Raw genomic sequence first — 111,104 nt, forward strand, 5'->3', positions numbered from 1 at the left:
TCCCTTGACTGGAGGCTACAAGCGTGCTAACCACCAGCCTCTCCGGCCTCCGCTTCCTTTGCTCGGAGCCCCCAGCTCCTGAGCAGTGCAGGAAGGACTTACTGCCAGGGTTTTGTTCCCACCCTACCTGCTTCTGTGGGACCAGCCAGGCCTGAGCCCAAGGGTCAGGCTGACCCCTGAGCAAGGACCTTGGGGAGGGCCAACCACTTCCCCTTAAGAACTGTGGCTGAGATGGCAGTTTAGGCCCCAGGCAGGGTTGCAGCAATCCTGTAGACCGTGAAGTCTGCTCTTACCCACATCTTTTGCACCCCCACCCTCTGAACACTCTCTCTCTCACTCTCTCTCTCTTTCCTTCTTTCTTTCTCTCTTTCTCCAACCCTCCTCAGTCTCCAAGAGCTTTGGGCCTCTGTAGACCCTTAGGGGAGAAAAGGGAATTTCTCAAGCCCTTGCATCTCCACTATCCTTCATCCCTATCCAGTTTCATTCATTCATTCAGTCGGATTTATTGAGTGCTTATTGTGTGCAAAGCACGGTACTAAGCGCTTGGGAGAATACAATCTAACAGGTTCCCAAAGCCGTGAGACCCAGCTCAGCAGATCCTCCTGACTGGGTCATTCCCAGGGGAGAGGTCTTGCCCCATCCTTGGGAATGGGAATGTACTGGGGGAGGGGAGGGACCGAAAGGGGAATCCTGCTTCTCTGAATCCGCCCATCCCGCCATCCTGCCGATTTGTTCTGCTGTCAGTTGTTTCTGGACATTTCCGTAGGAGCGACCCAAGGTGAGACGCTCAGAGCCGCTCGGCTTCAGAGAAGTGGCAAGGAAGAGAAGATTTGGGAAATGGGATGGGGCAGGTCAACTCAAGCCCAGAGGTCCCTTCTCCTCTTCCCCATCACCTGCTCTCCTTGCAGCCTCTCTGCTCACAGCCCCTGATGGCCGGTGGGCCTCCAGAGACGGGTGAAGAAAAGAACAACCACTCTCCCATCCTAGAGCCTGTTCAGACCCTAGAAGATCCAACCTGTCTGGAGGTCATCTGGGAATTGTGGGCCAAAAACCTGGAAGCTGGCAGGGCTATCATCACACTGACCACTGGGCCCTTGGAATCAGCTTTCTTTCCGAAGAATATGAATGAGCAGAATCCTGGAAGCTGGATTCTCTAACAAGGTTGCCTCCATTGTGGATTTCTCCCCGTCTCTTCTCCTTTGCCTCCTTTCAAAAATAATAATGATAATTAATAATTATGGTATTTGTGAGGCACTTGCTATGTGCTAGGTACTGTACTAAGGGCTGGGGCACATATAAGCAAATCGGGTTGAACCCAGTCCCTGTCCCATGTGGGGCTCACAGTCTAAATCCCCATTTTACAGATGAGGTAACTGAGGCACAGAAAAGTTAAGTGACTTGCTCAAGGTCACATGGCAGATGAGTAGTGGAGCCAGGATTAGAACCCGTATCTCAAGTGCTATTAATAAGTGCCGTGCATAAATGCCGTGGACCTTGGGAGTGGGGGGGGTGGTGTATTCATTCATTCATTCAACCATATTTATTTCTGTTTGAAGAGAGGACAGGAGGCAGGAGGGACTGAGGAGGGACATGTAGGGAGATGATGCCTGCTAGAGTCAATTTTCTTAATAAATTAGGTGGCCAGGTCACTGGGGGCAAGGGATGGGAGGGACTGGGGGCCTGAGGAGGGAGTTAAATGTCTGGAACTACTGGTGAGGGTGTTGAGCATGGGTGTCAATAAGGATGGAGAAATCATTTTTCCAGGCAGAGGAGAGAGCAGAGTTAAAGCACTCAAGGATAAACTAGAAGTGGACAAGGTCGGCCTGATATCTAGATTTTCTCCAGCAGCGCACTGCGGCTCGTGCGCAAGAGCGAAGGAGGCAGACTCTGGAGGAGATCCAGCGCTGTGGATCAGTGGAATGAGATCTACGAAGGGATAGGAGAGCGAGTCAGTTGAGTTCAATAGAGAGGGTGGTGCTGAGTGTGTCAATCTGATCATCAGAGGAAGGCAGTTTGGGTACGGAGGCTAAATGAGGCATGGTGAATTGAGAAAATTGGATGGAGTAAAAAATCGGAGATCCCTGTCGGGGACAGCATAGATCTGTGGGGAGGAGGTGTGTGGGAGAGAAGACAGGTGAGAAGGTTATGGTCAGATAGCGGGATTTCAGAGTGAGGGTAGAGGGTAGAGATTTCAGAGTGAGGGTAGAGGGTGAGGGTAGAGATTGTGCAGTGACTAGAGGTTGAATGGGTTTGTCCAAATTGTTGAGTGGGAGAGGTGGGATGGAGCAGGAGATCAGTGGAGTTGAGGAGTGATAGAAGGCGGTCAGCGGACGCATCACCGGGAATATCTATGTGGATATTGAAGTCCCCAAGGATCAGTGAAGAAATGGAGAAAGAGAGAAGGAATATGAGCAAGGGCAGTAGATGACTGTCACTAGAATCTGGAGTGGGCTGTAGAGGCAGATGATACGGGTCCAAAGGAAGGGAAAGAAAGATTTGGAGGAAGTGAAATGGTGCAAAAGTGGCAATGGGGTGCAAGAAGGAATCCAACAACTCCTTCTTTCCCAGTGAGTCTGGGGGAGCGGGAGAAGATGAGGCCTCCTCTGGAGAGAGCAGCAGGGGACACCGTCTGGGGAGAGCCAGGTTTCAGGAATGGCAAGGAGGAGGACTGATTGGTTCAGGAGTAGGTCTAGGATGATGGGAAGCTTCCCCATGATGGAGTTGGGGTTCCACAGGACCTACTTGGTTGAGGCTGATGTGGGGGAGAGGATGGCGCGAGGAGAAGGAATGGGTTGGATGGGAGTGAGTTGACGGGTGGCCGGCGCAGGGGAAAGGAGATGAGGGGTGGCACGGGGACAGGATTATAGGGATGGGGAGGGGAGGGGGGTGAGGAAGCAGGGAGGGGCGGGAAGGGGTTGGGTGTAGGAGGGGAAGGTGTGGTGGGAGGAGAGGACTGGGTGAAGGGAGTATTGAAAGGTCAAGGTGGAATCAGTGAAGTTTTTTGCCTTTTAGGTGAGGTAAAAGACAGCAATAACTACTTAATCCAGTGATACCCCAAGGAGATGGTTGACTTGTCCTTGGGTCCTAGCGTTTAGGAGAAAACAGGGCCTGGGTTGATGTGAATGAGGGCAGCAGCCATTGATATACTACTACTAATAATAATATTAATGGTATTTGTTAAGTGCTTACTATGTACCAGGCACTGTACTAAGCACTGGGGTGATGCAAGCAAATCGTGTTGGACATAGTCCCTGTCCCTCAGAGGGCTCACAGTCTTAATCCCCCTTTTACGGATGAGGTAACTGAGGCATGGAGAATTCCAGGGACTTGCCCTAGACCACACAGCAACAACAGCTTTGGCTTTATCAAAGTGCTTAGGGCAACAGACCCAAGCGATGCAGAAGAGGGGAGGACATGAGAATTTAGTTAGGAAAGACTTCCTGGAGAAGATGTAATTTTAGTAGGGTGTCAAAGATAAAGAGAACAGTGATCTGTAGGATAAAGAAGGGGAGGGAGGTGGTAAGTAGGGGGATCTTAAGAGAGATAAGATCAAGGCATAATGATTAGGTTGGTACTAGAGGAGCAAACTGTGCAGGCTATAATGGAAGTGGAGCCAGGATAGATAGGAGGGGGAGAGCCTGGCTGAGCCCACCCTTTCTCTCTACCGACCCCCCAAATCTCCCCCACATCATCCTCACCGGCCTATGGCTTCCAGGACAAATAACACTCCGTAACGGGAAGATGTTTTACCGTTGAATCTCTTGACGCATAACTTCCCCAAGCACCCTGACCCAAATGAATATCCTGTTTGGTCTTTCAAGAAGCCGCCTAGTCGTTGTGGGGGGATGGAGTTAGGGTCACCCTAGAATCACGGCCTAGCAGTTAGAATGTCCCAAGCACTTCTGTCTAGAAGCCTTCCTTCCCGCTATCTGAAATCTGTTTTAGTGCCTGTCTGCCTCTTTAGCCCGAAAGCTCGTTGGGGGCGGGGAGTGCGTCTACCAACCCTGTTCCATTGTCCTCTCCCAAGCCCTTAGCACAGTATTCTGCACATAGTAAGTGCTCGATAAATACCACGATTGATGATGATGATTTGGTAGACTGTTAGCTCATTGTGGGCAAGGAATGTGTCTTTTCATTGTTGTGTTATACCCTCCCAAGCGCTTAGTACAGAGCTCTGCACACAGTAAGTGCTCAATAAATACAATTGAATGAATGAAGCGCTTGCTAGGTGCCAAGCATTGTACTAAGCACTGGGGTGAATACAAATAATCAGGTTCTACATGGGGCTCGCGGTCTAAGTGGGTGGGAGAACAGGTACTGAATCCCCATTTTGCAGAGGAGGGAACTGAGGCACAGAAAAGTCAAGTGACTTGCCCAAGATCACACAGCAGATAAGGGGCGGAGCCAGGACTAGAACCTAGTTCCTCTGACTCCCAGGCCCGAGATCCTTCCATTAGGCCACGCTGCTTCTCCACTGTAATCAGCCAAAACCGTATTGCAATCGGTCAATCAATCAACGGTATTTATCGAGCGCTTACATCGTGCAGAGGACCGTACTAAATGCTTGGGAGAGGACAATACAATAGAGTTGGTAGACGTCATCCCTGTCCACAAGGAACTTACAGTCTAGTTGTGGGAGACAGACGTTGAAATAAATTATGGGCAGGGGAAGCAGCATAATATAAGAAGTGCTGTGGGGGTGGGGTGAGTATCAAAGTGCTTAAAGGGTGCACGTGCAAAAATGCATTGGAGACGCAGAAGAAGGAAGACTAGCAGAAGCAGCAGGGTAGAGCATGGGCCTGGGAGTCAGAGGTCATGGGTTCTAATCTCAGCTCTGCCACTTGTCTGCTGTGTGACCTCGGGCAAGTCACTTCACTTCTCTGGACCTCAGTTACCTCATCTGTAAAGTGGGGATGGAGATGGTGAGCCCCACGCGGGACAGGGACTGCGTCCAACCCGATTTGCCTGTATCCACCCCAGCTCTTAGGACAGTGTCTGGCACATAGTAAGTGCTTAACAAGTACCATTATTATTGTTATTACTAATAATAATAATAGGGGAAAGCACTGGATTTTTCCAGGTGCTCAATACAGTACTCCCAAAACGGAATCAATCAGACAGTGGCATTTATTGAGTGCTGACTGTGTGCAGAGCACTGTACTAAGCGCTTGGGAGAGGCCAATATAAACCACAGCCCTCGAATTTAACTGCTGATGAAGGCACCGACGGTGAGGACGAGGATGGGAAAACCCTCCCGAGACACCGAACTCCCTCTCTGCTGGGCTATTTACATTTTAGACAAAACATGCCTTTGAGATTACGAATCTCCTACTCTCACTCGGTATCTATCTAAATAGGAAACCGTCTCACATTCAGAGATGAAACGACTGAGGGTGAGATTTGATTCATGGTGGGAAGCGTGGAAATGAACGGGGTCTAGGTTTTCAGGTTGGAGCGTAGAACTGAACGTCTTCACCCACATCACTGGTACAGAGAGCCAGAACCAGAGCCTCTGGAATAGTGAAAGTTCTGACTTTCCTTCGTGCTCTTTATGAGATAATTAGCCACAAGCTAAATAGAAGTGACCTCCCCCCCCAAAACACACAACACACACACACACACACACACACACACACAGACAATGTTAGTCCAGTGGTCTTCGGCTCCACTGCTGAATTTGCTACCTGAAGTAGCAAAGTTCCTCCCCTCTTGACTGTAAGCTCGTTGTGGGCAGGGAATGTGTCTCTTTATTGTTGTATTGGACTCTCCCAAGAACTTAGTACAGAGCTCTGCACCCGGTAAGCGCTCAATCAATACGATTGAAGGGATGACTGAATGAAAGTGCCTGATGCTGTTTTCGGTTCTGCAACTAACCTGAATCCCGGAAAAGCATCTACCCTCAAAACCACCCCAGTCCCCACAGCGTGGAAAAGAACCTCCAGACCACCAGCTGTTAAGGCACTTAATCAGCTCTCTGTTTTAATGGTACTTGCTGAGCACTTATGTGTCAGGCACTGTCCTAAGCACTGGGATAGTTAGGAGATAATTAGATTGGACATAGTTCACGTTTCACCTGAGTCTTAATCCCCATTTTACAGAGAGGCCCAGAGAAGTGAAGGGTCACCCAGCAGAAAAGTGGCAGAGCAGGGATTAGAACCCAGGTCCTCTGTCTCCCAGGCTTCGGGCTCTATTCACTAGGTCACGGTGCTTCTCACTATGTACTGACTACCCTCTCTCCTCTCCCTCTAAACCCCCCACGCTTCGCTTCTGTCAAACCAACCTCCACACTGCTCCTTGCTCTCATCTCTCTTGCCACTGACCTCTCTCTTGCCCTCCTTTTTGCCTGACACTCCCTTCCCCCTCACACAGGGTAGACCACTGCCCTCCCTATCTTCAAAGCCTTTTTCAAACCACATCTCCAGGAAACCTTTCCTCATTAATCTACCTCCCCATTCTATTTCTGCCACTTAACAGCACCTCCATCTAAGCACTTGGGGACCATCCTCCTCTTGTCATCCCAGTAGCACTTCTCTTTTTTCTTGGTATCTGTCAAGTGCTTACTATGCGTCGAGCACTGTCCTAAGTGCTGAGATGGAGACAAGTAAATCAAGTCAGGCACAATCCCTGTCCCACATGGGGCTCTCAGTTTAAGTGGGAGGGAGAATGGGTATTGAATCCCCATTTTGCAGTTGAGGAAACTGAGAGGCAGAGAAATGAAGTTTCTTTCCCAACATCACACAACCCAGGTGCTCCGGCTCCCAGGCCCGTACTTTATCCACTAGCCTACGCCGCTTCCCTTACAAACATCTTTAAACTCCATTTCTTCCCCCTTACCTGTAATTTATTTTAGTGTCCGTTTTCCCCACTAGATTATAAACTCCTGAGGGCAGGGATTGTGTCCATTAACTACATTGTTCTCCCCCCAAGCCCTTAGAACAGTGCTCTGCACACATTAAGCACTCAATAAAGACCATTGGCCGATGGATTTTTTGTTTTAAATAGTACTTGTTAAGCACTTACTATGCACCACTGGGGTAGATTCAAGATAATCAGGTTAGATCCAGCGCACGTCCCACTAGGGGCTCACAGTCTTAATCCCCATTTTACAGATGAGGTAGCTGAGGCACAGAAAAGTTACATGCCTTCCCCAAGGTCACACAGCAGACAAGTGGATTTGGAACCCAGGTCTTCTGACTCCCAGTCCCAGGTTCTTTTCACTAGACCACACTGCTTCCCACAATATGGCAATGTGATCGTCACACAGAAGGCAGATCTGCTTGTCCCTGTTTTCCCCCAGGCCACCTTAGCTGTGCTTTAAAGTTAACACAGTCCAAAGTCAGCTCCCCTTGTTAAGGATTTCTGTTTCTGTGCTGCTTCTCTGAAACATGACACATCTTTTCCATTCTTTTCCGCTTCTGCAAGCCCTCAATCACAACAAAACCTGTTCCACATTAATCTTTGCTCTCTACACTGAAAATGTTAGGTGTTCCCAGGAAAACTTGGCTTCTTCCTGGGAAACCTTCAGTGTTTCATCTTCTCTGAGCCGGACTATGATGTCCAATCCTTTGCTTTCCGATCCGCTTGAAGGAACTCGTCATCTCTCACACGCAGCCCAGAAAAATCGATCGATGGATGGCCTCTGTAGTGCGGGATGGGGACCGGGAGGGAACTGGCTTCCAAAAGTCAACAGGCCAGGAGGCCGCGATTTGGATCTCGTATCGTATCGTACTGTACTTTCCTCAAAGGAACTGTACTTTCTCGCCGGCTTACTACGGCACTCCGCACACAGTAAACACTCAGTAAATATCACTGATTCACTGACTGATTTTGAAAACCCTCCGGTCTTGTCAGAGACCCAGGGTGAATAAATCTGGAAGTCAAGCCCCCCGACGGACTGGGTGCCCAAAACCCTGGGGTTTGGAATGTTCCGACTGAGCCCACAGAACCAGGGCTGAGGCATATTGACCATTTTGAAACCCCATTTGTAGCATCTGTGGCTCTTTCCTTCCCCTTGTGACTCAATTTCCTTCTCTTCTCTGTCTCGATGCTGGGCAGAGATTGTTTCAATCTGAGCCATAGCTGAGTCAAATCTCTTGGGATCTCCAGGGTCTGTTGGTTCTCATACCCTGGGTATACTCACTGCTGTGCCGCCTTTACCCATTTTCACACTCCCCAGATACGTATATTCGCCCACCATCACAGAGACGCACAGATGCCCAACATAGAAAGTCCCCCACCTCGGCCCTCTCCCCCATGTACATTTCCCCTTAAAGCAAAATGGAAATCTCCTCTCTCCTGGGCAGCATCCAAAGATTGACATAAATTAATAATAATAATGGTATTTGTTAAGCATTTACTTTGTGCCAAGCATTGTTCTAAGCATGGGGGTAGATAATAATAATGATGGTATTTGTTAAGCTCTTACTATGTGCTAGGCACTGGACTAAGGGCTGGGGTGGATACAAGCAAATCGGGTTGGACACAGTCCCTGTCCCAGGTGGGGGCTCACAGTCTCAATCCACATTTTACAGGTGAGGTAACGGCGGCCCAGAGAAGTGAAGTGACTTTCCCAAGGTCACACAGTAGACAAGCGGTGGAGTCGGATTAGGACCCACGTCCTCTGACTCCCAAGTCCGCGCTCTTGCCTCTAGGCCAGGCTGCTTCTCTTAACTCATTTGGTATCACCCTCACAAACACGCGTACCTGCCTCCGAGAAGCAGTGCGGACTAATGAACAGAGTCCGAGCCTAAGAGTCAGAGGATTTGAGTTCTAATTTGAGCACCTCCTCTGGCTTTTTGCGTGACCTTGATCGAGTCACTTCGCTTCTCTGAGCCTCGGTTCCCTCACCTGAGAAATGGGGATTCAGTGCTTCTAGACTGTAAGCCTGGTGTGGGAAGGGATTTTCTCTCTTTATTGCTGAATTGTATTTTCTAAGCGCTTCGTACAATGCTCTGCACACAGTAAACGCTCAATAAATACAATCGAATGAATGCTTGTTCTCCCTCCCCCTTAGGCTGTTTACCCCATGTGGGACAGCAACTGGGTTTGACTTAAATATCTTGTCTACACCTCAGTGCTTGGCATAGGGTAAACACATAATGAATGCCACAGTGGTTAATTATTGTTCACCACCCTCCTCTTCCTCCCTGTAAAGAGATGATTGTCTGAGTTTCTAGACCCTTCTTCCTGTGAAGGTGGTTGGGTAGATCTGGGCACACCTGGGCACACTTTTTTCTTTCCCCACCCTGTCTTTAATTAGTCAATCAGTAAATCAATCAGGGGGTATTTATTGAATCAGAGGAGGAGAGTGTTCCTGACGAGACCCTTGGCTCAGAGTCTGAGGAGGAAAAAGCCGTTGGAGCTGGGTTACTCGGCAGAAGGAGAAAAAAGACAGGAGGGAGTAAGCAGCACTGGAGGAGACAAGGTTGGTCCCCGGAGCCTCAGTCCCAGGAGTTTCATCTTAACAATAATAATAACAGTTGTGGTAATTGTGGTAATAATAACTGTATTAAGTGCAGGGGGGGATACAAGCAAATCGGGTTGGACACAGTCCCTGCCCGATGTGGGGCTCACAGTCTTAATCCCCATTTTATAGATGAGGTCACTGAGACCCAGAGAAGTGAAGTGATTTGCCCAAGGTGAACAGGAGATGGGTGGCAGATCTGGGATAAGAACCCAGGACATTTTGACTCCCAGGCCCTCAATGCTTCATGAGCCTTATCTCCATGAGCTCTGATCCTGGGAGCCTGGGTCCCATGAGGCTTAGTCCCAGGAGCCTTGCCTTTGTGAGCCTTAGTCCCGGGAGCCAGAGAAGCGGAGTGTACAGTGCTCCGTGCACGGGCCTGGGAGTCGGAGGGGTCTGGGTTCTAATCCCAGCTCTGTCACTTGTCTACCATGGGACTCTTGTCTCCTGTGTGAATCTAGGTCCCGGGAGCTTCAACCCAGGTCCCGTATATATACATGTTATTTGCGTACGTTAATGTCTGCTTCCCCCTCAAGACTGTATGCTTGTTGTGGGCTGGGTACGTGACTACCAACTCTTTTGTACTGTAGCCTCCCAAGGGGTTAGTCCAGTGCTCTGGACACAGTGAGAGCTCCATAAACACCACTGGCCGATTGATTATGATGACATTTAGTTGGGCTCTCTGAATTCGGGAAGCCACCCCCCGCCCAAACCGGGCCAGATCCCAGGAGGGAGGGGCACCGTGCCAGCCAGCGGAAGGATGCCAAGCCACAAGGCCCTGGGTGGGGCTTGAGGGAAGGCCCTCCCAGCCAGCTGGCAGCACAGCCGGAGGCACAAACAGGAAGGGCACAGGGGCGGTGGGCATGAGGGGGCGGCCTGGAAGGGTCTCAGAGAGAACTTTGCTTTCTCCTTCTTCCCTGCTGAGCAGGCTCCCGGCCATCCTTCGCCCTTCATGCCCCTCCCGTGCTAGCTGGCCTTCCGGAGGGTCAGCTCAGTGCCCCGGTGAAGCAAGACAGCCAGGGATGAAGGAGACGACCCGACCGCTGTGTCCACCAAGCCTGGACTGCCCCGATGGGAGTCCCCAGAGCATTCAGGAATGACTCACCCCAAGCCTGTCCTCCTCAAGGCTGGCTGAAGCCCCGGTTGAAGGATTCCGGGGGAGATCCCATTTAACAGAGGAAAACACCAGAGTCCACGTGTGACCTAGTGGACCCGATTTGGCTGTTCCATGGCCCAGGCAATCATTCATTCATTCAATTGTATTTATTGAGTGCTTACTGTGTGCAGAGCACTGTAGTAAGCACTTGCGAGAGTACAATATAACAGACACATTTCCTTCCCACAGTGAGCTTACAGGCTAGAGAGAGAGACGGACATTAATATAAATAAATGACAGGTACATAAATGGTGTAGGGCCGGAAAGGGGGATGAATCAAGGGAGCAAATTAGGGCAGCGCAGAAGGGAGTAGGAGAAAAGGAAAGGAGGGCTTAGTCAGGGAAGTCCTCTTGGAGGAGTTGGGCCTTCAGTGAGGGTTTGAAGGAGGGGAGAGAAATTGTCTGTCAGATCCGGTCTGGCTCCTGCTGGGGTGGTGGAGCTGGCAGATCCCACCTGTGGGATCACTGGGAATGCTGAAAACTCTGTGAACATTGGGAAGGCCGAGCTAAGGGCAGGCCTGATGCTGGCACCTCCCCCAAGGCCTCTTTTCCCGTCGGATGCCTCGATTTCTGAATTAGGTGCTCTTATTAGTGTCCACTTTTAATTCCCACTATTCCCCAGCTTTCCGGTCTCTAGGCCTCTGAAGTCCTGTACCGGAGCCGAATGGATTGATGTGTGTTTTCCGCAGCAGTCAGCACACAGCGGGTGCTTAATAACAACCATAAACAGTGAATGACTCAGTCGATCAGGGCGACCTATGACTCCACTGGAGACCTCTTGAGGCACCGACAGTTTCTTCTGGGGAATCTGGAGGGCCACCAGACGCTGACTACTGCCTTCCTGCAGCTGGGCCATTAGTGGGTTGGGATGAGAAACAGCATGGCCTTGTGGCAAGGGCACGGGCCTGGGATCCAGAGGACCTGAGTGCTAATTCTGGCTCTCCCACGGGACAGCCCTGGGACCTTAGGCATGTCACTTAACACCTCTTAACAACGACTAATGTCTGAACGTCTATTCATTTATTTGTATTAATGCCTGTATCCCCCTCTAGACTGTGAGCTCACTGTGGGCAGGGAGTACATCTGTTCGATGTTGTATTGTCCTCTCCCAAGTGCTTAGTATGGTGCTCTGCCACAGTTAGTGCTCAATAAATATGACTGAATGAATGAATCTTGGTGCCTCAGTTTCCCATCTGTTAAATGGGGATTCATTATCTGCTCTCCCTCCTACCTAGATTTTGGGCCCTATGTGGGACAGGGACTATAGCGGATCTGATTATATCGTACCTACCCCAGGACACCTAGCAAGCATTTAACCAATATCATTATTAGCATAATAATGGGGATGAAGACTGTGAGCCTCACGTGGGACAACCTGATTACCCTGTATCTACCCCAGTGCTTAGAACAGAGCTCTGCACATAGTAAGCATTAACAAATACCAACATTATAATAATTATTATTATTTGATTATAACAAATATAATAAACTAAATATGCTCATAATAAAATGATGATGATGATTATGGTACTTGCTAAGCACTATGTTCCTAGCACTGTTCTAAGCACTGGGGTAGATCCAAGTTAATCGGTTATGAATTATTATTATTATTATTACAGGAAGGAGAAGGACACTGAGGTGTAGAGTGACTCCCAGACCACTATGGCTTGATGGAACTGAGCTACCATAGGCCTGGGCTCAGCAGAACAGAAACTGAGAGTCCTGGGAAAGGGAGAAAACCAGCAAGACATTCCGTGTAAGGGGATTTTGGCTAGCGCAAAATGAGATGGCAGATGGAATTTCCAGGGGGCAGCCCTGATGAAAATGAAAGACTGAAAAGGCTAGAGGGAGGGAGGCAAAGAGAGAGAGGAAACATTTTTTCATCTAGACAATAACACTTGGGGTATGTGTTAAGGGCTTACTACGTGTTTAGCACTGTGCCAAGCACTGGAGCAGAGACAATACAAACAAGTCACTGTGCCTGTCCTAACCTAACATTATATATTCCTAACATTATAAATATGTTAGTTATATTAATTATTATATATTATTTCTCCCTGTCAGACACTTAGACTGTGGTCTAAGAGGGACGGAGAGCAGGTATTTGGAATCCGCATTTTAGAGATAATAATAATAATGTTGGTATTTGTTAAGCGCTTACTATGTGCAGAGCGCTGTTCTAAGCGCTGGGGTAGACACAGGGGAATCAGGTTGTCCCACGTGGGGCTCACAGTCTTAATCCCCATTTTACAGATGAGGTAACTGAGGCACAGAGAAGTTAAATGACTCGCCCACAGTCACACAGCTGACAGGTGGCAGAACTGGGATTTGAACTCATGACCTCTGACTCCAAAGCCCGTGCTCTTTCCACTGAGCCACGCTGCTTAACCGTAACCCAGGAACAATAATAATAATAATTATGGTATCCGTTAAGTGCTTACTAAGTACCCGGGCCTATACTAAGCACTGGGGTGGATACAAGCAAATCGTGTTGGACACAGTCTCTGTGCCATGGGGGACTCACAGTCTCAATCCCCATTTTACAGGTGAGGTAACTGAGGTGAAGTGACTTCCTCAAAGCCACACAGCAGGGAAGTCATGGAGCAAGAATTAGAAACCATGACCTTCTGACTCCTGGGCCCACGCTCTATCCACTACTCCATGCTCCTTCTCAATTTAAGTGAGGGGTCTAAGATCACACTGCAGGCAAGTGACAGAGTCTGGAACAGAACCCACGTCCCCTCACTAATAATGTTGGTATTTGTTAAGCGCTTACTATGTGCAGAGCACTGCTCTAAGCGCCGGGGTAGATACAGGGTCATCAGGTTGTCCCATGTGAAACACAGTTAATCCCCATTTGACAGATGAGGTAACTGAGGCACAGAGAAGAGAAGTGACTTGCCCACAGTCACACAGCTGACAAGTGGCAGAGCTGGGATAGATACAGGGTAATCAGGTTGTCCCACGTGAGGTTCACATTAATCCCCATTTTACAGGAGAGGGAACTGAGGCACAGAGAAGTGAAGTGACTTGCCCACAGTCACACAGCTGACAAGTGGCAGAGCTGGGAGTCGAACCCATGACCCCTGACTCCGAAGCCCAGGCTCTTTCCACTGAGCCGCGCTGCTTCCCCACTGCCAGGCCCGTCTTGGATGGAACCTTCCCAGATGAAAGGATGGATGGATGAGTGGGTGGATGGATGGGTAGATCAATGGGTGGATGGACAGAGAAGCAGCATGGCTTAGTGGACAGAGCACAGGCTTGAGAGTCAGAAGGTCATGGGTTCTAATCCTGGTTCTGCCACCTGTCTATTGTGTGATCTTGGGCAAGTTGCTTCATTTCTCTGTGCCTCAGTTACCTCATCTGTAAAATGGGGATTGAGGCTGTGAGCCCCATGTGGGACAGGGACTGTGTTCAACCCTGTTTGCTCTTATCAACCCCAGCTCTCAGTACAATGCTTGGCACTTAATACGCACTTTAAAAAATAGCATTATTATTATGGGTGGGTGGGTGGACGGAAGGGTGAATGGATGGGTGGATGGATGGATGGATGGACGGCAAAGGGACAACCATCACATTTTCCCTCCAAGCCCTTGGTGGCCATTGTTAGAGACAGAGCTCTGGGCTGAGAGGGCCCCTGGCCTGACTCACTGCTCTTAGGGACTAAAAGAGTCAGCGAAATAGGGAGAGAGAAAAAACCCAAAATGGAGCAGAGAAAGGAGGAGCCATTGTGGGGACAGGAAGGTCAAAGATGGAGAGAAGGAGGCTGGAAGGGAACGGTGACTGAAACAGGGGTGAGGGTTGAGAGGCGAAAGAGACCCAAAACAAACACACCTCTGACTCCCAGGCCCGGGCTCTTTCCACTAGGCCACACCGCCTCTCCGTGACTGCTGCTTCTCAATATTTTAATGTCTGACGGCAGACCACGAGCTGTTTGTGGTCAGGGATCTCATCTACGAAGTCTATTATATTCTACTCTCGCAAGCATTTAGTACAGCCCTCTGCACACAGTAAACTGTAAGCTTCCTGTGGTCACATCTAGCAACGCCACTGCAGCGTACTCTCTCTAGAGTTCAGTACAATGCTCTGTACACAGTGAGCGCTCATCGGTGAAGATTGATTTGTCCAGGAAGATACAAGAGGATCCGTTTTCTGGCCGCTTGTCATGCAGGGGTTGGGCAAAGCGTTGGGGGTTAGTGTTCCTGAGGAAAAGGTGTATCCTATCTGAGCAGGACTAGTTCATTCATTCAGTTGTATTTATTGAGCGCTTACTGTGTGCAGAGCACCGTACTAAGCGCTTGGAAAGTACAATTCGGCAACAGATAGAGACAATCCCTGCCTAACAACGGGCTCACAGTCTAGAAGGGGGGAGACAGACAACAAAACAAGTAGACGGGCATCAATAGCATCAATATAAATAAATAGAATTATAGACATAAACACATCATTAATAAAATAAATTGAATAATAAATACCCAAGTGTTGTGGGGAGGGGGTAGAGAGAGGGAGGGAGTCGGGGCGATGGGGAGGGGAGGAGGAGCAGAGGAAAAGGGGGGTTCAGAGTAGTACTCGACGCTTATTTTGTTTTTTTAACGCAGTGTGGTGTGAGGGTTGGGGCTGAGTCATCCAACCGTCTCCCGGGCCCTCCGTGTCTGGAGACAGACACTGCAAGCAGCTGGTAGAGAAAATCTGTGTTGTCTGAACGAGTCGTCATGGTAGAGCAACAGCCGTGGAGGTATTTTATTCAAGACCTTCTCGGTGCAATGTATTTGAGAAGCACAAGAACAGAGACGTAGCAAGGTGTAATGGATAGAGCCCAGGCCTGGGAGTCAGAGGTCGTGGGTTCTAATCCCGCCTCGGCCACTCATCAGCTGCGTGACTTTGGGCAAGTCACTTCACTTCTCTGTGCCTCAGTTACCTCATCTGGAAAATGGGGATTAAGACTTTGAGCCCCATGTGGGACAATCTGATTACCTTGTATCCCCCCCACCCCGTGCTTGGCACATAGTAAGCGCTGAACAAATACCATCATTGAGAAGCAGCGTGGCTTAGGGGAAAGAGCAAAGGCTTGGGACTCAGAGGCTGTGGGTTCTAATCCCTGCTCAACCACCCTGACCCCTGACTGATCTCCTTGCCTTTGACTTCTCCCCACTTGAGTCCCTACTCCACTCTGCTGCCTGGATCATTTTTCTACAAAAACGTTCAGTCCATGTTTCCCCAGTCCTCAAGAACCTCCAGTGGTTGCCCATCCACATCCACATCAAACAGAAACTTCTTTAAAACACTCAATCACCTTTGCCCCTCCCTGATTTCCTACTACAACCCAGCCCACAGATTTTGCTTCTCTAAACTCAATCGCTTTACCTCTATCTCGTCGCTGACCCCTGGCCCATGTCCTGCCTCCAGCCTGGATTTCCCTCTTCCTTCGTATCTCACAGACCACTACTCTCCCCACCTTCAAAGCCTTATTTAAAGCACGTCTCCCGCAAGAAGCCTTCCTTGATTAACCCCTCATTTCCTTCTCCCTCTCCCTTTTGCATCATCTTCATACTTGGATTTGCATCCTTTAATAATAATGTTGGTATTTGCTAAGCGCTTACTATGTACAAAGCACTGTTCTGAGCACTGGGGGGGATACAAGGCGATCAGGTTGTCCCTTGTGGGGCTCACAATCTTCATCCCCATTTTACAGATGAGGTAATTGAGGCCAGAGAAGTTAAGTGACTTGCCCAAAGTCACACAGCTGACAAGTGGCGGAGCCGGGATTAGAACCCATGACCTCTGACTCCCAAGCCCGTGCTCTTTCCACTGAGCCACGCTGCTTCTCAAGTGCTTGATCTTCACCCCACCTTCAGCTCCACTACCCGGTGTTTATAATCGTAATTTATTTTAATATCCGTCTCCCCTTCCAGACTGTAAATTCCTTGTGGGCAGGGAACACGTCTACCAACATTTTCATACTGTGCTCTGCAAACGGTAACCTCTCAATAAATACGATTGATCGACTGATTGTTAGTAGTATCTACTGAGTGCTTACTCTGCATAGGGTAATATTCTGAACACTTGGGAGAATACAATAGAGTTAGAAAACATAATCCCTGTCCTCAAGAAATTTATTAGTCTACTGCGTACAGAACACTATACCAACACCCTGGGAGAGCCCAGTAAGTCGATCAATTAATTAATCATATTTATTGAGCACCTACCGTGTTCAGAGCACATATTGAGCTCTTGGGAGAGCACAAGATAGCAGAGTTGGTAGACTTGACAGTCTAGATAGTCAGCAAGATCTCTGCCCTCAAAGTGCTTAGTACTACTATTTGCAGAGCACTGTACTAAACCCCTGGGAGAGTACAATAGAGTAGTAGACACAATCTCTGCCCTCAGGTGCTTACAGCCTAGCTGGGTTGATGCCAGGTTTGACAGGCTCTAAAATGAGTAACAGGTAGGAGGAAGCAGTACCCTGTGGAAGAGTGAGTACCCAAGTTGTGCCCCAATAGCCTCCCAGTGACCCCTGCCCTCCTGGATGCCCACCTCCTTTCTCCACCTCCATCTCAACACCCCCCGCCTTAAAAGCGTCCCCCAAAGAGGGAGAAAGGAAGTGATTTTCTCCCCGCCCCCTCGACGCCCTCAATGCCAGCCAACGGATGGAGAACACCACACGTCTCTCAGGAATCACATATTTATTCATCCCCTCAGCGGGGCCGAAACACGTGTCAGGGTCCGGCTGATCCTGCCCGGGGCCACTGCCATCATCTGGGCTGGACCGGGGAGGTGGATCGCAGGGAAGAATTCAGTGATCATGAGGACGAGGATGACGATTCTTTCCCAAAGGTTTAGGGGAGGTGATGTGTGGGGGAGGTTGTCAGTTCACCTGTCAACCAGGGAGGGCTTCCTGGAGGCAGTGATAAAACGGAGCAGGGGGAAGAGAGGGAGGGGAGAAACGAGAAGGATTGATGGGGCAGAAAGAGGTAGGAGGAGGGGGTAAGGAGGCATAACCGCTCGAATCCTTGCCCCTAACAGGACAATTATTCCCAGAGCAGAGTCAAGTGAAAGGGGTGAGGCGGTACCTGGGACATGAGTGAAGCGGTGACCAGTGGGGTACAGTCTGCCCTGCCTCCTACCTTGTGTCCCCTTTCACCGTAGCGTCCCTGGTCAAGTGAGGATGCAGCAATTCTGATGAGGCGCTGAGTTCCCATCTCCCACAGGCAGAGATAGGAAGTTCTAGGTGGACCCAGGACCTTTCCAAAGCTTCACATACTCATGAGGAGCCCTGGTGTAAGCGGGAGGGAGAATAGATATTTCATCCCCGTTTTACAGATGACACAATGGAGGCCCAGAGAAGCTAAGTGACTTGCCCAAAGCAAGCAGCAGAGCTAGGACTCGAACCCAGGTTCCCTGACTCCCAGTTCTGAGCTCCTCTCACCAGACCACGCTGCTTCCATGGAGGCGGACTGGTCCATCCCAGGGCCAGGCTCGCCCTCGGAGGCGGTCAGTACGGACCAGGGGCCGGCTGGGGCCGGAAAAGGCAGGAGACTCACCCAGCTCCCTATGAGGTAGGTCGAGGTCGGAGGACATTGTCCCCACACCTTAGAGGGGAGCTAGTTTGTCATGCGCCCCGGTCCCAGCCTCCGCCATGCCTCAGTTTCCTCCTCTGTAAACTGGGGGTAAGACACCTGTTCTCCCTCCCCCGATTATCTTGTATCTCCCCCATAGCTTGGCCCCTAGTAGGTGCTTAACCAATGCCAACCATTTTTCCCCAGACTTCTGTTCGTGGCCCATCCGTTGTAGGTAATAATAATAATAATAATGATAATGGTATTTGTTAAGTGCTCACTGGGTGCCGAGCACTCATCTAAATGCTAGGGTAGATACAAGGTAATCGGGTTGGACACAGTTCCTGTCCCACATGGGGCTCGCAGTCTTAATCCCCATTTTCCAGATGAGGGAATTGAGGCCCAGAGAAGGTAAGCGATTTACCCAAGGTCACTCTGCAGACAAGCGGTGGAGTGGAGATTAAAACCCATGTCCTCTGACTCCCAAGCCAGTTCTCTATCCTCTAGGCCACGCTGCTTCCCGGGAGCGGCATTTTCCAGAAGGCCTCAGGCTCCCAGTTCGGCCCCTCTCACTCTGACGGTGAACGGCGGGACGCCAATCCGGCTTGGGGGGCCGGGGTAAGGCCCTGGGCCGCTGTGCCCCGCTCAAAATCCCTCCTGTGTCCCTCCCCGCGGGACCTGAGGCACCTCCCCTCCCCCTCCCCCTCCTCCCGCCCCTCCCGGCCCCTCTCCCTGCGGGCCGTCACCCCCCCGGAACCAGGCCTCCAGGTCCCGGTAGACCCGCCCCCGGGGCAAGTGCGGATAACGAGAACAGATGGTGCAGAAACGTTCCCTCCAGTCGGCGTGCAGCCTGACGGCCAGCCGCTCTCGCCAGCGGAAGAAGAGCTGGTAGCAGCTGGCGTTCATGCCCGACAGGAAGCGGGCCAGCTCCCGGACGGAGCCGAAGTCGTCCACGTGGATGAAGGCGTCCGGGGGCAGGAAGGCCTCGTAGGTGGCCCGGGGCGGCCCCAGGACCACGGGCACCGCGCCCGCCAGCAGGGCGTTGCGCCAGAGTTTCTCGGTGATGTAGTCGTGGTGCTGGGAGTTCTCGAAGGCCAGGTAGAAGCGATAGCGGCCGGTGGTGGAGACCAGGCAGGCCGGGCAGAGGGGCCGGCCGTTAGCCCGGCCGAACAGGGCCACTGGCACGTGCTTGGCCAACTCGGCGTACACGGCCGCCCGCCGCTGCCCCGCGTGATAGTTGCTGACCACCCAGGAGACCAGCCCGTCCTTGGGCGGCAGCGTCGGGGCCGGGGAGGCCCGGGGCACGAGCTCCCCGTAGGGCATGAAGACGTCCGAGTCGCGCCGGTAGGTCATGACCCAGTTGAAGATGCCGCCCAGGCGGGCCAGGCCATAGGTGTGGCTGGGGGACTCCAGGGTGATCCAGAGCCAGGGCTGGTGCGGGGGGCGTTCGCCCAGAGGTAGCCGGGCCTGGCCGGACTGCAGCTCCCGGTGGTGGAAGACGACCACGTCAGCCTGGCGGAGGAGGCTGCGGTTGGTGGTGAGGAGGCAGCCCTCCACGCCGTACAGGGTGGCGCAGACGTCACCGCTGAGGTTCGCCGGCCGGCCGAAGGGCCAGTGCCAGATGAGCACCGTGAGGCCAGCCTGAGGTTGGCGGGGCCGAGGGACACCCTCTGGCAGCGGGAGCCAGAACTTCAGGTTCCAGAAGGCCAGGGTGAGCAGGACCACCCCTCCCAGTAGCCCTTTGACCAGCAGGCGGCCGGAGGGCATCTCCCCGGGCCCCGGGGCCGACGGCCGGAGGAGCACCGGCCCGTGGCTGCTCCTGAAACAGAAGGACGGGGGTCCGTGTGGGCGACGCCATCACTCCTCTCGGGGCCCCAGAACCGTCCGGTCAATAGGAGCCGGTGAGTCCTTACTCTGTGCAGAGCACTGGGCTCAGCGCTTGGGAGAGTACAATGGATTTAGTCAACACGATCCCTGGTCTCCAGGAGTTTTCTGTCTACTGTGTGCAGAGCACTGTGCTGAGCGCTTGGGAGATTACAATTGTGTCAGTCAACACGATCCCTGCTCTCCAGGAGCTTACGGTCTACTGGGTGCAGAATAAGCTCGCTGTGGGCATGGAATGTGTCCCTGCTATATTGTTCTATTGTACTCTTTCAAGCACTTAGTAGGCGCTCTGCCCACAGTAAGTGCTCAATAAATACAATCGACTAAGCACTCGGGAGAGTACAATAGAGTTAGGGAACTTGATCCCTGCCCTCGAGGAGCTTTCGGTCTATTGTACGCCCTCCTGTCCCCGTCATCCTCCGTCTGAGAACCCCGGTTCTGCCTCGCCGGGGATGGGGGTCAGGAGGCTCGGGGGGGAGGGGCAAAACTAACCAATCCCCAGATGCCCACCAAGCTGGGGGGCTCCTCAGGGACCACTGGGCTGGGGCCCGCAGGGCCCACAGGGAGCCCGGGCTTGGGCTGGGCCAACCTGTGCCCCAAAAATGACCCGGAGCCCAAGTGGGGTAACTTCGGGGGGCATCGGCCGGTCCTGGGGCCCAGGAATCCTGACGGCCACCGGGGCCCTCACCCCCCTCCGCCTCTGACTCACCGTAACTCCCAGCATCATCTTCTCCCCCAGTCTGCCTTTCTCACGGGAGTCCCTCTCTAGAGGAATCTCCCTCCTTTAGATTTTTAAGCTCGCTGTGGGCCGGAAATGTGTCTGTTTTTTGTCTTATTGGACTCTTCCAGCTTAGTACAGTACTCTGAACACAGTAATGATACTAATAACTGTGGTATTTGTAAAACGCTTACTATGGGCCAGACCCTGTAATAAGCACTGGGATGGATACAAGCGAATCCGATTTGACATAGCCCCATAGAAACATGGGGCTCACAGTCTCAAGCCTCATTTTCCGGATGAGGTAACTGAGGTCCGGAGAAATGAAGTGACATGCCCTGGATCACACAGCAGACAAGTGGCGGAGGTGGGATTCAAACCCAAGACTTTCTGACTCTCAGGGCCGTGCTCTTTCCCCTACACAGAGCTCAATAAATACAATCTACTGACCGACTCAGTCCATCAGAGCTTTTGAGCTACGGGGGCACAGAGACTCAGCCCCTTCCTCCTGCCCCCCTTTGTTCCCTCTGGTCCCATGCCCCCAGCATGGCACAGACTCTCAGTGGGGCAGATCTGGGCCGTGGGGCAAGAAGCTCAGTTGGGCCTTTGTCACCAGCCGTCCCCCACGGGTGTGAATGCTGGAGCCTTGGCTCTGTAGGGCAGCTTAGCTGACAGAAAGGGAAAATAGTCCCGCTGCTTGAGCTCCTCTGGCCCAACTCTTCAGACTCTGCCCTCTCCCTCTTTCCCGGTGCCCCCCCCCATTTCGGAGAAAGCCCTCCACTGACAAGGGCCAGGGCCCTCGCTCTGGAGTCTGGGGGAGCAGAGAGAGCTAGAGTGTCTGCCTTAAAAATAGAAGTGATCGCCTCTCGGCCCCCACCGTTCCGCTGCCCATGCTCCTCAGAGCCAGAGGTGAGACCCCGGGGTGGACGGGCAGCCTCCAGACTTAATTAATCCACCCATGGATGGCATTTATTGAGTGTTTACTGCGGGCAGAGCACTGGACTGAGTGTTTGGGAGAGGACAATATAACGGAGAGGGGTAGCTTCGTTCCCTGCCTTTCGAGGAGCTTAGTGGCTCTAGCCACACTTTCACCAGAACCCGTGGGAGCTACAGCGATTTTTAGTAAGTGCTCAGAAACAGGGGGTTTCAGAGACATTTGCCGAGAGGGCACAGTTGTCCCAGGAGCACAGCCGACCCAGGAGCACTGTCATCCCAGGAGCACTGCTTTACCAGGATCGCAGCCTGACCTGGGAGCACCGTCCATCCCAGGAGCACTTCCACACCGGGATGCCAGCCATCCCAGGATCACAGCTTTCCCAGGCTCACAGCCTTCCCTGGAGCCAGCGGCCCCGGGAGCACTGGTGCCGTCCTATGCCATCTCCCGCCATCATCAGCGTCGACGTCGATCCGGAGGAGCGGAGGAGTCAAGGCAGAAAAATAGCACGGCCTAGATGAGCAAGCACTGGACTGGGGAGTCAGAAGTCCTGGGGTCTAAGCCTGGCTCGGCCACTCAGCTGAGGCACTTAACCTCTCTTGCCTCAGTTTTTCCATCTGTGAAAGGGAGAGTTGATGCCTGTTCTCCTCCGCCTTTAGAATGTGTTCTATCTGATTAGTTTGTAATTCCCCCCGTGCTTAGCACAGTGCTTGGCCCATAGTAAGCACTGGACAAACAGTGTACTAACTGTTATCTTAGGTATAACCTGCCGGCCCCACACCACTGATTTTCCTGACAGGACAGAAAGCAGAGGTTCTGAGCCCCGGAGGGTCGGACCGAAGTCAGTCATTCCGTCAGTCAGTCAATCTTATTTATTGAGCACTTACTGTACTAAGCGCTTGGGAGAGTACAATAAAGCAATCTAACAGACACATTCCCTGCTTACAGTTAGAAGGGGAGACAGACATTAATAGAAAGAAAGAAAATGAGAGATCTGGACATAAGTGCTCTGGGGCTGGGAGCGGGGATGAATAAAGGGAGCTAGTCACGGAGACGCAGAAGGGAGTGCGAGAAGAGGAGAGGAGGGCTTAATCAGGGAAAGCCTCTTGGAGGAGATGGGCCTTCAATAAGGCTTTGAAGAGGGAGAGAGAGTCACTGCCTGTTAGGTATGAAGAGGGAAGAGGTTCCTGGCCAGAGGCAGGACGTGGGTGAGAGGGCGGTGGTGAGATGGAGGTACAGCGGGAAGGTTGGCATTAGAGGAACAAAGTGTGCAGCCTGTATTGTGGTAGCATCAAAGGCCCTCTTCGGTCTGGTGGGGAGGGGGCTGACCACACTGAGCTCAGCTCCCACCGCCCCCGGGGGCTGCCCGGCTCAGCCGGAGGCCATCCACCACGCTCTTTTGGGAGCAAAGCCTAGCCCGAGCCGAGGGGGCTGGGACGGAGACCAGGCGGAGGAAGAGATAAAAACAGGCCTCTCGAGATTACCAAATCCCCTGAATGCAACCATCTCTGTTCCCCACAGGGCTGGAGGAGCAGAGAGCCCCGGGACTGACAGCTGAGACCTCGATTCCCTCTCAGAGCTCGAATCTGAGCGCCCCAGAGGAGGACCGTGGATTCTCCCATCACCCCATGGGGCTGACCATCCTTCTAGGAGGCCTGATCTCCACCAGCCTCCCCGGGCCCCAGACCCCGGGCCTGGGTGCGGAGGGACCACTCACCTCCCTGTGGCGGTCTCTGCCCTCGGCGGCCGGGGGCCTCTGAGGAAGAGCTGTCCTGGATGCGGCTGGAGCCATGAGTGAAGTCGGTCCGGCTTTTCACTTCTCCTTTTGCTTCATCACCTCCTTCCCCGTCTTCCCCGTCCTATCGATGACGGGCTTTTCCTCCGGCAAGGAGGCCCGCCCCCTCGGCTCCGCCCCCACGCCACTGGGCCCACCGCACCTGCTGGGCCCGCTATGCCAACTGCTAGAGACCCTATTATCCCCGCATACCCACTGAACCACTGCCCGCAAGGAGCTTAGAGTCGACAGGGAGCTAAGAAGGGTCCAAAAGTGCAGTGGAGCTGCTTAAGGGGGTACCGACTCAATTGGGAGAGAAATGGGGCAGGGGAAGGTGGGGGTCTCTTCAGGGAGGGCTTCCCAGAGGAGATGCAATTTCAGAAGGGCCTAGAAGATGGGGAGGTATGAAGCTGGGGTGGGGAGGAGTTCCAGGCAGGAGAGGTTGTGTGAGCAAGAATTCGATGGGGAGAGAGATAAGCACGGTGAGTAGGTTGGCCAGAAAGAGGAAAAGAGTGCAGGTTGAGCTGTAGTGGGAGAGGAGTGAGGAGAAGTGAGAGAGAGGGGGTGTTGATTGACTGCCTTACAGCCAATGAGGAGGAGTTTCTATTTGATGTGGAGATACAGGGGCAACCACTGGAGGTTTGTGAAGAGCGAGGGGAGGTGCAGAGAACGATTTTCTGAAAAAATTGATAGAAGCAGCAGAGTTAAGTATGGGGAGAGTCACGAGGAGGGGAGGTCAGGGAGGAGAATGATGCAGTAGCCAAGCTGGAATATAACAAGCGGTTGGGCCAGTGATGTGGCAGTTTTAATGAAGAGGGTGGAGAGGATTCTGGAAATGTTGTGATGAAAGAATGAGGAAGGTTGGACCAGACTGAATGTGAGGGTCAAAAGAGAAAGAGGAATCCAGGATGATGAGTCCAGGCTTGTGAGATGGGGAAGATGGTGGTGTTTTGTTGCTAGTGGAGAGAGCATGGGCCTGGGAGTCAGTAGGTCATAGGTTTTAATCCTGACTCTCCGGAGTGGCCTTGGCTAAATCACTTCACTTCTCTGTCTTTCAGTTCCCTCATCTGTCAAATGTGAGTCCCATGTGGGACAGGGACTGTGTCCAACCCGATTTGCTTGTCTCTACCCCAGTGCTTAGTACAGTGCCTGGCACACAGTAAGCGTTTAACAAATACTATAATTATCCTTATTACTTCTAATATTATTATTATTCTTATGGTATTTGTTAAGCGATTACTATGTGCCAGGCACAGAATTGCACAGTGAGGTAGATGCAAGCTTGTCAGGTTGGACACAGTCCCTGTCCCAAACGGGGCTCACAGCCTTAATCCTCGTTTTACAGATGAGGTAACCGGGGCAGAGGGAAATGAAGTGACTTGCCCAGGGTCAGACAGCAGAGAAGTGGCAGACAAGTTGTGCCGTCGACCCGGATGAGAACGTTGGCGATAGAGGGGAGGATCGGGGAGGGAAGGTGAGGCATTTAGTTTTGGACATGCTGAGCTGGACGTGCCAAAGGGACAACCATGTGGAAGAGACCTGGAGACTATCAAGCAGAGAGGAGGAGAGAGGTCAGGATTAGAGGGATTTGAATATCATCTGCTGGGAAACCACTCCATCACAATACTGTGTGGAGATTGGGAAGAAAGGTTAAAACCCTCAATCAATCAATCATTGCTATTTACTGAGAGCTTCTGTGTGCAGAGCACCGTACTGAGCACTTGGAAGAGTAGAATACGACAGAGTCGGTAGGCAGCATCCCTTGTCCGCAAGAAGCTTATAGTCCGTGGGTGACACACATTAAAATAAATTGCAACAGAGAAATAGCAAGGTAAAAGGATATGCGCATAAATGCTTTGGAGCTGAGAGAAGGGCAAATAATAATAATAACCATTAAAGTATTTAAGAACTTACTATGTGCCAGGCACTGTTCTAAGCACTGGGGTGGATACAAGCAAATCGGGTTGGACACAGTCCCTGTCCTTAGATATGAAGTGCTTAAAGATTCAAGTGACTCAGAAGGGAGAGGGGTGAAATGAGGACTTAGTCGGGGAAGGCCTCTTGGAGGAGGTGTGCTTTCATTAAGGTTTCGAGGCGGGGGACAGCGATCGTCTGTCGGATGCGAAGAGGGAAGGAGTCCCAAGCCAGAGGCAGGACGTGGTCGAGGGGTCGGCAGCGAGATATGTTAAGTAGGTTGGTGCCTGGGGAGCGAAGCGTGAGGGCTGGGCTGCAGTAGGAAATCGGGGAGGAAAGATAGAAGGGGTTGAGCTGACTGAGTGCTTTAAAGCCAGTGGTAAGGAGTCTTTGGTGCAGAGGTGGATGGGTTCTTGAGGGAGGGGACATGTGTGCAGGACAATTTTTTGGAAAAATAATCTGGGCCGCAGAGTGGAGTGGGGAGAGGCAGGAGGCTGGGAGGTCAGCGAGGAGGCTGATGCGGTAATCAAGGAGGGGTAGGATAAGTGTTTGGATCAGCGGACTAGCAGTTTGAATGGAGAAGAAAGGGAACCTTTTAGAGATAATAACGTTGTGAAGGTTGAACCGACCTTCCTGTTAGTTCCATCTTCACGACATTACTGAAATCCACCCTTTCCTCTCTATCCAAACTGCTACCACGTTGGTCTAAGCACTCATCCTAGCCCGCCTTGATTCCTGTTTCGGCCTCCTCGCTGACCTCCCAGCCTCCTGTCTCTCCCCACTCCAGTCCATACTTCACTGTGCTGCCCGGATCACTGTTCTGCAAAAACGTCCAGGCTGTATTTCCCCTCTCTTCAAGGCCCTCCGGTGGTTGCCCATCCACCTCGGCCTCAAACAGAAGCTCCTTACCATCAGCCTTAAAGCAGCCGATCACCCCGCCCCCTCCTACCTCACCTCGTTATTCTCCTGCAACGACCCGGCCTGCACACTTCGCTCCTCTAAAGCTAACCTTCTCATGTACCTCGATCTCATCTATCTCGCCGCCGACCTCTTGCCCACTTCCTGCCTCTGGCCTGGAACCCCCTCCCTCTTCTTATCCGACAGTGACTCTCCCCTTCGTCGAAGCCTTATCGAAGGTCCGTTTCCTCCAGGAGGCCTTCCTTTCCTCTTTTCCCACTCTCTTCTGTCTCGCCCTGACTTCCTCCCTTCATTCTTCCCCCTTTCCAGCCCCACACCGCTTCTGTACATATCTGTAATTTTATTTATTTCTGTTAATATCTATCTTCTCCTCTAGACTGTAAGCTTATTGTGGGCGGGAAATGTGTCCGTTATATTGTTATATTTTACTCTCCCAAATCCTTAATACAGTGCTCTGGACATGTCTTCTAGACTACGAGCTCACTGTGGGCAGGGATTGTCTCTATATGTTGCTGAATTGTACTTCCCAAGCGTTTAGAACAGTCCTCTGCACACAGTAAGCGCTCAATAAATATGACTGAATCAATGAATCGAATGAATACCAGCTCAGTCGTACTCTCCAAAGCACTTAGGGCCAGTGCTCTGCAAGCAACAGACCGAAAGCTCCTTTCAATCATTCAGTTGTATTTATTGAGCGCTTACTGTGTGCAGAGCACTGTGCTAAGCTCTTGGGAGAGTACGGTACAACAAAACGGACACATTCCCTGACCACAATGAGCTGACAGTCTACAGCGGAGGAAAGAGACCTCAGTACAAATAAATAAATGACAGATATGTAAGTCCTGTGGGGCTGGGAGAGAGGGGAAGAGCAAAGGGAGTGAGTCAGGGTGATGCAGAAGGGAGTGGGAGATGAGGAAAGATGGGGCTTAGTCAGGGAAGGCCTCTTGGAGGAGATGGACCTTCAAAAAGGCTTTGAAGAGGAGGGAGAGTCATTGAAGAGTCGGATTTGAGGAGGGAGGACCTACCAGGCCAGAGGCAGGACGTGGGCGAGGGGTCGGCGGCAAGACGGGCGAGATCGAAACACAGTGAGAAGGTTAGCACCAGAGGAGCAAAGTGCGCAGGCTGGGCTGTAGAAGTAGAGTAGCCAGGTGAGGGGAGGGAAGGGACTGTGTCTTCAAACTGTGTTATATTGAACTGTGCCCAAAGCGAGCTTTCAAAAAATAATAGTGATCATTGCATTGATTTTGAAAAAGCAGAAAATCGAGGGTGAGAGGAGGCTGTGTACAGGCTTTGTAGGAAAGGGAAGTTCATTCAGTAGTATTTATTGAGCGCTTACTATGTGCAGACCACTATACTAAGCGCTTGGAATGGACAATTCGGCAACAGATAGAGACCATCCCTGCCCAATGACAGGCTCACAGTCTTAACGTGGGAGAAGCAGCATTCTCTGTCTCAGAGACCCAAACTTCTGGCCTGCTCCTCGCCCTTTTTTGTGTAGTCCGGGGAGACAGTGAGGTTCAGAGGAGGCTGATGATATTCATAATGGTGGCATTTGTTAAGCACTTACTATGCGCAAAGTGCTGGGGTAGATACAGGATAAATCAGGTCTGACAGTCCCTGTCCCACAAGAGGATCACAGTCTAAGTAGGAGGAAAAACAGGTATTAAAGTCCCATTTTAAATACGAGGAAATAGAGGCACAGAGAAGAGTGATTTACCCAAGGTCACACAGCAGGTCAGTGATGGAACAGAAATTTGAACCCAGGTCCTTTGACTCTCAGGCTGGGGCTCTTTCCTCTAGGCAATGCTCCTGCTCCGAGGTGCAGGATTAGAACCCAGGTGCCCTGGCTCTCAGGTTTTAGGCCCTTTCCTTTGGACTGTGCAGATTCCCTGACCTTTTTTTATGGTATTTGTTAAGCACTTACTATGTGCCAGCCATTGTACTGAGTGCTGAGGTAAATACAAACTAATCAGGTTGGACACAGTTCATGTCCCACATGGGGCTCACAGCCTTAGTCTCCATTTTACAGATTCATTCATTCAATAGTATTTATTGAGCGCTTACTATGTGCAGAGCACTGTACTAAGCGCTTGGAATGTACAAATCGGTAACAGAGAGAGACAGTCCCTGCCCTTCGACGGGCTTACAGTCTAATCGGGGATGAGGTAACTGAGGCCCAGAGAAGTGAACTGACTTGCCCCAGGTCGCAAAACAGGCAAGTGGCAGAGCCGGGATGAGAACTCAGGTCCTTCTGACTCCCAGACCTGGTTTCTGGGACACTGGGCTGTGCTTTCTTCTCCTCCTCCCAGGCTGATTAGCCTGTAGCTGTCCCAAAGTTTAGAACAGTGCCTGGGACAGAGTAACTGCTTAACAAATATCATAACCACCCCCCCGGTATTATCTGAGACTCAGTTTCCTAATCCGTAAAATGAGGATTTAATACCTGTTCTCCTTCCCAGATTGCAAGCCCCGGGTGGGACAGGGACTGTTTCTGCCCTCATCATCCCCCATCCGAAATTTCTTTCCATGACCCACTCCCAATCAGTCAATCAATGGTATTTATTGAGCCCTTACTGCATGCAGAGCACTGTATTAAGCGCCCACACACCTCCACTCCCCCACCCTTACAAGATTTCATCTTGAACCAGTCCCTGATGACCAGAAATGTCCTACTGCCTGAGAAGTTCTTCTTGTAGGCAGGAAACCTCTGTTGCATTGTTCTCTCCCAAGTGCTTAGACCAGTGCTCTGCACACAGTAAGTACTACTCAATAAATACCATTAATTGATTGGTGGATCATTCTTCTTCTTATGGCATCCGTTCAGTGCTTCCTTGTATCTGCTGGGGTTCAGGAGGGAACTGGAGGAGAGGAACTTGAGACAGTGGGGATAGACAACTCACTCAAGGAATTTGGAGAGGAGTGGTAGAAGGCAGATGGGGCGATAACTGGAGGGAGCCATGGGGACAAGGGAGGGGTTTTTTAGGCATGTTTGAAAGCTGTGGGGAAGAAGCCACTGGAGAGTGACCAACTGAAGATGGCAGTTAGGAGGGGGAGAAGGGAGAAGGCAAGTGTTTTGATAAGGTGCGAAGGAATGGGGTCGGATGCACAGGTGGAGGGAGTGGATTTTGAGAGGAGGCAAGGAGAACTCCTCTAGAGATACTGCTGGGAAAGATGGAAGAGTTGAAGAAGGGGTAGGAGAGCTGAGGGGCAGGGGAGATTTTAAGGAGATCATAGCTGATAGGGTCAATTTTCTCAATAAAGTAGGTGGCCAGATCATTACAGGCAAGATATGGGGGACGCAGGGGGATAGGGGGCTTGAGGAGAAACTTAAACATCTTAAACAATTGGCGGGGGAGATGGGTATGGGTGGCAATAACGATGGAGAAATAATTTTGACAGGCAGAGGAGAGGGCCGAGATGAAGCACACAAGGATAAATTTGAAGTGGACAAAAGTCAGCCTGTTATCTGGATTTCCATTAGGGAGAGCCAGATTTCAGTGACAGCGAGGAGGAGGAGTGATCGGGACAGAAACAGGTCAAGAAGGAAGGGAAGCTTCCCCATGATGGAACGGGGATTCCACAGGCCACACTAGGCTGAGGCCGTGGGGAGGGGATGGTGCGAGGGGTAGGAAGGGGTTGAATGGGGGTGAGATGGAGGGGCCCAATGCTGGGGGAGGGGGATGAGGGGTGTCTCTGGGACAGGTTGACAGCAATGGGGTGGGGAGGGGTTGGATGGGAGGGCACTGAGGAGGGTCGGCCTGTGGGGCGGGGGTGCGGGGTGCAAGGGGACAGGAGAGGGGAGACCAGAGGGAGGAGAATAAAGGCCCATAGTGGGGCTAGGGCATGAGAGAAAGCAAGTCCTGAGTAGCCACATCTGATCTGGAGATCCTTCCTGATCTCCCAACCTCCTATCTCTCCCGTATAGACTGAAGTATCAGTCTATACTTCACTCTGCTGCCCAGATGATCTTTCTACAGAAACGATGTGGACATCCCCCTCTCCCTTCCCATCCCCTCAGCACTGTACTCGTCCGCTCAACTGTATATATTTTCATTACCCTATTAATTTTGTTAATGAAATGTACATCGCCTCGATTCTATTTAGTTGCCATTGTTTTTACGAGATGTTCTTCCCCTTGACTCTATTTATTGCCATCGTTCTTGTCTGTCCGTCTCCCCCGATTAGACCGTAAGCCCGTCAAACGGCAGGGACCGTCTCTATCTGTTGCCGACTTGTTCATTCCAAGCACTTAGTACAGTGCTCTGCACATAGTAAGCGCTCAATAAATACTATTGAATGAATGAATGACATGTCACTCCCCCTCCTCAAAAATCTCCAGTGGTTGCCTGTCAACCTTCGTAACAGGCAAAAACTCCTCACTCTTGGCTTCAAAGCTCTCCATCCCCTTGACCCCTCCTACCTCACCTCCCTTCTCTCCTTCTCCAGCCCAACCCACACACGTTGCTCCTCTGGTGCCGCTAACCTGCTCCCTGGGCCTCGTTCTCGCCTGACCCACCGTCCGACCCCTGGCCCACGTCCTCCCTCTGGCCTGGAATGCCCTCCCTCCTCACATCCACCAAACTAACTCTCTTCCCCCCTTTAAAGCCCTACCGAGAGCTCACCTCCTCCAGGAGCCCCTCCCAGACTGAGCTCCCCTTTCCCTCCTCTCCTCTTCCCCTCCTCATCACCCCGACTCCCTCCCTCTGCTCTTCCCCTTCCCCGCCCCACAGCACTTGTATATATCTGTACATATTTATTATTCTATTTATTTTATTCACGATGTGTATATATCTATGATTCTGTTTATCTATTTTGATGCTATTGATGCCTGCCTACTTGTTTTGTTTTGTTGTCTGTCTCTCCCCCTTCTAGACTGTGAGCCCGTTGTAGGGTAGGGATTGTCTCTGATGCTGAATTGTCTTTTCCAAGCGCTTCGTCCAGTGCTCTGCGCACGGTGAGAGCTCAATAAATACGAATGAATGAATGAATGCGTGGATGAATGAATGAATGCATGAATGAATGAGACCCAATGAGCTGTGGCAAGTTCCTCGACTCAGCAGCTCCCAGCTGGGGGGGAATCCACAAGTTCTGAGCTGCGATTAGCGAGTCATTACGAGCTACTGTTTGGACTGCAAGGGTTATCAAGTCTTTAGTTGGCGAAGGGTGACTGTTGACACTTTGTTATCTCCTTAGTGAGTCATTTCCTTCTTCTTTGGCAGAGGAGTCTGGGTCCCCAGTATGCAGAGGAGTGAGGGGGTGGGGGGAATGAGGGGGCCTGGGGTCCCCTCTCCGCACCCTCCCTTTTGCTCAACCTTCAGGGACCCTTCCCTCCAGCGGGATCCCACCCCTCCTTGCCTCAGTTTCTTGGCCCGTGGCTACAGTGTGCCCTAGGATGGTCACCTGCCCTTCCTTTGGGCAAGTCACTTCTCTGTTCCTCAGTTACCTCCTCTGTAAAATGGGGATTAAGACTGTGAGCCCCAGGTGGGACAACCTCGAATACCTTGTATCGCCCCCAGCGCTTAGAACAGTGCTTGGCACATAGTAAGCGCTTAACAAATACCATCATTCATTCATTCTGGTGCGACCTTAGGCCTCCGATGGGAGGGAGAGGGGGCGGAGGGCTCGACGTCCCCTCCCGGGATAGCTACTTTCCCAAGCGCTTAGAACAGTGCTCTGCACATAATAAGCGCTTAACAAATACCAACATTATTATTATTATTATTTATTGTTCTGGTGTACTCCCCCAGGCGCTTGATACGGTGCTCGGGACCCAGTAGGCGCTCAGGAAATACGAATGAACGAAGGAACGAGGCAAGCGCGGAAGAGATAGGAATGATTGAATTTGGGGGTGAGGAGTCCAACCCTAAATTCCCACCTGAGAAGGGAGGGGGAGCCTGGGGGTGGGTGGGGAGTCTCCAAGGGGCTTCTTAGTAGCCCCCTCCCAGCTGTTTGGCCTCCTCTTGGAGGAGGGGGAGATGCCGGGCTCCCGCCTCGCCCCCTGGTGGCGCAGCGGGGAACTCGCCCGACTCAACCACCGCTCCGCAGCGGCGCCCTCTGGTGGGCAAGAGGAGCGAGGCAGGGAGCCGCCGGGCCGGGCCGGACCCTCCTTCTGCAGCGGTTGAGGGGCGAAGCCCATTCATGCAATAGTATTTATTGAGCGCTTACTATGGGCAAAGCACTGTACTAAGCGCTTGGAATGTCTCAAGAAGCGTGGCTTAGTGGAAAGAGCCCCGGCTGGGGAGTGAGAAGGTCGTGGGTTTTAATCCCCGATCCGCCACGTGTCAGCTGTGTGACCTCGTTTCACTTCTCTGGGCCTCAGTGACCTCATCTGGAAACTGGGGATGAAGACTGGGAGCCCCACCGGGGACAACCTAATTCCCTTGTAAAATAAATAAATTGTGGTATTTATTAAGTGCTTACTATGTGCAAAGCACTGTTCTCAGCGCTGGGGGATATAAGGTGATCAGGTTGTCCCACGTGCGGCTCACAGTTTTTTGGGATTTTTTAACCCCCATTTGACAGATGAGGTAACTGAGGCACAGAGAAGTTAAGTGACTTGCTCAAGGTCACACAGCTGACTAGCGGCAGAGCGGGGATTAGAACCCTTGATCTCTGACTCCCAAGCCCGCGCTCTTTTCACTGAGCCACGCTGTTTCTTGTTGCTACCTCAGCGCTTAGGACAGTGCTTGGCACATAGTAAGCGCTTAACAAATACCAACATTATTATTAGTAGTAGTAAAACTAACAAAGCATGGGTAGTAAGTAGTTCCCACTCATTCTTTGATAGCCCTGACCTTTGCAAAGCTGCTGTTCTCAAAGAATTTCTCAAGACCCAAAACAAAAGGCCTAAACCACAGATGATTCTTGCAGTAGTGAGAAAGCGCATCTTTCCCACCCCCAAGGTGAAATTTTTGGAAAGCAGAGCATTCAGTCCAGGCTCACAATGAGCTAGGAATTACGCACTGGTGCAGCAGAATGGAAAAAGCACGGGGCTGGGAGTCAGGAGACCTGGGTTCTAATCTCTTCTCCGCCACTTGTCCGCTGTGTAACCTTGGGAAATCGTTTTACTTCTCAGTGCCTCAGTTCCCGCATCTGCAAAAGAGGAATTCAATACTTCTTCTCCCTACTACTGCCTGGCTTAGTGGAAAGAGCCCGGGCTTCGGGAGCCAGAGGACGTGGGTTCTAATCCCGGCTCTGCCGCTTGTCTGCTGTGTGACTTTGGGTGAGTCACTTAACATCTCTGTGCCTCAGTGACCTCATCTGTAAAATGGGGATGAAGACTGTGAGCCCCACGTGGGACAACCTGATTCCCCTGTGTCTACCCCAGCGCTTAGAACAGTGCTCTGCACATAGTAAGCGCTTAACAAATACCAACATTATTATTATTATAATTATTACAACTGATCATCTTGTATCTACCCAGTGCTTAGAACAGTGCTCTGCACATAGTAAGCGGTCAATAAAAACTACTGAATGAAAATACTATTGAATAGTAAACGCATAACAAATGCCATTATTATTATTATTACTCAGACTTTCAGCTCTGTGTGCGACAGGGACCCTACCTAACCCAATCATCTTGTATCTACCCAGCATTCAGTACAGTGCTTGGCACATAGTAAGCGCTTAACAAATACCATAATTGTTATTATTAAAGTATTATTACTTAGACTTTTAGCCCTGTGTGAGACAGGGTCCCTGTCCAACCGGATTATCTTGTATCTACCCAGCATTTAGTACGGTGCTCGGCCTATAGTAAGTGCTTACAAAATACCACAGGTATTATCATTTTTTAATTAGTATCCATCATAATAGTAATAATAGAAAAGGGTCTTTCGCTGGCATCGGAATTCTTGGATTCCTGAGCAGATCCTCCAACCCGATGGGGCTTCGCAGACCAACCTGGGGTCTGCTGGAATGGCTGCAAAACTGTCTTTGAAAGCCCTGAGTGTAGCCCATATGAAAAGCGCTAAGACTTTCTGAGTGTGGATCACACACCCCTAGATGAGGTCTTTTTATTTTAATTGGTATCTGTGAAGTTCTTACTATGTGCCAGGCACTGTACTAAGCACTGGGGAAGACACGAGTAATCAGGTTGGACGCGGTCAGTATCCCAAGTGGGACTAATGGTCTTAATCCCTATTTTACGGAAGAGATAACTGTCCAAAACAGAACTCCTCAGCTTTCCACCCAAATGCTAGCCTACTCCTATCTTTTCCCTCGCTATAGATAGCATCACCAGCCCGTAACCTTGGCATTATACTCGACTCATCTCTCTCATTCAACCCACATATTCAATCTGTCACCAAATCCTTGTCTGTTAAACATTCACCACGTCACTAAAATCCACCTTTTACTCTCCATCCCAAATGCTACCATGTTAATCCAAGCACTCATCCTCTCTGGCCTTGATTACCGCAGCAGCCTCCTCGCTGACCTCCCGGCCTCCTGTCTTTCCCCACTCCAGTCCAGTCCACTCCGCTGCCCGGATCGTTTTTCTACCGAATCATTCAGTCCATGTTTCCCCCCTCCTCAAGAACCTCCGGGGGTTACCCATCCACCTCAGAAACTCCTAACCGTAGACTTTAAAGCACTCAGTCGCTTCACCCCCTCCTAGCTTACCTCCCTGATTTCCTACTACAACCCAGCCCACGCACGTCTCTTCTCTAATGCCAACCTACTCACCGTACCTCGATCTCATCTATCTCACCACCGACCTCTCGCTCACATCTTACCTCCGGCCTGGAATACCCTCCCTCTTCATGTCAGACAGATAATCGCTGTCCCCGACTTCAAAGCCTTATTGAAGGCCCATCTCCTCCAAGAGGCCTTCCCTGACTAAAGCCTCATCTCTTCTTCTCCCACTCCCTTCTGTATCACCCTTTCATTTGGATTTGCATGCTTTAGTCACCCCTCCCTCAGCCCCACAGCACTTATTTCGGCAATTTATTTATTTACATTAACGTCCCTGTCTTTCCTTTTTTAGACTGTAAGCTCATTGGGGGCAGGGAACACTCCACTGTATTGTACACTCCCAAGTGCTTAGTACAGTGCTCTGCACATAGTAAGCGCTCGCTAAGTACAATTGATTGACTAGAGAAGTCAAGCGACTGCCCAAGGTCACACAGCAGACAAGCGGTGGAGCCGGGACCTCTGATTTCCGGGCCTGGACTCTTTCTTCTAGACAACACTGCTTCTCTTTCTGACCCGTTGCCTCTTCAAAGTCTGCTCAATACAATTTATTGAGCGCCCACCTTCACGCAAAATCGAAAGTCCTCACAATCAGCTTTAAAGTACTCGATCACCTTGATCCCTCCTATCTCAGCTCGCTGCTCTCCTTCTGCAACCCAGCCCACGCACTTCATTCCTCTTATCCCAACCTGCTCACTGTACCTCCATCTCGTCTACCTCGCCGCCAACCTCTCGTCCACATCCCGCCTCTGGCCTGGAATCAATCGATCAATCAATCAATCGGTTGTATTTGTTAAGGCCTTACACTGTGCAGAACACTATATCAAGCATTTGGGAGAGTACATTATAACAGAATAGTTAAGCCTGTTCCCTCCCCCCACTGAGCTTACAATCAAGAGGGGGAGGCGGACATTAAAATAAATAAATTACAGTGATACATACACAAATGCACATATACATAAGTACATGAGCAAGACGGCAGAGAAAGAGCGAGATCGAGGCTGGGGATGGAGATTGGGGAATCATCCCCATAGAGATGGCAGCTGAAGCCATGGAAGCACCCAGAAGAGAGTGGGAGAAGAGGAGTCGAAGGTTGGGGAAGGCCTCTTGGAAGAGATGTGTTTTCAATAAGGTTTTGAAGGTGGGAATATTGATGGTCTGTCAGATATGAAGAGGAAGAGCGTTCCAGACAAGAGGCAGGATGTAGGTGAGAGGTGGCCGGCGAGATAACGAGATCAAGCTACTGTTGGTAGGTTGGTATTGGAAGAGCAAAGCGTGCGGGCTGGGTTGTCGTAGGAAATCTAGGAAGTAAGGTAAGAGCGGGCAAAATGATTGAGTGCTTTAAAGCTGGTGGTAAGAAGTTTCTGTTTGATGCAGATGGGGATGGGGAGGAGTGGGAAAACATCAACTGAGCGTTTGTGTAGAAAAATGACCGGGGCAGCAGAGTGAAGTATGGACTGAAATGGGGAGAGACAAGAGGCAGGGAGGTCAGCGAGAAGGCTGGCAGGGAACAGGTCTGCTCATTCGGTTGTATCGTACTCTCTCAAGAGTACAGTGCTCTGCCCAGAGTAAGCGCCCAGTAAATACCACTGACTGATTGATACGGAAATCAAGGTGGGAATGGATAAAGTGCTTGGATTAACATGGTAGCAATTTGGATGGAGAGGAAAGGGTGGATTTTAGCAATGTTGTGAAGCCTGAACCCACAGGATTTGGTGGCAGATTGAATATGTGGGTCGAATGAGAGATATAAGTCGAGGGTAACACCAAGGTTACAGGCTTGTGAGACGGGAAGGATGGTGGTGCCGTCGCAAGTGGTGGGAAAGTCAAGGAGAGGACAGGGTTTGGGTGGGAATATTTTGGACATATTAAGCTTGAGGTGTTGGTGGGACATCCAAGTAGAAATGTCCTGAAGGCAGGAGGAAAAGCAAGACTGCAGAGAAAGAGGGAGATCAGGGCTGGAGATGGAGATTTGGGAATCATCCGCACAGAGATGGTAGCCGAAGCCCCGGGAGCGAATGAGTTCTCTCAGGAAGTAGATGGAGACGGAGAATAGAAGGGGACCCAGAACCGAGCCTTGAGGGACCCCCACAGTTAAGATGGTGGGAGCCAGAGGAGGAGCCAGCGAAAGAGACTGAGAATGAGCATCCAAACTGCTACAATGTTCAGACAATCATTCATCCTATCCCACCTGGGTTACCGCATCAGCCTCCTTACTGACCTCCCAACTTCCTGTCTCTCCCTGCTTCAGTCGATATTTCACTCCGCTGCCCGGATTCTCTTTCTGCAGAAACACCCCGGGCATGTCACCTTCCTCCTCCAAAATCTCCAGTGGTTGCCCATCAACCTTTGTATCAAGCAAAAACTCCTTACTCTTGGCTTCAAAGCCGTCCATCCCCTTGCCCCTTCTTACCTCGCCTCCCTTCTCTCCTTCTCCATCCCAGCCCGGGCGCTCCGCTCCCCTGCCGCCGCTCACCTCCTCACCGGGCCTCGTTCTCGCCCGTCCCGCCGTCGACCCCTGGCCCGCGTCCTACCTCTGGCCCGGAACGCCTTCCTTCCTCACATCCACCAAACCGGCACACTTCTCCGCCCTTCAAAACCCTCCTGAGGGCTCACCTCCTCCAGGAGGCCTTCCCGGATTAAACCCCCCTTTTCCTCTGCTCCCCCTCCCCTTCCCATCGCCCCGACTCCCTCCCTCTACTCTACCCCCTCCCCGCCCCACAGCACTTGTGTCTATATGTACATATTTATAGTTATAATTCTTTTTATTTCTATTGATGATGTGTATATACATATATTTTTATTCATAATGATGCTACTGATGCCTGTTTGTTTCGATGTCTGCCTCTCCCTTTCTAGACTGTGAGCCCGTTGTGGGCGGGGATTGTCTCTATTGCTGAATTGTACTTTCCAAGTGCTTAGTACAGTGCTATGCACCCAGTAAGCGCTCAATAAATACAACTGAATGAATGACCTGCCTCTGGCCTGGAACGCCCTCCATCCTCCAATCTGTCACTTTCCCTCCCTTCAAGGGGTTATTGAAGGCCCATCTCCTCCAAGAGGCCTTCCTAGATTAAGCCCTACTTTCCCTCATCTCCCAATCCCTTCCGCATCGCCCTGACTTGCTCTTGCCCTGACTTGCTCCTTTTCCTCTTCCCCCCTCCCAGCCCCACACGGCTTAGGTCCATCTCTGTCGCTGTATTTATTTGTATCGATGTCCGTCTCCTCCCCCTAGACCGTCAGCTCACTGTGGGCAGGGAATGCGTCTGTTTATTGTTGCCTTGTCCTCTCCCGAGCGCTCAGTCCAATGCTCTGCACACAGTAAGTGCTCAATAAATACGATTGAATGGGGCTGCAGCGATCCCGGCCCGCTGGGTGCCCCGAGCTGGTCTCCGGATACTAATAATAATAATGATGAGGGTATCTGTTCTTAGCGCTGGGGGTGATCCAAGCTTATCAGGTTGTCCCACTTTGGGGCTCCCGCTCTTCATCCCCATTTTCCAGATGAGGTCACCGAGGCCCAGAGAAGGGAAGCGGCCTGCCCGAGGTCGCCCGGTGGAGAAGTAATAATCGTGTTGGTATCCGTTAAGCGCTTCCTCTGTGCCGAGCACTGTTCTAAGCGCTGGGGGCCATACAGGATCACCAGGTCGTCCCATGTGAGGCCCACTTTCCAGAGGAGGTAAGAGAAGTGACTCGCCCACGGTCACCCAGCTGAGTGGAAAGAGCACGGGCTTTGGAGTCAAAGGTCATGGGTTTGAATCCCAGCTCGGCCACTTGTCAGCTGCGTGACTGTGGGCGAGTCACTTCACTTCTCTGTGCCTCAGTTACCTCACCTGTAAAATGGGGATGCAGACTGTGAGCCCCACGCGGGACAACCTGATTCCCCTGTGTCTACCCCAGCGCTTAGAACGGTGCTCTGCACATAGTAAGCGCTTAACAAATACCAACATCATCATCATCACAAGCGGAGGAGGCGGGATTCGACCCCACCACTTCTGACTCCCAAGCCCGGCCTCCGGCCCCGGAGTCCCGCTAAGTCACAGACTCCCGATCTGTGAGTCCCGAGGAAATTGAGTGCGCGCCATTTCCACTTGGGTGAGAGGGGGGTGGAAGGTGCGAGCGGCCCCGCTTAGTTGCCATTGTTTTTACGAGCTGTTCTTCCCCTGGACTCTATTTTTTGCCACCGTTCTCGTCTGTCCGTCTCCCCCGATCAGACCGTGCTCCCGTCCAACGGCAGGGACCGTCTCTATCTGTTGCCGACTTGTTCATTCCAAGCGCTCAGTCCAGTGCTCTGCACATAGAGAAGCAGCGTGGCTCAGGGGAAAGAGCCCGGGCTTTGGAGTCAGAGGTCATGGGTTCGAATCCCGGCTCGGTCACTTGTCAGCTGGGTGACCGTGGGCGAGTCCCTTAGCTTCTCGGTGCCTCAGTTCCCTCCTCTGTAAAATGGGGATGCAGACTGTGAGCCCCCCCCGTGGGACAACCTGATTTCCCCCGTGTCTCCCCCAGCGTTTAGAACAGTGCTCGGCACATAGTAAGCGCTTAACAAAGACCAACATTATTATGAGTGAGCGCTCAATAAATACTATTGAATGAATGAAAGGGGCCCCGGCTTGCCTCCCTCCGGCGGCGCCCGCGCCGCCTTTAAGAGGGGGCGTGTCGGGCTGGGCCGGACGGTCCAATCGGAGACGCCGAGGGGCCGGGCCCCGCCCCCCGGCCCCGCCCCCCTCCCCTCCCCCTCCCCCTCCCCGGCCCCCGCCCGCCCGCCCAGCCTCCGCCTTCCCCCGCCTTCCCCCGCCCCGGCCGGACCCCGGTGCCGAGCGGACCCCCCGTGCGGGTCGGGCCGGGGCCGGGCCGGACGATGTCGCCGAGGCGGAGCCCCGGGGCCCAACGGGGAGGCCGGAGTGACCAGTGACCGCCCCTCCCCTGGGGACCCCCGGCCGGCGGAGCCCCCCGCCGGACCCGCCGCACCGCCGTCGCCGTCGCCGCCCCCGCCGCCCCCGCCGCCGCCATGGGCTTCCTGCACCAGCTGCATCTCCTGCTCTGGAAGAACGTGACGCTGAAGCGGCGCAGCCCGGTGAGCGGGGCCCGGCCCGGCCGGAGGACGGGAAGGGGGGCCACCTGCGGGGGCCGCGGCGCTGCGGGAGGGCGACGGGGGCGGACGGGGGCCGGGGCGGAGGAGGGCGATGGGGGCCGAGGGGGAGAAGGTGACCGGGGAGGGGGCGGGCTGGAGGAGGACGACGGGGCGAACCTGCGGGACCGGGGACACGGCGGGGGCCGGGCTGGGCCGGGCTGGCCCGGCCTGGGCTGGGGGGAAGGGGACGTGGGAGGGGGCGGGACGGAGCAGGGTGATGGGATGGGGGGCTCGGGGGTCGGCATGGAGGAGGGCGGGACGTGGGGGTGGGCGCTGGCTGGGGGTAGAAGGTGACGCGGGAGGGGGCGGGAGGGGGGACCGACGTGCAGGTGGAGGGAGGATGAGGATTGGGGGGTGGGCCGGGGGTGGAGGAGGCATTTTTAGGGGGGGCGGGGGTGAGGTGAGAGGGGCGTTGGGGAGCCGGGACTGCCAGGAGCTTGGCGGCAGGGGACCTTCGGAGAATCGGGGGTCAGGCCCGGGGGGGGGGGGGGGGGGGGGTCGGTCGGACGGGCCGATCCTGGGACGATCACCCGGGGTGGGAGGGGCGGCCAGGCACCGACCGTCCCATCCGACCATGCCCAGCGCTTAGCGCAGCGGTCGGCACAGAGTCAGCGGTCGAGGAGCGCCCTCGTCGTGGAGGCGCATCGAGGGCACCCAGTGGGAGGGATCGGGGTTCCCCCCCCTCGCCACCCCTGCCGGAGACTGGGACGCCCCGGTGGGAAAACCAGGAGAAATCCATGACCTTGGGCCAGTCGCTGCGCTTCTCTGGGCCTCAGTTGCCTCGTCTGGAAAATGGGGATTCCGTACCTGTTCTCTCCCCCGCCCTTAGCGTGTGAACCCCGTGTGGGACAGGGTCTGTGTCCGACCTGCTCATCTCGTATCTGGCCCAGTGTTCGGTACGTTGTTTGGCACGTAGAAAGTACTTGATAAATACCACGATGGTTATAGTTAGAACGGTGCTCGGCACATAGTAAGCGCCTAACAAATACCATCGCTATTATTATGATGGTTATTAAGCTCTGGCCCGCCCTCCCACTTCTAGAGACTCTTCCCGTTGGGAACGGGGGTCGGGGTTGGGGGGGCGGTGACCCCCCTTCCCCATGCCCTGTCAAGGGTGGCAAATTCCAGGGTGAAGGGGCTAGCTCGGGATAGGAATGGTGTCATCTTCCTCCCTCCCTCACCTCTCTCCTCTCCCTCCCCGCCTCCTTTCTTCCCTTTCTTCCTCTCTTTCTCCCTTCCCTTCTCTTTCTTCCTCCCTCCCTCCCCTCCTTTCCTCCAGCCCTCTCAGGGCGGGGGCCCTCCAGCTCCTGCCTGGATGCTGGGTCCGTGTCCCCCCCCTCCCCCCCCGTCACTTCTCCTGGGGGTCTCCCTGCTCCGGGTCGGGGGGGAAGGAAGGGGTCCTCTCCCCAGACCAAGACTACCCTGGCCTGCACCAGCCCCACCCAGCCCTGCTTAAGGAAAGTCACTGGTGCCAAATTCAGGCCCCCAGGGGAATGGGGGTCTCTGGAAATCCAAAGGTACCCCGTCCGGCCCATCTTGGGGGCGAAGAGGGCAATTCCCTCCCGCTTCTCCCCTCTGAGCCCCCTCCCCGCAGGACCCGCCCCCTCCCCCGGCCCTGAGCCGGAGCTTCCTTCTCAGTTCCGGCAGCGGCGAGCTTCGGTTGCGAACCCGCTGTCCTGACAGGCCATCCGTACGTGTCTAATAATAGGCTGTCCAGCTCGTATGTGGGTCACAACTGTGATGCACGGTGTCGTCGTCGTCGTCCCGTCCCCCCCAAAACCCTTCTCCAGTTGAGACGTGGCCTCGCCGCCGGGATCCTTCTGGAGGCAAACCCAGTCGTGGCACTGCCGGGGCTTTGGGGACCGCCCCCCCGGCTGCAGGCTGGAGGCTGGAGGCCGAGGAGCCGGCTTCGGGCCCGGATCCCCAGGTTTGGAGGGTTCTAGGCAGAGAGGACCCCCTTCTGTCAGGTGTCGGGGTGGAAGGCGATCCAGAGCGGCCTGGTGGAAAGAGCCCGGGCCTGAGAGTCAGAAGGTCGTGGGTTCTAATCCCGGCTCCGCCACTTGTCTGCTGTGCGACCCTGGGCGAGTCACTTCACTTCTCTGGGCCTCGGTTCCCTCATCTGGAAAATGGGGATTGAGGCTGTGAGCCCCACGTGGGACAGGGATTGTGTCCAACCCGATTTCCTCATATCCACCCCGGCGCTTAGAACGGTGCCTGGCACGTTGTAAGTGCTTAACAAATACCACAGTTATTATTATTAACTTCTCTGTGCCTCAGTTACCTCGTCTGTAAAATGGGCATGAAGACTCTGAGCCCCACGTGGGACAGGGACTGTGTCCAATCTGATTAGCTTGTTAGAGAAGCGGCATGGCTTAGTGGCAAGAGCCCGGGCCTGGGAGTCAGAAGACGTGGGTTCTAATCCCGGCTCCGCCACTCGTCTGCTGTGTGACCTTGGGCAAGTCACTTCTCTATGCCTCAGTTCCCTCCTCTGTAAAATGGGGATTAAGACTGTGAGGCCCACGTGGGACAATCTGATTACCTCGTATCTGCCTCGGCGCTTAGAACAGTGCTTGGCACGTAGTAAGCACTTACGTACCATGGTTATTATTATTATCGTTATTATTATCTCCCCCAGTGCGTAGTACTGTGCCTGGCACATAGTAAGCGCTTAACAAATACAATAATTATTATTATCTCCCCCAGGGCATAGGACTGTGTCTGGCCTATAGTAAGCACTTAACGAATACCATTAAAAGAAAAAAATCTTGGGTGCCAGGTGAGCTCATGTTGGGCAGAAGGCAGGAAACAGGGAAGGGGAGTGGTGTGCGTAAGGGAGAGGTTTTTCACTGCTGCCTCCTCTTCCTCCTCCCACCCTCACTTACCTCCCTGTGGTGGGCGGTGGCCTCCTCCAGGCTGCGTCATTCTGAGGTGGGAGCTCCCCCAAACTCCCCGGTGGACCCTTGGCAGGGCAGGGAGAGTCTGCTCCCTTCCTCCACCGTCCTGATCGGGTCTTTCCCGGAGGACGAGCGGGCCCCGGAGACAGAATGGACTTATTAACCACCGTCTCTGTGCCATGCTGGTGATCCCTGTTCTCTCAGGACCCCTGACAAACACCTCGTTCCTTCCGAACTGTGCTCCCCCACGGAGCTGCCCCCCGGGTCACAGCCCAGGGGGCCCAGGGGGGTGGGAGGCAGGGGTTCTCTCCCTCTCGCACACGCCGGAATGAAGCGCCTCTCCAAGGGAGGGTGGAGAAACTGAGTCATCCATTGCCAAGGGGTGAGGGTGAAGGGGACACTTAGAATCCAGCTTTCCAGATCCCCAGGAATGTCACTGAAAAGGGATTAGTGGTTGGCACAGTGTCGGGGCTCTGCACGCGTTCATTGATTGATCGATTGAGGTTCGAAGCCCCCTGGCCCCATTGGAGAAGGAAGCCCTCCGGAGACACGTTCCTTTCGGGGAGGGGCGGGCGGAGCAGGCGGCAGGGTTTCTCTGCCCGCATCCCGGCCACGACCACTGGCGCTGCTGGTCCGGGCCCCCCCGGGATCCCATCCCCGGCTGGGGTCTCCTCAGCCCCGGCTCCTGAACCCCCAAGCCGTGGGGGTCCCATAGGAGAGCCTCCCCCATCGTGTTGCCCCCCTTCTGGTCCCCGGGCGGGCCCAGCCTCTCTCCGGACACGGATCACCGGCTCTCGGTGGCCCTGGCCCAGACAAGTGCTTCTTTCGCTCTGGTCCGGCTGTCGTGGTTCGGGGAGAGACTGGGGGAGCAGGGGGAAGACTCTGGGACCCCATGGGACCCAGCGTCTCCTCCCTTCCCCTTCCCCGAGACCCGAGGGTAGCTACGGCCTCGGGCTCTGACTCCGAGACCCCCCCCCCCCCAACCCCCAGCAGTTTTGATTGAAAAGACTTTGACTTCTCTGAGAGCTAGACTTCATGTCCGCTGACAACTAGGCTCTCCCCAGTGCTCAGCACAGCGCTCCGCACGCCGTGGATCGTCAGCTCCTTGAGGTCGGCGATCACGTTCACTAACTACTAGACTCTCCCAAGAGGTCAGCACAGTGCTCTGCACCCACTGTCAGCTTCTTGAGGGTGGAGATCGTGTCCGTTGACGTGGTTGGGCACTCCCAGGCGCTCAGTTTCTGTGCTCTGATAATAATGCTAATTGGGGTATTTGTTAAGCGCTCGCTGTGCTTAACCCCAACGCTTCGCACAGTGCTGGGCACCTACTAAGCACCTCCCAACGGCATCGTTATGATTAACCGGGGGCGAGTTTGGCCTGCCCTATGCCCTGGCACTCTCACCAGCACTCCGAACGTCACCTGGGCCAGCCTCCTTCCTAGTTCTGGAATGACCTCCCCCCCCCCCCCCTTCTGCCAGCCAGGGATTAATATGGGGGTCTTAGAACCTCGGGACAAGGGCAGCCCCCTGCAGCACGGTGGAGTGGAAAGAGGATCTGGGTTCCGATCCCAGCTCTGCCCCTTAACTGCTGTGTGACCTTGGGCGAGTCATTCCGGTGCCTCGGTTACCTCCTCTGTGGGAATTCAGTATCTGTTTTTCGTCCTCCTCAGAGTGTGAGCCCCATGTGGGCCCTGATTATCTTGTATGTAACCCGGCACTAATAGACTGCCTGGTATATAATGCATAAAAAATAGCACAATAATGGTATATTTAGGTGGCTGAGGAGGTGACAGTTAAGAGAGGTGAAGTTTTTGTGGGGAAGGCCCCCCCCCCTTTTTAATGGTATTTATTAAGTGTCAGGTACTGTACTAAGCACTGGTGTACAAAGAAACTAATCAGGTTGAACACGGTCCCTGTCCCACAAGAGGCTCACAATCTTAATCCTCATTTTGCAGATGAGGAGAGAGAGGCCCACAGAAATTAAGCGGCTAGCCCAAGGTCACACTCCAGACAAGTGGCGGAGCTGGGATTAGAACCTATGACCTTCTGACTCCCAGGCCCAGGCTCTATCCCCTACACGGTCTCCGCTTAGAGTAAGCGCTCAATAAATAGAGTTGAATGATACAAGCCTGAACGGGCCCCTTCTCGTCCGACCTCAGAGGCCACGCGGGGTCGGAGCTGGTTAGAACTGGGCTGGGGCAACTGCCTGGCATCCCAGGCAGGTTGGAGGATTTTGCCCTCTGCCCTGTCCCCTCCCTCAGCATCTACTCCTGCCTTCCCACAGCCCCCCAGAGTCCCTGCCTTTCCCGCTCCTGGCCACATCCCAATGACCAGGGGTCCCCCCTCAAACACTGCTAAAACCGGGCCCACCCGACCAGGCGTCAATTTCCCGGAACCGCCTGGACTGCACCGAGGCAGGGGCGCTCTGTGCGGAGCCTCCCAGGAAGTTGCCGTCCGACCCGCTCCGGGGCTAGAGGCAGAAAGCCAGAAAATAACTTGGGAGAGAATCTTCTCCCCACTTAATATGGGACCAGATTGGAGCCCAGAGAGGTGAAGTGATTTGTCCAAGGTCACCCAGCAGGATGAGAAGGATGCCGCAGCCCTCTCTGCATCGTTAACGTAGTCCTGGGCCTGCCCGGGGACTTAGTCCAAGCCAGCTGATGAGTCCCATGGGTTGGAGAGCTAAATAACTCCTCCGGGCAAGGGGCGGAAGATGATTTCTTGCGGGGAAAGACGTCCCTGTCTCCGTCTTCCTGGCAGGCGACGGGATTTCTCCCTTTCGCTCTGGAGGTGTGCTGTGGGACCAGTGTCCCCTTCAATCAATCATTTATTGAGCGCTTACTGTGTGCAGAGCGCTATCCAAAGCGCTTGGGCGAATACAAGGGAGTTAGTAGGTGCGATCCCTGCCCATGAGGAGGTTACAGAAAGAGGCCGGGCTTGGGAGTCAGAGTCGTGAGTTCTAATCCCGGCCCCGCCGCTTGCCAGCTGTTGTGATTTTGGGCAAGTCACTTAACTTCTCTGTGCCTCAGTGACCTCATCTCTCAAATGGGGATTAAGACTGTGAGCCCCACGTGGGACAACCTGATAACCTTGTATCTTTCCCAGTGCTCAGAACAGTGCTTGACACATAGTAAGCGCTTATCAAATACCATCATTATTATTATTATTACAGTCTAGTATATGCAGAGCACTGTACTGAGCACATGGGAGAGGACAGTGGAGTTAGTAGGCGTGATCCCAGCCCTGGCATTTGTCTTCTGTGTGACCCTGGGCAAGTCACTTTACAGGGCCTCAGTTACCTCACCTGTAAAATGGGGATTAAGTGCGCGAGCCCCATGTCGGGCAGGGACCGTGTCCGACCGGATTTGCTTGTATCCACCCGGGTGTTTAGAACAGTGCTCGGCACATAAGAAGCGCTTAATACCATAATTATTATTATCATGATCCCTGTCCATAAGGAGCTTACAGTCTAGTGAGTGCAGAGCACAGTACTGAGCGCTTGAAAGAATACAAAAGAGTTAGTAGACATAGTCCCTGCCCAAAGCGAGCTAAGGGGATTTGAATGGACACCTATCTGCTTCCTCATCTCCTTTTCTAGGCTTGTTGGGGAAAATGATGCCTGATGATTTGCAGATGGGGAAACTGAGGTCCAGAAAGAAGTGATGACCTCTTTGGTCATTCATTCATTTGGTCGTATTTATCGAGCGCTTAGCGTTTGCAGAGCACCGTACGGTGCGTTTGGGAGGGTGCAGTACAACGGTTCGTTGTCTTATGCCGTCGAGTCGTCTCCGACCCATAGCGACGCCGTGGATGCGTCTCTCCCGGAACTCCCTGCTTCCACCTGCGATCGTTCTCGTAGTGGATCCATAGAGTTTTCTTGGTCAAAATCCAGAAATGGTTGACCATCGCCTCCTTCCACGCGGTAAACTCGAGTTTTCACCCTCGACTCTCTCGCGTGCCGCTGCTGCCCAGCACGGGGAAGTGTTGACTGGTAGCAGGTGGCCTGCCACCCGCTAGCCACTGGGCAACCTAGGAATGGAACGGACAGGCCTCCGCTTGACTCTCCGTCCCGTAGCCGAGACCGGTAGAGGACTGGAAACTCTCCAGGTGCAACCCTGCGAGGCCGTATATAAGTACGTATCTATAATCCTGACCTGCCCCCTCAACCCGGAGAAAAGGTCAGCCTTCTTACTTGCTTTGTGACTTCGGGCAAGTCACTTCTCTTCTTTGGGCCTCAGTTCCCTCCTCTGCAAAATGAGGTTTAATAATAATAATGATAATGTTGGTATTTAAGCGCTTACTGTGTGCAGAGCACTGTTCTAAGCGCTGTGGTAGATGAGGTTGTCCCACGTGAGGCTCCCATTTTACAGATGAGGTAACCGAGGCACAGAGAACTTAAGCGACGTGCCCGCAGTCACACAGCTGACAAGTGGCAGAGGCGGGATTCGAACCCATGACCTCTGACTCCCAAGCCTGGGCTCTTTCCACCGAGCCACGCTGCTTCTCTACCTCTTCTCGGTACCTCTTCTCTCTCCTAATCAGACTGAGCCCCAGGTGGGACCTGGTTACCTTTTATCTACCCCGTCGCCTAGTGCGGCGTGGTGTAGTGGACAGAGCCCGGGCCTGGGAGTCGGAAGGACCTGGGTTCTAATCCCGGCTCCGCCGCATGTCCCGCTGGGTGACCTCGGGCCAGTCACAACTTCTCGGGATCTCGGTGACCTCATCTGTAAACTGGGGATTAAGAGCGTGAGCCCCATGTGGGACAGGAACTGTATCCAACCTCATTACCTCGTATCTACCCCAGCGCTTAGAATAGTGCTCGGTACATAGTAGGCACTTAGCAAGCACCATAATTATTATTATTATATCCTAAGCGCTCAAAAATAGCACAGTTATTAATATTACTATTATTATTCATTCAGTCGTATTGATTGAGCACTTACCGTGTGCAAAGCGATTGGGTGATTACAGACAACAATAAACAGATCCATTCCCTGCCCGCAGCGATTATTCATTCAGTCATTCATTCAATCTTGTTTATTGAGTGCTTACTGTGTTCAAAGCACTGTACTGAGCTGCTGGGAGAGGACAATACAGCAACAGACTCATTCCCTACCCACCACGGGCTCACAGTCGAGAGGGGCAAACCTACATTAATATACATAAATAAGTGAATAAATAAATGACAGGGGTACACGTATGTGCTGGGGGCTGAGCGACCCTTTCCGCTGAGCCTCGGGTCAGTGGCTCCCAGCGAGGTCCCGCTCCCGTCCGGCCCCCGGACGTCTGTCCGGCTCTCTCCCCGTGGGCGGACGGAAGATGCGGCTCTGACTCGGTTCCCACCCCGCCACTGACTAGCGCAAGGTTGAGCCGCTGACTCGGCATCTCTCTCGGTGCCTGCCCGTGCCAACTCTTCCGTTGGCCGAGGCCCAGGCCCGGGCCTCGGCCCCCTGCCCGCCCCGACTCGGGGAGACGGAGTCGAAGCCGGCGGGCGGTGGCGGACCCCCTGACTTCCTCACGTCTTTCCCTCCGTGTCATTATCATTATTATGGTACTTGTTGAGCACTTCCCGGGTGCCGAGCACCGTCCCAAGCCCTGGGGCAGATACAAGTGAAGCAAGTTGGACACAGTCCCCGTCCCACACGGGGTTCCCTGTCTTCATCCCCATTTTACAGAGGAGGGAACTGAGGCCCGGAGACGTGAAGGCCGGGGCAGAAGGGAGGGAAGAAGTCCGAAATCTAAATCCGAAATCATCCCTTCCTCCGAGCCAGAAGTCGTGCGTAGGGGTCGGGGTTCGGGGGGGGGTGAGGGATGTGGGGGCGGAGGGGTCCTCTCTGGGCGATATATATACCTTTAAGAGAATAATGGAGCACTGTGCAGAGAGAAGAAGGAGACAGAGAGGCAACCTAACAGGGCTTGACAAGGCTCGCTTGTAAATCGTATAGTCCTTTCAATAAATAAGTTGTTTGTCTTGTAAAATCTGCAGGGGCTGGGGGAGACGAGGTCTCCGGGGCAGATCCGTGCTCTCCGCCCCCGCTAGCGGAAGCTCCTCTCTGCCTCTCGGCTGGCGGCTGAAAACTTCGTAATGATAATAACGAAGATGGTGTTGGTTAAGCGCTTCCTCTGTGGAAGCGAGGTAATCAAATCAGACTTAATGAGGATTAAATCCCACTCCCTCCTACTTAGATTGGGAATCCCACGGGGGACAGGGACTGTGTCCAAACTGATTAGCTGGGAGCTGCCCCAAGTGTTTAGCACAGTGGATGGCACACGGTAAGCACTTCACAAGTATTACCATTATTGCTGTTGTTATTATTATCGTTGTCCCCGACCCACGAGGGCTCACAGCCTGAGGGGGAGGGAGAGCGGGGACCTTCTCTCCAGATGAGGAAACTGAGGCACGATTCAGCAACCTGCCAAGGTCACCCAGAACCCGTGCGTTGGAGCAGAATTAGAACCCAGGTCCTCCGGATTTCCAGCCCTGGGGTTTTACCATTGGGCGACACTACCTTGTCTTCAGGTTCCTTGGCCTAGTGGCAAGAGCTAGGGCTCGGGAGTCAGAAGGACCTGGGTTCTAATCTCTGCTCTGCCACTGTCTGCTGTGTGACCTTGGGCAAGTCACTGAACTTCTCTGTGCTTCAGTTACCTCCTCTGTAAAATGGAGATTGAGACTGTAAACCCCACAAGAGACAACCTGCTCATCTTGTATCTACCCCAGTGCTTAAAACAGTGCTTGGCACATAGTAAGTGCTTAGCAAATACCATCATTATTATTATTATTATAGGCAGATTCAGATCTGTCCTTTGGAACCTTGGGCAAAGCTCTTTGGTGGGGGTGGAGGGCCCAGGTTCCCCCACCCAGTTTTTTTTAAATGGTATCTGTTAAGCGCCTCCTATTTATTATTTTATTATTCAGCTTATTTTATTAATGATGTGTATATATCTACAATTCAATTGATTTCTATTGACACTATTAATGCCTGTCTACTTGTTTTGTTTTGTTGTCTGTCTCCCCGCTTCTAGACTGTGAGCCCGTTGTTGGGTAGGGTTGTCTCTATTCGTTGCCAAATTGTACTCTCCAAGCACTAAAAACAGTGGTCTGCACACAGTAAGCGCTCAATAAATACGAATGAATGAATGAATGAATGGTCTAAGCTCTGGGGTAGGTACAAGTTAAATAGGTTGGATACAGTCCCTGTCCCGCATGGGACTCACGGTCTAAATAGGTGGGAGAACAGATATTTAATCCCCATTTTGCAGTTGAGGAAACTGAGGTACAGAGAAGTAAAGCGAGATGCCCAAGGCAAGTGGCGGAGCCAGGATGAGAACCCAGATCCTCCGACGCCCAGGCCCGGGCCCTTTCCAGGGGGCCACGCTGCTTCTCCCAAGATTTCGGGGCGCAGGATCCGGGAGCGGGGGGTCCCCTACTCGGACAGCTGCAAGCCACCGGCTGCCCCCGTGGACATGCAGACCGACCCGCGGTTGGAAGCTGCGGTCCCTCTCCGTACCTCGGCCGCGCTGGGTCTGATGTCGGCCCAGGCCTCCGGTCAGACTCCTTCCTCTCTTCCTCTCATCTTCCTCTAATCTCCCCCTCAAATCCCGGCTCTGCCCCGTGACCGTGGGCAAGTCACTTCTCTGTGCCTCGGTTACCTCATCTGGAAAATGATGATAGCATTTGTTACACGCTTACTATTCAATCATATTTATCGAGCGCTTACTCTGTGCAGAGCACTGTACTAAGCGCTTGGAAAGTACAATTTGGCAACAGGTAGAGACCATCCCTACCCTACGGGTTCACGGTCTAGAAGGGGGAGGCAGACAACAAAACGAAACAAGTGGACAGGCATCAATAGCATCAATATGAATAAATAGAATTATAGATATATACGGACCATTAATAAAATAGACTAATAAATATGTACATATATCCACAAGTGCTGTGGGGCAGGGAGGGGGGGTAGAGCAGGGGGAGCGAGTCGGGGCGACGGGGAGGGGAGGAGGAGCAGAGGAAAAGGCAGGCTCAGTCTGGGAAGGCCTCCTGGAGGAGGTGAGCTCTCAGTAGGGCTTTGAAGGTGGGGGGGAAGTGTTCAAAGCGCTGTGGTGGATCCAGGGCTCAGAGCAATGCTCGGCACATAGTAAGCGCCCAACCATGCCATCATTATTATTATTATACAAGGAAATCGGGTTGGACACAGTCCCTGTCCCGCGTGGGGCTCACCGTCACGATCCCCGTTTTCCACTCTGGGTCAAGCGCTGGGGTAGATCCAAGATAATCGGGTTGGACACAGTCCATATCCCACATGGGGCTCACGGTGTTAAATCCCCATATTACAGGTGAGGGAAATGAGGCCCAGAGAAGTTCAGTGACTCACCCAAGGTCACACAGCAGGCAAGGATTAGAGCCAAGGTCTCATGACTCCGGGGCCAGGGCTCTGGGCCCTTTTCCTCCCGCCCGTTGCCGTGCTCCAACCTTGTGCCGTGGGGAAGACTCAATCAAACAGTGGTATTTAATAGTATCAGTGGGATTTATTAAGTGCTTACTATGTGCAGAGCACCAAACCGAAGACTTGAGAGAGAGGACAATCCAACAGAGAAGGGCAGGGAGGAGGAGGCTGGTGGCTGGATTGAGTCAGCGGGGTACAGAAGCAAGGGAGGCTAAACTTTGTACATTCCAAGCGCTTAGTACAGTGCTCTGCACATAGTAAGCGCTCTATAAATACTATTGAATGAATGAATGAATGAACTGGCAAAGTGAACTCTGATTAGCTAACAGGATGGCGAGGGGAAGTTTCCCATGTTAGACTACTTGTCTTTTTCCTTTTGCCCAACCCTTTCCTCTCCTGCTGCTTGCTTTCTCCCCCCTCTCCGGCTTCCAAGGAAACAGAAGGTCCATCTGGTAGCCGGGGGTGGGGCCCGGGGGAAGAGAATGGGCATCGCCCGTGGGCACGAATGCCAGGGGGACCGGGTTCGGCTTGAGGACGCTGGTCTGTTCCGAGGCGTCGGTCACAGAATCCGTTAAGCGCTTGCTGTGTGTCAAGCACTGCTCTAAGCGCCGGGGTAAATACGTGATGATCAGGTTGGACGCAGTCCCTTTCTCACGTGGGGCTCACAGTCATGATCCCCGTTTTACAGGTGAGGTAATTGAGGCACGGAGAAGTGAAGTGACTCGTCCAGAGTCACACAGCGGACAAGTGGCAGAGGCGAGATTAGAACCCAGGTCCTTCTGACTCCCAGGTCTGGGCTCTGTGAACTAGGCCGTGCTGTTTGTTGTCAGAAATGCGGCTGCAGGCTCTCCCCGGGCTCAGAATGCCGATCTGCCCACGGACACGGGTTTAGGTTGGGGGGTTTAGTCTGGGAAGGCCTCTTGGAGGAGGTGAGCTGATGGAGATGTTCGCAGGTGCTGTGGGATTGAGGGTGGGGTGGCTGTCGGGTGCTTAAAGGGGACAGATCCGAGCGTGTAGGTGACGCAGAAGGGAGAGGGAGGAGGGGAAATGAGCGCCTAGTCGGGGAAGGTCCCTCGGAGGCTACGGGATTTTAAGAAAGCCATGAAGAGCGGGAGAGGGTTGGTGTCGAATAGGAAGGGGGAGGGCGACCCGGGCCAGAGGGAGGACGTGGACAAGGGGTTGGTGGTGAGATAGACGAGGTCGAGGTACGGTGAGTAGGTTGGCGTTAGAGGAGCGGTCGATCGATGGCATCTACTGAGCGCTTACCGTGTGCCGAGCACTGTAAAATGGAGATTGAGACTGTGACCCCCATGTAGGACAGGGACTGTGTCCAACCTGATTTGCTTGTATCCACCCCAGTTCATACTATGGTGCTTGGCACTTGGGGAATGTGGCATTTTATTGCTCTAACGTCCTCTCCCCAGCGCTTAGAGCAGTGCCCGCACACAGTAAGCGCTCAGTAAATACAATTGAATGAATGGTAAACGCTTAACCACGTCCCCCTACTTCAAAGCACATCTCCTCCCAGAGGTCTTCCCAGACTAAAGCCCACTTTTCCTCATCTCCCAATCCCATCTGCGTCGCCCTGCCGCGCTCCCTTTGCTCTTCCCCCCTCCCAGCCCCAAAGATATGTACAGATTATGTACATATCTGTCGTTTTATTTTTCTCTTTGCTCCCCCCGCTCCCAGCCCCCAAGCACTTATGTACATATCTGTCATTTTATTTACTTATATTTATGTCTGTCTCCCCGCCTCTAGACTGTGAGCTCGTCGTGGGCAGGGAAGGTCACTGGTTATCGTCGTATGGTACTTTCCCAAACGCTTAGTACAGTGCTCTGCACACAGTAAGCGCCCGGTAAATACGAGTGACTGAGTGAATGAACAAATATCACGATTATTATTATCATTGCTAAGTACAGTGGGGTTAGGGATGTGATCTTTGCCCTCGAAGAGCTTCCAGGCTAGCGGGGGTGGAAGACAAATAAATTTCAGGTAAGGGGGGGGCGACCGAGTTTAAAGTTACAGGCCTCAGTGCTGGGTGGGGTGAGGGCTCAAGGGGTGACACAGAAGGGAGGAAATTCAGTTGGAGAGATTAGTCAGGGAAGGCTTCCCGGAGGAGGCGTGACCCTCAAAGGGCTCTGAAGATGGGGAGAGTGGTGGACGGTCGGATGGAAAGGGAGATGCGTAGTGGATAGAGCACGGGCCTGAGAGTCAGGAGGCCCAGTGTTCTAATTCTGGCTCTGCCACTTGTCTGCTCTGTGACCTTGAGCCAGTCACTTTACCTCTCTGTGCCTCAGTTCCCTCATCTGTAAAATGGGGATTAAGACTGTGAGCCTCTGCTGCGTGACCTCATCCGTAAAATGGGGATCGAGCCCACGCGTCCCACCTGGGACAGGGAATGTGTCCATCTGGGTTTGCTTGTATCCACCCCGGCGCCGAGTACAGTGCCCGGCACGTAGTGAGCGTTTAACAAATACCATTATGATTATTATTATTATTATTATTTCAGGCAGGAGGGAGGGAGTCAAAGAGGGATCGGTGCTGACAGAGGTGGGAAACAGCTAGGCCTAGAATAGAAAGCACTGGTTTAGGAGTCAGAGGAGCTGGATTCTGATCCCTGCTCCTCCACTTGTCTGCTGTGTGACTTTAGGCGAGTCATTTCACTTCTCTGTGCCTCAGTTATCTCATCTGTAAAATGGGGATTAGATCCTACACCCTCCTAGTTAGACTGTGAGCCCCAGGTGGGACGGGGACTGTCTCTTGTATCTACCCCAGGGCTTAGTAGAGTGCCTGGCGATGGGAAAGCACATAACACCTACCATTTACAAAAAAATACGTGAGAGCGAGGAACAGTGAGTAGGTTGGTGTTAGAGGAGCGAACTGTGTGGGCTGGGATGTAGTGGGAGAGGAGGAGCGAGGAAGAATAGGAAGGAGAGAGCGGATTGAGGCCTTTCAATTAATCAACCAGTAGCATTATTGAGCGCTTACTGCACGCAGAGCACTGTACTAAACGTTTGGGAAAGTACAATACAAGAGATGGGGAGCTCTGGGGAGACTTTTCGGAGAGCCAGGTTGCGGGACTAGCCACTTGCCAGGGCCAGGAGGGAGCGGGGAGCCGCCACCGACTGCCATGACAACAGCCGCTCCGTTGCCGTGGCAACTGAGGGAGTTGCGGTCACGCCTGTTTTCCCCCTCAGGAGGAAGCGGCGGGGGGCGGCTGTTTCTGGTGGGCCACGGGAGGGTGAGGAGGGGGCCTGGCAAGCATGGGACCGTCTGGACCCCCCCCCCCCCAAAACACACACAGGCATCCAACATCTGGAATCCTCCCCTGCAACAAAAATCAGGGACCACCCGGCTCTGTCCAGCTCCCCGTCCGACGAGCGGGCAGCCTTTTCCTCGCCTCTGTTCTCCCTCGAGCAAATCCATCCCGGTTCCTGGTCCGCCCGGCCCCGTTGCCACCATCTTCCCTGAAGGTCAGGAGGGCCTACCCTGCCAACCATCTTCCCTGTAGGTTCAGGAGGGCCTGCCCTGTCACCACCTTTCCCCAAGGTTCATGACGGCCTGCCCCGTTCCGACCTTCCCCGAAGTTTCAGGAGGCCGTCCCCCCCCCCCGACCCCTGCACCTTCCCTAAAGATTCCAAAAAGCAGCGCAAGGGCCCGGGCCTGGGAGTCAGAAGGACCTGAGTTTTAGTCCTGGTTCCACCAGTTGCCTACTGGGTGATCATGGGCAAGTCACTTCGCTTCTCTGGGCCTCAGTGACCTCATCTGTAAAATGAGGATTAAGATGATGAGTTCCATGTGGGACCCAGACCGTGTCCAACCTGGTTAGCGTGTATTTACCCCAGTGCTTAGTAATAATAATAATAATAATGTTGGCATTTGTTAAGCACTTACTATGTGCTAAGGCACTGTTCTAAGTGCTGGGGTGGATACGAGGTCATTGGGTTGTCCCACGTGGGGCTCGCGGTCTTAATCCCCATTTTACAGATGAGGGAACTGAGGCACAGAGAAGTGAAGTGACTTGCTCAAAGTCACACAGCTGACATGTGAGGGAGCCGGGATTTGAACCCATGACCTCTGACTCCCAAGCCCAGGCTCTTACCACTGAGCCACAGTGCCTGGCACATAGCACTTAACACATATCATAAAAAAAGGAGGGCCTTCCCTGTAAGATTGTTGTGGGCTTGGAACGTGTCTGTTATGGTGTTATATCGTACTTAGTACTCTGCGCCCAGTAAGCGCTCAATAAATGCGATTGACTGACAGGAAACGTCCATCCGGAAGACCAGAGGTGGTTCCCGGACCCCTGGCAGCAGCGGGCTGGAGGGAGGGCGGAGCCGGGTAGGGAGGGGGCCGGGCCCCGAGGAGGCATGGCTGGATATCAGAGGCGGGCACCTCACCGGGGTAAGTGCTGCCCGAAAGCGGGGCGGAGGTGCTGGAGGCCGACATGGGCACACCTGGGCCAGGTGAGAAGATGCTCTTCCATTCATTCAATCATATTTATGGAGCGCTAACTGTGTGCCAGAAACTGGACTAAGCGCATGGGAGAGCGCAATATAATGGACACATTCCCTGCCCACAACAAGCTTACAATCCAGAGGGGGAGACGGACATTAATATAAAGAAATAAATAAATTCCCAGTGTCTCAGCTGATTGGCAGCCGTGTTTCTCGGCCCGTTCTGGCCGAGATTCTGTACCAGCCGAGTTACGTGCTCTACCGTTTATGCACTCATCCAATATCCGTCTTTCCGTGCTTTCCTTTTTCCCGTCTGTAATTTATTTTACATTCGTTGTCTGTTTCATGACATGCGAATTCGTGAAGCGTTCTGTATTTTTCTGTAGTTTTCTTTATTTGTATTTATGTCTGTCACGCCCCCCAGACTGTAAACTTGTTGTGGGCAGGGAGTATCACTGTTTATTATTGTATTGTACTTTCCCAAGCGCCTAGTACAGTGCTCTGCACACAGTAAGCTCTCAATAAATACGACCGAATGAATGAATGAGTTAAGAGCTGGGTGCCGAACACTGTTGGAAGCACTGGGATAGTAACAAACCCTTTAAGTCAGACATAGTCCCCATCCCACATGGGGCCATTGTCTTAAGTGGGAGGGAGAACAGGTATTGAATCCCCATTTTGCAGTCGAGGAAACTGAGGCACAGAGAAGTTAAGAGATTTGTCCAAGGTCACACAGCTAGCAATTGACTGTAGACTGGAAGCTTGTTGGGAGCGGGCAAAGCGTCTGTTTATTGTTATATTGTACTCTCCCAAGCGCTTAACCCCCACCTCTCAAGATGGCACCCGGAGAGTTTCCAGTCCTCTACCGGTCTCGGCTACGGGAGGGAGAGTCCAGCAGAGGCCTACCCAGTCCATTCCTAGCTTGGCTGATAGCTAGCGAGTGGAAAGTCATCTGCTACAAGTCAGAACTCACCTGTGCTGGGCAGCAGCGGCATGGGAGAGGGTAGAGGGCGGAGACTAAAGTTTACAGCGCGGAAGAAGGCAGTGGTCAATCGCTTACGGATTTTTATCAAGAAAAATCTATGATTACACTACCGGAACGATTGCAGGTGGAAGGTGGGGCGTTCCGGGAGGGACGTGTCCATGGAGTCGCTGTGGGTCGGAGACGGCCCGACGGCATAAGGCAAGACAGGATAAGTGCTTAATACAGTGCTCTGCACCCAGTAAGTGCTCTGTGAATACAATTGAATGAATGAATGAATGAATTGGCAAGGCCGGGATTAGAACCCAAGTCCTCTGTCTCCCAAGCCCGTAACCCCCCGCTGGATTGTAGAGCTCCTTGAGAGCAGCCGTCATGTTTGGTAACGGTGGTGTTCTCTCCCAAGCGGTCCAGTGCTCTGCTTACATTAGTACTCTCCCAAGCGCTTAGTACAGTGCTGTGCACACAGTAAGCGCTCAATAAATCCGATTGACGGACTGAATGAATGGTCATTTGGATTGGGCTTCCAAGACAGAGATCACCTGACGTCCGTCCATCCGTGAGCCCGGCCCCAGCCCCGCTCCTGAGGGGGGGGCGTCCAGCTGTCTCCCCTCTGCCTCGCCCACTGGATCACTTTGGCAGTGGCCGGCGGGAAGGCTGGGGGGGGGGGCCGGGAGACCCCCGGGCCAGGGGCCGGCTGGCGGCGGGTGGGAGGAAGCCGGGTGGGCGGGCCGCACGTGGTGGGCAGGAGGGGGCCGGCAGAACTGAGTCAGCGTGGCCCAGTGGGAACGTATTAATGTCTGTCTCCCTATCTAGACTATAAACCCGCTGTGAGCGGGACATTTGTCTGCTTAGTGTTCTATTGTACTCCCCCTAGCATTTAGTACAGTGCTCTGCTCACAGTAAGCGCTCAATAAATACCATTGACTGACTGACTAGTAGAAGGAGTCCAGGTCCAGGAGACAGAGCGCCTGGGTTCTAATCCGACTCTGCCACTGGCCTGCTGGGTGACCTTGGACGAGTCAACACACATGTATATATAATAATGTTGGTATTTGTTAAGCGCTTACCATATGCAGAGCACTGTTCTAAGCGCTGGGGTAGATACAGGGTAATCAGGTTGACCCACGTGAGGCTCACAGTCGTCATCCCCATTTTACAGATGAGGTAACTGAGGCACAGAGAAGTGAAGTGACTTGCCCACAGTCACACAGCTGACAAGTGGCAGGGCCGGAATTCGAACCCATGACCCCCGACTCCCAAGCCCGTGCTCTTTCCACTGAGCCACGCTATATATCTGTAATTTAGTTATTCACTTGTTTATATATATTAGTGTATGTTTCCTCCTCTAGACTGTGAGCTCGCTGTGGGCAGGGAACGGGTCTGTCTGCTTTTGTACTCTCCCAAGTGCTCAGTACAGTGCTCTGCCCAGAGGACGCACTCACTAAATACGATTAAATGAATGAATGAATCTCTGGGCCTCAGTCTCCTGACCATAAAAACGGGGATTCGATCCCATCTCCCATCCCTTTAAACTGCAAGTCCCACATGGACCGGGACTGGGTCTGATTATAGTGTACCGCCCCCAGTGCTTAGCCGAGTGTTTGGAGCATAGTGGTAATAGTATTGATGAAACACGTCGCCCTGGGTGGAGCGGAGAGCTCAGTGAGTGTTATTTGTACGGTGACGGAGCTCCCCGGCCTCCGTCCCCAACCAGAGAAGCAGGAATCGACCGCCTCCGTCTTCTCCTCCCTGAGGCCTCCCTCTGGGTACCCCCGCAATGCCCCCCGGCCTTCTGAGTTGACCCAAGACAAGGGCACACAGAGAGAGAAAGAGATAGAGGGAGAGTGTGCCCGGGGAGAGGCTGGTACGGCTTGGGGATGCTCCCGGGGGCAGCCCAAGCCCATGGGTGTTTGGAGTCCTTTCGGCCAGGATCGAGAGGGTGACTCACAGCGGCCTCATGACCTTCCCCCCGGGGATGGGGGGGTGGCTGGACTAGTGGGGGAGGCGGTCGGGCTCCTGGATTTGCCACGGCCACAGAGAAGGGATTGTTTGTTGGTGGTAAACAAGAGCGCAGGGAAGAAGGCGTCCAACTGCGGAGAGGCGCCTCGTGGAGGCGGAGGGCAGAGGAGGCCGGGAGTAGGGATCCTCCGACCCCTGGCCCCGGGAGTGGTCCCATGTGAGGAGGGGGTCCGGCGGGAGGTAGGATGCAACGGAGGTGGGAAGCCAGGACCCTCGATCTATCCCCCGGGCGTGGTTCAGCATGGGTGGTGTGGGGGCGGGCATCGGCAGAGCTGCAGGGTGGCCTGCTGGTGGTATTTTCGAGCGACCTCGCTCAACAGCGCTTGGTCCACTGGGTCAGAGAGGTGGAGCCCGGTGGCAGGGAAGGAAGCCCGGGCCCCACCACCGAGTCACTAAACCACGGGGGACCCTCCACCCTCTGCTGTTTTTTCTTTTAATGGTATTTATTAAACGCTTACTAGGGCCCTAAACGCTGAGGTAGATCCAAGGTAATCAGGTTGGACACGGTCCCTGTCCCACATGGGGCTCACAGTCTTCATCCCCCATTTTACAGATGAGGTAACTGAGGCACAGAGAAGTGAAATGACTCGCCCAAAGTCCCACACAGCTGACAAGTGGCGGAGCCGGGATTGGAACCCACGACCTCTGGCTCCCGAGCCCGTGCCCTTTCCACTGAACGACGCTGCTTCTCATCTAAATCTATCAGTCCATAGTATTTATTGAGCACTGGGCAGAGCACTGGATTAAGGACTTGGACCAGAATGCAGTAGAGTTAGTTGACATGACCCCTGCCCTCAAGGTACCTACAAAGTAGCTGAGGAGGCTGACGCTAAAATAAATGACAGCTAGGAGAGCAACAGAATCGAAAGATACCGAATGTGTATCCTTACACACTTATTCTATCTAAGCGCTGTTAGATAGAATTCAGTCAGGTCTGACACAAGCTCCGTCCCCAAGTGGGGCTCACAGTTTAAGAGGGAGGGAAAATGGGTATTTCATCCCCTTTCTACGAAGGAGAAAACTGAGGCCCAGAGAAGTGAAGTGACCCGCCCAAGATCGCACAGCAGGCAAATGGCAGAGCCAGGATTAGAACGCAATTCTCCCGACTCCAGGTTCTCTGCTCTTTCCTCGAGACCTCGCTGGCCGCGGGCGGAGGGGAGACATGAGTACCCCCGTGCTTAGGTGACAGGGAAGTGTTGAGGCGGCAGTCGGGGGGAAATAGAGTAAGGAGGGGAGGGATTAATCAGGGAAGCCTTCCTGGAGGCAGTGTGATTTCAGAAGGAGTTTGGAGATGGGGAGAGCAGTGGCCTGCCAGATATGAGCGGGGAGGGAATGCCAGGCAGGAGCGGGGGCAGGGGTGAGGAGTTGACGGAGAAGGAGTCGAGAGCGGGGGACAGTGAAGGAGTGAAATCTGCAGGCTGGGGTACAGGGGGAGAGGAGGAAGGATAAGCAGCGGGAAGAGAGCTGATGGACTGCTCTAAATCATTCAATCCATCAATCTGTGGTATTTATTGGACGCTTGGGAGAGTACGATGCAAGAGATTGGGCGGGCACTCACTGCCCACAACGAGCTTCAGTCTAGAGGGGAGACAGACATTAATATAAATAAGTTACGGACACGTGCAGAAGTGCTGGGGGGTGGAGGTGGGGGAGGATCCAGAGTTTAGAGCAGGGCTCGGCACATAGTAAGCATTTAACAGATAATGTAATTATTATTATTTTATCAGGTGTCCAGAGGGTAGAGATCCGAGCTCAGAGGCAACGATCAGATATTTTTGTTTGATAACAGGGAGGGATGGCAACCACTGGACGATCTGGAGGGCTGAGGAGACATGTACCAAGTGATCTATATACCCCAGGACTTTTTACATTTGAAAAGCACTTACTGTGTGCCAAGCACTCTTCTAAGCCCTGGGGCAGATACAAGATAATCAGGTCGGCCACAGTCCATGCTCCACATGGGGCTCACAGTCTCTGGAAGAGAAACAGCAGGGATTGAGTCCCCATTTTGCTGAAGAGGGAGCTGGGGCAAAGAGAAGTGACTTGCCTAAGGTCACCCAGCAGGTCAGAGACGGTACCAGGATTAGAACCCAGGCCCTCTGACTCCCAGACCCTGTCCACCAGGCACCTTGTAAGAGCTTAACGAAAAAAAAATCCCTTCATTTTAGCTTAAAACCAAGTTCCGGCCCTCGAGGATGGTCAGAAAACCCGGCTCACTGCCCAGGGTGCTCCTAGCTCAGTGGAGAGACAGCACCTTGTGGGTCACCCATCAACACCACCTTGCCCCCTCCTACCTCACCTCATTTCTCCTACTACAACCCAGCTCACCCACTTCGCTCCTCTTAGTGCTAACTTTCTCACTGTGTCTACCTCACATCCGAGCCCACCCCCACATCCCACCTCTGGCCTGGAACGCCCTCCCTCCGCAAATCTAACAGACAATGACTCTCCCCTCCTTCAAAGCCTTATTGAAGGCCCATCTCCTCCAGGAGGCCTTCCCTGAGCCAGCGCCCGCCTTTCCTCTCCTCTCCTCACCTTCCCCTGCTCCCTTGTTCTTCCCGCTCCCAGCCCCAAGGCACTTAAGTCCATATCTGTCATTTATTTATTTATAGTAACGTGTCTCCCCCGTTATAGACTGTGAGTTCGTTGCGGGCAGGGGCTGTGTCTGTTTATTGTTGTATTTTACTCTCCCGATTGCTTAGTACAGTGGTCTGCATACAGTAAGCGCTCAATAAATATGATTGAATGAGAGGGTGAACCGCAGCTGCTCTAGAAGAGATAAGTATTGTGGCCCTTAATAATAATGTTGGCATTTGTTAAACGCTTACTATGTGCAAAGCACTGTTCTAAGCTCTGGGGCGGATACAAGGTGATCAGGTTGTCCCACATGGGGCTCACAGTCTTAATCCCCATTTTACAGATGAGGTCACTGAGGCACAGAGAAGTCAAGTGACTTGCCCAGAGTCACACAGCAGACAAGTGGCAAAGTAGGGATTAGAACCCATGACCTCTGACTCCCAACCCGGGCTCTTTCCACTGAGCCACGCTGCTTCTCCTCTTGAGCCCTTGGAACCAAACTCATCTGTAAATGATCCCAGGGGCCTCTTACCAGAAAATTAGTGGTCTTTATTGGGCGCTTGTGCAGTACAGCACACTGGCTTACGTACTTAAGAAGGTTTACAATAGAGCTAATAATAATAGTCATAATACTAATGATAACTGTAGTATTTGTTAAATGCTTGCTATGAGCCAGACACTGTACTAAGCCCTGGGGTGGGTACAATCAAATCAGGTTGGACGCAGTCGCCGTCCCACATGGGCCGCGCGGTCTCAATCCCCATTTTACAGATGAGGGGAATGAGGCGCAGAAGCGTGAAGTGACTTGCCCCAGGTCACACAGCAGACATGTGAGGGAGCTGGGATAAGAACCCATGACCTTCTGACTCCCAGGCCAGTGCTCTAGTTGTTAGGCGATTACTATGAGTTAAGGTTATTCTGTTGTATTGTACTCTCCTCATGGTCTAGTACAGTGATCTGCACACAATGAGCACTCAATAAATTCCATTAAATAAATAAATACCAATAAATAAATAAAATTGATTGCTAAACTCTGGGGTAGATACAAGATAAGCAGTTTGGACACAGTCCCTGTCCCTCATGGGGCTGTCAGCTTGGGGTGGAGGGAAGAAGGGGTATTGAATCCCCATTGTACAGGTGAGGAGACTGAGGCTGAGAGAAGTCAAGTAATAGTAGCGGTCTTGGTTAAGCCCTTTCTCTGTGTCAAGGGAAGATACAAGATGCAGGCCCTGTCCCATATGGGACTCACAGCCTAAGGGGGTGGGAGAACAGGTACTGAATCCCCGTTTTACAGATGAAGAAATTGAGGCCCAGAAAAGTAATAACTGTGGTATATGTTACTAATTATCATCAGTAGTATTATAGTAATTAGGAGATCGGTTAAGCGCTTACTATGTGCCAGGCACTGTACCAAGTGCTGAAGCGGAAACAGGCAAATTGGGTTGGATCCAATCTCTGCCCCAAGTAGGGTTTCCAGTCTCAATCCCCATTTTCCAGATGAGGTATCTGAGGCCCAGAGAAGCGAAGCGGCTTGCCCGAGGTCACCCGGCAGACAAGTGGTGGAGCTGGGATTAGAACCCCTGACCTTCTGACTCCCAGGCCCGTGCCCTCTCCGCTACGCCGCGCCGCTTCTCGTTAAGTGCTTTCTACGTGCCCTGCGCTGGAGAGAAAGAAGATACTCCTGTCGGACAGAGTCCCCGTCCCACTTGGGGCTTACAATCTAATGGCCGCTTAGCGTTAGCTGGGGGAGATCTGCGGCAGCTGGTGGTCTTAGCGCCAACGCCTTAGGGGCAGCACAGAAGCAGCACGGCCTAGTGGAAAGAGCCCGAGAAGGCAGCGGGAAGGCCCAGAAGGCCGGCGAGGAAGCCCAGCAAGCCGGCGGAGGGGCTTTCTGGAGGCCCGCGGCAGGTAGGCCCAGAGATTCACTGCTGCCGCTCTCTCTCCGCTCCGCAGTGGGTGTTGGCGTTCGAGATCTTCATCCCCTTGGTCCTCTTCTTCATCCTCCTTGGGCTGCGGCAGAAGAAACCCACCATCTCCGTGAAGGAAGGTGAGCGGGGCCCGCCGGGGACGGGGAGAGTCGGGGGCGGGGAGGTGGGGCCGGGTCCCTGGAGTGGCCCTCCCAGGGGGCAGAGAGGGTAGAGAGGGGAAAGTGGCTGGCTGAGAATGTCCTCTCCTGGGGCGGGGTCGCTCCCTCCGCTCCTGCCCAAACCTCTGCCCCTGCCCCAGCCAGGTGACGGAGGGCGCAGACTTGGGGAGGGGGAGATGAGCCCCCTCATCATGAGGGTGGGGGGCAGGGGAGGGCCAGCAAAGGGGAGTACAGAAGGAAGACGTGGAAGGAAAGGTGATTGGGGTAAGCCGGAAGCCCGCATTCACAGGAGAATGCAGTCTATGAGTACTTGTATGTCCGTGGGTCTGCGTATTCTTATCATCATTATTATCGTTATGCTTATGCTATTGGTTAAGCACTTACTATGTGCCAAGCACTATTCTGAATCCTGGGGTAGTTGCGTAGCGATCGTTCATTCACTCGTATCGAGTGCTTACTGTGTGCAGAGCACTGTATTAAGCGCTTGGGAGGGGACAGTATCACAATAAACAGACACATTCCCTGCCCACAATGTTTTTACGGTCTAGAGGTAATCCAATCCGAACGGGCGCCGTCCTTGTCCCACATGGGCCTCACACCCTAAGTAGGAAGGAGGACAGGCATTGATTGTCATTTTACAGATGAGGAAACTGAGGCTCAGAGGATCCATCCATTCATTCAATCGTATTTACTGAGCGCTTACTGTGTGCAGAGCACTGTACTAAGCACTTGGGAAAGTACAATACAACAGTGAAATGACTTGTCCAAGGTCATAAGCAGGTAAGTGGCAGAGCCCGGCTCAGATCCCGGGTCCTCTGCTTCCCGGGCCCGGGCTCTTTCCACTAGGCCAGGCTCTTTCTGCGGGAAAGGGGGTGTTTGTGTGTATGTGTGATGGGTTGTGGCGGGCGGACGGTATGTGAGAGAGGGAGAGCCATACGCACCCACTTCCAGCTTGTGTTTCAGAGACCCCTCAGGCCAGCCTCCAATCTCCGCCGCCGCCACCGCGAAGGCTGAGGAGGCCTCCCTCCCTCCCCCCCGCCCTCCCGCCTGCCGACCAGAAGACCATTTTTCCCGTTTGTTGTCAGAAATCACCGTAATGTCCTCTCCCCTCACCCCACCTCCCCGATGTTCACGATTTTCATTTGTGATTTGGTTTTTTTTTTCCCCCCTTCTCCCGTTTCCTCTCACGCATGTACCTGTTTTCTTTCTTCCTCATCCCCTGCCCGCCCACCCGCCCGGCCCCCTGCATGCTCCAGTCTGTAAGTGGTTCGCTCTTCTCGGATTTCTGTGCCCCTCCCCCCGGCAAAACATCATGGGAAACAGCAGCCCGCGGGGCCTCCGCTGATTCCCGGCTTGTGTTGTTGGGTCTTTTCCCCCAACGCCCCTCCCCGCCTTTAACGCCTTTAACCGCTGCGCTCACCCTGGGGCCTGCGGGAAGGGGAAATGGGGCAGCTGGGGTCCCGGCCGTGGGGCCGAGGTCCATGCCATTCCTGCCCACTCCCCTTCCCCGGCTGCTGTCTAACTCCTCGGGCTGGAGCGCCCAGCCTGAGGCCTACCTCTGCTGGCCGCCCTGTCCTGGGACTCCTCTCCATCTTCTTCAGCCTCTGGGGGCTTCTGGGGAAGGCCCGTGGAGGGGTCAAGCTGACTCCCAGTTCCGTTGCCTGGGAAGAGTTCCCTCTTGACATCCACGGTCTGTTGTTGGGGGCATGGGAAGAGTCGATGAGTTTGGATGGCCATCTTGGGGCAACTCCCTCCCTACCCGGTGACGATTCCCCCAGACCAGTTTGTCAGATAGGATTGGACTCTTGTTTTTTTCATGGCATTGATTAAGCGCTTACTATGCGTCAAGCGCCGTTCTAAGACCTGGGGGTAGATACAAGTTAATCAGTCCTTGTCCCACATGGGGCTCGCAGATGAAATAGGAGGGAGAACAGATATTGAATCTCCACTTTTTGTTTGAGGAAACTGAGGCTCAGAGAAGACAATCAGTCAACCAGTGATAGCTCTTACTATGTGCGGAGCACTGAGCTAAGGACTCGGGAGAGTGCAATACAACAGAATTTGCCGACTCTGTCCATAGTGGGCTTACGGTCTAGAGACATGACTCGCCCAAGGCAACCAAAATAGAGGAGCTGGGATTAGAACCCAGGTCCTCTGGCTCCCAGGCCTGGTCTGTTTCCACTAAGCTATACTGCTTCCCTGCTCTCCCCCCGGCTTGCTGTCCTCCCCAGCCCTCTCTCCCTGGGTGTTGGGCGCTGCCAGGATGCCCCACCCCCAGCCAAACTTCTCCCCAGGGAACACAATCAGTCGATGGTATTTATTGAGCTCTTCCTGCGGGCAGACCACTCTACTAAGCGCTTGGGAAAACACAGCAGAGCTGGTAGACACGATCCCTACCCACAAGGAGCTGCCAGTCTACAGGCAGAGACAGACATTATAATCAGTCAGGGATCTTATGGCACCAAATGCACACGGACAGAGACACAGAGAGCATTCCAAGCTCGCCACAGCAAGGAAAACTGTGGCTTTCTGGAGTGTGATAGACTCCCCCGTGCCCAGATCTGCCCCCTCCCCGCAACCCCCGACTCTTCCAGCGGCTCCCTCGCCGACTGCGGGTCTCAACCTCTCCCTAGCCAGGGTCCTCTTTTCAAGCCCTGGGTCTTTTCCGCGGCAGTGCCAGGCCCACCCCCTCACCGGGGCTTAGTCTCCGCTGGGCTGCCAGCTCCCCCAGGGAGGGGTTGGTGTCCGTCTACTCTTTTGGACTCCCCCAAGCGCTTAATGCAGTGCCCTGCCCACTGTAAGCGCTCAGTTAATACCGCTGATTGATTGATGGCTGAGGGACCAGAGAGTTGAACCAGAATCTGCTCCGGATCCAAGACCTGGTCCCTTTTGGGCTGCGCTGGGTGTTTGGTGAGGTGTGGGACCTGTGACTTCTGACCTCCGCCCCTGTAGACTTTCTGTAGACGGCTTAGAGCTAACCCTCATGCTTTTCTCTGAGGCAAGGCGTGTCTCTCTCTTTCTCTCTGTCTCCCACACTCTCTCACCTCTTCCCCATCCTCCTTATGTCTCTCCTCCTCCCTCTCCAGCGTTCTACACGGCGGCCCCCCTGACCTCGGCGGGCATCCTGCCCGTGATGCAGTCCCTGTGCCCCGACGGTCAGAGAGACGAGTTCGGCTTTCTCCAGTACTCCAACTCCACGTGAGTGGCTGTGGCCGGAAAATGGTCCCGTTCCCCGTCCCTCCTGCGGGAGGGAGAGGGACCCCGATCTGGGGCTTGGGACCCCCGGAGACAGGAAGGGAGAGAAGCCAAGAGAGAATGCACCCCTATAGCACGAACTTAGCCCCCCATCTCACGCCAGGTTTCCTTCTGGAATATACAGGTGACCTGTGACCCCAGGTCACCCCAACGGGGCACCTTTCTACGACCCCCCCCCCCCAGGCCCCTGCCATTGTCTCACCTTCCTGTCCAACGCCCCACCTGGTGACGCTATCAGCTCCCCCCACTTCTGCTGGTCGGGCCCTCAGTTGTATTTACTGAGCGCCTGTCGGGTGCCGAGCACTGTCGTAAGCACTTAGAAAAATCCAGTGGCTTAGTAGACATGACCTCTCCCCTCAAGAAGCTTACAGTCCAGCACATGCCCACCTTCTCCACCCATCGCATTCCTCTGGTCAGTTGCTCAAATGTTGAGTTGGGGGGGTGGGCGTCAGTGAGACAAGGGCTACATCTCCCAGGATGCCCTGGGGCAGCCGCCCCTCCAGGGGCTGAGGGGAATTGTCGTTCACTAAATTCTCCGGTCCCCGGGGCGCTCACGGGCTCGCCCCTGCCCTCCGCAGAGTGACCCAGCTGCTGGAACGGCTCACCGAGGTGGTGGGCGAAAGCGACCTGTTCGGCCCGGCCCGGCCCAGCCTGGAGGAGGAGCTGGAGTCCCTGCGGCGCCGTCTGGAGTCCCTCAGCGGCAACGCCAGCTCCGGCTCCGGGGACAACCGCTTCCACCGGACAGGTCGGGGGGCCAACCGCCGTCAGTCCGCCCTCCCGCGGGCCCCGGGGCCGGCACCACCTAGTCCCTTGTCAGGCTTGAGCCTGGACGGGCCTCCACTCTCTCCCGTCTCTGCCCCTCGGCCTCCCTAGCTGTACGATGGGCACACGACGCCCTTAGAGACGAGCGGGTGTTCCCGTCATTTCAAAGTCCCGTTAGTGGCCACGATAATTTAGAGTCCCCGAAGTGGCCCAGCGGGTCTTAGCCGGGCCCAGAAAGCCGCTGGGGTTCCGTTAGCCGGTCCCGCCCCTGACGGCTAGCGGAATCCCAGAGCCCACTCCCCCGGCCTGCCGTGGCGGACGTCCGAGGTGGTAGAGCGGAGAGGGCTGTGGGGCAGGAGTCCTCGTCCACTCCTTGCTTATAAACGGACGGCCAATACCGAATTCGTTAACGGCCTCACCGGCAACAGAATTGGACAAACCAGATCCAGGAATAACCTTCTATTGCTGACCAGGGAACTTTGTTTTTTATATTTTTTAATGGCATCCCTTAAGCGCTTCCTCCTTGCCAGGCTCTGTGGTAAGCGCCGGGGTAGATCTAAGGTCTGGGTGATCCCTGCTGGCCAGGCCTACCATGTTTTCCCTCTCCAGGCTCCGACTTCACCCTGGGCAGCGTGGCCAGGGACCGGCAGGCCTTTCGGCACTTCCTCACGCAGAACCTGTCCCTGACCAACGAGACGGCCGAGGTCCTGCTGGGGGCCGGCGTCAACCTCCATGAGGTGAGTGGCATCAGGCCGGGGGAGTGGGGTGGAGCCTGGGCTGCCTAGAGACCCTGCTAGAGCCTGGGCTGCCTAGAGACCCTGCTAGTGGCTAGAGCATGGGCCTGGGAGTCAGGAGGTCGTGGGTTCAAATCCCAGCTCCGCCACTTGTCCGCTGTGTGACCTCGAGCGAGTCACTTCACTTCTTTGTGTTTCACCCTCGTCTGTTAAATGGGGATTGAGACTGTGATCCCCATATGGGACAGGGACGGTGTCCAATCCGATCATATTGTATCTATCCCAGCACTTAGAACAGTTCTTGACACATAATAAGCACTTAACAAATACCATTATTGTTATTATTAATAATAATAATAATAATAAATAATCTGAGCTGTTGACCAAGGGATTAAAGGAAATCAAATTTGCTTGAGGGCCGAAGCGTCCCTACCTTCCACCTTTGCTTCATTCATTCAGTTGTATTTTTTGAGCCCTTACTATGTATCGAGCACTGTACTAAGCACTTGGGAGAGTATAATACAAGAATAAACGGACACATTCCCTGCTCACAATGAGTTTGCAGTCTAGAGAGGGAGACAGACATTAATATAAATACGTAAATGACAGGTATGGACATATTGATTCTATTTATTGCCATTGTTCTCGTCTGTCCGTCTCCCCCGGTTAGACCGTAAGCCCGTCAAACGGCAGGGACCGTCTCTATCTGTTGCCGACTTGTTCATTCCAAGCGCTTAGTACAGTGCTCTGCACATAGTAAGCGCTCAATAAATACTATGAATGAAAGTGGTGTGGGACTGGGGGAGGATGAATAAAAGGAGTGAGTCGGGGTGACACAGAAGGGAGTGGGAGAAGAGGAAAGGAGGACTTAGGGAAGGCCTCTTGGAGGAGGTGTCCCTTCGATACGTCTTCAAAGTGGGGGAGAGTAATCGTCTGTCGGATAGGAGGAGGGAGGGCGTTCCAGGTCAGGGGCGGGACGCGGGCAAAGGGTCGGCGGCAAGATAGGCGAGATCGAGGCACTGTGAGAAAGGTTAGTTTTCGAGGAGTGAAGTGTGGTGGCTGGGTTATCGTAGGAGAGAAGTGAGGGGCGGTAAGAAGGGATAAAATTGGTTTCCGGCTATGTTCTCTGGGGCCGCTTCGGGGGTCCAGCCGGGATCAGCGGTTGGCCAATTTAAGGGAGCCCAACTCGGCCCACGGCTCAGATCGGGCAGGGGACGGGCCAGTCCTCCGGGCTTCTGAAACGGGCGCCACTATGCCCCAAGACGGAGGGGACCCCCAGCCCGCTGTCTGAGACCTGCTCCCTGGGGGGGGTCCCCCTCCCCCCAGGTATACCGCCGGCTCCTCATCCCCTCCCCGCCGGCGGCAGACGAGGCTCCGGAGAGCGCGCCCTGGGCCCAGCGAGGGAGCCACGGGAAGGTCATGCGGCCGGAGGTGAGGCCGGGGCCTGCTGGTCCTCTCTGACCATCCTGGGAGGCGAGGGGGTGGGTAGGGATCTGGGATGCGTGTGACACTCCCCCCCGACCCCCCAAACCCTTGAAAAGGAAGATAAAATATGTCAGCAGCTGGGGTCAGAGACGGAAAGGAGGGCACTGGGGGCTGCAGAGGGTAAGGCCAAGGGGGCATGGCTGATCTGGGAGATGGAGAAGTGTGTCTGAGATGAGGTAGGTGTGTGTGAGTGTGTGTGTGAGAGAGGGAGAGAGATGGTGGGAAGCGGGAGGTCTCTGGAGGAGAAGGGATGGAGCTGTGGAAACGGCGGGGAAGTCGGGGAGAGGAGGCACGTGACGGGAGATGGTAGGGGCCGAGGCAGGGCCAGGAGAGGGCCTAGCTCTCCCTACAGTCTCCGGGTTTTTACCCGCATCTCCCACCCCCACAGGAGAACGGCCCCGGGGGCTGGTGGGGCCGGGCGGTGGGATGGGCCCCCCACCAAGCCCGGGAGGGGCCCGCAGGCCCGGTTCACCGACCGACTCTACTTCCCCTCCTGGCCCAGGCCCTGGGCCTGGCCAATCCAGCTGCCAGCCTCCCCGAGGCCTTCAGCCCCCAGGCCCGGATCGCGGAGCTGGAGGTGAGCACGGGGGGTCGTGAGGGGACGGGAGCCGGCCGGGGTGGCGTCAGGCCTCCGAGGCACTGGTTGGACTTCGCCCCAGGCCCGGACGTTTCGGGGGGGTGGGGGCGTTAAGCGGGCTGACAACCGGCCCCTCTCCGCCCCCTTGCCCAGGATGAGCTGCTGGTGCCCGCCGTGCTGGAGGGGCTGACCTGTGCCGGGACCCCCGAGGAGCTGAGCCGTGTCCTGACGGTGCCCGCGGCCCAGCAGCCCCGGCTGGGGGAGTACCAGACCGCTCTCTGCGCCGGGGACGCCCGGGCCCGGACCCAGCGCTTCAACCACCTGGCGGCCGGACTCCGGGACCACCTGGACACCCGCAGGATCGGCAGCCAGGTGGGGGCCGGCAGGCCCGGGGGCTGCCGGCGGAAGATCGGGCGGGCAAGTGGGTGCTCCCCTCTGGGCCCTAGTCGAGCTGGCATCCCCCAGGGGCTCCGGCTGCCCAGCTCTGCATCTCGTGGCCCTCTGGCTCCGCGGATGGCGAGGGGAGAGGAAGCAGCATGGCCCAGTAGAAGTGGCTGCCGGCCTGGGAGTCAGAAGGCCCGGGTTGTATCGACCCCAGCTCTTAGCACAGGGCTGGGCACATAGGAACTGTTTAATATTATTCTCAGTAATAAGAATGATCCTAAAACATTCCTATGACCTGACTTCTAGCTTTGAGCCTAAATGTGACCCCCCGCCCGGCCCAGGCCTCCACGGCCAGCCCCATCTGTCTGGTCCCTCAAGCCGTAGGCAGCCCGAGGAATGGGGCGGGCAGGGCGGGCGGCGCAGGATGGGTGGACTGAGCATTTCCGCCAGTTGAGGAGGCCGGGAAGAGGCGGCCTGGCGTGGCTGACCACCTTCCCGGGCCCCGCAGCTGCCCCTGACCCGCGCCCAGCAGAACAGCAGCGCGTCCGGCCGGGCCCGGCTGCAGGGGCTTCTGGCGGACCTGAAGGGAGTGGAGAAGGCGCTGCGGGACGTGGACATCCTCTCGGCACTGGCCCGCCTGCTGCCCCAGGGGGCCTGCTCCGGCCGTACCGCCCCCGCGGCTTCCAACGGGACCGGCGTGGCCTGCAACGGCACGGCCAACGCCACCGCCGAGGCCGGGGAGAGCGAGGCGGGCGCAGCCAGTCTCCCCGAGCAGTACTCTGCCTTCGTCCAGCTCTGGGCCGGCCTGCAGCCCATTCTCTGCGGAAACAACAGGTGGGGTGGGCCGGGGGCTGCGGGGGTCATGGGGATGGTGGGTTCTGGGAGAGAGCTGGGGGCAGGGGCTTGAGACCCAGTCGGGGAAGAACCCGGCCAGGGAGCGGAAACTGGCATCCGGGGGGCTGAGGGCAGGGGCCTGGGAGGGAGCCGGGGCTGAGCCCGGCCAGGGAGAAGGAGCTGGGATAGAGTGGGCGATGCCAGGGTGGGGCAGAGGGGTCAGGGAAGGCAAGGGGGTCTGGTCCAGGGAACAGGGGGACCGGAGTGGGCGGAGAGCGGGCTGGGGTAAGCGAGGCTGGGCGGACACGGATGGAGCCTTCTGGGGCCGACCCCTGAGCCCAGACTCCGGGCCCCTGGCAGGACGATCGAGCCCGAAGCGCTGAGACAGGCGAACATGAGCTCGCTGGGCTTCACCAGCAAGGAGCAGCGCAACCTCGGCCTCTTGGTCCACCTGATGACCAGCAACCCCAAGATCCTGTACGCGCCTGTGGGCAGCCAGGCCGATGAGCTCATCCTGAAGGTCAGGGCAGGGACGAGGGGAGTGGGGGTAGCCGGGTATGGGCCAGGGCAGGGAGCAGTGGGATGGAGCAGAGGATGGGGACAGGGCCGGGGGACAATGGGATGGAGAGCAGGGGGAACTGGGGGAGGGGCAGAGGACCAACCCTGAGTGAGGCTCGCCCTGTATCCGATACCTCTCCCCACACCCTCCCCCACCCCACCTCCCCCCTAAGCCTCCACGCCTCCCGGTAGCCCCCCGACCTGCCCTAAGTACAGCCCAGAATGGGGTTCGTCCTGTTCCTATCGGACCCCTCCATTCCCAGAAGTCTTCCCAAGCCAAAGGGAAACGAACTCTTCCATCCATCTTGTCCTTCCCTCCCTCCCTCTGGGGGCGGGCGGGGTTGAGGGTCAGGACCCCCGGGCAGCCCCACGGGGAGCTCATCAGTCCCCCTCACCCCGGCCAGGCCAATGAGACATTCGCCCTGGTGGGGAACGTGACGCGCTACGCCCAGCTCTGGCTGAACATCTCGGCGGAGATCCGTGGCTTCCTGGACCAGGGGAAGCTCCAGCATCATCTCCGCTGGCTGCAGCAGGTGGGCACCGTCGGGGGGACCGGGGGCGGCCCGAGGAGGGGCACTCGCAGCTGCGGTGGTCCTCCGGCGGAAACCACCTCCCCCGCCGACCCCAGCCCGCCATCCTCCCGCTCCCCGCAGTACACCGCTGACCTGCAGCAGCACCCCGAGGCCCTGAACCTGTCGGACGGCGGCGAGCTGCCCCAGGCCCTCCTGGAGCACAACCTCTCCCTCCCAACGGCGGGCGCCCTGCTGCAGCAGCTGGACACCATCGACAACGCCGCCTGCGGCTGGATTCAGTTCATGTCCAAGGTCGGCCCTCCTCCCTCTTCCCTCCGGTCCTGACCTCCGGCTCCTGGACGGGAAGTCTCCCGCTTCCCTTCCCCGGGGACCCAGGAGGGCGGGCCTCCCGGCCGGAGCATGATAAAAGCTCAGTCAGTCATATTTATTGAGCACTTACTGTGTGCGGAGCACTTGACTAAGCGCTTGGGAGAGGACAGTACAACAATAAACGGACACATTCCCTGCCCACCACGAGCTTAGAGTCTAGAGTTGAGGGAGGCCGATGTTAATATAAATACATAAATGATAGAGATGGACATAAGAGGTGTGGGGCTGGAAGCGGGGATGAATAAAGGGAGCAAGCCAGGACGACGCAGAAGGGAGTGGGAAAAGAGGAAAGGAGGGCTCAGTCAAGGAAGGCCTCGTGGAGGAGATGGGCCTGGAAGCGGGGGAGGCGGCGAACTCCGAAGAGGGGCGTCTGTGAGACAGGCCCCACTCCCACCTCGGCCTCAGCGTCCCCACCTTCGCAGTAACCGAGGTGGCCTGTGTGCCCAGCTGCAGCCCCCGACCGCGGGACTGAGGACAGACCGATGAATGGCCCTTCTCCATTGTCCCCCGCCCCGACAGGTCAGCGTGGACATCTTCAAGGGCTTCCCGGACGAAGAGAGCATCGTCAACTACACGCTCAACCAAGCCTACCAGGATAACGTCACCGTGTTTGCCAGTGAGGACCACCCCGCAACGAAGAACTCCCACCCCCGAGCCTCAATCCCCGGTCCCCCCATCCCGAGCCCTCTCACGCCTGTTTCTTCCCCCTCCCCTTCTCCTTGGCCCAAAGGAAAGGGCAGAGAGGGGACTCCAGCCTCTCCTTTGCATGGCCCTGCCAACCCCACACTCTCATTTCCCTGAAACGGTCCACCCTTCCTCCTGCTTGCCAAACAAGATCGTGCCCACCCCTTTCAATCCATCAGGAATATTTGTGGAGCGCTTACTGTGTGCAGAGCGCTGTACTGAGTTCTTTTAAGAGTCAATCAGTCGTCTTTACTTAGTGTTTACTAGGTGCAGAGCAGTGTACTGAACATTTGAGACTGGTGAAGCAGCTGGCTTAGTGGATAGAGCATGGGCCCGGGAGTCAGAAGGACCTGGGTTCGGATCCCTGGTCCTCCCCTTGCCTGCTGAGTGACCTAGGGCAAGTTACGTCACTTCTCTGGACCTCACGGGTAAAATGGGGATCGAGACTGAGAGTCCCATGTGAGACAGGGACTGATTAACTTGTTTCCACCCCAGTGTTTAGAACAGCGCTTGACCCATAGTAAGCACTGAACAAATACCATCATCAGTGATGTGACCCCTGGCCTGGAATTGCTGACCGTCTACTGTGTAATGAGCACTGTGCCGAGTGCCCGGGAGGGCCCAGGAGCATCAGCGGACATGACCCCTGTCTTCGAGGAGCTGACAGTCTACTTTGTGCAGCACACTGGGCTGAGCGCTTCAGAGAGTCCAGTAGAACAACAATAATAATAATAATGATGGTATTTGGTAAACGTTTACTAGGTGCCAAGCACTGTTCTAAGCGCTGGGGCAGATACAAGGTAATCAGGTTGTCCCACGTGAGTCTCACAGTCTTCATCCCCATTTTCCAGATGAGGTAACTGAAGCACAGAGAAGTGAAGTGAGTTGCCCAAAGTCACTCAGCTGACCAGTGGCGGGGCCGGAATTAGAACCCACCACCTCTGACTCCCAGGCCCGGGCTCTTTCCACTAAGCCACACTGCTTCTCAACAGACAGAACCCCTTGCCTGGAATGGTTGACGATCTACTGTGTGCAGAGCACTGCGTGGAGGGCTTGGAGCTTAACAAATACTCATTATTATTATTATTGATAAGAGTCCAGTAGGGTCAGCAGACAACACCCCTTTCCTGGAGTCCCTGACGCCCTACTATGTGCAGAGCATTGTGTTGAATGCTTGGGAGAGTCCAGTAGGGTGCTCCTTAGACGGAGGCCGAGGCCTGTCCCTCTCGCCCCGGACGGGGCCGGGGTCTCCGGCTGAGCCCCTTCCTTGCCCCGTTCCCCATAGGCGTGATCTTCCAGACGCTCCCGGACGGCTCGCTCCCTCCTCACGTGCTGTACAAGATCCGCCAGAACTCCAGCTTCACCGAGAAGACCAACGAGATCCGCCGGGCCTACTGGCGCCCGGGGCCCAACACCGGCGGACGCTTCTACTTCCTCTACGGCTTCGTCTGGATCCAGGGTGAGGCGGGCGGACCGGCGGGCGGGGCGGGCGGGGGGTCACCGCCGCGGCCCTTGACCGGCCCCTCCGCTCCCGCCTCAGACATGATGGAGCGCGCCATCATCAACACCTTCGTCGGACGCGACGTGGTGGAGCCGGGAAACTACGTGCAGATGTTCCCGTATCCCTGCTACACCCGCGACGAGTGAGGGTCCTGAGCAGGGGCGGGGGGCCGGGGCAGGGTTGGGGAGAGGCCCCCCAGGGGGAGAGGGTGGCAAAAATCCCCTCCAGCACCAAGAGAGCCTGACAGAGCGGGATGGGCGGCATTTGAGAAGCAGCGTGGCTTGGTGGATAGAGCCCGGGCCTGGAGTCTAGCTGTGTGACCACGGGCAAGTCACTTCACGTCTCTGGGCCTCGGTTCCCTCATCTGTAAAATGGGGATTGAGACCGCGAGCCCCACGTGGGACAGGGACCGTCCAACCCCATTCGCTCGTGTCCACCCCGGGGCTTAGTACAGTGCCAGGCACACAGTACGCGCTTAACAAATACCATCGTCGTTCTTATTTGGGCAGGACTCCGGGGGGGACGGGGGGGAGACCCCAGGGGTGGTCACAGTTGAGTCTGCGGTGGGCTGCACCCCAGAGCAGCATCTCCCGCCGGAGTCTCGGGTGAAGCGGGAGGGAGAGCGGCGATGATGCGGGTGGACGCTGGGTGGGCGCTGGCTCGGCGGGTCCCCCCGGGACGGCAGGATGATGGGAGCAGGTGGGAGGTCGGTTCTGGGGGTGGGAGGCAGGAGAGGGGTCTCTCACAGCCCCGACCCGGTTCCCGGCTCTGACGCTCACCCGGCCCCACTCCCAGCTTCCTGTTCGTCATCGAGCACATGATGCCTCTCTGCATGGTCATCTCCTGGGTCTACTCGGTGGCCATGATGATCCAGCACATCGTGGCCGAGAAGGAACATCGGCTCAAAGAGGTGGTGGTCTGCCCGCCCTCCCCCGGCTCCCAGAGCTCTGCCCCATCACCCCCCACTCCTGTCCCCAGAGGAAGACGCCCCGAAGGGGTCGGGGGGCCTCCTTCCCCGGGGCCCCGAGCCCATCATGGCTGGCTCCCCCAGCTGCCTCTCCCCTGCTCTCCAGCCAGCTGTGGACGACCCCCTCCCCGCGCCCACCACAACCCTTCCCATGCCCCCTGCACCCCTGCCCCATCCACCGCACCGCCCTCCACCCCCCACGACCCCTTCCCCTACCCTCGATGACCCCCACCCCCTGAACTCCACACTCCCAAATCACCACGTCCTGCCCGGCGCAGCCCCTGCCCCTCACCAGCGGCACCCCCCCCCCCCGGCAGGTGATGAAGACGATGGGGTTGAACAACGCAGTGCACTGGGTGGCCTGGTTCATCACGGGCTTCGTGCAGCTGTCCATCTCCGTGACGGCGCTCACCGCCATCCTCAAGTACGGCAAAGTGCTCGCCCACAGCGACGTGCTGGTCATCTGGCTCTTCCTGGCCATCTACGCCGTGGCCACCATCCTCTTCTGGTGAGGGGGCGGCGGGGGGGCCGCACGACAGCCTGTCTAGTAGAGGAGCGGCGTGGTTTAGCGGATAGAGCCCGGGCCTGGGATTCCGCGAGACCTGGCTTCTAATCCCTTCTCTGCCTCGTGTCTGCTGGGTGACCTTGAGCAAGTCACTTCCCTGGGCCTCAGTTCCCTCCACTGTAAAATGGGGGTGAAAAGTGTGAGCCCCGTGTGGGACAGGGACTGTGTCCGACCTGATTGACTCGTATCTACCCCAGCCCTTAGAATAATGCTTGGCACGTGGTGAGTGCTTAACAAGTACCATAATTATTATTATGAATGATTATTAGTCGTGTAATGTTGGAAGAGGACACCGTTGCCGACAGATAAGGGAAATAAAGCGCTTAGTCTGGGAAGGCCTCTTGGATGGGATGTAAAGGAGGATTTTGAAGGTAGGGAGAAAGGTGGTCTTCGTATCTGAAGGGGGAGGGGATCCCAGACCAGAGGCAGGATGTGGGCGAGGGGTCGGCGGCGAGACGGACGAGGCCTGAGGTGGAGTGGAGTAGGTTGGCGTTAGAGAAGCGGAGAGTGCAGGCTGGGTTGGAGCAGATCAGCGAGGGGAGCTAGGAGAAGCCACGTGGCCACGAGCCTGGGATTCGGAGGACCTGGGTTCTAATCCCGGCTCCGCCACTTGTCTGCTGTGTGACCTCAGGCAAGCCGCTTCACTTCTCCGTGCCTCAGTTACCTCACCTGTAAAGCGGGGCTTCAACCTGCGAGCCCGGCGTGGGATGTGAACTGCGTCTAGCGTGGTTAGCTCGTATCTACCCCAGCGCTTAATACGGTGGCTGGAACATAGTAAAAGTTTAATAAAAACCATGAGGGAGCAAGCCGATCAAGTGCCTCGATGCCAAGGGCAAGGAGTTGTAGTTTGAGGCAGAGGCGGATGGGCAATGGTTGGGGGTTTTTGAGAAACGGAGACACATGGGCTGAATGGTTTTAGCAGCAGTATTAAAAGTAATGAGATCAAGAATAGCAGTGGTAGGAATTCGTACCATTTATTGAGCAGTTCTCGCTGTGCTGCGCTGTACTAGACACTTGGAAAAGACAGAATAAAGAGGTGACACATTCTCTGTCCTCGAGAGAAGCAGCGCGGTCTTGCGGAAAGAGCCCGGATCTGGGAGTCAGGGCAGCTGGCTCCTAAATTCCGCCTTCGCCACTTTCCTGCTCCTTGGTCAGATCACAGAACTTCTCTGGGCCTCGGTTTCCTCCTTTGTAAAATGGGAATTCTTTATCTGCTCTCCCTCCCGTTAGCACAGTCATGGCACATGGAAAATGCTGAACAAATACCTGAGTTAGTAGTAGTATTCCAATGATGATGAGGATGATTACAAAGAGTTCGAAGAGCTAAAAAGAGAGACAGACATACAAATGTCAAGAGTATTCCAGGGGTCCGTTTGCTGGTGAGGAAAAGCAGCGTGGTGAGAAGCAGCATGGGGTAGTGGGAGGTCATGGGTTCTAATCCCGGCTCCACCGCTGGTCTGCTGGGTGACCTCGGGCAAGCCACTTAACTTCTCTGTTCCCTCAGCTCTACAAAATGGGGATTAAGAGTGTGAGCCCAGTGTGGAACAGGGTGTGTGTCCAACCTGATTAACTTGTGTGTAAGCTAGTTTGGCACATAGTAAGCACTTAACAAGTACCATATAATAATAATAAAATAAAATTGTTTTTTAATAATAAAATTATTTTTTAATAATAAAAGCCATGTTGTGTGTAGGGGAAGAAGAAAAGGGGCCTTATTTTCCCTGTTGGTAATGATCACTTCTGGACCCCTCATCAATCATAGCAGCGTGGCTTAGTGGAAAGAGCACGGGCTTAGGAGTCGGAGGACATGGGTTCTAATCCTCGCTCCGCCACTTTTCTGCTGTGTGGCCTGGGACAAGCAACTTCACTTCTCTGTGCCTCAGTTACCCGCTCTGGAAAATGGAAATTAAAACTGTGAGCCCCACGTGGGACAACCCGATTGCCCTGTTTCTACCTCCGTGCTTAGAACAGTGCTCGGCACATAGTGAGCGCTTAACAAATACCATAATTATTAGTAGTAGTATTTATTGAGTGTCTACTCTGAGCAGAACACTGTACTAAGGTCTTGGGAAGGTACGATAGGATAAATAGACAGTGCACGTACAGTCTACTCTGTGCAGAGCACTGTACTGAGCTTTAGAGAGAGTACAGTAGATTGAGTATATATGATCCCTGCCCTCAATAAGTGTACAGTCTACTCTGTGCAGAGCACTGTCCTGGAACTTGGGAGAGTACAACAGAGTTAGTAGACAAGAACCCTGCCCTTAAGGTGTTTAAAATCTAGCAGGGGGAATAATCACTAAAATAAATTTCAGATTAGGTGAAGCAGTGGAGTATAAAAGATGGTCACATAAGTGATACAGAGACCGCAATCACAGATGCTTTAGAAGTGCAAAAATGCTGATGAGATTGTTGGAGGAAATAAGGCGGGGAGATTAGACATGAGTGTCGGAAGGCCTTCTGGGGAGAGGTGAAGATGGGGAGAGCGATGGGAGTGAAGCTGGAGAGAATTCCAGGCAGGACGTGAACGAGGGGCCGGCCGTGAGTCAAGATCACAGTGTGAAGGTTGGTGTTGGAAGAGCAAAGGGTGAGAGCTGGGGTGGAGCGGGAGAGGAGAGAGGATGAAGAAGAGGGAGAGCTGATTGACTGCCTTAAAGCTGCTGGCGAGGAGTTTCTATTTGATGCAGAGAGGGAAGGGCAGTCAGTGGAGGTTTCTGAGGGGTGGGGAGACGTGCCCGGAACAGTGTTTTGGAAAAATGATCCAGGTAGCGGAGTGAGTACGGAGAGGGGAGAGACTGGAGGCAGGGAGGTCAACGAGGAGGCCGATGCAGTAGCCTGGACCGGCATGTCCAAGGAGGGGGCGGACGGTGGAAGTGTTGCAAAAGAAAAACCCCTGGGAATCGGGGAACCGACTATCAATAGTATCGGTCGAGCGCACGCTCTGTCTCGGGCACTGTACTAAGCACTAGGGAGAGCGTGACAGAGTTAGAGGGAGACGGGCCAAACGTGAGCGGTTGAAAGAGAGGGAGGAGTCTGGGACCGGGTCAAGGCTACGGGTTTGAGCGTCCGGGAGGACGGAGGTCACGCTGACCACCCCCTCCTGCTCCCAACTGGTGCCGCCCGTATCCACCGCCCTTCCTCCCGCCCATCCGATCCAGCTTCCTGGTGTCGGTGCTGTACTCGAAGGCGAAACTGGCGTCGGCTTGCGGTGGCATCATCTACTTCCTGAGCTATGTGCCCTATATGTACGTGGCCATTCGCGAGGAGGTGGCCCACGACAAGATCACCGCCTTTGAGAAGTGCATCGCGGTGAGCGTCCAGCGAGAGAGGGGCTTGGGGGGGGGGGGAGGCGGGCCGGAGTTGGGGTGACCCCGGCCGCGAGGGCAGTGGGGGTTCCCCCCCCGGGTCCTGAGGGGAAGAGGGGTTTGTGGAGTGGGGAGGGGCCCCCCTGAAATCTCCCTGCCTCTGACCCGGCCTCCCCCCGCCCCGCGCAGTCCCTTATGTCCACCACGGCCTTCGGCCTGGGCTCCAAGTACTTTGCGCTCTACGAGGTGGCGGGCGTGGGCATCCAGTGGCACACCCTGAGCCAGTCGCCGGTGGAGGGCGATGACTTCAACCTGCTGCTGTCCATGATGATGCTCACGGTGGACGCGGCCGTGTACGGGGGGCTCGCCTGGTACATCGAGGCCGTGCACCCAGGTACCGGCCGGGGACCGAGGGGGCCGGGGCGGGAGAGCCCCCCCGGGAAGCCGGTCCAGAGGGGGCGGGCGACGGGTCCCCCCGAGGGCTCGAATGATCCCGCTGATTGGGGTACCGCTTGCGCTCTCACTCTGTGCCGAGCCCTGGGCTGAGCGCGGGGGAGGCGCGGTAGAGTCCGCCCCTCACGGGGCTCCAGGCTAAGGGACGCGTGCCTCTTCCCGCTAAGGGAAGGGGCCGTGTTCCCCCCCCCCCCGAGGCCTTTCCCCGACCTCTCCCCGCTCCCCAACTGACCTCCCCCCCTCCCCCCAGGTATGTACGGGCTCCCCCGGCCCTGGTACTTCCCCCTGCAGAAGTCGTACTGGCTGGGCAGCGGCCGCACCGAGGCCTGGGAGTGGAGCTGGCCCTGGGCCCCGGCTCCCCGCCTCAGTGTCATGGAGGAGGACCAGGCCTGCGCCCTGGAGAACAGGAGGCTGGGTAAGGCAGCGGGGACGGCGAGGAGCCGGCCAGCCCGAGGCAGGTGGGCCGCTGGACGGCGGGAGGTCTGCCGGGGGACCGGAGCTGGGCTGCGCCGGGGCCTCGGGGTTTTCCAGCCTCCCCTTTCCCCGACTCCTGTCATCTCCACCCACCCTCTTGCCGCACCGCGCGGCCCACTTCCGGCCCCTCCCCGGCCTCCCTTGGCCTGACCCCCGCGTTCCCGGGGACTCTGGCTGCAGAGGAGTCGCGGGGCATGGAGGAGGAGCCCAGCCACCTGCCGCTCGTGGTGTGCGTCGACAAGCTCACCAAGATCTACAAGACGGACAAGAAGATGGCCCTCAACAAGCTGAGCCTCAACCTCTACGAAAACCAGGTGGTGTCCTTCTTGGGCCACAACGGGGCCGGCAAAACCACCACCATGTGAGTCCCCGGTGCCCCTCGCCTCCCCGCCCCTCGACAACCGGCCGGGTGGGACTCCCAGAAGGCGTCCGGCCGGGGGGGACGAAGGGGCTGGGGCCGTCCGCTCCCGCGGGCCTCGTGCAGGGTGTCGGTGCCCCCTCCACCCCCCGATGTGGCCCCAGCCCGGCGGGACGGTGAGGATGGCGAGAGGGAAGGCAGGGAAGGCGGCGACGTCAACAAGGCGGCCCCCCTCCTGGCATCCCCGACCGGTGGGCACGATCCCGCCTTCAGTACCACCCCCCGACAAGACCCCTGCCCGAGGCTCCGACGCCCCGGCCCCTCGCCCATCCCTGTGGGCGCCGCCACCCTGCCCCCCACCCCGCCTCTGCAGGTCCATCCTGACGGGCCTGTTCCCCCCGACATCCGGCTCGGCCACCATCTACGGCCGGGACATCCGCACCGAGATGGACGAGATTCGCAAGAACCTGGGTATGTGCCCGCAGCACAACGTGCTCTTCGACCATCTGACCGTGGAGGAGCACCTCTGGTTCTATTCCCGCCTCAAGAGCATGGCCCAGGACGAGATCCACAAGGAGATGGAGAAGTAGGGCCCGGATGGGGTTGGGGGGGCTTCCCTGGGGGACACGGGGAGGGACCTGAGGGATGATTCACCCAGGGAGGGAAGGAGGGAGCTGCAAAGGCCTGACTCAGTCAATCAAGCGATCGATCCATCCATCCATCAGTGGTACTTATGGAGCACTTACTATGTGCAGGACACTCTACAAAGGGCTGGGGAGAGTACAGAGAAGCAGCGTGGCTTAGTGGAAAGTGCCCGGGCTTGGGAGTCAGAGGACGTGGCTTCTAATCCCGGCTCCGCCACTTGGCGGCCCTTTGACCTTGGGCAAGCCGCTTCACTTCTCTGAGCCTCAGTTCCCTCATCTGTAAAATGGGGGTGAAGACTGTGAGCCCCACGTGGGACAACCTGATGATCTTGTATCTACCCCAGCGCTTAGAACAGTGCTTGACGCATAGTAAGCGCTTAACAAGTACCATATTTATTATTGTTAATATTACAGTACAGAGAATAAGCAGACACATTCCCTGCCCATAATCAGGGGCAGTTATGAGCCCGTACTGGGTGCAGAGTGCTGCGCTAAGTGCTGGGGAGAGGACCCTGGAGGACACGACCCCTGCCCCCAAGGGGTTTACAATCTAGCAGAGGAGACGGACATGACGGATCAGTGAATCGGTGGTATTTATTGAGCATTTGGTGCAGAGCACTATACTAAGCATCGGGAGTGGATTGCGGGATGAGGAGACGTGATTCCTGCCTTCAGGGAGTTTGCAATCTAGCAGAGGGCCAGGCGCCGCCGGCGGTATGTCTTGAGCGCTTCCTGGGTACAGCACACTACACCAAACGCTGGGGAGAGGACGGTATAATTCGGAAACACGATTCCCACCCTCGAGACCTTGAGCTCGTCGGGGGCTGGGAACGTGTCCTTTTGTTGTGGTGTTGGACTCTCCCAAGCGCGCAGTACAGTGCTCTGCGCTCAATAAATAGGATTGAATGAATGAACGAAGGAGCTCACACTGTAGCGGGGAGCCAGCCGCAGTCAGTGGTGTGTATTGGGTGCTTCCCGGGTGCAGAGCGGCTACACTAAGCACCGAGGCGAAGACCGAGGTGACACGATCCCCCGCCTACAGGATGATTGAGGACTTGGAGCTGACCAACAAGCGTCACTCGCTGGTCCAGACCCTGTCCGGGGGCATGAAGCGGAAGCTGTCGGTGGCCATCGCCTTTGTGGGCGGCTCGCGGGCCATCATCCTGGACGAGCCCACGGCCGGCGTGGACCCCTATGCCCGCAGGGCCATCTGGGACCTCATCCTCAAGTACAAGCCGGGTGAGCGGGCCCGGTGGCCGGAGGAGATCGGGGAGGGGTCGGGAGCCCGCCTCTCCTCGCCCAGAAGATGGAGTCGCGTCGCTCAGGGCCGAGTTCCCGGCATCCACTGCGCTTCTTGGGGCTGCGTCGCCTGATGGGGCCCGACCCATCTCCAGCGAGGGGGCGGGCGGTGGAGCCCGGCGGAGGCCCGGCCCTGACGGAGCCCCCGCCCGCAGGCCGGACCATCTTGCTGTCCACCCACCACATGGACGAGGCGGACCTCCTCGGGGACCGCATCGCCATCATCTCGCACGGGAAGCTCAAGTGCTGCGGCTCGCCCCTCTTCCTCAAGAGCACCTACGGCGAGGGCTATCGGCTCACCGTCGTCAAGAGGCAGGCGGACTCCCGCAGCCCGCCCGGTGCGTTCCCCGGCGGCCGGGGCCTGAGGGGGCGAGGACCTCCGACCCCTCCCCGAGCCCTTCCGTTAGCCAGTCAGTCGGTCAGTCGCATTTATTGAGCGCTTACCGTGTGCAGAGCGCTGTTCTAAGCGCTTGGGAGAAGACGGTACGTCAATGGGTAACGCGTTCCCCGCCCCCAACGAGCTGATTCAAGCAGGGCCTAGGCAGGGAGACCTGAGAGGTGAATGTGGCACCGGACGGGATGTCCAAACCCCGTTCCCTTTCGGGTTTGGAAGCAGCATGGCCCCGGGCATCCGTCCCCATGGGTCACGAGACAGGGCCTTGCCTTATCCTGAAAATGAATAACTCTGGTCCTTGGTTCGTCCCCACTCCGTGCCAAACACTGGGGTAGACACAGAACAAGCAGAGCGGACGGACACAGTCCCTGTGCCACGCGGGGCTCGCGGTCTAAGGAAACCGGCTATTTCATCCCCAGTTTACAGATGAGGGATTTGAGGCCCGGAAAAGTTAAGTGACTCGTCCAAGGTCCCTCGGCAGGCACGCGGCAGAGCTGGGATTAGAACTCGGGACCTTCTGACTTCCCAGGCCTGGGCTCTTTCCACTAGGCCGTGCGACTTCTCGCGGGCGGTGCCAGGGAACTCAAGGGGCACATATTTGAGTGGCAAGGACAGAGCTCGGACCGGGTCTCTATCGGTGATGTTTTTTGAGTGCTTACTGTGCAGAGCACTGCGCTAAACACTTGGGAGAGGACGATACCATAGCAGATACGGTCTGTTGGGCGCAGGACGCTGTACTAAGCACTCGGGAGAAGACAGTGCAACCGAGTCGGTAGTCGGTAGAGAAGCAGCTTGGCCTAGCGGAAAGAGCCCAGGTCTGGGAGTCAGAGGGTCACGGGTTCTAATCCCGGCTCCTCCACTGGTCAGCTCTGCGACGTTGGGCAAGTCACTTCACTTCTCTGGGCCTCGGTTACCTCGTCTGTAAAATGGGGATTGAGGCCGCGAGCCCCACGTGGGCCAGGGACCGCGTCCAACCCGATTTGCTCGTATCCACCCCAGCGCTTAGTACAGTTCCTGGCACACAGTAAGCGCTTAACAAATACCGCAATTATTATTGTTGCTGTTAGAGGCTTTCCCTGCCCTCCAAAAGAACAGTCGTAGGGGGCGTTCCCTCGTGCCCCTAGATCAATCCTGTCTTCCTCTCCCCCTTCCCTCGTCTCCCCTCGTCGTCTCCCGTCCCCGCCAGAACCCGGGCAGGTGCCCAGCCCCACCTCGCACCCGCCGGTCAGCCCCTGCTCCGAGGCCCGCGTCACCCAGTTCATCAAGAAGTACGTGGCGTCCGGCCTGCTGGTCTCCGACACCAACACCGAGCTCTCCTACATCCTGCCCAGCGAGGCCGTCAAGAAGGGCTGCTTTGAGCGCCTCTTCCAGGTACCTGTAGCCGCCCCGCGGGGGCCGCCCTGGGCCTGGGGGTCTCGGCCGGGCCCGGTAGGGAGCCTTAGCGGGCCGGAGACCATCCAGCCTGCCCCTGCGCCCTCTCATTCGTTCACTCAATCGTATTTATTAAGCGCTTACTGTGTGCAGAGCACTGTACTAAGCACTTGGGAAAGCACAATACATCAAGATCACAGTCTAGAGGCGGGGAGACACAGCAATACAAATAAATCAAATAACAGATACATAAGTGCCGTGGTGCTGGGCGGGATTGGGGGAGAGCAAAGGGGGCAATTTAGGGCGACGCAGAAGGGAGTGGGAGGTGAGGAAAAGTGGGGCTTAGTCTGGGAAGGCCTCTCGGAGGAGATGGGTCTTCAATAAGCGGCGGATAGAGCACGGGCCTGGGAGTCCGAAGGTCATGAGTTCTAATCCCGCTCCGCCACTTGTCCACGGTGTGACCTCGGGCAAGTCACTTCACTTCCCTCCTTCTAGACTGGGAGCCCGTTGTGGGCGGGGATTGTCTTTGTTGCTGAATTGTACTTCCCAAGCGCTTAGTACGGTGCCTAATAAATACGATTGAATTCTCTCGCACCTCAGTTACCTCATCTGTAAAATGGGGGATGAGACTGCGATCCCAATGCGGGACAGGGTCTGTATCGACCCCAATCTGCTTGTTTCCACCCCAGCGCCTATTACAGTCCCCTGCACAGAGAGCGCTTAACAAATACCAGTACTATTATTATTAATAAGGCTTTGAAGGAGGGGAGAGTAATTGTCCCCGCTCCCGGCCCCTTCTCCCCTCTCCTACTCCCGGTCCCTGCGTTCGGGCCCTGCCCTCGGCCCAGCACCTGGAGCAGAGCCTGGCGGAGCTGGAGCTGACGAGCTTCGGGCTGACGGACACCACGCTGGAGGAAGTTTTCCTCAAGGTCTCCGAGGAGGACCAGTCCCTGGAGAACAGCGATGCCGGTCAGAGCGGCGCGGGGCGGGCCGGGGAGGGCTGGGAATCCTGGGGAATCCTGGAAAGTCAGCCTGCTGGGTCTCAGCCCTCCTGTGCCGCTTTCCCCGGCAGGGGACGGGGCCCCGGACTGAGGGCGGGGGTGGGCAGGCCTTGAAAAGCCCCCCTCCTCTCCTCTCCTCCCTCCCTCGCTCCTCTCCCCACCCCGACAGATATGAGAGAGTCCCCGAAGGGCACCTTCTCCAAGGCGGCGAGCGGCGGGGAGCCGCCGGCGGGCGGGAGCGGGGCCGGAGCCGAGCTCCCCGCCGCGGAGGGCAGCAACCTGCTGGACTGCTCCAGGCTGGCGCAGTCCCAGGCCTCCCTGCACTCGGCCGCCTCCTCCGTGGGCTCCGCGCGGGGCGAGGAAGGTGGGGCCTTCTCCGAGTTCTACGGGGACTACGCCCCGCTGTTTGACAACCCCCAGGACCCGGACAACGTCAGCCTGCAAGGTGGGTGGTGGCGGGGGCCGGGAGGGACGCGTCCGAGGGTGGAGGGGCCGGCCCCGGGGGGGTAGCCGCCAATCGTCCCTTCTTCCCCACCCTGCCGGAGGTTGACCCCGATGACCTTCCGCCCCAGTGGCCAACGCCACTCCTGGAGCCACCCCAGCGGCTAACCCGAACCCGGAGGTTGAGGCCCCCGCGCCAGCTTCCAAGTCAAACGCAATGGCCAATCCATGCCGGTGGTCAACCTCACCTCGGTGGCCAACCCAACCCCGACGATCCCCCCCCCCCGCACCTCATTGGCCAGCCCAAATCCAATGGCCAACCCAAGCCCTATGGCCAACCCCATCCCAGTGACCCCTACGCACACCTCAATGGCCAGCCCATCCCAGTGGCCAACCCCACTCAAATGGCCAACGCTCTGCCAGTGGCAACCCCACCCCCATCACCCGCTGCTGGCCTTGCTGATCTCCTCTGGCTCGTCTCTGCCATCCCACTTAATCAATCAATAGTATTGAACACTTACTTTGTGCCAGGCACCACGCTGAGCACCGGGGATGGTTCCATGGAGCTGGGAGGTATGATCCCTACCCTTAAGGTGATTCCAAGCCCAGGGGCAGAACTTTGAAGTCACTCCTAAGGTGGGAGTCTGGCTCAGGGCCCCTCCTCACGCCAAGCTCACCCTCGCATCCCCAGCCACCCCCGAGGCCCAGGCCTCTGCGGGGTAACCTCTCGGGCTGCCTCGGCGCGGTGGGGGGATGCCCATCCCGGGGCCGGAGGGCGCCCCCGCCAGCGCGCTCTCGCCCCTGCCCCGCTGCAGAGCCCGAAGCCGAAGCCTCGATCCAGGAGGAGCGGGGCAGCTTCAAGCTGGAGGGCTGGTGGCTGAAGCTACGCCAGTTCCACGGACTCCTCCTCAAGCGCTTCCACTGTGCCCGCCGCAACACCAAGGCCCTCTTCTCCCAGATCCTGCTGCCAGCCTTCTTCGTCTGCGTCGCCATGACCGTGGCCCTCTCCGTCCCCGAGATCGGTATCGGCCGGCATCGGGCGGGAGGAGGGGGGACTGGCGGAGTGTAGGGGAGGGGGACGGGGAGAGTTCGATGCCAGGAGGCCCCTGGTGGGAGCTAGCCTAGCCGTCCATGAGTCAACAGGATTTTTCGGGCGCCGCGCACTGGGCTAAGCGCTTGGGAGGGGGCCGCGTGATAGAGTCAGACGACTAGCGCTGTGGGTTCGGGATGACTCCCTTAATGCTTAGGGGTTTCGGACTTAAGCGGGTAGGTGATGCAGAAGGGGAGGAGAAGAGGGCGGGGAGATGAGGGACCAATGAGGGAAGGCTTCCTGGAGGAGAGGGCTTCGAAGATGGAGAGAGTGGGGGTCTGCCGGATGGGAAGGAGGAGTTCATTCCATTCATCGTACGTATTGAGCGCTCACTTTGGGCAAAGCACTGTACCGAGCGCTCGGGAAAGTACAATGCAACAATGAAGAGTGACCTTCCCTGCCCACAGCGACCTTCCGGGCAGGACGGGCGACGTGAGCCAAGGGGCCGGCGGCGAGAGAGACAAGAGCCAGGGACAGCGAGGAGGTTGACGATTGAGAAGCGAAGGGTGCCAGCCGGGCTGTAGTGGAGAAGAGTGAGGGGGCGGGGAGGAGGGAGCTGATTGGGCGCCTCGAGGCCACCGACTAGCTCCTCAAGGGCAACCTTGGGGCAAGCGGGGGCCGGTCAGGAGACTCCCAGAGCCCCCCCGCCAGATCCCATCCACTTCCCCGCAGGTGACCTGCCCCCGCTGACCCTCACCCCTTCTCAGTACCACAACTACACCCAGCCCCGGGGGAACTTCATTCCCTTCGCCAACGAGGAGCGCCGTGAATATCAGTGAGTGCCCATGTGGGCATCCCCCCGCCCGGAGGTGGGGGCTTCTCCTCGTAGACTGGGGGTGGGGGGAGTCAGTCAGTCAATTGTGTTTATTGAGGGCTTACTGTGTGCAGAGCACTCCACTGAGCACTTGGAAGAGATCAACAGAACGATATAACGGACATGTTCCCTGTCAACAGCGAGCTTACAGTCTAGAGGGGGAGACGGACATTAATAGGAATGCATAAATGACAGAAGTGGACATAAGTGGTGAGGGGCTGGATGAGGGATGAATAAAGGGAGCAAGTCAAGGTGATGCAGAAGGGAGGGAGAGAAGAGGAAAGAAGGGTTTGGTCAGGGAAGGGCTCGTGGAGGAGACGTCCTGGGGGCGGAGGGAGGTCCTGGGGAGCCCAGGGTGGGAGTAGACAATGGAGGGTCCTGGGGCATGGGGGAGCGGGTGGACGGGGGGCACCTAGGGCCCAGAGGGCGGAGGGGGCAGGAGGCAGGGGACCGGGGAGGGATTTCCCGGGGCTAAACCCTCCCCCTCCGCAGCCTCAAGCTGTCCCCTGACGCCAGCCCGCAGCAGCTGGTCAACACCTTCCGCCTGCCCTCCGGCGTGGGCGCGACCTGCGTGCTCAAGGCCGCCGCCAACGCCAGCCTGGGGCCCACCCTGAACCTGAGCAGCAGCGAGTCCAAGATGGTGGCCGCCAAATACTTCGACGCCATGTGCGTGGACTCCTTCACCCAGGGGCTGCCCCTGTCCAACTTCGTGCCTCCGCCGCCCTCTCCGGCCCCCTCCGACTTCCCCGCCTCCCCGGGCCTGGATCTCCCGCGGGCCTGGAACGCCACCGTGGGGCCCACCACGTCCCGAGGTAAACGGGGCCTCCGCTTCACGGACCTGGGAGTCGGGCCTTCTGGGGCCTACTCCTGCTGGGCCCGTTCATTCAGTGGTATTTATTGAGCGCTTACTGTGTGCAGAGCACTGTACTAAGCACTTGGTCATCATCGTCGTCGTCGTGCCCAGCGTATTTGATGCGTGCGCCGGGGTAGGTGCGAGATCAGCAGATCGGACACAGTCTCTGTCCCACTCGGGCTCAAGGTTTAGCGGGGGATGGAGAACAGGTATTTAGTCTTCATTTTACAGAGGAGGAAACTGAGGCTCAGCAGTCTGGGAGGATGGAGAACAGGTATCCTTTTATTCATTCATTCAATAGTATTTATTGAGCACTTACTATGTGCAGAGCACTGTACTAAGCGCTTGGGATGAACAAGTCGGCAACAGATAGAGACAGTCCCTGCCGTTTGACGGGCTTACGGTCTGATCTGGGGAGACGGACAGACAAGAACGATGGCAATAAATAGAGTCGAGGGGAAGAACATCTCGTAAAAACCGATGGCGACTGAATAGAATCGAGGCGATGTACAATTCATTAACAAAATAAATAGGGTAACGAAAATATATACAGTCGAGCGGACGAGCACGGTGCCGTGGGGATGGGAAGGGAGAGGTGGAGGAGCAGAGGGAAAAGGGGAAAAAGAGGGTTAAGCTGCGGAGAGGTGAAGGGGGGATGGCAGAGGGAGTAGAGGGAGAAGAGGAGCTCAGTCTGGGAAGGCCTCTCGGAGGAGGTGAGTTTTAAGTAGGGTTTTGAAGAGGGAAAGAGAATCAGTTTGACGGAGGCGAGGAGGGAGGACGTTCCGGGACCGCGGGAGGACGTGACCCGGGGGTCGACGGCGGGACGGGCGAGACCGAGGGACGGCGAGGAGGTGGGCGGCGGAGGAGCGGAGCGTGCGGGGTGGGCGGTAGAAAGAGAGAAGGGAGGAGAGGTAGGAAGGGGCAAGGTGATGGAGAGCCTCGAAGCCTAGAGTGAGGAGTTTTTGTTTGGAGCGGAGGTCGATGGGCAACCACCGGAGTTGTTTAAGAAAGGGAGTGACACGCCCAGATCGTTTCTGCGGGAAGATGAGCCGGGCGGCGGAGTGAAGAACAGACGGGAGCGGGGCGAGAGAGGAGGAAGGGAGGTCAGAGAGAAGGCCGACACGGTAGTCTAGCCGGGATATAACGAGTAGTCTAGCCGGGATATAACGAGAGCCCGTAACGGTAAGGTAGCCGTTTGGGTGGAGAGGAAAGGGCGGATCTTGGCGATATCCTAGAGGTGAAACCGGCGGGTCTCGGTGACGGATAGGACGCGCGGGGTGAACGAGAGAGACGAGTCAAGGATGACACCGAGATCGCGGGCCCGAGAGACGGGAAGGACGGTCGTGCCATCCACGGTGATAGGGAAGTCTGGGAGAGGACCGGGTTTGGGAGGGAAGATGAGGAGCTCGGTCTCGCTCGTGTTGAGTTTTAGGTGGCGGGCCGACATCCAGGTGGAGACGTCCCGGAGGCGGGAGGAGATGCGAGCCCGAAGGGAGGGGGAGAGGACAGGGGCGGAGATGTAGATCTGCGTGTCATCTGCGTAGAGATGGTAGTCGAAGCCGTGAGAGCGCATGAGTTCACCGAGGGAGTGAGTGTAAATGGAGAACGGAAGAGGGCCGAGAACTGACCCTTGAGAAACTCCAACAGTTAAAGGACGGGAGGGGGAGGAGGCTCCACTGAAGGAGACCGAGAATGACCGGCCAGAGAGGTAAGAGAACCGGGAGAGGACGGAGTCCGTGAAGCCAAGGTGAGAAAAGGTATGGAGGAGGAGGGGATGGTCGACAGTGTCAAAGGCAGCAGAGAGGTCAAGGAGGATCAGAATGAAGTAGGAGCCATTGGATCTGGCGAGAAGGAGGTCACGGGTGACCTTAGAGAGAGCAGTCTCGATAGAGTGGAGGGGACGGAAGCCAGATCGGAGGGGGTCTAGGAGAGAATGGGAGTTAAGGAATTCTAAGCATCGACTGTAGACGATTCAACCTCTTTTACTGAAGAGGTCACTGAAGCACAGCAGTTTGAGTGGGAAGGAGAACACCTATTGAATCCCCATTTTCCTGAGGAGGTAACTGAGGCCCAGAGAAGTAAAATGACTTGCCCAAGGTCACACAGCAGGCAAGTGAGCTAGGATTAGAACCCAGCTCTTCTGACTCCCGGGCCCGGGCTTTTTCAATCGATCAATCAGTCGCATTTACTGAGTTCTTACTGTCTGCAGAGCACTGTGTTAATCACCTGGGAGAGTACGATATAACGATAAAACAGAGTTGGTAGACAACGTTCCCTGCCCGCAGTTCATTCATGCATTCATTCAGTCATATTTATTGAGAACTCACTGTGTGCAGAGCACTGTACTAGACACTTGAGAGAGCAGAACGTAACAATAAACAGACACGTTCCCTGCCCGCAACAAGTTTACAGTCTAGAGGGGAAGGCAGACGTCAATAGAAATGAATTAGGGATATGTAGGTAAGTGCTGTGGGGGTGAGAGAGAGAAAATCAAAGTGCAAGGGCAACACAGAAGGGAGTGGGACAAGAGGAAATGAGGACTTAGTCGGGGAAGGCCTCTCGGAGGAGGTGTGCTTTCCATAAGGCTTTGAAGGCGGGGAAAGTCGATCAGCCGTCGGGTACGAAGAGGGAAGGCGTTCCAGGCCAGAGGCAGGACGTGACTGAGGGGTCGGCGGTGAATTAGACCAGATCGAGGTGCAGTATTTATTCATTCAGTAGCATTTACTGAGCGCTTACTATGTGCAGAGCACTGTGCTAAGCGCTTGGAATGTATTTACATCAGGGACCGGGGAGCAGTGGGATCATGAGGAGTGGCCAAGCGGAGGGAAGAGAGCACCATGGAGGGAAGAGAGCGCAGTCGGGCATGGAGGGAGCCAAGTCGTCTCAGGCCAGGAGGACTGCAAGAGCCAGCGGTGCCGAGGGGGCCAGGGGAAGAGGAGACTTCTTGCAAGAGCCTCCCGGTGCCAGGTCCCAGCAAGGAAGGCTAGGGGGAGGTTGGGGAGGGCCGGCAGAAGCTGGGGAGGGTGAGGCTGCGTGGGGTCAATGGGCTCGGCCTTGTGGAGTCGCACTCAGACCCCAGCACCGGCCTCCAGGCACCGCTCGCCTCAGCAACTGCCATTGCTGCCCCGGCTGCCATCAGCGGGAAGCGTCCGTTGGAGTAGCGAAGTCTACAGACTGGGTCGTAATAAGAGAGCAGCGAGGTGAGGTAGAGAGGTCCAGGCGATTGACTGCTTTAAAGTCACGCCATGGGGTTTCCCACGCGAAGGTGGGTGGGCAACGACTGGGGGTTCTTGAGGAGTGGGGAGACGTGGACTGAACCGTTTGGTAGAAAAATGATCCAGCCAGCAGAGTGAAGCGGGGAATGAAGTGGGGAGAGACAGGAGTCGAAGGAGGCCAGCGAGGAGGCTGATGCAGTAGTCAAGGCTCGGATTAGCACGGTGGCGGTTCGGGTGGGCTGGAAAGAGTCGATCCGAGCGACGTTGGGAAGGTTGAACCGAAGGGATTTGGGGGCAGATTGAATATATTCGGTACGGGTTGGATGAGAGAGATAAGTCAAGGGTAGCGCCGAGGTTACGGGCTCGTGAGAAAGGGAGGGTGGTGAAGCCGTCTGCAGTGATGGGAAAGTCAGGGGGAGGGCAAGGGTTTGAGCGAGAAGCTGAGAAGTTCTGTTTTGGAAATGTTAAATTTGAGGTGTTGGGACATCCAAGTGGATATATCCTGAAGCACAAGAAAATGTGTGACTGCAGAGGAGAGAGCTAAGGGCTGCAGATCGAGATCTGGCGATCATCCGCACAGCTGAAGCTGTGGGAGCGAATGAGTTCTCCAAGGGAGTGAGTGTGGCTGGAGAATAGAATAATAACAATAATAGTAATAATAACAACTGTGGAGTTTGCTAAGTGCTCGCTTTGTGCCCAGAACTGTACTAAGCGCTGGGGTTGAGAGATGTGGGCAAGAAGCTCCTTCCCTTAGAGTCCTGATAAACACAGTAAGATCAGACTCAGCCCCTGTCCCATATCTTTCTTTGTTTTATGGTACCCGTTAAGCGCTGACTACGCGTCAAACTCCGTTCCAAGCACTGGAATTAGGTATAAGTTAATTAGGTCGGACCCAATCCCCGTCCCACATGGGGGTGCTCAGTCTTAAATCCATGTGAGACTCACAGATTAAGGAGGGAGAGCAGGTATTGAATCCCCATTTTACAGAGGAGGAAACTGAGGTCCTGAGAAGAGAAGCGACTTGCCCAAGATCACGCGGCAGGCAAGTGGCAGAGCTGGGCTTGGAACCCAGGTCCTCTGACTCCCAGGCCCGGGCTCTTTCCACTGATCTGTGCTGTTTTTCTGAGGAGAAAAAAAATCCGAACCGATATTTTGAGGGAAAATGAACTTTTTTTAGAACTCATCCGTCACCCGGTCTAAGTTTGTTCCGTGGCTTTGATGTATCGGAATCAGGCCAGCCAATTTTGGTCTCCGGCCCCGGATTCCATTCGTGGACCCTGGACTCTCCGAGCCGTGAGAACGGGAAACAGCCGAACTCCGGTCTTCCATCAGACACTCCCCTGGGCTCGGACCGTTGGCCGGGGAGGGGCCCCTCTGGGCCCGACTCGCTCGGAGGGAAGTGGAGAACAGGACAGAGATGATGACAGAGAACGTGGTGGAGGACAGAGCCGGGGTGGGGGGCAGGATGGGCGATGGGGTGGCGCAGTTTAAAGCAGGCTTGACGGGAGAGGGAGGCGAGGTGGGAGAAGGGGGTAGGGCCACTCAGAAGAAAGCTGGGAACTAATAATAATAGTAGTTGTGATGTTTGTTAAGCGTGTACTATGTGCTGAGCGTTGGGGATGGATCCCAAGATTGGCAGGTGATATCTGGGCTTTTCACTTTAACTAGCCAGAGCCAGCCCCACCCTCGTCCCGTAGTCTGGTGGGCCAGACCCCCGTGGCTCACCGAGGGCCGTCTCCGTCCGGAGCCGTCGCTCTCTGCCGGTTCTGGAGTCTGCTCTCTGTGGGTTCTGGAGCCAGCTTTCTGTAGGTCCTGGAGCCGGCTGTCTCAGCGGGCTCTGGGCAGAGTGTGGGACGGGAGGTGGGGACGGTCCTGAGGGAGCCCCTGGCTGTGCCCACAGAGACGGTGACGTCCCCCCCGGCCCTGCCCCGCACCGTCCACGAGCCCATCAAGTGCACCTGCTCCATGCAAGGAACGGGCTTCTCCTGCCCCAGCGGCGTGGGCGGCCGCCCGCCCCAGGTCAAAGTAGTGACCGGGGACATCTTGGTGGACGTCACCGGCCGCAACGTCTCGGAGTATCTGCTCTACACCTCGGACCGCTTCCGACTGCACCGGTCAGGGGAGTGGGAGCCAGGGGAGGGGGCCCGGAGGGGTTGGGGGCTGGTCCGAGGGTGGGGGGTCTTCTGGCACTTTGCGGGGTGGTCAGGGGCTCTGAGGTTGGGGGGGCGGGGAGGCAGACAAGGCTGCCGGGACGCCCCAGGGGTTCAAGAGGAGAGCTTTGCCTCATAATTAACGATAGCGATAATTGTAATTGATTGTTAAGTTCCTACCGGGTGCCCGAGCACTGGGGACATTCAAGGTCATCAGCTAAGACACGGCCCCCGCCCCGCCTGGGACTCCCGGCTTAAGGGGGAGCGTCTCAGAGCGGGGCCAAGTGGCAAGTGTCCCCCGCGACTTCCTCTCTTCCCCTCCAGCTACGGAGCTGTCACCTTTGGCAACATCCAGAAGTCCATCCCAGCATCCTTTGGGGCCCAGGCCCCTCCCCTGGTGCGGAAGATCGCGGTGCGACGAACGGCCCAGGTAGAGGATCCGGCAGCCCCCGCCCCCGCCTGCTGCCCCTCCCTTGGGCAGGGGATGGTCGCTGCCATCCCGCAGCACGAACGACCAGGACTGAAGCAGCCCAGCCCCGTCTGCCCTCCAGACCCCGGCCAGGACCTCCCCCTTGCGCCCGCCCAGTCCCCCTCCACGGCGGCCAGTGAGGCGGTCTCCTCTGGTCAACCCCGGCCCGCCCTGCCCTCCGGGGTCCTGGCCGGGACCCGCCTCTCCAGCAGTGGCCAGCGGGACTGCCCCCTCGTGCCGTCCTCGCCCTGCCTACCCTCCTGATTAGGACCTCTCCCTCTATCAGCGGCCAGCGGGGCTTCCCCTTTGTGGTCGTCCCCGCCCTGTCCTCCCTCCAGACCCTAACTGGGACCACCCCCGGCGTCCCTGCACCTGACCAGTTCCCCTTCCCCAGCGGCCAGCGAGGCTCCCTCCTCCGGTCAGCCCCAATCCTCCCCGCTCTCCAGCGTCCCGGCCGGGCCCCCTCCCCTCCACCGGCGGCCAGCGGGGCCGCCCCCTCTGACCGGGGCCGGTCTCCGCGTCCGCTCCCCCAGGTCTTCTACAACAACAAAGGCTACCACAGCATGCCCACCTACCTCAACACGCTCAACAACGCCATCCTCCGTGCCAACCTGCCCAAAAGCAAGGGGAACCCGGCCACTTTCGGTGAGCAGCCGGCCCGGCGAGACACCGTCACGGCCGCCCGCCCGGGTCCGCCGTGGGACGAGGCCCCGGTGCCGACCTCTGACTTCGCCCCTTTCTGCTCCACCACAGGCATCACCGTCACCAACCATCCCATGAACAAGACCAGCGCCAGCCTCTCCCTGGATTACCTGTACGTCCCGAGGGGCCCTTGCCGGGGGAGGGCGAGGGGATGGGACCTCCCGAGCCTCAGAATGCCAAAGCGGGGCTGGCACTGAGCCTTACTGAGCGCTTAGTACAGCGTTCTTCACATAGTATGCACTCCATATGTACAACTGACTCTGCCCGCTTCGCTCCTGGGAAGGCAGAGGGAAGGATGGAGACAAGGGGCTTGTCTGCGAGCTCGATGACTCTTTACGTCCGGCTCGTGGAGGCTTGGCGGTGTGGCCTAGGGGACGGAGGTCAAGCCTGGGGGTCAGAGGACCTGGCTTCTAATCCCGGCATCGCCACTTGCCTGCTGGGTGATCTTGGCAAATCGCTTAGCTTCTCTGTGCCTCAGTTTCCTCCTCTGAAAATGGAGCTGCAATACCCGTTCTTCCTTCCATTTAGACTGGGAGCCCCATGAGGGACGGGAGCCGTGTCCAACCTGCTTATCCTGCATTTCCCCCCGGGAAATGTTAGCGCAACGTTCGGCATGTAGTAAGCACTTAACAGATCCCACAGTTAGGATTATTATTAGCCATGCGGGGTGGCTCCCCCCGGCCTCCCCGAAAGAGAACCGGGTCCTGGGTGCTGGCGGTGAGACCCCCGCCCCCTCTCGCGTCACCCCAGGCTGCAGGGCACAGATGTGGTCATCGCCATCTTCGTCATCGTGGCCATGTCCTTCGTGCCGGCCAGCTTCGTGGTCTTCCTGGTGGCCGAGAAGGCCACCAAGGCCAAGCATCTGCAGTTCGTCAGCGGCTGCAACCCCGTCATCTACTGGCTGGCCAACTACGTGTGGGACATGGTGAGACCTAAGCCCCCTCCCCGGCCCCCAACAAGCGCCCACCGCCGCTCCGGCCTCCCGCCGACTGGTCGCTCCACCCCCGTCCTGCCGAGCAACCCTGGGGATGTGGGCTGGGGGGGTCGGGAGGGGGCGGAACTGGGGGGCATCGTTACCGGGGCTTTCCGACCCCAGAGAAGGCCGGACTTACTTCTTGAGGTGCGGGACCGACCGGACCGACCCCGTCCGGGACCCTCCGAGCAGCCTAAGGAGGGAGACTGGGGTGGGACGGGTGGCCCAGTGTGGGAGGGGGCTCCGGGTCCCCCCAGGCCTCCTTCCTTGAGGTTCGGGCCTGGGGTCACCCAGAATTCCGGGGAGCACAGGGTGGCCCTCCCTGACCTCGGTCTCCCACCCCGCTCGTCTCGCAGCTCAACTACTTGGTCCCGGCCACGTGCTGCATCATGATCCTTTTCGTGTTCGATCTCCCCGCCTACACCTCCCCCACCAACTTCCCCGCCGTCCTCTCCCTCTTCCTGCTCTACGGGTACGTTTGCCCCACTTCCGCCCTCCCTAGCCGGCCAGCTGCTTCCTCCCTCCCCTCCCTGGACTCCTGGGGGCACAGGGAGGGAGGGCGTGGAGGCGGCCGAGAAGACCCCGGCACTCGGGCTCCACCTTGGGAAGGATGCCCCGCCCCCCAACCCCACATCCCAAGACGGGCACGATGGCCGGGCACTGACCGCTCCCCCTCGCCCCCAGCTGGTCCATCACCCCCATCATGTACCCAGCATCCTTCTGGTTCGAGGTGCCCAGCTCGGCCTACGTCTTCCTCATCGTCATCAACCTCTTCATCGGAATCACTGCCACCGTGGCCACCTTCCTGCTCCAGCTCTTTGAGCATGACAAGGTATCTGGAGGCGGGAGTTGGGTCGGGGGCGCCACCGGGGACGCCAAAGGGAAGCCAGGGGTGCAGCGTTGCCGAGAAGACCCAGCCAGGCTGAGTCCCGCCCCCACCGCACCCTCCCCTCAGGACCTGAAGGTGGTGAACAGTTACCTGAAGAGCTGCTTCCTCGTCTTCCCCAATTACAACCTGGGCCATGGGCTCATGGAGATGGCCTACAACGAGTACATCAACGAATACTATGCCAAGATCGGTGCGTCGGGAGCCGGGGGGCCGCCCTCGGGGGTCCTTCTGTGGGAGGAGGGGGCGGCAGCCCTGGGCGGTGGGAGGCGGAGGGTGGCCTGGTTCCCCCACCCCACCGTCCCGACAAGCACAGCTCCCATTCGCCCCTCGTCCCACAGGGCAGTTCGACAAGATAAAGTCTCCCTTTGAATGGGACATTGTCACCCGTGGGCTGGTCGCCATGACGATCGAGGGCTTCGTCGGCTTCTTCATCACCATCATGTGCCAGTACAATTTCCTCCGCCAGCCTCAGTGAGTCCGGGAGGGGGCGAGGGCCAGGGAGGGAGCCGGTCGATCAGCAGATTCCGGGGAAGAGTCACGGTGGCTCCCGGACCGCCGGTTGGCTCCGGCCCAGAAGCTCCAGAGCAGAGCCAGGAGGAAGGTGTTGAGATGAAAGAGATTTCCCAGTTTGCCCCATTTGGGCCAACTGTCGCCCTTTCCACCCAAGCCGGACCTTAAGCCGGTCGGGCCGGGGGATGCCATCCCTGAGAGAGAGAGGGGCCCCTCGCCCCGGAGAGCCACCGGCTCTCTTCCCCTCTGTGGAGAGATGAGGGGTCTGGCAGGGAAGGCCTCTCGGAGGAGTTGTGATTTTCAGAAGGTCTCTGAAGGTGGGAAGAGAGGTGGTCTGTCGGGATATCGACGGGGAAGGAGTTCCGGGCCGGAGGAAGGATGAGAGCAAGGAGCCAGCGGCGAAAGAGATAAGATGGAAAGACAATAAGTAGGTCGGGGCTGGAGGAGTGAAGAACGGGATTAGGTTGTAGTGGAAGAGGAGATAGGAGGGGGAGAGCTGATGGTAAAGCCGATGAGAAGGACTTTCTGTTTGATGCGGAGGTAGGTGAGCAACACTGGAGGATTTGGAGAAGTGGGGAAACCTGGACCGAACGCTTTTGTAAAATAATGATCCGAGGAGCAGAGTGAAATCTGGACCGGAGTTGGGAGAGGCAGGAAGCAGGGAGGTCAACGAGGAGCTTGATAGAGTAACCGCGGCAGGTTAGGATACGAGCTCGGATTAACGTGATGGCAGTTTGGATGGGGAGGAAAGGGCGGATTTAAACTATAGGACTGACAGAATTTGGTGCAGTCTGAATGGGTGGGTGGAAGGAGAGAGATGAGTCAAAAGAAATGCCTTGGTTAGGGGCTTGTGAGATGGGGAGGAGGGTGGCGTTCACTTGTCAGCCGTGTGACCGTGGGCCGCTTAACTTCTCTGTGCCTCGGTGACCTCATCTGTAAAATGGGGATGAAGACTGTGAGCCTCACGTGGCACAACCTGATTACCCTGTATCTACCCCAGCGCTTAGGACAGTGCTCTGCACGTAGTAAGCGCTTAACAAATACCGACATCATTATTATTACAGGGGTGAGAAAGCCTTGGGAAGGATAGGGTTTGAGTGGAAAGACGAATTCTGTTGAAATTAAAACCGCGGAGCCCCAGAGACCAGTGGTCCGATGGAAGAATGGTATTTGTTGAGTGCATACTGGGTGCGGAGCACTGTACTAAATGCTTGGGTGACTCCAGTATAACCAAGTTGGTAGATGTTCCCAACAGTGAGAAGATACTGTAAAGGGGGAGCTTACAGTCCAGGGGCAATCCTTTCCTCTGCAAGTTCCTCTGTCCTTCCTCTGCCTGGAGGGGCCAGCCAGAACTGAGCTCGGCCGCCAGGCCGTACCCCCACCCGCGCCCCCTCCCCTTCCCCACTTCCTCTGTCCTGCCCTCGTCATCGTTAGCCCACTGTGAGTGTGTTACTTTGTGGCTGGTCTCCGCCCTGGCACCTGGTGCTTGGCATAACAGATCTCGCAAGGCCCTGGGAGTCAGGCAGTCACGGGTCCCGATCCCGGCTCTGCCGCTTGTCCGCTGTCTGACCGTGGGCAAGTCGCTTCACTTCTCTGGGCCTCAGTGACCTCATCCGTAAAGTGGGGGTTGAGACGGTGAGCCCCACGTGGGACAGGGACTGTGTCCGACCCGATTTGCTCGTGTCCACCCCAGCGCTTAGTAGAGTGCCTGGCACCCAGTAAAAGCGCTTAAAAATACCATGATTATTATTATGATCACCGCGTCCGGCGGCCGGAGTCCGAGGGAAGGGCCCCGGCTGGGGTCCGGGCGCTCCGGGTCCCCCGTCCCCTGGAGAGGATTGAGTCTGGCCGAGGGCGGGGGTCGGGGGTCGGAGGGGAGGTGTCCCACGCGCCTCCATCCTTCCCCAGGAGGCTGCCGGTGTCCACCAAGCCCATCGAGGACGACGTGGACGTGGCCAGCGAGCGCCAGCGGGTGCTGCGGGGAGACGCCGACAACGACATGCTCAAGATTGAGAACCTGACCAAGGTGAGGGGCGGGGAGGGGCAGGAGGAGACGGACTGAGGGGAGGGGGAGGGGTAGAGAGGAGAACGGGGATGGCCCGGCGGACGCGTAGCGGGAGGAGACGGGCTGGTTCGTCCTCCGGCCCGGGGTTGAAAGAGACAGCCCCGGTGTGCCACCATGGGGGCAGGACCGGGCAGGGCAGGGTCTGGATCTGCCGGGCAGAAGGCAGGATCCGGAGCTGGGGTGGGGCGGGGGACCCACCCCCAAGCCCGCCCCCTTCCCCCCCCCCGGGCAGGTATACAAGTCCCGCAAAATGGGGCGCATCCTGGCGGTGGACCGGCTGTGCGTGGGGGTGCGGCCCGGGGAGTGCTTCGGCCTCCTGGGGGTCAACGGGGCCGGCAAGACGAGCACTTTCAAGATGCTGACGGGGGACGAGAGCACCACCGGGGGCGAGGCCTTCATCAATGGGCACAGGTGCCGCCGGGGAGGTCGGCGGGAGGAGCCGAGGGGAGGCCGGGGGGAGCCACCTGAGGCTGAGCGGGGGTTGCGGGGAGAGGCCAGACTTGCAGGGGCCATCTTGTTCCTGCACGTGGGGGCCGGGCAGGCCGAGCTGGGTCGGCCACGGGGGTGGTGGTCCCTACCCTGCTGGCTGACCGGGGGGGCGTCGACCGGGGGGCAGCAGACTCGGTGGGCTGAGGGCGATGAGTGAGGGAGGCGGCGGCGGGGTCCTCCGGGAGGCCAGGGTCCGTCAGGCGTGGGGCCCGTGAAGAGCGTCTCCCCTCCCGACCCGGTAGCGTCCTGAAGGAGCTGCTGCAGGTGCAGCAGAGCGTGGGCTACTGCCCGCAGTTCGACGCGCTGTTCGACGAGCTGACGGCCCGGGAGCACCTGCAGCTGTACACGCGGCTGCGGGGGATCCCCTGGAAGGACGAGGAGCGGGTGAGCTGCGGCGGGGCTGCCGCGGGGGAGCCGACGGGGGCAGCCCTCCCCCCGGGGAGTCCGTACGGGGCCCGGCTCTGCCGGCTCCCGCTCCCTCGTCCCGCCTGGCCCTGCCCGCCCCCGCCCCACCGTGCCCCTTCCCTCCGCACCGTGCCCTCAGGTGGTGAAGTGGGCCCTGGAGAAGCTGGAGCTGAGGCAGTACGCGGACAAGCCGGCGGGCACCTACAGCGGCGGCAATAAGCGGAAGCTGTCCACCGCCATCGCCCTCATCGGCTACCCCGCCTTCATCTTCCTGGTGAGGGCACGGGTGGGGCTTCCCGGGACCCGCTGGGAGTGGGCAGGGACACGGCCTGCCCAGCGCTTCCCGGGACCCGCTGGGATGGGGCAGGGATACAGCCAGCCCAGTACTTAGCAGGACCTACCGGATGGCGGGGCACAGCCGGTCCAGTCCTTCCTGGGATCCACTGGACGGGGGCAGAGCCGGCCCAGTCCTTCCTGGGGCCTTAATGGACGGTGGATACGGCCGGCCCAGCGCTTCCCTGGGACGGGGCAGGGACGTAGCCTATCCCAGCGCTCCCTGGGGCCCCCCGTCGGGAGGACACAGCCAGCCCAGATCTTCCCAGATTGGAGCGGGGGGAATTCCCCTAAGCCCCCAGGCCGGGCGGGTCCCCCGTCCGGTCCCTCGTGACCCCAGCTGTGGGTGAGGATCCTCCTCTGAGCCCGCCGCGGACAGCCCGCCTCCTGCCACCGATCCCTTACACCCCACGCCCTGGAGCCGAGTAGCTAGGCGAGCCGAGGTGGGGCACGGAGGCTGACGCTGGTCATCCCGGGCTCCCAGGATGAGCCCACCACGGGCATGGACCCCAAGGCCCGGCGCTTCCTCTGGAACCTCATCCTAGACATCATCAAGACGGGCCGCTCCGTGGTGCTGACGTCACACAGGTCGGGAGCCCTCTCCCTGCCCGGCCCCGCTCCCACCTCCTCTCCTTTCCCCCCCCCACCATCCATCCATCCATCGGTGGTATCTACTGAGCCCTTACTATGTGCAGAGCACTGTACTAAGCGCTTGGGAGAGTACAGTGCGACAGAATTAGGAGGCCCGTTCCCTGCCCGTGGAGGAGCGGGAGGCTGCCTGCCCCCGCCCCACCCCCACACTGGAGCCCCCCTGCTCCTCTCTCCTGCGGCATGGAGGAGTGTGAGTCTGTCTACCCCAGCCCCCCGCCCCGGCTCTTCTCCCCCACAGCATGGAGGAGTGTGAGGCCCTCTGCACCCGCCTGGCCATCATGGTGAACGGACGGCTCAAGTGTCTGGGCAGCATCCAGCACCTGAAGAACAGGTGAGGCCCAGGGCCAGAACCTAAGGGCTGCGGCCCCGGCCGGGGTCGGAAACGGCGAGGGGAACGGACCGGACCGGGCAGGGGCGGGATGGATCCCAGGAGAGGCAAGCCCGGCCGCTGAGGGGTCTCCCGCTACCCCCGCCCAGGTTTGGGGACGGCTACATGATCACGGTGAGGACCAAGTCCAGCCTGAGCGTCAAAGAGGTGGTGAGGTTCGTCAACCGCAACTTCCCGGAGGCCGTGCTCAAGGTGATGGATGGACGCGACCTTCGGCAGCGGGCCGGGGGCGGGGAGGGCATCTGAGGGAACAGATCAGTCTGACGGGGCCTGCTTAGGACGAGACGGGGCTCAGAAGGGATGTTTCCGGTGGGGTAGACAGAGACCGGGCTCCGGATGGATGTTTCCGACTGGGGCAGAAAGGGGAAGACGAGGCTCCGGACGGATGTTTCCGATGGGACAGATGGGGCTGCGGATGGATGTTTCCAGTCGGAGCAGACAGGGAGACAGGGTTTCGGGCGCGGCAGACAGGGAGACAGGGTTCCGGACAGGTGTTACCAGCGGGGCCTGCACGGGGGCAGCCAGAGCTCCGGGTAGACGTGGGGACAGGACTCCGGATGGATATTTCCATCCAGGGATATTTCCATCCAGGGAAGCAGCGTGGCTCAGTGGAAAGAGCACGGGCTTGGGAGTCAGGGGTCAGGGGTTCGAATCCCAGCTCTGCCACTTGTCAGCTGTGTGACTGTGGGCAAGTCACTTAACCTCTCTGTGCCTCAGTGACCTCATCTGTAAAATGGGGATGAAGACTGTGAGCCTCACGTGGGACAAGCTGTTTACCCTGTATCTCCCCCAGCGCTTAGAACAGCGCTCTGCACATAGTGAGCGCTTAACGAATGCCAGCATTAATTCATATTTCCAGCGGGGCCCACTCTGGGGCAGACAGAGTCCGGATGGACGTTTCCAGTCGGGGCCCAGTAGGGGGCAGAGCGGGATCGGGACGGTTGTCGGATCGGCGGCAAGGGCTCAGGATGAATGTTTCCAAGGGGACCCGCTAGGGGACGACAGGGCTCTGTGGGTCCGGAGACAGTTGGGCCTCCATGAAGGAAGGTCAGCTTGCCCCCCTAGACCACGGGCCACCTGCAGGATTGAAGGGGAGGGCGCACCGGGCCTCTCCGGGACGAGCCCCTCCCTGGCCCCGACCCCCGCATCTCTCCCCAGGAGCGGCACCACACCAAGGTTCAGTACCAGCTGAAGTCGGAGCACATTTCACTGGCCCAGGTGTTCAGCAAAATGGAGCAGGTGGTGGGCGTGCTGGGCATCGAGGACTACTCGGTCAGCCAGACCACGCTGGACAACGTGAGTGCCCGCGGCCACCCTAGCTGGTGGCGGTGCGGGCGTCCCGGTCCCGGGACCGAGGGGCAGAAGGGGAGGAGAGCTCGGGCCCGTAGCCCCCCGGCTGGTGGCGTGGTTCTGGGGCCAAGGGGAGGGAGGGGAGGCCAGGCCCGGGGGCGGGAGAGGGTCCAGCATCCCGGGCAGGCCTCGGGGTCACCCCTCCCACCCCCCCCGCCCCAGGTGTTTGTGAACTTCGCCAAGAAGCAGAGCGACAACCTGGAGCAGCAGGACAGCGGGCCGGGGGACACCCCACAGACCCCCCTGGAGCGCCTCCTCAGTCTGCTCCGGCCTCGGGCGGCCCCCACAGAGCTGCGGGCCCTCGTGGTGGACGAGCCCGAGGACCTGGACACCGACGACGAGGGGCTCATCAGCTTCGAGGAAGAGAGGGTGAGGCCGGCGCGGGGCAGACAGCAGAGTCCCGGGACCCACCGGCGGGGGCGGGGGCGGGGCGGGCGGCGGGAAGCTGGTCTAGGGATGTGGCTCAGTGGGCAGAGCGTGGGCAGAGGGTCAGGGGACCCGGGTCCCAATCCCGGCTCTGCCCCTCGTCTGCTGCGTGACCTTGTGTGAGTCACATGACTTCTCCATGCCTCAGTTTCCTCATCTGTAAAATGGGGATGCAGTACTTGTGTCCTTCCTCTTTCTTAGATGATCCCATGATCCCATGTGGGGACTGGGTCTGTTATGATTGTACTGTATCTACCTGGGTGATTAGCGTGTAGTAAGCACCTAAATACCAATATTGTTATTATTATATTATTATATATTGCCAGGCAGGCAATCGTCATCAAAGAATTGTATCTGTTGAGTGCATGATGTGTGCCAAGGAATGTGCTGAACTCTTGAGAGAGCAAAATACGATAGGTACATATGATCCCTGTCCTCGAGGAGCGTCCAGTATAGTGGCTGGGAGGCAGAAAATAAAATCGATTACAGGTAGGGGAAGCAACCAAGTGCCAGGATTTGTGCATAAGGGTTGGGGGTGTGGTTGGGGTGATTACCTCAGGGTTTAGTGAGTATGCATATAGGTGATGCAGAAGGAGGGGAAAATAGAGGGAGGAGATGAGAGATTAGTCAGGGAAACCTTCTTTTTTAGGGTATTTGTTAAGCGCTTACTATGTGTCACGCACTGCTCTAAGCGCTGGGATAGGTACGAGTTTTTTAGGTCAGACGCAGTCCCTGTCCCGCATGGGGCTCACAGTCTAAGAAAGGAGAACAGATATCCCCATTTTATATTTGAGGCAAATGAGGCACAGAGAAATTCAGTGACTTGCCCAAGGTCACGCAGCAAACAGTCGACAGATCCAGGATTAGAACCCAGGTCTTGCCGACTTCCAGGCCCGTGCTCTCTCCATTGGTTCACACTGCTTCTCGGAAGCGGCGTGATTTAGGTTGGGCTTTGACAACGGGGAGAATGGCGGCCTGCGAGATGTGAAGGGGGAGGGAGTTCCGGGCAGGAGGGAGGGTGTGAGCGTGGGTCGAAGAGATTGAGGCACAGCGAGTAGGTCGGGGTTAAGGGAGTGAAGCGCGTGGGCTGGGCTGCAGTGGGAGAATCTGTCCCCCCTCCCCGTGTCAAAACAGACCGAGGGAGGCGGAATGACCGGGGTCCCAAAGACCACCCCCCGCCGGCCGGCTGCCCCTCTGTCCGCAGGCTCAGCTGTCCTTCAACACGGACACCCTGTGCTGAAGAAGCCAAGACCCGGCTCCGGGACCAGCCCGTCCTCTGCCTCTCCCCCCGGCCAGGCGCCCTCCACCTGCCCTCCATCTGCCCTCCCGAGCTGGACGGCTCCCGGGCTGGACCGCTCCCGAGCCGGGGCCAGGGTCCCCCGGGTCCCCGGGTGCCCCCGGGCTCCAACCCCGGGTGCCCGTCGCCTCCGCCGACTCGCCCTCCTGCCCGCTGAGGGAGGCCGGGGCCGCCGCTTGGAAGGCAGGCGCTTCCGGACGCCCGGGACCGTTTGGATTTCTCCGCGGGACGAGAGGAGGAGGAGAAGGCCGGCCTGGCTCAGGCCGGGCAGTCAGTGGTCCCACGCACGCTATCTCCCAGCCCGGGCCGCTCGGAGGGCTTTAGTGGCCATTAGCATCTGCAGCTGCTGGCCCGGAGGGGGCTGTCGGTGGTTCCGGCTCTCTCCCCCCCCTACCCCGGGAAATTCGGAAAGCTTTAGAGGCCGTCAACGTCTGCGGCCGCTGACCCGGAGGAGGCTGTCCGAGGCCTCGTCTTGGGTCCGGCCCGGACGGAGGTCGGGCAAGCTTCCCGGATCGAGTGGGCCCGGTCCCCACAAAGGGCTGTTCCAGCCAGGTTTGGGCCCCTATTTGGGGGGGGCGGGCACAGCACCCTCCCCTCCGTCTCCCCACGGGCCCGCCGTCCCCCTCCCCCCAGAATCAGGGGCGCCGGCCCCCCTCAGCGGGGGCTACCCTCCCGACACTCTTCGGGATCCTTGTGCCAAACAGAAGGTTCCTGCCGCGGGCCCCGGGCAGGGGCAGAGCCCAGCAGCAGCTCACCGCGCTCCGCCTTAGTGCTCCCACACAGACTAGCTTCGCCCCCGCCCCCCACCCCCAGGCTCGGGGGTCCGGCGGCCGCCGTCTCCCCAGCAAGGCTTGACTCTGCTCTTGCCACCCGCCCCCCTGTCCGGGCCCGGCCACGAGGGGCTCGGAACTGGTCCTACCCCCCACCCCGGGTCTCCTGGCCCGCGTTAGGGAGCCGCCTGCAGCTGGCCAGGGAGGCCAGAGGGCCCTGATGGTCATCGGCACTGACCCGGGGAGGAGAGAGAGAGAAAGCAGCTCTGCTCGGGTTGGTCTGGGAGCCAGAGGTGACAGGCGCAAGCCACTGGGGGGGCTTTGTGGCCTCTGACTCAGCTCTCTCCTCTTCCTCCTCCTCCTCCCACCACTCCACTCCCTCCTCTTCCCTCCCCGCCCCTGCAAGTCCTGGCTACTGAACTTCCTGTCCCCCACCCCCCACCCCCCACTCCCGGCCAACTGACCCAGGGGACCCAGGAACCTCCCGAAAGTGGTTTGGGGAGGACCAGGCAGGCTGCTTCCTGGGCGAAATGGGGGTGAGGAGGAGAAAAAATTGCAGCTTTTCCTCAGTGTCTGTTTTTTTTGTTTGTTTTTTTTTTTACAAACCCCAGCTCTCCTCCCTCCTATGACCCTATGACTCCCAGCCGCTACCTCCTCCTCTCCGTCACTGGACGTGAGACAGGGTCCGCTCTGTGGGGCTCCTGTCCAGGGAGGGGCAGGGCGCTTTTTAAAAACACGTATTTGAACATATTTATTTTGCTTTCAAGGGGCAGGCCGGGGAGTTGGGGCCGTGGGAGATGGGGCGGGAGGAGAGGACGGGTGCCCAACGGGCAGGGAGCCCGGGGCAGTGGGAAAGGGAATAAGGGGGGGCAGGGGGGCAGGAAGCGAGGCCTGGAAGCGGCCCCGGGGTTCAGGCTGGGCGGCGGAGCCGGCCTGGGGAGCATCTGGAACCGGCCCCGGGGTTCTTTCCACCCTGCCTCTCGCGGTCCCCCGTTCCTTGGCTTGAATGCAGACCCCGAACCCAGAGAGGGCTGACGGGGGGTTCCCCGCCCAGCCCCCCACATCTGGGGTCCAGCGTGGGATCCGAACGCAGTCGGCCCCTCCCTCCCACGTTCAGCCACTGACCAATCGCTCAGTATCCGGCAGAAGGCGTCGTCCCTCTCTCAGCTTCCCCCGCCGCCCAGCGCCCGGCCGTCCGTCTGTCCAGCCGTCCGTCTGTCCCTCCGCAGCACGACTGGGGACAGGGTCTGTACAGAGCTCGCAAGACGTGGGGGTAGAAGTTCGTTTTCAATAAAATAGAAAAAGAAGTTGCAACGTGGGCGTTTGCGGTGCGGTGGGATCGGAGGGCTTAGTACAGCGCTTTGCACATATAATAATGTTGGTATTTGTTAAGCGCTTACTATGCGCCGAGCACCGTTCTAAGCGCTGGGGTAGATACAAGGTCAGCAGGTTGTCCCTCGGGGGGCTCACAGTCTTCATCCCCATCTTACAGATGAGGTAACCGAGGCCCAGTGATGTGACTTGCCCAAGGTCACACAGCTGACAAGTGGCAGAGTCAGGATTAGAACCCACGACCTCTGACTCCCCAGGCCGTGCCCTTTCCACTAAGCCACGACAACAATTGAATTTAAGTTCCAACCCTGGGCGGGAAACAGCTGCCAACTTCTACTTCCCCTTCCCTCTTCTTCCCTTTCTCCCCCCCCCCCCCCCCCCCAGTCCTCTGTCCCCAACTCTCTACCTCCCCCTCTTCTTTCTTCTTCCCCCCCGCCTTCCCCCTCTCTCCTCCCCCATCCTGATCTCCTCCCCTCCTCCTTTTCTTTTATCTGGCCCCCTCTCTCCCCCTCCCTGGCAGTGGGGAAGTGGAAGGCAGGTGCACAGGTGATGATGAGAGGAGAGTCGGAGGAACCAGAGCAACTGGGAGCGGGGTGGGGGGGAAACAGGGTCTCTGATGGGGGCGAGCCAGACCTCCCAGCAGGGTGGGAGGAGAAGAAGCCCACTGAAGGCTGACCTGCTGGACCCTGGCTGGGAACAGGCCGGACCGCCTGGCCCACGCCCTGGCCCCAAGCATGCCAGGAATGTACCAAGCAGGCTTTGGGCGATGAGGGTGTAGAGGAGGGGCAAACTGGAGGGCAGGCTGCGTTCACAGAAAAAGGAGCGGTTGGGGTCCCACCGGGAAGGGGCTCTTCCGGGGGTCCCTGTACCCCCAGGGTGTTTCACCAGGCTCGGGGCCCGGGGTGGGGGTGGGGCCGCAGATGGGATCAATCAGCAGCAACCGAAGGAATTTTATTCGGTGAGCATCCACTGCCTGCAGAGCACTGGACCAAGCAGGGGGGAGCCCCCCAGAATGACAGACACCACCCCGAGTCCCAAGGGGTTGGCGGTCTAAGAATAAGAGGTCCCCCAGGAGGCCTGGCAGCAGACACAGGGAAAAAAAGAACGATAAAAACTTGACGACGAGGACTGGAAGTGGCACTACCCCAGCCCAAAGTTTGGTCAGGCCGGGCTCCTCCCACAAGCCTCTTTCCAGGCCGAATGGGAACTACGGCCGGGGGGGGCCGGGGAGGTGGGCTTGGAGAACTGGAACTGGGGAGTTAGAATTGGGGAGCTGGGCCCTAGGACCTGGACCCCGGTAGCCAGGCCTGGGGAGCCGAAGCCGGGGATCTGGGGTTGGGGGAGCTGGGCTGCGATTTCTAGAGCGGAGGGGGAACGGGGTCTGGGGAGTTGGAGCTAGGGAGCCGGGGCTGGGGGCGATCTGGGGCCGGGGAAGCTGGGGCAATGCGGAATCTCACCCGCCCGTGGCAGGAACGGAGGGATGGAGTAAGCGCTTAACAAATACCATTATTAATATTATTATGTGTCAGAGTGACAAGTTCACTCATTCATTAATCGTATTGAGCGCTTACTGAGTGCAAAGCACTGTTCTACAACCTCATTACCCTGTATCTACCCCAGCGCTTAGAACAGTGCTCAGCGCATAGTAAGCGCTTAACAGATACCAACATTATTATTATTACTAAGCACTTGGGAGAGTACAATACAAGAATAAACAGACACATTCCCTGCCCAAATAGAGCTTACAGTCTAGAGGAGTTTACAGCTAGAATCACAGATATCGGAATACTCTTGGCTCCCCTTTGGGCGTGGACTAGGAGGGTCCGAATGTCAGAGTTTTGAACCCCTCCCACCCCCTGTCTTCCCCAGCTCGCCCCCACCCCCCCAATCAACAAGCCGTATTCACTGAGCGCTTGTATGGAGCGCTGTACTAAGGGCTTGGGAGAGGACAATGCAACAGAGGGGGTAGACCCATTCCCTGTCCTCAAGGAGCTTCCAGTCTTGGGGGGACGGAGCGGGCCGCAGAACTGACAATTACAGATGGGAGGAAGTACGGTAGAGCGTAAGGATCTGTACATCAGCACTGTGGGGCTGGGTTTCATTTATTCATTCGTATTTATTGAGCCCTCACTGTGTGCAGAGAGCACTCTACTAAGCGCTTGGGAAAGTACAATACGACAATAGACAGTGACATTTCCCTGTCCACGATGAGCTCACAGTCGAGAGGCGGGGAGACAGACGTCAATAAAAATTAATAAAATCCTTTTTTTCCTAGTATTTCTGTTCTATATTCCTTCCCTTGTGAGAGCACTGCCAGACACCAGGCTCTGACCCACTCCCCTCACCAACACACCCACAGACTCCAACAGAAATCTCCCCAAGACCCAGACGTTTGCATTCACAAACACAGACCCGAGCACATAGGTACTGTTACATAAACAGTCACAAGTATACAATCACATCCACCCTTTAGTTGAGTGGCCAGCACTGTAAGCCCTCAATAAATACCACCGATTGATCGTTACAATGACACACAGGCCTGCATAGACATGTGTTCATTGTGTTCAATCAATCACCTTTATTGAGCTCTTACTGTGTGCAGAGCACCGGACTCAACACTTGGGAGAGGACAATACAACAATAAACAGACACATTCCCTGCCCACAATGAGCTTAAGGTCTAGAGTCGAGGCGGGGGAGACAGACATCAATATAAATAAATGACAGATATGGACAGAAGTGCTGTGGGGCAGGGAGTGGAGAAGAACAAAGGGAGCGAATTAGGGTGACGCAGAAGGGAGTGGGAGAAGAGGAAAGGGGGGCTTAGTCAGGGAAGGCCTCTGGGAGGAGATGGGCCCTCAATAAGGCTTTGAGCGGGGGAGAGTCATTGTCATTGTTGGATTTGCAGAGGGAAGGCCTTCCAGGCCAGAGACAGGATGTAGGCTAGGGGTCAGCGGCGACAGGCGAGATGGAGAAGGATGGCACGGTGGAGCAAAGCGTGTGAGCGGGGTTGTAGAAGGAAAGTAGTGAGGAGAGGTAGGAAGAGAGGTGGTGGACGGCTTTAAAGCCAGTGGTGAGGAGTTTTTGTTTGATATGGAGATGGATGGGCAACATCTGAAGGTTTTTGAAGAGCGGGGTGACGTGTCCTGGAGCATTTTTGTTGCAGAAAACTTCCGGGCAGCCCACTGGAGTACGGACTGGCGTGGGGAGAGCCAGGATAATAATAACGTTGGTATTTGTTAAGCGCTTACTCTACGCCGAGCACTGTTCTAAGCGCTGGGGTAGATAGAGGGTAATCGGGTTGGCCCACGTGAGACTCACGGTTAATCCCCATTTGACAGATGAGGTAACAGAGAAGTTAACCGACTTGCCCACAGTCACGCAGCTGA

At 56.3% G+C, this 111,104-nt stretch overlaps 2 protein-coding genes and 1 non-coding gene across 6 annotated transcripts; 2 read left to right on the forward strand and 1 right to left on the reverse strand.

The window, feature by feature from the left end:
• Positions 1–17,009: 17,009 nt before the first annotated feature.
• On the reverse strand, positions 17,010–23,954 carry FUT7 (fucosyltransferase 7). Its single transcript, XM_039910682.1, has 3 exons — positions 23,428–23,954; positions 18,889–19,993; positions 17,010–17,081 (listed from the first exon to the last, which is right to left on the reverse strand). The coding sequence occupies exons 2-3, from the start codon at positions 19,939–19,941 to the stop codon at positions 17,010–17,012; spliced, it is 1,125 nt and encodes a 374-aa protein (XP_039766616.1). The 5' UTR covers positions 19,942–19,993; positions 23,428–23,954.
• Positions 23,955–39,986: 16,032 nt separating this feature from the next.
• ABCA2 (ATP binding cassette subfamily A member 2) lies at positions 39,987–107,698 on the forward strand. 4 transcript variants are annotated; one of them, XM_029054249.2, is made up of 51 exons: positions 39,987–40,081; positions 63,465–63,558; positions 64,854–64,856; positions 66,684–66,795; positions 67,431–67,597; positions 68,224–68,351; positions 69,675–69,779; positions 70,336–70,410; positions 70,564–70,782; positions 71,303–71,628; positions 71,989–72,148; positions 72,591–72,719; positions 72,840–73,010; positions 73,608–73,704; positions 75,058–75,231; positions 75,313–75,415; positions 76,069–76,183; positions 76,558–76,748; positions 79,964–80,114; positions 80,300–80,504; positions 80,814–80,978; positions 81,218–81,398; positions 81,769–81,981; positions 83,082–83,278; positions 83,494–83,676; positions 84,919–85,103; positions 85,952–86,072; positions 86,274–86,549; positions 87,077–87,118; positions 87,361–87,567; positions 88,308–88,410; positions 88,942–89,261; positions 94,418–94,631; positions 94,992–95,097; positions 95,670–95,781; positions 95,890–95,950; positions 96,589–96,763; positions 97,168–97,283; positions 97,496–97,643; positions 97,767–97,890; positions 98,039–98,171; positions 100,119–100,236; positions 100,508–100,686; positions 101,007–101,148; positions 101,309–101,443; positions 101,987–102,090; positions 102,392–102,484; positions 102,631–102,733; positions 103,700–103,837; positions 104,054–104,260; positions 105,522–107,698. In XM_029054249.2, the coding sequence occupies exons 1-51, from the start codon at positions 40,016–40,018 to the stop codon at positions 105,555–105,557; spliced, it is 7,428 nt and encodes a 2,475-aa protein (XP_028910082.1). In that variant the 5' UTR covers positions 39,987–40,015; the 3' UTR covers positions 105,558–107,698. The 4 variants fall into 4 exon arrangements, with proteins under 4 accessions (XP_028910082.1, XP_028910084.1, XP_028910083.1 ...); XM_029054251.2 differs by lacking the exon at positions 87,077–87,118; XM_029054250.2 differs by lacking the exon at positions 64,854–64,856.
• Positions 56,759–56,896, forward strand: LOC114807850. Its single transcript, XR_003755889.1, has one exon. It is a non-coding gene; the product is annotated as a small nucleolar RNA SNORA7 (small nucleolar RNA).
• Positions 107,699–111,104: the final 3,406 nt, after the last annotated feature.

Source organism: Ornithorhynchus anatinus, chromosome X4, assembly GCF_004115215.2.
Source record: "Ornithorhynchus anatinus isolate Pmale09 chromosome X4, mOrnAna1.pri.v4, whole genome shotgun sequence".
Lineage (NCBI taxonomy): Eukaryota > Metazoa > Chordata > Mammalia > Monotremata > Ornithorhynchidae > Ornithorhynchus > Ornithorhynchus anatinus.

Bases quoted from the DNA above. Each gene is read 5' to 3' on its own strand.
- FUT7 (XM_039910682.1), bottom strand. From the start codon at position 19,941: ATGCCCTCCGGCCGCCTGCTGGTCAAAGGGCTACTGGGAGGGGTGGTC. The intron at 17,082-18,888 runs GCGGGAGGAGGG...ACTCTTCCACAG, and splicing joins AGGGAGAGGGGCCGGGAGGG to GGTACTGCTTCCTCCTACCT.
- ABCA2 (XM_029054249.2), top strand. From the start codon at position 40,016: ATGGGCTTCCTGCACCAGCTGCATCTCCTGCTCTGGAAGAACGTGACG. The intron at 81,982-83,081 runs GTAGGGCCCGGA...CCCCGCCTACAG, and splicing joins ATCCACAAGGAGATGGAGAA to GATGATTGAGGACTTGGAGC. The intron at 83,677-84,918 runs GTGCGTTCCCCG...CGTCCCCGCCAG, and splicing joins GGACTCCCGCAGCCCGCCCG to AACCCGGGCAGGTGCCCAGC.